The 140575-nt window shown below is 35.8% G+C and overlaps 14 protein-coding genes across 22 annotated transcripts; 11 read left to right on the top strand and 3 right to left on the bottom strand.

Annotated features, from left to right (window-relative positions):
* The first annotated feature begins 8764 nt into the window (after positions 1-8764).
* Positions 8765-23824, top strand: LOC132186336 (regulator of nonsense transcripts UPF2). Its single transcript, XM_059600254.2, has 18 exons — positions 8765-8890; positions 9646-9736; positions 11417-11504; positions 12119-12321; positions 12569-12913; positions 13217-13321; positions 13480-13607; positions 14373-14549; positions 14968-15049; positions 15370-15663; positions 15775-15972; positions 16111-16212; positions 16722-16973; positions 17072-17290; positions 19449-19619; positions 20424-20609; positions 21817-22278; positions 22843-23824. The coding sequence occupies exons 2-18, from the start codon at positions 9674-9676 to the stop codon at positions 23341-23343; spliced, it is 3576 nt and encodes a 1191-aa protein (XP_059456237.2). The 5' UTR covers positions 8765-8890; positions 9646-9673; the 3' UTR covers positions 23344-23824.
* Positions 23825-35874: 12050 nt separating this feature from the next.
* LOC132187086 (AP2-like ethylene-responsive transcription factor TOE3) lies at positions 35875-39721 on the top strand. 2 transcript variants are annotated; one of them, XM_059601256.2, is made up of 9 exons: positions 35875-36755; positions 36919-36944; positions 37068-37098; positions 37200-37287; positions 37375-37520; positions 37743-37787; positions 37905-38008; positions 38096-38199; positions 39272-39721. In XM_059601256.2, exons 1-9 carry the CDS (start codon positions 36277-36279, stop codon positions 39533-39535), a joined length of 1287 nt encoding a protein of 428 aa, XP_059457239.2. In that variant the 5' UTR covers positions 35875-36276; the 3' UTR covers positions 39536-39721. The 2 variants fall into 2 exon arrangements, with proteins under 2 accessions (XP_059457239.2, XP_059457240.2); XM_059601257.2 differs by lacking the exon at positions 37743-37787.
* A 3501-nt stretch (positions 39722-43222) lies between these two features.
* Positions 43223-47069, top strand: LOC132186961 (sporulation RMD1-like protein, putative (DUF155)). The gene is made up of 7 exons (XM_059601089.2): positions 43223-43690; positions 44138-44246; positions 44366-44525; positions 45260-45408; positions 45487-45638; positions 46498-46612; positions 46723-47069. The coding sequence occupies exons 1-7, from the start codon at positions 43320-43322 to the stop codon at positions 46858-46860; spliced, it is 1194 nt and encodes a 397-aa protein (XP_059457072.2). The 5' UTR covers positions 43223-43319; the 3' UTR covers positions 46861-47069.
* Positions 47070-54813: 7744 nt separating this feature from the next.
* On the top strand, positions 54814-61475 carry LOC132187746 (protein NRT1/ PTR FAMILY 2.7). Its single transcript, XM_059602163.2, has 4 exons — positions 54814-54992; positions 55087-55304; positions 58447-58988; positions 60554-61475. Exons 1-4 carry the CDS (start codon positions 54866-54868, stop codon positions 61392-61394), a joined length of 1728 nt encoding a protein of 575 aa, XP_059458146.2. The 5' UTR covers positions 54814-54865; the 3' UTR covers positions 61395-61475.
* Positions 61476-65084: 3609 nt separating this feature from the next.
* LOC132188066 (protein NRT1/ PTR FAMILY 2.7-like) lies at positions 65085-69309 on the top strand. Its single transcript, XM_059602476.2, has 4 exons — positions 65085-65205; positions 65297-65514; positions 67814-68358; positions 68469-69309. Exons 1-4 carry the CDS (start codon positions 65085-65087, stop codon positions 69307-69309), a joined length of 1725 nt encoding a protein of 574 aa, XP_059458459.2.
* Positions 69310-70805: 1496 nt separating this feature from the next.
* LOC132188065 (uncharacterized) lies at positions 70806-72438 on the bottom strand. The gene is made up of 2 exons (XM_059602475.2): positions 71651-72438; positions 70806-71055 (listed from the first exon to the last, which is right to left on the bottom strand). Exons 1-2 carry the CDS (start codon positions 72436-72438, stop codon positions 70806-70808), a joined length of 1038 nt encoding a protein of 345 aa, XP_059458458.2.
* A 331-nt stretch (positions 72439-72769) lies between these two features.
* On the top strand, positions 72770-77398 carry LOC132187087 (D-aminoacid aminotransferase-like PLP-dependent enzymes superfamily protein). Of its 2 annotated transcripts, none has more exons than XM_059601259.1 (8): positions 72770-72860; positions 72948-73422; positions 73581-73698; positions 75083-75204; positions 75773-75858; positions 76200-76309; positions 76406-76438; positions 77124-77398. In XM_059601259.1, the coding sequence occupies exons 1-8, from the start codon at positions 72770-72772 to the stop codon at positions 77178-77180; spliced, it is 1092 nt and encodes a 363-aa protein (XP_059457242.1). In that variant the 3' UTR covers positions 77181-77398. The 2 variants fall into 2 exon arrangements, with proteins under 2 accessions (XP_059457242.1, XP_059457241.1); XM_059601258.1 differs by having other exon boundaries at positions 76403-76438.
* Positions 77399-78788: 1390 nt separating this feature from the next.
* LOC132187416 (nuclear transcription factor Y subunit B-1) lies at positions 78789-85325 on the top strand. The gene is made up of 8 exons (XM_059601718.2): positions 78789-79068; positions 79236-79490; positions 79773-79902; positions 80324-80329; positions 80743-80826; positions 80956-80994; positions 83883-83957; positions 84902-85325. The coding sequence occupies exons 2-7, from the start codon at positions 79270-79272 to the stop codon at positions 83901-83903; spliced, it is 501 nt and encodes a 166-aa protein (XP_059457701.1). The 5' UTR covers positions 78789-79068; positions 79236-79269; the 3' UTR covers positions 83904-83957; positions 84902-85325.
* A 7667-nt stretch (positions 85326-92992) lies between these two features.
* Positions 92993-95675, top strand: ARP1 (RNA-binding (RRM/RBD/RNP motifs) family protein). Of its 2 annotated transcripts, none has more exons than XM_059601829.2 (6): positions 92993-93511; positions 93592-93739; positions 93875-94004; positions 94146-94188; positions 94781-95009; positions 95335-95675. In XM_059601829.2, exons 1-6 carry the CDS (start codon positions 93329-93331, stop codon positions 95373-95375), a joined length of 774 nt encoding a protein of 257 aa, XP_059457812.2. In that variant the 5' UTR covers positions 92993-93328; the 3' UTR covers positions 95376-95675. The 2 variants fall into 2 exon arrangements, with proteins under 2 accessions (XP_059457812.2, XP_059457813.2); XM_059601830.2 differs by having other exon boundaries at positions 92995-93511; positions 95315-95675.
* A 4978-nt stretch (positions 95676-100653) lies between these two features.
* LOC132187973 (uncharacterized) lies at positions 100654-112484 on the top strand. 3 transcript variants are annotated; one of them, XM_088517144.1, is made up of 3 exons: positions 100654-100795; positions 100958-105767; positions 112153-112484. In XM_088517144.1, exon 2 carries the CDS (start codon positions 101004-101006, stop codon positions 105756-105758), a length of 4755 nt encoding a protein of 1584 aa, XP_088373270.1. In that variant the 5' UTR covers positions 100654-100795; positions 100958-101003; the 3' UTR covers positions 105759-105767; positions 112153-112484. The 3 variants fall into 3 exon arrangements, with proteins under 3 accessions (XP_088373270.1, XP_059458377.2, XP_059458378.2); XM_059602394.2 differs by having other exon boundaries at positions 100915-105767; XM_059602395.2 differs by having other exon boundaries at positions 100655-100795; positions 101038-105767.
* A 1523-nt stretch (positions 112485-114007) lies between these two features.
* Positions 114008-117958, top strand: LOC148585082 (uncharacterized). The gene is made up of 9 exons (XM_088517409.1): positions 114008-114047; positions 114696-114869; positions 114982-115143; positions 115229-115486; positions 115597-115631; positions 115721-115813; positions 116132-116321; positions 116418-117016; positions 117144-117958. The coding sequence occupies exons 1-9, from the start codon at positions 114008-114010 to the stop codon at positions 117657-117659; spliced, it is 2067 nt and encodes a 688-aa protein (XP_088373535.1). The 3' UTR covers positions 117660-117958.
* A 689-nt stretch (positions 117959-118647) lies between these two features.
* LOC132186165 (small ribosomal subunit protein uS12) lies at positions 118648-121350 on the bottom strand. The gene is made up of 4 exons (XM_059600005.2): positions 121234-121350; positions 119658-119813; positions 119429-119555; positions 118648-119066 (listed from the first exon to the last, which is right to left on the bottom strand). Exons 1-4 carry the CDS (start codon positions 121236-121238, stop codon positions 118926-118928), a joined length of 429 nt encoding a protein of 142 aa, XP_059455988.1. The 5' UTR covers positions 121239-121350; the 3' UTR covers positions 118648-118925.
* Positions 121351-122827: 1477 nt separating this feature from the next.
* On the bottom strand, positions 122828-124949 carry LOC132186164 (uncharacterized). Its single transcript, XM_059600004.2, has 3 exons — positions 124691-124949; positions 123941-124292; positions 122828-123103 (listed from the first exon to the last, which is right to left on the bottom strand). Exons 1-3 carry the CDS (start codon positions 124858-124860, stop codon positions 123038-123040), a joined length of 588 nt encoding a protein of 195 aa, XP_059455987.1. The 5' UTR covers positions 124861-124949; the 3' UTR covers positions 122828-123037.
* A 57-nt stretch (positions 124950-125006) lies between these two features.
* LOC132186163 (Pentatricopeptide repeat (PPR) superfamily protein) lies at positions 125007-131857 on the top strand. Of its 4 annotated transcripts, none has more exons than XM_059600001.2 (4): positions 125007-127507; positions 129023-129180; positions 130462-130548; positions 131178-131857. In XM_059600001.2, exon 1 carries the CDS (start codon positions 125068-125070, stop codon positions 127414-127416), a length of 2349 nt encoding a protein of 782 aa, XP_059455984.2. In that variant the 5' UTR covers positions 125007-125067; the 3' UTR covers positions 127417-127507; positions 129023-129180; positions 130462-130548; positions 131178-131857. The 4 variants fall into 4 exon arrangements, with proteins under 4 accessions (XP_059455984.2, XP_059455986.2, XP_059455983.2 ...); XM_059600003.2 differs by having other exon boundaries at positions 129018-129180; XM_059600000.2 differs by lacking the exon at positions 129023-129180.
* The last annotated feature ends 8718 nt before the right edge of the window (positions 131858-140575 follow it).

The raw sequence follows: 140575 nt of genomic DNA, 5'->3' as shown, positions 1-140575 counted from the left end.
AAGAGGAAGATATGTAGAGGGATGTCACATATATATCTGGATAATACTCATCGATCATCCTCTACAATATTTCATTAAGAGAAAATAAGAAATTAATTAAAAAAGAAAAGAAGACAAACAAATTAAGAAAGCACATTTGATGCCTCAGCTGGCTTCTACTGAACCTTGCTTTTCTCATTACCCGAGCTTTCGCCGCCGCATTCTTGGCTCTTTTTCTCTGTCGTTATAGCGATCACAGTTTCAACAAGATCCTTGAGTATATTTGCTTTGATCTGGCCTCTCCTTGGAGGAAGGGAAACCTTTTCTTTCTCCTCAGCCACAGGCTTATTAGTTTCATTTTTCATGGTTATGATGATCTGACTGAACGGCCTTGATTGTAGGAAGGTGAGAAAGAAGAAGAACAAGAAACAGGTGGCTCTGGTGAGAGTGAGACCAAGTGGGGTCTATATATATGTGTGTGTGTGTGTGTTTGTCGTGTAATAGTGGTTCCACAGTTTTTGCTGTGTGCAGTGTGAACACGATGTTTGTTAATAGACAAATGGATAGAGCAAATTAATGGCTATATGGTGCGGGTGTTTTCTAAGGAAAAAAAAAAAAAAAAAAAAAAAAAGAGAGAAAAGAAAAGAAAAATAACTTCACCCTATACTTTTGAATTACCACGCGATTTGACAAGTCCCTAAACTTTAAAACTTCTCAATTTGAACTACTGAACTTTCAATTGTAATCAATTTGAACCCCTGATTTTTTTTTATATAAAATTTTAAATTTACCCTTAATTCCAAATTAAAAATATAAAAAATAAAAACGAAAATCAGTGATATTTTAATTTTTTTAGGTATTTTCGTTAGAAGTTAAAGACTAAATCTGACGGAGGGGTTCAAATTAAATGTAATTAAAAGTTCAAGGGCTCAAATTGAGAAATTTTAAAGTTTAAATGGCTTATCAAATTAGGTAGTAATTCAAAAATTTAAAGTAAAATAATAAATAAAATCCCCCCTATGAGACAAATTCTTGAAGAAATCAAGCTTGAGAGTGTGTGTGTGAACGCAACTTTTTGTGAATTGACAAATGGGATATGCTGTGGTGGGGCTGTTTTCTATAAACAAACTCACAAAATCAAGACAGCCATAGAAATTTTAGACGACATGCATCATATGTTTTTCTATGATTAATTATTTCTGTTTTGTAAGAAAATTCTTCTCTCCCAGTCTCTCATACATCTTTTGGGATTTTCTTGTGACAATGAATGGGTGGGAATGAAAATGAGTGAGTTGGTTGACAGATTTATGATAGAAAAATTAAGAAAAGCATGCGCTAATTAATGGGATAAGACTCCAAGGCAATTTAAAGCATCAAATGGACATGTGAACAACCTAAACTTGAAGGGATTATGGAAACCAAGTGGGCCACAAGTAACCTCTTGTTCTTAACATGTTCATTTGCTTAATCTGGTTAATTATTTACCAAAAACACACATTAATGGCCCCTATGATTTTGAAGTTAATTAGGCCTCAACAAATTCAGAATCCACGTGCACAAGGAACCTTAATACAACGAGATCAGAATTTTTATCAATTGACAATACAATCGAGCACGGAAACCGATAAAGTTCACGTGCTTTTAAACATTTGTTCGGACAAATAAACCCTATCAATTGGTGACATATATAAAATATATGCCTTTTTTATACACGAATAAACAGATTAAAAAGGTTATTTAAAAAAAAAAAATTAAAAATGTCAATTATAAGTAGGAAACGGGATCCTAAAAAAGATTCTTTGTCTGCTTGTGACTACATCGTACAGTTACATAATAAATTTAAGGAGGTTTTGTTCAGAATCTGCATCTTCACTTGAACGACGTGCGTTTTAAATAACTTATTCGGACTTAAACCACAGCAAAGGAGATTGTGCTTTGCTTTTTTATTTTATTTTATTTTATTTTATTTTTTTTCACTTTTAATATGGACGAGGATTAGGGTCAGTTTGAGAGTGCGTTTTAAAAAAAATAATCTGTGTTTTTAAACCAAATTGCAATTTTGGAGTGTTTGAGATTGCGATTTTAATAACGCAAATTTTAAAATTGTGAAAAAATCTACGATTTCTATAAGCTGACTAAGGGGTGCTTATTTGAAAATTGTGAAAAAATCTACGATTTCTATAAGCTGACTAGGGGGTGCTTATTTGAAAATGCAGCAAATTTAAGCCAAAATCATGATATTGCTTAAAACAATATTTCGCGCAATATTTACCTATTTGGCTATGAAACCGCAATTATATGTTAATATTATCCAAACACTCAATTAATAAAAAAAATATTTTTTAACATATTTTATCAAACGCCTATGCGATTTTAAAAAGTAACAATTTTAAAAATTACACTTATTAAAATCAAACTCTTAAACAGACCCTTAATCCATGCACTGACGAGGAATCTCCAAAAGTTTGCAAGCAATTAATTAATTAAAAAAAAAAATTGCCCTTATAAGCAGAATAATTTTATTTTGTAATGAGGAAAGGGAATATTAGTAGGATCCCCAACCTCTTTTTTTTTTTTTTTTTGTTTCTTAGGTACAACGTACAAGTTGTGCCATAAACAACGCATCGACCAAATCACAATCAACAAGATCTGCGAAATCGTCAATGCCTTTTATCTTATTTATGGCCAGACAGAACCCTTTCATATATATTTGATTACATAAATCATTTATTTGAGTTTCGTTTAAATAACTTTTTTGTTATTATTTACAAGAAGCCTGATATAATTCCTAAGCACGTACACACAAATATATATATATATATATATATATATATATATATATATATATATATTTCTTGATATTTCCAAGCAATAATTCATTAATAAGAAACTCTCTTTAAATCCTAGTCAATTTTCTTTAAATTGTTATTCTGAATAACTGAGAAGAGTATTTTTTTTTTTTCTTAAACCACTAAAAAGACTTACTTATTTAGTCTATGTGGTTTTGCAAGTGTACCAAACTGATTCATATGGTATTAAAAGTATATTAAATATTAATGGGTAACCTATATATGTATTCAAAATGGTGCATGTCATCAGCCCTTTGTTAAAAACCGCACACGTAGATTCACATCACAACCAATCACCGATTGACACTTGGCATAACTAATGACTCAGTCAGTTGTAAAATTATAATTTTACTCTTAAATTAAAAAAATAATAAATAATTAAATAATTAAAGGATTGCCCTTCACCAAGTGAGAGGTGGCTCAGTAAGGAACTACACATATATTAATTTTTCCTAAAACTAAATGAAGACAACACAATCTTAATGCCATCATTACAATCTCAATTTCTTTATTGAGGGCATTTTTTGTGTCTCCTTCAGAATTTATTTTGATTCTTCATTATATGGCCTACTATTTTTTTTTTTTCCTAAGTCCCATTTTTTGGGACTATTTATGTTTATTTGGTGGGAATCATGGCCTTTTGTTTTTGTTCACATGAGAAAGAGCCAATTCCTCACCTGCCCCATAGTGTATAAAGCTAAATCCTTCTCTTCACCCCTCTCATCTTTTTCCATGAGCATAATGCCAGCTCAATAGAATCAGCACTTCTGTAATATAGTGCCCTATCAAATGGAGGGTCACATCAATCACTATCTCAATAAAGATTTAGAAGGTAGTTTTTTTCTTCTTTTTTCCTAAGCTATTTCCTCATGGTTTTTTTTTTTTTTTTTGTTCTAAGCTATTTCCTCATGGGTTTGAAACAGAGGAGTGGTTTCTCACAATAATTTATGTTCACTAAAAATACTTTCCATTGCCCCTCTATACAGCTTTTACTTGCCAACCAGTAATGAAAACATGAAAAAATTCATAGGTTGCATTACCAACACCCAAAACCAGAAGAAGAAACCAAAATTAGGAAATTAAAAAAAAAAAAAAGATAACAAAAATACAGAATCCAAAGAACAATTCATTAGCTGATTTCTGTACCCAAAAGAACACATGGTAACAACATATGGCTTTTGTCATAATCAGGTGCATCACATGGCACCCCAACTCCAAATGCTTACCCACCTTCTAAAACTGCAGGAAATGGGGAAATGAAAAGCAGCTGAAATCCCCATCAGTAAAAGCTATAATTTTCAAAATATATATTTATTACAAGTATAATGACAAAACAGATAACTAGAAAGTAACATCCTAGTAAACCAAATCTCCTCTTCTCGAAAGTCTTCTTCAGTTTCCTACTCTGTATTCTTAGAAAAGCAGCCAAACAATGCTCAAAATTAAATCTGCTCTAGACTAATAACTGGGGAAAAGAAGAGGGCATGTAACGAAACTTATTCCTGAGAATAACATAAATGGGGGACTCTATCATCTGGGTGGGGGATCTGACTACGTCTCTGAAGTATAGGAGCTTGGTTGCTGTGAAACCGATGCCGACCCTCCACAGCAGCCTGATTTCTCTGCAACCGCTGATGCTGCAGTCTTCACTCCCTTCACCAATTCTTTGAAAATCCTAACCTTAACCTGACCTCTTGGTGGAGGAATTCTCGCCAGCGATTTCTCCGGGGCCCTCTCTCCGTTTTCCATATCTTTCACTTGTAGAGAAGGTCACTGAAGCTCAAAAAGCTCTGTTTGGAAGCAGAGTAAAAAACAGAGGAGGAATGCAGACTCTGTTTCTGACAAAACAAATGAGAGATGGGAAGAGAAAACTTCAAGGTCAGTTGGAAGGAACAACAGGAACAAGAAAGTATTTGGTGGGGGGGGGGGGAGAGTCTGGTGGGGTTCATATATATTAGAAAACAGAGGGAGCAATAAAGTTAGTCAGAGGGTTTCACACTTACACAGTGTGAACGCAAAACAGAGACGAAATTGACGTTTTTGATTTAAATAATGAAAGGAAATTCTAATATGGAATATGGATTCAAGCAATAGAAGCATCCATCACACAGCTGTTTTTTTTATTCAGTTTCCATTTTTTTATTATACCAGACATGGCTTTCAAAGACATTTTTATGTGTTTGTATAATTTTTTAACCTCGTGGGTCGTCATCAATGGCAGCAAGGTTTTAGTCAACAAGCCTTGAGAATATATACTTTTGCTTGTTCATGAAACCGATAGGCTTCTTATCATCACATGTAAAATCTACTATCTAATATCTACATGAATCACAACCATGAAGATAAAAAAAACACCCTATTTTTAATTCAAATCATTCACATAAATTTTTTCATTCTAATCCAACCGCAACCACCAAACCTTCTACCCACCTCCGAATTTTCAACAACAGTCTCCAAAGCCAACCAAGACGGTGGCTCCAGTGGTATTATTAATGATTATTTTGTCAAGAGAAATGAAAATTATTTGGTGTGAAGAATTATATTATTTTTCGATGTTTTAAGTTGAGGTGTTTGTTTCCTATTGGAATGTGCAAAATACCCAATTTACATCACGACATAATTCAAGTTATTATCTATTTAGAAAGGGTGAGAATTTGAACCCATGTAAATGTATGCATCTATCACATGTAAATGTACTATCTAGTAATTTTGAATGTTTTGTGACTATTTTCTATTGTTCGTTATTATTCATATTCATTTATCACACTCATTTTACACCTATTAACGTGAAATGTCTTGTCTTGCTTTAAGAGGAAAGCAAACAACCAAGAGTAGAGTCATCCTTTTCCTTGGAATTTCATGGTTGAGGACCAGAAAAATAGTGCAAAGGAAGTACCCCACTCAACTTGAGGCTGTTAACCGTCTGTTATAGTCAAATTTCATTGCCGTGTAAGATTGAAAGAAAATTCCACATCTAAAATAGAAACAAATTGGACCAACCACCAACTTGCCTCTTATCTAAAACAAGCCATTTCAATGGTTAGCATATGCTTTTTCTTTCCCAACTCAGTCTATTTAAATGCTGGCCTAAATTGAGAGGAAATAAAAAGGTGGACTTAAATTTGGACCACCAAAGATTGTTCAACATTGATATTATTATGGACTGGCATATGATTTAAACATGTGATAATGTATATGGACCATTCAATTGAGATGTGATTAATCGAGGGGTCTTCCCATCCCCTGTTTCCTATATCTAGAAAGATTCATTGTACTGGTGTGTTGAAATTTGAAACCCCAAATTGCCAGCTGGCAGCATTTCCAAGCAAATATCTAGTGGAACAACCAGTTATATCCCAGCAAAAGTCAAAAGTCATTTGTTGTTGAAAGCTTAGCCGTGGAAAGAAAGGCAAATACCAACCTTTGTTGCACTTGATAAGCATGTTTATTGTTCCCAAGAGGTAGCTCAATCAGTTGGGACTACATTTAATGAAGTGAAGGTCACTAGTTTGAATCTCTCTCCTTCCTCTTGTACGGACATGTTAAAAAAAAAGATAAGCATTTTTATTGAACTTTTCTTGTGTTGGTCCCAATTTAATGCTAAATGAATAGTTAGCTTAAGAATTTTAAGATCGCTAGTAAACCCAATTTAATGTTGATGACTAGTAAACCTATTGGGGAGAAAATATCTCATCATGAACCCTACCTATTTATACTTATTTACAATAAGCCATCACGTACTCACTTTATAACACGTGTGTATATCATTTTTTACACTTGAAAATAAAAGGAGAAATGATGATCTTTTCTTGAGACTCTTCCTCCTCTCCTATGGATCCTTTTTCCAGGGACTCAAGAACCTCACTTAAAACTCTCTCTCTCTCTCTCTCTCTCTCTCTCTCTCTGAGGATGGTTCAATTCACACAGGAAAACTCATCTCTTTCTCTGGACCCTCACTCACGTCTCTCTCTCTCCTAACGACTCCCCACATACATTTTCTCATGTTTCCAGTATCCTTTATACACATACTGGGTCATTAGAACTAATTTCCTATTACTTTTCTGATATCACAAGCAATGATACTAACTTAAGAATCATAGAGTTTTCGGTTTCAACCAGAGTCCCTCTAACCTTTCCATTGTTTTGTAGGGACTCATTGCCGTACAAGAAACTCATCACAACTTAGCCATCAAGAAAATCATTGGGTAACAAATTTTTGGACCAGAAAACGCTTCAACAAGACCCAATTTTAAGATCACTAAACCAAAAGACACTAATTACTCAAGTTACACAATGCTAAATGAATAATTAGCTTGAGAATTCTTTCATGTATCGAACCCAATTTAATATTTAAAACATCGATTACACCATAAAAGCACCCACCCACAATGAATAATGCTATAAATTATATTTTTATTTTACAAGTAATCAAGTATCTTATAATGTTATCGTGACAGTTCCAACCAATTACTTTTTAAAAAAAAAAAAAAAAAAAAAAAATTATTTTAATAAAAAACCAATTATTCAAACATTGATTGAGACTATTACATCAACATTATGATATAATTGAAAGAAAACAATGTAGTTTTTCTCGTGCACAATTTATGGTGGGCTTGGTTTGTCAGGAGATTGTGACGGAACCAAAGAGGCGGGTATTAACACATGTGGCATGTCTTTTACCCTATAAAGTGGCATCCCAACCTTAAAATCTTCAGATTCTGTGGCATGCAAGTCAGCATTGAAAAGCTTTTCAATCTCAGATTCTGTGTGATGCACTTCAACATTGAGAAGCTTTTCAGTCTCTTTCGGCTGGTCTGCAATGGAGAAGCTAGGGCATAAAATTAGAGCCATCAGCAACACAACAAGTGCCCCAACAAAGAACTTCTCAATAGATGCTGCCATCTTCAAGAAATGTTCCAATGAAGTTCTAAGTGAAAAGGGGATTCAAAAGTGGTGGGAGAGATTTTATAGGAATGGAGAGGTATATTTTGTATTGAGGGTTTTCCAAAAATAGCCCAAATTTCAGTGGTTCTTCTTGCTTTTCCTTTTTGCATTGAGAGGCAATGATAAGTTTTTACTTGTTAAAATGGATGGTGGAAAGTAAGTGAAGAATGGGATATTTTTGGTTATTTGATTCAATATGGTTAGAAGTTGTAGACTATCAAGACTTGGCCAGGCTGAACTTCTAGAATAGTGGAAGAAACAAGGTAGAAAATGGGTAGTTTTGGCTGTGATTTGATAATTACGTGATAAAAGAGTAATGATCGACTTATAAAAAGAGTTAATCACATATGAATTATTACTCTTAAAAGACTGGTAAAATGGTGGTTTTGGTTCCGTTAGAATCACTTCTAAAGCCCAGACTCACGTAATAAGAAACCAATAGCAAAAGCTTGAAGCCTTTAATTGTTAAAATTAGAGCATAAAGCCCTTATTTGTTACAATAATAAAACTCGGGCTCTTATAAGACAATTTCCCTAATAATTATAAAGTGAGTTAATGTTACACAAATTATTTTTCTCAATTAAAAAAAACACATTCATTTATTTGTTAAAATTTTATTTTGGAATATTTTACTAAGAAATTATATCCCTTATTAGTTAAATTTGACAAATAAGATTTAAAAGTTTATATATTTTATGTGATGTTTTAGGTGAAGCCCATGATACGAGGCGTTTTAACAAAAACCAGAGCAAGCCGGCTACCAGCCCTTGAGCCTCTACACGAAAGTCTGCACCAGCCCATTTCCATTCTTTTTTTCTCAAAGACCAGCCCAATTCCATTCAGATGAATCAATCCCTGATGGGCCAATAATTTCCCTCTGCTGGGCCAAGAATCAGGGCCTTCTACTGCAACCGCATTTAGGCGGGTTCACCCGTGATCAGACCCTAAACACAGTAATACGAATCGGTTATTGATTTGGGTTCCACATTTCCATTTCGCCACAACTCGTTCCCAACCTTGGGCTTGGCCCTCTCCCTCTCTCTCTCTCTCTCTCCGTCTCTCTCTGTGTACCGTGTTCCTTACTTTTCTGGCGACTTTCCGGCGAAATCTCGTATCAGGTTAACCCTAACTCTATATTCTTCACGCACACGCATACATATGCACACTCTAATTTTATTCGGGCGAGATCTCGGTGGCGAATATCATTACCGTACATAGGTTTCTTCTTCATGTGAAGTTGATCTAATTTTATTTTATTTTTCTGTCAAATTAGGGGATATTACAACTATGTGCATACTCATTTTTCGTGTTGGGAATTATGTAACCATACGAACCAAATGTAATGAAGTGTGTTTGGGCGTGGTAGAATTGGTCCCTAATTTGACTGTGCGGCGTGCGATTTATGTTGAAATAAATATTACTTGTTTGCTAGAGTGAAACTCTATCTCTCTTTTCCGTGTTCTTTGGTAGTTCAATTTGATTTTATGATTCTTGTGCCTATCCCTGTGGTTTTTTTGTTTTTTTTGTTTTTTTTTTTTAATTCGTTTTGTTGCAGTTTAATGTTTTGTAAAGTATTAAGTTTAGTATGAGGATGTTAAACAGATTTGGTTCCGGGTATTGGGTTATTATTCATAGGTTGGGTAGTGGACTTGCTTAAGAGAAAATTTAATTTGACAAGAGTGGAGTGGAATTTCTTGCACAATTAGGCGTACTTTTTAGTAATATGTGGATGATTAGGTGAGACGCCTTTGTTCAATTGATATTGTTTTAGTTTGTTATTTGAGGCAGTTGGACAATCATATGTTGCATTTGGTGTTTTTTCATGGTTCTCTGGAAGCTATGCTAATTAATTCTTCGATTCCTTGTTATGTAGCCATATAATTATTATTACAAATTGGAAGATGGATCACCATGAGGATGAAAACCGAGCTGGAGCTGAAAATCGAGGCAAGCATGATGACGAGGTGAGATTGGTGTATCTGTTACTGAAAGCTGACGCATTATGACTGATCTTTCTAGTTGCAAAGTTACTTGAAATAGGAGAGTTTCTGTAGACTATGCATTCACTTGTTGACATGTCACAAGAAACCGTGCACAAGATTAAATTGGTTCTATTTGCTCTGTGTTATGTTATGATGGAAAATAGTAAACGTTTAGGGGTGTAAACGAGCTAAGCTTGTGCTAGTAGTGCTTGCTTAAGCTCGGCTCGTTTGAGTTTTTCTCGAGCTCGAGTTGACGACGAGCCTCGTTTTTGTGTTCAAGCTCGGCTCGCCAAGGTGGAATCCCTGTGTGAGCTCGATCATTTTGGCCGAGCTCAAGTTCAAGTAGGAGGCTCGAGTAGGATTATTTAGTTTTTTAATCTAAGTATAAAAATAAAAAGAAACAAATTAAACAAATTTTATTAATGATAATTTCTCCAAAAACAATTATGAAAGAAATTTATACAATTATTTTTTTTGATAAGTAAAAGAAATTTATACAATTATAATCAACTAAACTTACAAATCAAATTTAAACAAATACAAGGAAACGAGGTGGATTTGAGAGATCTATAGGATGGTAGGGGAAAGATTATACCTTTGGGACTTGAGGAAAAACGTTCGAGCCCATACACGCCCTCTTCACAAGTCGCCGATCCATGTGCATGTGAGGAAACTCAGTCACGCACTCCATCTACATGATTGGAAAGTACAAGACGATAAGATTATTGTTAAGTGTATCATTCATACATAACTATGGGTTATTGTCATGGTAGCAGCTACAAGCCTAGTTCAGAGAAGGAGGCATGCGAAGGAACTTTTGAGAACATTATCAAAAAGGGTAACAACGGATGTTAGGGTTCAAAATGAATGAAGGGTGAGGATGGTATTTGGTGATTTAACAATTTGGATAGGCCTTTGTGAATTGAAAGGGCATGTGTCAAATTAGGCATCAAGCAGATGGAAATTAATGCTAGTGAAGGAAGACATATGGAGCGTTTTGGTGATAGTTAGAGAATGTAATTGTAACGACCTAGAGAAAAGCGCTAGCTATATCTGCGTTATTACCTTAAAGCTTAATTTCACCTAGTAACTAAGCAATGTGGGACTTAGTATTCATGGCTATCTTTATAAACCATCCACTCTATGTGAGCTACTCCTCATCATCCCAATATGGGACCGGGGTGTTATAGTAATAAACATGTATTTTGTTGTATTGTTATAGAATAGTAGTTACAACTTGTTGGGCCCAAGCTGGCCAGTTATAAAAAGTAGTTACATAGTTTACTAATATATATAACCTATATTTATTAATATACTATACATACATATGTATATAGAAACACACACATATTAATAAATATATTCGAGTCGAGCCCTAACAAGCGAGTCGAGCCTTATACGAGTTTGTATCGTTTTTTAATCGAACATAGTTTCATATTCGTGAATAGCTTATTTAATAATCGAGTCGAGCACAAATTGAGTTTAATTGCCGAGCCCGACCGAGTATGTTCACAAGTAGCGTTGTTCATTTGACACCCCTAGTTAACAATGACATTAATAATAAGCCAGAATACTTAGAGCTATCTTCTTTGTGCTCATTTTGGATGGGTCTTTCTTTATAGAAATGAATTTTTAAGGCGACTATTTTCCTTTTTGTTGCAGGAATCTGTTGCTCGTCTTGAGGAAATTAAGAAATCAGTGGAGGCAAAAATGGCTCTTCGTCAAAGCAATTTGAATCCTGAAAGGCCTGGTTAGTAATTGTTGCTAGAATTTCAGGGTTTACCATGCAAAATAAATTATTGACCAGTCATTCAAAACTATGCAAATTTCTGTGTGAAAGCAAAACATTGGATAATTTTTTTCTTAGTTTATACTGGATGTCACTGCATATAATGAAAGGAACAAGACTAATAAATACTTCCGATAAAGCTATGCTCTTAAGTGATGTTTTTAAGAAAGTCAAATATTGGCTGATTTTGTTTTATGGATATTGTTGGTTTGATCGGTTTTGTTTCATACTTATTGTTGTTATAATTTCTAATTCGAATTATGAGCCGGATTTAATAATAGGTTGTGTTGTTTCTAGTAAAATTGCTTGCTATCACAATCAATGCTTAATATCGATTGAAAAAATAATTTACAGATATTGGCTTTTGTACAAATGATTAGATTACATTAAATTTTCTTCTGAGTGGTTTTTCAAGGACATCTCAGTGAGGCTTTCCGTTCTCTCCTTTCCCAGGCATAGTCGGCAGATTCTCTAATGCTTCTAAAATTGACTCGTGCTTTCTCTTTCTCTTTTTTCTTTCTTTTCTTGACAATATTATGTTTTCAAAATATTGATACTGTTGACCTCACCTCCAGATTCAGGATTCCTTAGGACATTGGATTCCAGCATTAAACGCAACACAGCAGTTATAAAAAAACTAAAGCAGATAAACGAAGAGCAGCGTGAAGGTCTGATGGAAGACTTGCGAGGTGTCAACCTAAGCAAATTTGTTAGTGAAGCTGTGACAGCAATTTGTGATGCCAAGCTTAGAAGTTCAGATATTCAAGCAGCAGTTCAGGTACTCTTTTGGGTTAAATATCTTGAAGCTTTACTTTCTAGCACAATTTTTTATTCTACATGTTAGAGTGGGTTGCTTGTATGAGAAGGTATATACCATGCATGTCCATGTGTGAAAGCTTTGTTGTCTATTATTTAATGCGTATAAGAACTTCTTCCATGGAAGCCTAGCTACAAACATACGCATAATATTTATGCCTTTTACCTGTTCTTCTGCACTCTATCTAACACACGTCTATTTGTCAAAGATATGCTCTTTGCTTCATCAAAGGTACAAAGATTTCTCACCAAGCCTGATTCAAGGGCTCTTGAAGGTCTTTTTTCCTGGAAAGTCTGGGGATGACTTGGATGCAGATAGGAACTTGAAGGCCATGAAAAAGCGCAGCACCTTGAAACTCCTTTTGGAACTTTACTTTGTTGGAGTTATAGAAGATGGTGGCATTTTCATGAATATAATTAAGGATCTTACTAGCTTAGAACATTTAAAGGACAGGGATACTACTCAGACAAATTTGACCCTTCTTGGTAGTTTTGCTCGACAAGGAAGAATTTTCCTGGGGCTTCCACTCTCTGGACAAGAAATTTATGAAGAGGTACAATTTTTCTTTGGCCCTGTACATAACTTATTTCTTCCTATCAGCACTATCATGCCAGCGATATTTATGGCTTTTCAATGACATCAGTAATTCTTTTATTGCTTTAAAACCTGAAGTGGAGGTATATTTCTGTTTATAATTACCATTTAAAGTTCTTTTCATTTTAGAGGTCATCTTTTGATGATAATCTGTAACACTTTGTCTTTTTTGTGTTCATTTTCGACATTTTCTTGAGGTGTTAAGGATTTAGTTTGCAGTTTTGTTTTATTCTGTAGTTACTCTATTGACACTGTGCTACAGTTTTTTAAGGTCCTTAATATCACGGCAGATCAAAAGAAGTTCTTCAGGAAGGCATTCCATGCATATTATGATGCTGCAGCTGAGCTACTTCAGTCCGAGCATTCTGTAAGACTCTTGATATTATTGAAGTTACTCCCTTTTTTTTTGGTTGGTTAGGAGCTGAAATTAAACTTTTCATACTTTCATGTTTTAGATCCTGATGGATTTTATTTTTTCATGATGGTTGTAATTGATGGGTTTTTATTTTTTTTATTTCTTTATAGTCACTTCATCAAATGGAGCATGAAAATGCGAAGATCCTTAATGCTAAAGGAGAGCTCAGTGAGGAAAATGTCTCTTCATATGAAAAGCTACGAAAATCTTATGACCAACTGTACCGCAACGTCTCCTCGTAAGTTAATTTATGACTTAGCAGTCTTTGTTGCATCTATTTCGCTGGTTGCTGGAATGACAGGGACAGTGACCATTTGTACCTTAATGCCTACAATATTTTATTGCTTTGACATTTTTTATGCTTTAATCATGTGATGTCTCACGAGATAATTTATTTTCTTTATGCTCAATAGTTAGTGTACTTATGTTTGTGTGTGTCATAGATATTTTGGGTTTTTGCGTAATAACTATAAATACGGCCATTCAACTTTGGTGACCTTGTACCATCATCGTCTATTTAATATTTATGTCTGTAATATAGCTTGTGGGGGTGTAGTCATGTAGCTTGTACGTTTTTTCTACTCGTAGTTAGGTGTTTCTCATGTATACTTCTTGTGTACCTAGGTTGCGCTTTTAATGATATTTCGATTACTTGTAAAAAAAAAAAATGTTGAACATCATTTTGGGAAAGAGTTCACATACCCCTTTCAAATTACCATTTGATTATCAATGTCCCCCCCCCAAACTTTGGAGCAAAGCCTTATAGTAAGCCAAAGGATATTTGTTATTTGCTATTTCCTTGCGTCATAAATGCTTGCTTGGATGTACTTGATTGTGTGCATTCTCCCCTTGCATTATCTCAGTCTACAAGAAGCGTCTCAAACTCACACTCCCACCTTCTTTCTACTTAATGGGCTGCTAGAAACAAGATCTCCCATCAGCTTCAACATGCCTTTCAGAATTTTTTTTTTTCCACTTATGGTGTAAATTCTTATTTTTGCAGTTTAGCAGAAGCCCTTGATATGCAGCCTCCAGTGATGCCAGAGGATGGTCACACTACTAGGGTTACTACTGGGGAGGATGCTTCACCTCCTGTTTCCGGGAAAGATTCTTCTGTTCTAGAAGCTATATGGGATGACGAAGATACCAGGGCTTTCTATGAATGCTTACCTGATCTCAGGTTTGTCTTGGTCAGATAATATATTTTGATCGATAGTCACTTTTAAAGATTAAATAAAATTTTTCCACTCGATTGTTTTAATGTGTCTTTGGTGGGAAAGAAATGATTAGAACTTTAAGGATCATGAGCGGACATCGGTGGAATTAAGGGCTTTTTTCCTTAAGACACTTTACCATTGGGCTGCTGTCTTTGATTTTAATATTTCTAGCTTTCTAGTTTTTTTAGATCTTTTCTCTTCTTCTAGATAGGTGTCTTTCTTGTATACATCATGTGTACTCGGGTTGCACCTTTGCGCTTTTAATGAACTTGCGATTACTTGTAAAAGAAAATGTGTCAATCATTATAATTGTTTTGTTGTTGTAAAAGCGAAATTTCTCTCTTTAAAAGTTACTAAGATTTGATGTATCTATATCTTTAGAGCATTTGTACCAGCAGTATTATTGGGAGAAACTGAGCCCAGAGTGAATGAGCAATTGACAAAGACACAGGAGCAACATACTGTAAGAAACTGAAGCTCTGAATTATTATAAAGGCTCTGATTTATTTTTTTTTCCTGAGTTTGATGTAACACATGCCAAAATTGATACTCTCTTTTATCCAATGATTGAAAAACATTTGGGAAACATTTTCAACTGTTTGACACGATTTTATCCAAGATTCTACTTTATTGCTTTTTCTTTTTTCTTTTTTCTTTTTTTTTTTTTTTAAAAAAAAGATTAATTATTAGATGGGAATTATTGAAATTAATCTTTAGAGGGTAAACTTTATCTATTTTGTGAAAATGCTATCTTACTCACATGAAAATTGGTTCTTTTGTAAGGAACTGGCACCTGAATCAGACCATGGTCAACAGGCTACCCCAGATACAGCAGAGGTTTCTGCAGACTCTGGCGATTTGCAGGAGGGGAAAAGCATAGAGAAGGGAAAAGATAAGGAAGAAAAAGATAAAGAAAAGACTAAAGATTCAGACAAAGAGAAAGGGAAAGAAAAAGAAGCAGATAAAAAGGGAGAAATTGAAAAGGAGAAACTAAAAAGCATTGAAGGCACAAATTTGGAGGCTTTATTACAGAGGCTCCCAGGTTGCGTGAGCCGTGATCTTATCGATCAACTGACTGTAATCATATCTCTGATCCTTTGGGCTTTATTGTTCTACTACCAATTTTAATATTTTGGTATCAAAATTCTTCATAGTGAAGATCTTATTGTTCTTTATTTCAACTTTCAGGTAGAATTTTGTTATTTAAATTCAAAGTCAAGTAGAAAAAAGCTTGTGAGGGCATTGTTTAATGTCCCAAGGACATCACTGGAACTACTACCATACTACTCACGGATGGTTGCCACACTGTCAACTTGTATGAAGGATGTCTCTTCTATGCTGTTGCAGATGTTGGAGGAGGAGTTCAACTTCTTAATCAATAAAAAGGTAAACTTTCACATGTCAATGTGTTTCTTCGTAAATAGGGAGGGGCTGGTTATTTCTTATGTCTTGCTGCTCAGGTATTCATTTTCATTTGTTTAGTTATTCATGTTTTTCATTCATTTTGAATTTGATTTTCTGCAGGATCAAATGAATATTGAAACAAAGATAAGGAATATTAGGTTTATTGGAGAACTCTGCAAGTTTAAAATTGCACCTGCTGGCCTTGTTTTTAGCTGTTTGAAGGTATATGAAGAATAGCTAATTTTTTTATTTATTTTTTTTGATAAGTATATGAAGAATAGCTAATTGATATGTATTTTTTTTAGCAGCTGGGCTTGTGTGGTATTGAAAATATGGGCCTCTAAACCTAAAGTGGCATTTTCTTCAATACCTTTGCTTACAATACTTGATACTTTCTCTGTGTCCTATATGCCTTTCGGTTGCAAAAGAGTCAACAAGAAACTTGGATATATTTATCCAGGCAGTCAGCTTTAATTGTTCTTTTTTTTCATTACTTACATGGTTTTGTTTAAATTCAGCTCTTGGTCGATTGAAACTTAGTTGAAAAAGGAGCTTAGAAGTAGTTTATGCAATCTCTTGAGATCTGAGATAAATATTTTCCATTGAGGTTGAGACTTTAGTTCATATTGACTACTTATGGATCCATGCTTTCTCTTCTTACCAGCCTCATCAATATGATTTCTCATTATAAAACTGCTTTGGCTTACATTATGCTTTCTGTGTCTCGCCAGGCTTGTTTAGATGATTTCACCCATCACAACATTGATGTTGCGTGCAATCTTCTTGAGACATGTGGCCGTTTTCTTTATCGGTCTCCTGAAACTACCATACGGATGGCTAACATGTTGGAAATATTGATGCGCTTGAAAAATGTCAAAAATTTGGATCCTCGCCACAGCACTCTTGTTGAAAATGCTTACTACCTGTGCAAACCACCAGAAAGATCTGCACGGGTCACTAAAGTCCGTCCTCCATTATATCAGGTGTGACTCATTTCTCAGGTGCAAACCCTCCTCTCTTTCCAATCTGTTTTCATATTCAACATCTCATTCAACCTTTTGTTTGATTTTTTCCTTTGCAGTATATTAGGAAATTGCTATTTTCAGATCTTGATAAGACCACCATTGAGCATGTCCTGAGACAACTTCGGAAATTTCCATGGAGTGAATGTGAGCCATATCTTTTAAAATGCTTTATGAAAGTTCACAAGGGGAAGTATGGTCAGATTCACTTAATTGCTTCTCTTACTGCTGGTTTGAGTCGCTATCATGATGAATTTGCCGTAGCTGTTGTTGATGAGGTTTGTTAACTTTCGCTGCAGATATCTTTTTGTTGAGTTGCTCTAATGAACACAATCTTGATTGTGAAAGTATGTAGATTGTCTCTTACTTGTTTCGTGATAACCATCTTCTCTACTATATTTTTCTTTTGATTGTGCAAGCTTGTTATGTTCTGAAAGTAAAAAAGCAACAATAAAATCCCTAACTGCTGTTTTCAACCTTTTGAAGTAAAAATGAATAGAAGAGATGGGAAGTGTAAAAATAAATAGAAGTTTTTGACATAAACAGAAAGAAGCTGCTAGAAATAAGTTCTCAATAATTGACAAGTATTTGTTGTTTGACTTGAAGAGCTTGTTTTTCTTATCCTCCCTATCGAGAACTGAGAGTAAAATCTGGATGCGTTGTTGGTTCCAGTGCACAGCTTGGCATTTCAGAGGCTTTTTTGTTCATGTTCAAGAGCTTTTACTCCTTATCCTTGGGATAGTGAGCTGAAATGGAAGTGTCTGTGTTTTAGAACCAGCTATTAATTATTTTCTCTCTGTTCTTTTTTTTTTTCTTTTCCTCCCATGACTTTTAGCTACAGGAAACTGGATTGCCATTGAACTCTTGCTCAAATGGCTCCTCCCCCTAAGAAATGGGGTGAAGGGTGTGGTCATGGTTCAGGACTTATTAGATGTATAACTTATCAATAAAAAGAAAAATAAAAAAAGCGATGGGACATTGGATTTCTTGTGGGCCAATTGACTCAAATGGTAGGGAACATGGATTTGGGAGTGCTAATCTAGTATTAGCGTGTTTTGTTTTGAGTCAGTGCTTACATGTTGATTGGAACTTGACTGCGCATCTTTTAGAAGATAATAATTGATGATGAAATTGGGGCTTCACTTAGGCTTCAATATAAGTGCTTCTTGTCCTAGTATTGAACTCACTGTTGGACAAATGAAGGCTTTCTTTGCTAACTATTTGAGTTCATAATGTGACGTGAAGTTGATTTTCTTTTCATAGTCAGCAGCCATATGAATATAATCACCCAAGACGGTTGTTTGGTCAATAGGAGCAAGATCATTAACTTAGTAATTCTTGATTGAGGGGTTAGCATCTTTACCCCTATTAATTCATCCAGCAGTAAGTAATATGATGTAACTTTTCAATATTTTTTGTGACCAACATTAGTTAGTTCTCGATTCTAGGTTATTTCTAGATCATTGCTGGGGTGCTAACTAAAAGCTTTCTTGCTACATCATGAAGGTTAAATACTAAGAGCCCTCAATAGTTGATATCAGATTATTTATTTATTTATTAACATGTGTATAAATATGTGTGGATGTATGTACATCTCTGTGTGCACGTGCTTGCATGTCTGTGTGTGTATGTAACTTTTCAGGTTCTGCTTCATGCCAATTTTGTTGTCAGTGGTTAGCTGTTGATTTTTTTTATCATATGACAATCTTTTTCTCTTTGATGCAAAAAATGCAAAACTGATTTCAGTTCTGCCTTCTGCTGTTTGTAAACACTTGACTCTCTGATTTGCACTGGCATTTACAAGGTTGTCTGGGTCTGCATTTTTACCTTTGTCTATTAGGATTATGATTTTTCTGTGTCAATTTTTTTTTCCTCAAGTATTCAGAAGTTTCTGCTGATAAACAAGAGTGAGGGTGAATATGAGTACTAGTTAGTGGCAAACCCCAAAGTAAGAAAAGACTCGGAACCAAAGAAATGTGGTTACCCAGTGATCTACCAAAAGATGCTCGGCCCTTTATTTATTGTCTTGAGCTTAAAACTACTTGGGCCCTCTTCTCTAAATTAGAATGTGATGTAGGGCTGCTGTTGATGGAGAGAAGTATCTTAATTGGAATCACAACATGCCAAATGCTCATCTGGGGGGCAAGAATACCTTCTAATAAGATCTACCCTCAAACTTTTGATTCCTGTTTTCATCAAGTTAAAGTAGCTTTCCTTTCATCAGTCTTGGGACAAGCTGTATAGCAAACAACCTCAACCCCCCACCCCCCAAAAAATAAAAATAAAACCATATCCAAAAGGAAAGAGCCAAGAAATAATGAAGATTCCCACAAAACAAACCCTCTTACATATGAAGTGTGTATTTTTGCAGACATTCCTGCGTTTTTTGTAGTTTACTTTCTGTTGATAACTCAATGATAATGACTTTACTTCCAGGTTTTGGAGGAGATCAGGCTTGGTCTAGAACTAAATGACTATGGGATGCAACAAAGACGCATTGCCCATATGCGGTTCCTAGGGGAGCTATACAATTATGAGCATGTAGATTCATCTGTTATTTTTGAGACACTTTATTTGATTCTTGTCTATGGCCACGGCACTCCAGAGGTATGGGTTTGTACCTTGTTTATTGGATTTGTACCTTGTTTATTTTTGTGAACATCTCCAAAAGCTTTTTCTTTATTTTAAGTATGAGTGTGAATTTTATCTATGACAATAGAATTAAGGTTTTTGAAAATGGGTTTGGTTTACTTTACATTGTTTTTGTTAATGTTTATGTGTGGACTTTATACGCTTGTAGAAGACCAGAGGTCGAAATATGTATTCGACTTGTAGTCATATACATTTTTTCTTTTTATGTTCTACACAGTGAGGGAAGCAGAAGACTAGTTTTGTGTATGCATAAGGGCACTAGTTTTAATAAATGGGTATTTTGGTTCATGGATTTGAGATGTCTGTAATGCTATGATCTGCAGACATGGAATTTAGTGCTGGACCAAGCAACTCCTAACAATCTAAACGTGAGAACATGGCTGTGTATGTAGTTTGAATTTAAATCACTAGACATGATTTTGTTTGTATGCAGCAAACTTGTGGATAGTAAATGAAGTTGAATCCTTTTATGTTTCTCCAAACAAGTTCAGACACTTGGATGAGGTGTCATGTTCTCGTGTCTGACATGCCTTTCAAGTTGGGTTAGTATCCCACTAATCATAATAGTGATATTGACATCTATGCATCAAACAAATTCCTTGCTAGGAAATTCACTAAAATTAAATTGGTTGCATGTGTGTTGATGGGTTTGCATGACCATGTGTAACACAGGAGTAAGAAAACAATGTGATTTACAAAGCATATAAATGTTTATGATTACGTGTGTGATAACAATTGCATTCTTTTTAATGCTTCTAGCAAGATGCACTAGATCCACCGGAAGATTGTTTTCGCATCAGGATGGTTATTACTCTTCTTGATACCTGTGGTCACTACTTTGATCGAGGCTCTTCTAAGAGGAAACTTGATAGATTCTTGGTACATTTCCAGAGGTATATTCTCAGCAAAGGTGCACTGCCGTTGGATGTTGAATTTGACTTGCAGGTTAGTCATGCGGCTCTTTCTTTATTCCCCAACTTTTGTAGTGAATGACAATCTGTACGAATATTTAATTCATTAAGCTCGCTAAGCAGTAAATTTAAAGATCATCCAATAAGGCCGAGGAAGGAGTTAGTAATGGTTTTAAATGTAAAAATGATAGGTAACCAATGTTGACACAACAGTTATTGCAGCTCTATACCTTTATATGTGGTAGGAAAATTGATAGCTGAACTCTAGCCATATGCTGTTTAGTTAGTTTGGGAGTGGGGAGTAAGGGATGTTCCACTAGGATCTGATTCTTGAGGTGCATTTAATAAAGTAGACAAAACCCTTCCTTGCTTGAGACTTAGGTAATCATTGAATCTTATCCTGAGCTGGCAGGGAGTTTTTTTTTGGTCTTTCTTTTGACTCATCAAACTACAGTGGCAGCAAGGTTGGATCTTCCAATTTTATCACTTTTATAGGAAAGCAAATTCTTGTGCTGATTGGCTTGAATCCCACTTCCAAGAGCTTCCCCTTGGCTTAGTCAGATCTCAGGCTCCCCCGGCTGGTACATGGTATTGTATGCCAAATTTTTGTGTGGGAGTTACCTTACCCCAGCTTTTGCCAATCGGAGATCATAGAGTTTAGAGTTTGAGCATGTTGAGTGACTATTAAATTCAAGATCTAGTTCTATTTAATCAATAGATTTCTAATGAGACAATGTGCCTTTGAAATTCACAAACTATTTATCTATTTCTGAAAGTTTGAACTATTGTCCCCCCCAAAACCCCCTATTCTGCTAAGGGTTATGAGGAAACTTTTTTTTGGATTACTGAATTCAGTGTGTTTTGACTTGCCAAAAAAAAAAGTATGTTATTTGGATTTTACCATACTATTCATAAACCGTCCGGGTGATAGCATTCACTGGTAATACGTCAGCTCTAATATGAAAAGAACTAGTGGTGGTATTTGCTTGCAAGTTTGAGAAATAACATATTTGCAATCAATTGATAAGAATGTCCAGTATTCAAAGTAGAACTTGGTTGGCACATTGACCATTATCTCTGAAACAGAGGAGCAACTGCATTGCAACAATTAGCTTGCTTAGAGTACCGCACTGCAATCTGTCATGAAGCTTTTAAGAATCAGCCCTTTCTGTAATGAACTTATTAGATAATATCAACCGCATTTCCATTAGGTTAAGATCCTAAAGTTGGCAAATTTGCAGGACTTGTTTGCAGAACTACGGCCCAACATGACTCGATACTCATCCATTGAAGAAGTGAGTGCAGCTCTAATAGAACTCGAGGAGCATGAACATGCTGTTTCAACTAATAATGAGAAGCACTCTGACACAGAAAATCCTCCAACCAGAACTACTTCCGATTCTGTTCCAGCAAATGGACAGAGAATTGTGAATGGCCCTGAGGAAAATGGTCAGGTGCATGAAGACATTGGCGACAGTGATAGTGATTCAGGGAGTGGCAGCACAGAGCCAGGGGGACACGATGATGAATATTTGGATGATGAGAATCATGATGGTGGATGTGATAGTGAGGATGAGGATGATGATGACGGGGGTGGACCTGCTTCTGATGATGATGATGAAGTCCATGTCAGACAGACTGTTGCGGAGGTGGACCCTCAGGAAGAAGCCAGTTTTGAGCTGGAGCTTAGGGCTGTAGTGCAGGTATGATTTAGATTGTCATGTTCATATTTGCTGGCGCCTCACCCATGCAATATTTTAGCTTCTGCCTTGCATTGGATCTTTTGTAGAATTTCTTTTGAATATTTTTTTTGGGACTCTGTTAGTTTGCTATTATTTTTGGTTGACTTTCTTAAATTTCTTTTTCCTTACGTTGTGGAGGGCTAATTTTCTTTGAAGAGTTTAAAGTGATATTTTGAAATAACAGTTGGATGATGCTATGGCAATGATCTTTAGCTCAAATCACACTCCTCCCCTGCAGAACAAGATGGATGAGGGTGAGGTTGTGGGTTCAACACCCACCAGATGCATATGTGACTTGCCAAGCAAAATATCCAGTAGGACTATCCATATTATTATATGACACCAACATCCGATTCTGGTGGAATGGAATTGTGCTCACTCCAGTCACAATTTCTGCTGATTGAGCCCATGTTGGCTTTTAAAATTCTATAATATTTACAAATTCTATGTTTCTCTATACTGATATTATGCTGAAGGGTTACAATTGGTAACTTTTTATTCCCATTATCTTATTCCTGACTGCAGGAGAGCATGGAGCAGCGCCGTCTAGAGCTGCGGGGTCGACCTGCATTAAATATGATGATACCAATGAATGTGTTTGAGGGGTCCACAAAGGACCATCATGGAAGGGGTGTTGGAGGGGAGAGTGGCGATGAGGCATTAGATGAGGAGGCTGGAGGAAGCAAGGAGATTCAGGTGAAAGTTCTTGTGAAGCGTGGGAACAAGCAGCAAACGAAGCAGATGTACATCCCTCGGGATTGCTCACTTGTGCAGAGCACAAAACAGAAAGAAGCAGCTGAGCTTGAAGAGAAACAGGACATCAAGAGGCTGGTATTGGAGTACAATGATAGAGAAGAGGAGGAGCTTAATGGATTGGGTGCCCAAACAATGAACTGGTCACAAGGTCCCCACAGGGGTTCCAGCCGTGGCAGCACTTGGGATGGAACCGGTGGTAGGGGTAGTGGACCACGTCATCGGCATCAGAATTACTCAAGCGGTGGACTCTATTACAACAGAAAAAGGTGAAAATATTTGGTTTCACAATTCTAGAAAGCCAACAATCTTTGCCATAGCTTCAAGAATTCTCCAAATGTGGTACATCAATCACAAATTGAATTTGATGCTCGTGTGCAATGGTGAAGAACTCATGCATTTTTGCCTGCCCTCCGCCTTTTTTCTCGATACAAGGCAAGGTTAAAATCAAACTTCTCATCAGGAGGTAGTGGTTATCGGGGGTGAAGATATTCAAAAAAGAAAAAAAAAATCCCTGATTCAACAAAATAGGATATACAAAGGTTATTGGTATGATTGTGAAGTGGCGATCTGAAAATACCTTTGGAGCTGTTCTGTAATTACAGCCGCTGCATCTTTTGACCAAACAACTATTTAACTTGTGTCTCTCCGATTGTATATTTGTCAATATGGGAAAAAAAACGGGGGCTTGATGACTAATTTGCTATGATTTTGTTCTTATAAATTAATACATATGGCTTTTGTATTATATTTTTATCTGCTTCATGTGCTGTACTACTTTGCCTTCATTTCTTTGTTGTTCTGTAGACTTGATTCTTATTGGTGTTTCAAAGTAACTGTCGACAACGATCAAGTCAGCATGAGGAGCTCCAAAGATCCATGTATGATGTATGATAGGAACTATTTCGCAAGTTTCAGTGTAACTAATATTTTCACAATGTTGTCCACAATGGCTTAGATTTGAATCTAAGCACAAAGTTTATTATTGTGGGACTAGAGGATACGCAAGAACAAAGTTTTCCTTCCAAACTTGCATTTTAAATAGAGTACGTGATTCTCACAAATCACATGTTTTTAAGGACAAGTGTCAGTTTAATATATTGGATTAAAGAAATTTTTTTCAATCCAATTTGGAGAAAATTTGTCCGACCATGGATGTTTGACTGATTAGGTGTGACCACAAACACCAAAGTATACTCTTACATATCTGCATCCTCGTCTTGCAAAATTGCCCTATGAATTTGTAACTCTTTGGGAATGGATATTGATGTCCCTCGTGGATTCTAGGTAGATCGATCAATGCAGGAACCGATGTGATAGCTAAACGCTGTGAAACGACTAGAGCACCGATGGGCTTTACAAGTCATTTCAGGTGTGTTCTTCTGAGGAACATTTATATGTATGTATATTTCCTTTCTTTTCTTTTTTTCTTAAAGTGGAAAATCTGTCTAATCCACTTTTACTCTATGGTCATGTCACCACTTCAGCACCAAACCAAGACATCTATATAAGTTGTTTATTACATCATGCAATACAGACCTATTTCAGGTTAATGTGAAGACAGCAGCATATACATGAGTTTTCTTTTGTTTCGAATGTTACATGAAAATCCTAAAAATTAAAAAAAGGAGTAGGAAATAATGGCCAGACCCCACTTTTATTCGTTTCTTCCATTCTTGATGGATCAACTCATTCATCATCAGATACCAGGTCCACTACTAATCTTTACTTTTCTTGCAAAACGTCCATACCTTTATCTATTTATTTATTTTTAATCTCTTTTTTTGGGGGGAGGGTAAAGATGCAGAGGGTAAACTACCCTTAGTCCCAATAAACATGACCATATCCCTCAAACAAGGTAATTATTCACACTGGCTAATGTGATATGTTTTAAGTGACTGACATGAAAAATTATTTAAAAAATATTATAATAATCAGTGCAAAATAAATGCGAAGAATAGCATTACTCTTTATATAATGCTGACTGCAAATTATCTCTCATCGGCTGGTCCTAGTAAAGATGCCGCATCTTTCTTGCCTTGGATTTTGCCATTTTCAATCCTTAGAAAATCTATGGTACAAATTCATAATGGGGATCCAAATTAAAGCTTGGAAGGGCTATATCTAGTATAGCCTTTTTCATGGTGTTAGTTGAATCTTTGATTATGTATTAGAAATCCAAAGTACTCACTGGCTTTGATCTTTTTGGTTATTGATGATGGAACCATATAACTTAGAAGAAGTAATGCTACTGTTTACACTCATTTTATATATTTATTTTACATTGGTTGACGTAACATATTTTTAGATAATTTTTTTTAAAGTGATTAATATAAAATTCTATTTAAAACGCTCGTCACCCCGGTATGAAATCGGTGTAAAAGAGTATCATTCCTCAACTTGAAGGTGATACTACTGAGGCAAAACTTTTCTTTAAAAAAGATGAGGCCAGAAGCATAATTTATTGTTGGGAATTCGGTTCTCCAAAGTCTTGGTGGCCATAAACATATATTTAGGTATGCTGTTGGAGCACATTGTTCTAATTTTACAGCTCAGAATTGTGTGCCATAGATGGAACACGTGGGACCAGCATTTTCATTTATTTGTGAGACCTCAATTAGGTTTAGCTTCTCAAACTGTAAACTGCCTTTTTGCTTCATGTGATCCACGGTGATTGAATCATTAAACTAATCCATCACATGTTCTTTTTCAAGATATCAAAGACCCAATGTTTATTAATATAAATCATCTTTAAACCGGTGCGAAGTTTCTGTTGGGAGATAAAGCGGTTATGGAGTTTTTAACTCGAGTACATTAATATACATAATTGAACACAACTCTAGCCCAAAAGCCTAAGCTAATGGGCTAAGGTCCACTTAAATATATTAACTACTATTTTCTTTTATATTTTCTCAATGTGGGACACAACACTCACAAGTGCAAGTGCACTCACAACAATTTCCCTCTCACTTGTAAATCTCTTCACATTGACCCAATTCCTCCTCGTTTGTGAGTTTTTTTACTTTTTCAAGAGTGTCTTACGTTAAGAGTTGCGGAAGGCAGACACAACTCTAAACCCGAGTTGCGAGTGGAGACACAACTCTAAACCGGACGCATCCAGACACCTATCCCAGAAAAGTAACCATGGCTTTGATACTATTTGTTGGGAGATAAAGCGGTTATAGAGTTTTTATCCAAAGTACATTAATATATATAATTGAACACAACTCTAACCCAAAAGTTTAAGCTAATTGGCTAAGGTCCACTTAAGTATATTAACTACGCTTTTCTTTTTTATTTTCTTAATGTGTGACACAACACTCACAAGTGCACTCACAACAGTTTCATCATATCAATTACTAAAATGTGAATTATCACGTAATTTTATAAAACAATTATAATAAAAATTGTATTACGTGAAATACGCGTCCATTGTCTAGTTGTTTATTGCAAAAGAAGATTTGTAGCTATAGTATCTTCTACTCAAATCTGTAATTGATAATAGAAAGGAAAGAGCAATAAAGTAAAGGATTTTGTCTTGAACTTTTGACATTTTATAAGATTACTTTCTAGGTACTTGGATGACAAGATATCATGCGCATACACTCTTTCTTACATTTTATGACCCTCAAGAATAATCTTGAAAGGTGAAGGAGATAAAAGCTGGAAATAAAGCTGCCAATTAATTGTCTTATGAAAATCAAATAGAATTTGTTCAAGTCTTGGATACAGTGGCGGAGCCAGACAATTGATATTAAGGGTGCTGCTAAAATTTTTTTTAGGGTGTCGAGTGAGAACTTGCATAAGTAGAAGAAAAAAAAAAAAAATTCTTTTGTTAGGGGTGCCACGGCACCCCCAAAGCTTCAAGTGGCTCCGCCATTGCTTGGATATGAATCCAAATAATAACAAGTGAAGAAAGGTTTAGAAGAATAAGACTATTATAATTGTGAAATGCAATGACAAAAAAATGAAAAATAATTGTGCTGCAAAACAAATTTAAGATAAATTTATGAAACAATTTCATCATTTTATATATATATAGACGTTTCAATTGAAGTCCAACTATGGATGATTAATGGAAGTGTCAAATTTGATTGGTTGGGTGCAATCTAATCACAATGAAATTGCCAATTAACAATTACACAATCTTATTTAATCTTCCATTAAATGTTTACTTCTCTTCGTTATAGTCTAGGAGTGCATTTGGCCTTATAACTTTCCAAGCTAAACTTGCGTTTTTAAATAAAATCATGTTCCGCTTGGAAATACATTTAAAAAAATGACGGGTTTAAATTGCAAGCAACGGGAATACATTTTTTTAAATGTTATTGAAATCTAAAATCTGTGTTTTCATTAACTGTATTTTGAAATCGTTATGTTTGACCGAGCATATATTGAAAAAAAAAAAAAAAAAAAAAAAAAAAAATTCGTTTAAGACAATAACCTTAAACATAATTCAATCTTTCTCCTTAGTCAATTTACATTTATCACAAAAATAATAATGATAGAAACAACAACACAAAGACAGAGACTTATCATAAAAGAAAAGAAAACAAAAAAACACAAAGACAGGGAAACAAACAAAGAAACAAACTTCCAACCCACAAAAAATCAAAAAGTCTTAGACTGGACGGTCGATAATTACCAACACGTGCAGAAGAAAAGGAGAGGACAGTTTGGTAAATTACCGCGAAAATGACTTTATTGGGAGCTACTACAGAAGAGAGAACTCTCTCTCTCTATATTGAGTACCCAAAAAAAAAAAAAACTCTCTATATTGAATGGAGAGGAAGAGGCCACGTCACTCAAGGAACCTAAAACCTCGTATCCTGCCGACAAGTACACAAGAAACATATTTTAATTCCAATTCCCATCTACTTTCCCAATTTGTGAATATTAAATTAATATCTTTTACTTTATATTTTATATTCCCACTTGCAGGCGCCAACCTTTACATATGAACATATACCTAATCCAATTATTGCGCCTTAACTGAATTTATAGTATTAATATTATATTGCATCATAATTTTATATTTATTATTATTATAATAATAATAAATTTAGAAAATTAGATATTACTATTATATTGCATCATAAATTTATGTTTATTATTCTAACAAATTTACAGGTACAACTGTACAACGGTATTTCATGAATCGTATGTCTCCCTGCCTTTCAAAAGATTAAAGTGCATAATATAAAAAGAGTAAGCCTAAGAAACCATATTTTGATTTTCCAATGTTAACGTGACAATCTAAACTGTCACGTATTACATGTTAAAAAATACTTATATAAAATGGAATGTATTGTGTTAAATTTATTTTATGTATGAAAAAGAAAAATAATTGGTCTTCTCTATTCTAATAATAGACGTTTTGGATAAACTCATTTGACAATTTACATTTTATAGATTGAGTGTTTACCTGAATTGTCATATAGCAGTTTATGTTTTAATTGCTGACATAATAAGTATCATATGGACTGTCACATCAGTTTATAAACGGGATAAGCGTCATGTTAACAATCACGTAGTAAATTGTCACATCAATTTGTAAAAAACTAGTTATAAAAGACGTGCAGTAAAACTTATATAACATTTCGTGTACGAAATTTACATTTTGGAATCCACTTAATATGTACAATGTACAATGGTTAATGTAATAACCAACGTTCTAGACATTTATCTTGTTTTTTTTTTTTTTTTTTTCCTTGTCTTTGTTTGGTCGGGCAATTTTTCTTGTTAAATGTATCATTGTTGTTGAAACTTCTCAACACGTCATTGTTTTTAACTAAGAAAAAGTATTTATTTATTTATTCTTTTTAGATTTAAATCCAGTACAATAAAAAATTTCTATTGCACTTCAGTAAGTAGTTCATTGCACGAGATCCCATCCCATTTCTTTCCCAGACCAGGACATTATATTATAGTCTCACATGTTTCTTTATAAAATTGATATATAATGGCAACCATAACATAAAATATAGACTTAAAAGATCTTCAATTCTTATTATAATCTTCTTACTTAAATAAATAAGATTTATTATTAATTTATTATGTATTTTATTTTCACAAGAATGCTCTAACTCAAGCAATGACGTATCTATCACTGAGTGCCGCTCGTGTGAGTCACGCCCAAATATACGGTCACATTCTCCAACCTTCACATATGACTTTTTGACCAGGTACGCGCTAGTTGGCGCGTGCCTTACCTTTAATAGGTAGTTTACACAACCCGTCGCACCTTATCATTTTCTCTAAATGGAAGGTCTCCGATCAGCACGTGGCAAACAAACATGATTCTCTTATTGTGGAGTTGTCAAGTTAGGTCTTGGTAAATTCAATTCATAAGCACAATGATTATCAATTTTGACAATTTTCTGATGCCACATTAATTTATATCATGTGACAATTATTATAATATATAATAATATATAACATAAGTTCTAAAATATTTCCTGGATGGTGAGGGATTTTCATGGATAGTGTTATGGTGTTACAAGTGTGTTTCCTTTGTTCTTAGACCCCCCAAAGAGTTACAAAATTAATAATAATAATGATGATGTGGTTATGTCAAAAATACAAAGTAGCTCTCAAAACATTATTTCTCCTAGAAAGTTAATAAAAATAGCTTGTTTTTAGTGGAAAAGTTATTAAAAATATCTTATAAAGAAATAAACGACATAAATTGGATGATTATAGGAGCTCTAATTACTTTTATACTAGAGGCCATCTATACTTTTTTTTTTTAGGAGAATCTCGAATATTTGAAGATAAACCCAATTGAGTCCCCGGAAGATTACATATTGATTTCGTCCTTGTTACATAATGTAGCAATTATTGTCATACCAATAATATTTTTATTGTTGTTCCTAATAGGTAGCTCAATTAATCATGATTAAGCCTCATAAAACGGAGATTGTTAGTTCGAATCCTCTTACCATTTTATCTCTCCTTATGCGAACACGTAAAAAAATAAATAAATAAAAAATAACATCTTTATTGTTCTTTTCAATTCCAATGGAATTAACTTGGGGGCATTGAATCTAAATAATATATTCATTCTTCATGATATTTTTTTTTTTTTTGGTACAAGTTTTTTTTTTTAAAAAAAAAAAAAAAAGAAAAAAAAAAAGAAAAAAAGAGGATCTTTCTGGATATATTATTAGATGTGTCCCTATTATGCATTGAAGTAGGCTGCGGTCTAGAGTCTCCATCTAATTATTTTAAGGCATTTTTTTTATTCGTTTGGTTTTTTCTGAGCAATTATTTTAGGGGTTGAGGATTACCTAATAATGCCGGTATTATAGTCCAAATCAGGTGGGGACTGTTTACTTTTACCGGAAAGGGAATCTCCAATAAAGAAGATTTTTAAGGTAGAAGGGTTACCCTAAGAGGAAAGGTTCCTACGTGGGAGCCTAGGAAATATTCTCGTTCCTATCTCTTTATCTATCTCCGACTCCGACCAATCAATCTTGCCCTTTCCTATTCCGTTCACTTCTGTTTCCAAATGAGGAAATTTGACGGTCCAGATTTGTCCATCGTTTCGATACTGTTTTTGTGTGGCATTTATTGGTTTCTTTAGTTGGTGTCAGTGACAACTGACAAGACGTCCTGTCTCCATTAAGGTTTCTCTCTCTCTCTCCACCTAAAACTGGATTGGTTGGTTCGCTATTTGTCCTTAGATTACAACAATGTCCTTCATCGATAGGACTTAGGAGCTTCATAATAGAATTAATGATATCTTCCGCACAAACATTTTATTCAATTGACGTGGCAAGTTCTAATAGTTATCAATTTTTATTCATATTTTAATTTATATCATAAATGGTACTTAATTTATTGATAAATATAAATTTAATATTTTCGTCACCATTATAATGCCAAACTAACGAACTACAATAAAAATGGTTTTAGCCACTCTTATGGCTAGAACCACCCCCAAGAGTCTTAGGAGTGGTTCGATCACTCTTAAACGGGCCAAAGCCACCCCCATGATAATCCGTTAGTTTGGCTGACAAAATGGTAACAAAGATATTAAATTGATATTTAACCATAAGTCGAGTACCATCTGTGATATGAATTGAAAGCTATATGGAAAAAAATAAAAACCCTAAAACCTAGGTACTAAAAAGGTAATTAACCATTATTTTTTTTAACAAAAGCTAATTCAAGAGTTGCTAAATTCTGCTATATTAACTTTATGAAATATTTGTATGGTATATATATAAAAAATAAAAATAAAATAAAAAGAGAGTAAAGTCAATAATCTTTTTTTTTTTTATCCTACACTTATCTCATTATGTTAATATGACAGTATCAATTAATATTTAAATTTGTTTTAGTAATGTTATTCGTCACACTAGCTAATTTTGTGTATTTCAAGTAGTTTCTCATATCAGCAATTTCAAAAAAAAATTTAAGGAAAAAAAAAAAACAACAACAACAATTTCTCTCAATTTCAATTGAAATAAAGAAGATGATGATCCTACACACATGTTAATTTGTAAAAGCTTTAATTATTCTAACCATGACTAATGTAATAAGTATCATATGCACTATTACATTAATTTATAAAAAAAAATTGATACCAACTTAATAATTTAATTTTAAATTTTTAAATTTTTGTTAAAGTCAAAGTACTAGCTAGCAAAATGTGGTAGCTTTGTGGCTTTGACAATTTTTTTTTTTTTTTTTTTTGACATGTCCACACAAGAGGGAGGAGAGGAGATTTGAACTAATGACCTCCGCTTCATAAGACATGGTCTCCAGTCGATTAAGCTATCCCTTACGGACTTGTGGCTTTGACAATTCCTAGGTCAAGAAATGCAGGCAGTTAAGCATAGAATTTAGTTGTCTTTACTCTTCTTAGTTAACTACATATATAGTTTGTGGGTGAAGATTAGAGAAGTGATTGGGAAGAAAGCAAGGGGCATGGTGGAATGAGTAGTTTCAACATAGTGGTCCACGCATGACACAACATTGCCTTTTCATGCGAGGAAGAGGCACTTTAATGCCACATCGAACACGCCATTCTCTTCTTCTCAACCACAAAAGTCTACCCATTTCTCCAACATCTACATTATTGAATATTGTATTAATTCAATAATAATAATAATAATAATAATACTTCGGTACACGATGAATATTGAAATTCAAGTTAAAAAAAAAAAAAAGAGAAAAAGTCATCCGCCCTTTCTAAACGTCAATGACAGGTAGTCGCATTTTTAAGGAAAGGACAAATCCGTATAAATAATCACCCTTCCTCGTCCGTTTCTTCCTCTCTTTTTTTCCAACTAAAAAGGCAAAGCTAGTAAACGAAATCTTAAATTCATATGCATAGCATTATTCTAGAATCTACGAGTTACTTTCTTTAAACAAAAAATCAATTTATATATATATATATATATATATATATATATTATGGTCTGAATTGCTACTATGTCCTGTTTTCGATCTTTTTCAAAGGCGAGATAAATTGAGGAGCTGTAATAAAATAGAGTAAAGTCGAGTCTTTTTACATGCTAAGATTCGGCCCAGTCTCATGTGTGAGGTCAAATTTTCTTTCAATAAGTAAGGTCCAACACGTGAAATATTTAATTTAATATATAAAATTAACTATGGTTAATATACACTAACATATTAAGTTAGAAACTAGCTAGTTTGATCTTCAAGAGGTAGCTCAATTGGTTGGGACCACGCCTAATGAAGCGGAAGTCACTAGTTCGCATCCCCCTCCCTCCTCTTGTGCGGACATGTCAAAAAAAAAAGAAACTAGCTAGTTTGTCCCCAAGGAGTAGCTCAATCGGCTGTAAACCACGCCTCATGAAGCGGATGTCACTAGTTCGAATCCCCCCTCCCCCTTCCCTTGTGTGGACATGTCACAAAAAAAAAAAAAAAAAAAACTAGCTAGTTTTGTTAGTATATTAATTATTTCTTTTGTGCATTAATATACTATCTATTTATTTATTTATTGAGAGGAATCGTAATGCTTTCTTTAAAAGTTATGGACGAAAATTTTTCTCATCAAATACAATGCATTAATATACTAACTATAGTCTATATAGGCAACTATAGTCTATAAACAGCATTATATTAACTAACTAGTTAATATATACTTTTGTGATTTTTTCGGTGCCCAGCTTTGAAGGGATGCCCTGCCCCAGCTCAACTGTCGAAATTATTGAATCTGTGTAGGAGGGACCATGTGACATGAATATATAAACAAACCTAGGGTGGTCCTCTTACTCCTTTATAAGAGGTCCTCACATATGGAATAGTCAACGTTGTCCAGCAAGTTTCGGATGAGTTCTGTGATATCTCCGTCCATCCATTGAGGTTTTGGGCCTATCAAAACTCGCCACATAGACTACCCAAAAAGAGATGGAAAATTTGGTATTTTTTTCATTAGGGTGTGTTTGTTAAAGGCTTTTGGTCCAATACTATAACAAAAATTAATTAATGTAAAAAAAATTAAGAATGTTATATATGAAAAAGTAAAAATAAAAATAAAAATTATTTTAGAGTGATTTTTTTTAATAGTAATAAAAAGTTATTGGTGTGATTTAAAAAGTAAAATAATCTAAAAAAAATAAATAGTATGAGACCGAAAGCATTTTCTCGAATTGGATGCGTGGGATATCGTGCGGGGGAAAATTAACTCACGCATGTATTGGTGACCAACCGCCCATGGAATAGAGTGGCGGGCCAACCATTCGTAATTAAACCTACTACTTTACCCCCTTACTACTTAGGGCCATGCCACTCCTACGCCATCAATTTGTGACACCAAACCAATCAAACCATACAAATGTCTTATTTTTTTTCATTCTCTCACTATATATTAAAGTCGTGAAATATTTAATTTAATAAGTAGATTTGTTTGCAAAAGAGATAAAAGACGTCAGAAGCCCATCATCACAAAGGATTAGAAGGACTCTGATGCTCAAGTTAGTATGGGGCGAGAGAAAAAGTTCTCTCATACAATGAGAGCAATATTGATAAAGTATAATATGTAGAAAATTGTGTACCTTAGACCTTATATCCCGACATGTCGAGCATTCTAAAGTCTTATTGAGTCTGTTGGAGGGGTAATGGCTTTATGTCCGTTGGATCTTGGGTTCCTTCGATGAACTAGAGATAGGTTTATTTAGACCCTTTCTATGTCCTGGCCTTTTAAAAGATTCTTAAGTCCTACGTACACATATTATCGCAGCAATTTATTTAGATCATAACAATATAAACATTAGAGAATGGATGAGAAATGTTGATGATGTGAGGTAACATTAATACATTGAAAATTAAGGGAGAAAAGAGTTGACATTTCCACATTAAGCCTTATATTGGGCCACGAGATTAGTAAAACCATACCCTTTTTCGGATTTTATAATGCCAAAAACACTATGATATTGATATTATAGTATACTTAGTCAAATAATTTAATGTTCTTTAAGAACCCACCTAGAATAAGAGGAAAGAAAAGCGAGAGAGAGGTAGGCCGTACCAATCTGCTTACAACAATTTATTGCCATGAAAAAAAAAAAAAAAAATCAATAATGAAGACTCCTTTAGTGTGGAGTTAGGTTAGCCTTTATCTTCTACAAATTCAGTTGTATTTAAGAAGTTATAACCTCTGGTTCTGTACCATATCACGTAGATTACACATTTATATTCATGATAACTCCTCAACCCAACATCTATTTGCCATTCCTATAGGTGGCGGAACCAGATAATTTATACTAAGGATGCTGCTAAAATTTTTTTAAGGTACCGAGTGATAATTTGTGTAAGTTGGAAAAAGGAATTTTTTCTTTTTTTCAGGAGTACTGTGTGGAACTTGGGTAGGAAAACAGTTTTTTTTTTTTTTTTTTTTTTTTTTAATTTATTTATTTTTTAAGTTTTGGGGGTGTCAATGCCTCAAGCGACTTCTGCTTCCTCCTCTTTCCTTGCATCTCCACATTATTTTTGAAGAAATGCTACGATATTTTTTTTTAATGTTTTTATGATTCTATGCGAATAATATTTTCTAAAAAAACAGAAAAAAAACTTAACTCACCAGGTTTTTATATTTTTTTTAAAAAAATAATATTCAAATAAAATCAAGAGTAAAATTAAGAGAACACTAAAAAAAAAAAACTATAGCATTCCTCTTATTATTATTATTTTTTTTTTTTGAGTCACTCTTATTTTTATTATTATTTTGTATTATGGATCAAGCTAAATTAACTACTCATTAATTGCAATCTTCACAAAGTTGCACGGAGTCAAATTGTATTAATTAGTTTACTTGTTGACAATGACGACGAAATTAATTGCAATATTTTATTCTTCTTTTGAGAAAAGGAACTTAGGCCGGTGTAATTATAAGCAAAATGCTTGGGGGATAGGCAACGAAATGAAATGGGGAAGATTAGGAGGGATAAAATGGTAATTTTACTTCTTCTTCTTTTTAAACCATTTTAAGTAATTAATAGTATATAGTTGACAAGTTAATTAATAATTAATTAAATTTATAAATATTTATTACAACATTTTTAGGCGTGAGTTTATAATTAGTGCAATAATTAAAAATATATGCAAGTCAACTAGAACTAGTTAAATTGACAAGTTAAACTTTTTGTTTAATTATTTAAATTTTGACTATAATTTATAAAAAGAAGTTTGTAATTAAAATTGTAGGGAAATTAGTGGGGGTGAAAGTATTGAAAAGTGTAAAAAGACAAATAAAAAAGGAAGGGGCAACCTAGTATGACCATGCTCTACCTTCACAGTTAATACGCCCCCATCTCTTTCTTTTAAGCCCGGCCCCCTGAGTCCCTCACCCTCAGCCAGTTTCTTGTGCCTCACAAACCTCTGATCATCTATTATTGCCTACCCCAGTTTCTTCTTTTCCCTTCTTTTTCTCTTTCTCTGAGCCTTTGCAATTGCAGGCCTCAAGACGGCTGTTTTTGTTTTCAACACTTTTTTAAGACCACCTCTGTCTCTGTCTCTGTATCTGTATCTTTCTCCACCAGCGTTACGCACAGAGGAAGCTGTCTCTCTGCAAAATAGATTATATTTTTATTTGGTTTGATTGAATATTTCCTGAAGAAAATCTTGCTACGCAAATGGGTTTTTCATGTCAAACATACTTTGCTATATAAAAACAATTTTTTTTTTTTTTTTTTTCTCTGAAGATCGATAGGCAAGACAGAGGCTGACAAAGATATGTTGGATCTCAATGTTGATATCCTCTCGAGCAACTTACCTTGTGACGAAACAGAGGAGATAGTTGTAATTAAGGCGGAGAAGCTCCCGGAGGGCTCTGGGCGAACCCAAATGGAAGACTCCGGGACCTCCACCTCCTCTGTTGTTAATGCCGACGAAGCTCGAAGCACTGCCCGAGACGTGGACTCCTCCGAGTTCATCTTTGACATCATGAGAAAAGGAAAACGTCATGTACCCAGAGATGAAGCCCCGGCGCCGGAGCCCGTTACCAGGCAGCTTTTCCCGGTGGCCGGAGAGCCGTCGAGGCCTCAATGGTTGAACTTGTCGTTTGCTGACTCCGGCGGTCAGGCCGAGCTGAGTGTTTTGCAGCTGAAGCAACCGCAAGTGAGGAAAAGCCGGCGGGGGCCGAGGTCCCGGAGCTCCCAGTACCGGGGCGTTACGTTTTACAGGAGAACCGGGCGATGGGAATCACATATATGGTATTTACATGTTTCTTTTGTTCATAAATTAACTGCTATATATTTGTCAACGGTTTAATGTTCTGTTACATAAATGATTTTGTGTTTTATATATATATATATATATGAATTAGCTGCTTAGTTCTTCAGTGATTTTAATTCTCCATCTCGTTTTGATGTATAGGGATTGTGGGAAGCAAGTATATTTAGGTAAGTGGATGATCTCTTTGTGTGATGTGGTGTGATTTGATTTCATCTTTTGGGAAATGATTTCTCTGAATAATTTTTCTTTTTTGGGATATTTTGATGATTTCGGGTGGTGGGACTTTTCAGGTGGATTTGACACTGCTCATGCCGCGGCTAGGTGAGTTTTTTTGTTGAATATTTTGAATCAACATATATATATATACTTTTCTCTCATGCTTGCTTGAGTTTTTCTAAATTTGGACATGGTGATGATTTCAGAGCATATGATCGGGCTGCAATTAAGTTCCGGGGAGTTGATGCTGATATCAATTTTGATTTAACCGATTATGATGAGGATATGAAACAGGTGGAAATGGAATTCGTTTTAAGTGCTAATTTGCTGCAAATTTTGTGAGTTTTTGTGTAGCATATTGATTGATTTCTTTTGTTGCAGATGAGGAATCTGGGGAAGGAAGAATTTGTTCATATTCTTCGTCGCCAAAGCACCGGATTCTCACGAGGGAGCTCAAAATACAGAGGTGTAACCCTTCACAAATGTGGTCGATGGGAGGCTCGAATGGGACAATTGCTTGGGAAGAAGTAAGGAACATTCCCTTGATATTTTCTGATGATATTATGATGGCTGGATGTGGCTGTCAAAATTTTGTTGTGTGGTTTTGTGTGCACCACCTTGATTTTTCAGAAACAATTGTCATTTTGAGGTTCCTAGAATGGGAATGAAGTTAATATGGGTATACAAGAAGGAGAAATGCTGAGGAAATCCTCTTTTTTTATCTATAAATCTATGATGCTTGCTTTCAGGTATATATACCTTGGATTATTCAACAGCGAAGCAGAAGCTGCAAGGTCCAATTGTGATCATGAATTTATTGCCCTTGACACTAATATGTGGTCTGACATCTGATTTTGGTGGGGTTTAATCAAACACAAATCTTCAATTTTCATTTATTTTTTTGAATTCAGGGCCTATGACTTGGCAGCCATCAAATATAATGGAAGGGAAGCAGTGACCAACTTTGAGCCAAGCACGTATGAAGGGAAGATCATTGTGGATGACAAGGCTCAAGGTACCAATAGATTCATGCCTCTTTTATTTATTTATTTATTTTGCTGCATTTACTGGTAAAAAATAAGTTCCCTGCTACTGAACTCAGGAAGTGGACACAATCTTGATCTAAGCCTTGGGATTTCTAATGGTTCAAAGGGGAAGGACAATGAAGGGGATTTGTTTCAATTTCGTTGCAACAGAGAGAGACTGGTAACACTCTACTTATATTCTGTCCTTATTCAATGCTCAAAACATGTTTTTTTTTTTTTTCCCGAGTTATATGTCTTTTAGAGATGTACGTGGATGCATATGGCAAGTAAATTCCTTTGATAGAGCTATTACCTTCCCATATTGTCTGGCACATGTCCTGGTTACTTACCAAACGATCCATATGGTACTTGTCTTTCTTTCTTTGTCACATTGATTACTTATGCAGGAACTCTACCTTGTGGAAGTTTAGGAAATATAATAAGCATGAGTACCACCCATATCTGTGATAACAGGCCTTGTGTGTCCTTTCTTCATTGTATATATCCATGTATGGAATATATATGTATTGCAATCATTATTTCTTAATTTGTAGCTCAGCCAATTTTAAGGTGATGTAGGACATGTTGGGTTTGAATTAGTACATGTGTCTTGCGCTTTCTATAGGTTGTTACAAATGATATCAGAGCCACTTAATGACGTCATATGATAATGGAGCATTGCATAATGTGGCATGGATGAAGAGGTTTTGGGGCAGAGATAGATTGTCACACCCCGGTCTTATATTGGAAAGATGAGTAACCCACATAAAGTAATGGTTTATAAAGACACTTATAAATGCTAAGTCTTATATTGCTTACTTATTAGGTGAAATTCGGGTTTATAAGTGATTTTAAAGAAACTTCTAAATTAATAACTAGTTTTTCTGAGGTGATAGCTCTGAATTGTTACATTAGTCTTCAGATTATTACTAAACCTTTGATTCTTCATTAAAAAGTTGGTGGATTGTCTTGTTTGCATTTCCTTGGTTTGTTGCAGAAAATCAGAACCAGGGTTTTAAAAATATTCACACAATGGAAGTAGTACCATATATGTTAATTAAGAAGAACCAATGGTGCACATTCATATTTTCATTTTATTATGTGTTGTTTTCCTCCCATAAGCTTAATAATTCAAACAGGGCATATTTTTTAGTGTCATTCATTTTTAAGCCTGCGCTCAGATTTTTCATTTTCATTAAGGGAGAAATATAATCAAAATTGAAGTTAATTAAACTTGTATATATAACTTGCAGGGAAGCGCCACAGAGAAGAAAGATGAAACAGTTTCTTTGCCAAGATTTTCGAGCTGGGCATGGCAAATGCAAGGCAATGGCATTGTCACCCCAATGCCAGTATTCTCTAGTGCAGCATCATCAGGATTCTCTTCTCCCACAGCCACTGCTCCATCAGCTACCCTTCAACCCAACTGGCAGAACAATTCTGTCCACAATCTCTGCTTTCCTTTACCCACCACACCCAATACCAACACTTCTAACTACTTCACTCATAGGAGCTGAAAAATCTGTCTTTATGCCTTTAGAAGAAGGGTAGGTTTGCAAGACAACTTCACCATATATAGTAATCTCTACTCTGTATATCATATCATCTGAATTATGAAGCATCTATTGCTTTGGTGGTCCAAATACTTTTTTTTTTATCCTATTGCCTTCTTCTGTTAATAAGCAGCTCCCTGATTTTGGTTTTCTGGATTCAGTTCGTGAAGAATTATTTAAGTGGCAGAATATATATTGTAAGCCTGCCTCTATTAGTTGGAGAATAATGTATGATTGGAGCACAAAACTTGTGCTCCAGTCTTGCCTATTAATTCAATATATCTAACCTTTTTCTGGTCATCAGCAGCTAGCTAGCAACGGCCGACAATTATTTACATTACTAGCAAATTTGACACGAATCTAATATAAAATTAACGAATTTGAGTTTATAGGTATAACTCGTTTAATTAAATGAGCTAGATTTGAGTTGATTTATATAATCTTATACACATGAACACGAAAGCTTTTCTCGTAATAATATATAAATAAACAAAATCATTACTCGGAGTAAAAACTTGCATTGAAGCTAGCTTGCATGTCGGGCGGGTCAACTTCAACCTATCCAAGTTGCAGGCATTCAAAGAATACGGCAATGACGTTTTCTACAGCACGCGCAAATCAACAAAGCCTTTTTTTAGAGTCGCATTTTCAAGCTTCTTTCTGTTAATAGATTGCTATTTGATTTGCTTGCATGGGTCAACGTCAACCCCAACCAAGTTGCAAACGCAGTTTACGAATATACCCCTATAAAACAAGATAAATTAAAATGCTGACATGCTCGTACTCTAATTTTCCGTATGTACTTTTTGAGACAAAAGTTTTGAACGGCCCAGCTCCCTCCAATCACGGTGACTATAAACTTAACATGGCTTGTCTTTAGGCCCTTTATCGTGTGACCGGCAGTGATCTGTCCCACGTAGGATTGCCTAAAGGCTAAAACATTGTGACAGCATTCTTAAATTCTTTGTCTGTGGCGAAATAGCATAGGATCCTCCTCGTATTATGCTATGCTCTAACGTTTTGTTTTATTGTGTTTAAAGTCTGTTTGAAATTGCGTTTGACAAATAAAGCTTTTAAATTAAAAAGAATTTTTGGGTAAAAGTTTTATTTTAAGTTTTTGTTAAAAATGCGTTTTGACTATTTTTAGGCTTCTTGAATCCTTAAAAGAGCATTTAATTTTTTTTTTATTAAATGAATATTTTTTTCTTCAAATAGACTTTTTGAGTGTTAAAAGCACTTTTAGGCCCCTCAAATGTAATCCTAAACAAACCCTTAGTGGTGCATGTTGGAATATTTGGCGATATATATACTATTAATTATTTAAAAAAGAAAAATTAATTTTGCTTTTAAAATGCATCATCTTTTATATATATATATATATATATATATATATATCAATTTTAATGCACATTATGTATAACATCAAATTTATAAAATAAAATAAAATTTTCGATTATGAAATGACTGATCTCAATTTTAAATAAGAACCTATTTCTTTTCGTAGGGTTGGCAAACTGGAGAATTTCTTGTGTGAGAATTAATATAGGGTATTAAAACACCATTAATTAATTCAAACCTTAGTGAGTTTTAGTTGGTTTCCTATAATCTATTGGGCTGGAAACTAGAGGTAGAGGTAGGCCCACCAAAATGGATGGAGTGCATCCCTTGCGTGTAAAAGCCAGCAAAACCAGCAATTTGTTTTTGTGTTTTTTGTTTCTCCCCCTTTCCTTTTCCCGAATTTGAATTAAAAAAAAAAAAAAAAAAAAAAAGCCATCAAAACCAATCCCATATAGCCTATGGGAGCTATGACAAGTTGATTACATCCAAATTCTAAGTCATGACCACACATTTAAGAGCACCAAAATGGTGAAATTAGGGAGAAAATATTTGGAACTATGCTGGCCGACATTTGGAGTCTACTATTCTATGATTATATAGGAATCTTTACCCTAATTCTTAATTACCATCTCATCAGCATATCCATACAAAACATCATTAACCTTTTTTTTTTCTTTTTTTTACATGTCAGTACAAGGAGAGAAGAAAATTCGAACTAATGACTTCTGCTTTATTAGATGTAATCTCCAACTAATTGAGCTACCCCTTAAAGTTGAAAACTAAAACATCACTAACTTGTGAGTGAAAGGTTGATGTATAATTCTCGAGGAAGTCTAAACGTCATTCTAATTTTTTTTTTTTTTTTTTTCATTTAAATTTTTTTAAAATCAATTATTGAATCTGTATAATTCACATGGGTGAAGATGGAAGATATGTGTGGATAAATATTGTTATTTGTAAGCTAGAAGTTGGCACCTAGTCTACCTAGGGCACCCATCTTTGTATTTTTGTTTATATTATGACCCAATCTTTTCTAGAAGCCCAAGGCTTTGGGCTTGGTCTTGGGCTTGGGCTTGGGTTTTATCTAATTGGCCTAATACTCTTTCAATTTTTCTTAAGACGAAGAGCCCAAAGCTTTTTTTTTTTTTTACATGTTCGCACAAAATGAAAGAGGAAGATTCGAACTAGTGACATCTGTTTCATTAGGAGTGGTCTCAGCCGATTGAACTACCTCTTGGGGATAACCCAAAGCTCTTTTAAGCCCTTAACTCAATCATTTCCAAATAATAAGCCACTTAGGAATTAATCTAATTCCATTAAAATTCATGGTTCTTTCACTCCATTCCCATTCCAAAATATCAAATTATAATTGAATAAATGTTATACATCACCCCATTATCCTCCTTCCATCCCCTAAAACCATGTGGAGTGGCCCCTATAACACTTCAAAATTTTGGATGGATTTTTTTTTTTTTTTTTTTTGGGAAATACACAAAAAATTAAACTCTTCTTTTATATGTGGGAAAATATATCATATATGGGGTGGCCACTATCCACCTCATCAATTGGGAGTGGTCACAAGCAACCCCTTTGTTATTAAACTGACTAAATTGACACGCAAGTCTAAAATGATTTTTTTTTTTTAAATAATAATAATAATAAGGTTATTATTATTATTATTTTTTTTTATTTATAATTTCCCTTTTATTATATAAATTGTAATAAATTTCAACAATTATTTTCAAATAAAATGATTGAGATGATGTCTTAATATTTATCATGTGTCTCTCGAATATATACAAGAAATATGTGTTTCTCATATGCTAAACGGCAACAAATGACGATTTTATAAACTGAATTATACGAAATTTCTCAAATCCAATTTAAAAGAAAAGTAAGTCCCATGTAGTAAAATATGATAAGTATTTGATAATAAATATTGAGTTAATAAAAATGATAAATATTGATATAACAATTTATTTACAATGTAAATTGAAAATATTGGTTTGAGATTTAAGAAATTTTGGACAGGAAAATAAGAACAAAGTTTTGTTCCAAATTAGGTTGTAGGAATTTCCTTCAACCTAGTTTATAAAAGTGACATGTGTTCATAAATATGTGAGATGCACATGTTTTTTTAATAGCAGAAACAAAATTAGAATAAATTTTATTAAAAACTCATATGCATTTTATATGTTATTAAAAAAAATTGACACACATCATTTTTATAGATTAAGTGGATGAACTTAATTTGGAGGAAACTTTACCCCAAAAATAAATACCTAAACCCCAGCCCCGTCTCTCAAAGGGAACCCCTTTGTCCCAAACCGAAAAAGATCGACGGCGAAAAAAGAAGCCAAAAGCCAGTCTCTTAAACCCTTCACATAGTGACACTCTCAAAACCCAGAAAATGTGGCGGACGGTTGACGTCCACCTGAGAGCCCTGCGTCTCTTCCCCTCACCACAGCCTTCCTTCTCAATCAGGCCCGTCCGTACGATTCTATCCCCAAAGGCTCACACCCTCTCAGCCCCCCAAACCCAAACCCTCCGCACCATCGTCACCACCTCCGTTTTATCGATCTTCAAAGGCCGCGAAACCCGCGGTTCTGGCTCGAATTTTGGTCTGATCGTCGTGCGATGCGTTTCTTCCGTCTCTCCAGTGCCAACGTTTGAGTGGAACGAGCCGGTGTCGTGCTCCGAGGTCGGTAATGGCGATAGTGGCAGCGTGGAGGAGGATACTAAGTCCGCTATTCCTGTCAGGGCCTATTTCTTCTCTACCAGGTTTGCTTCTGTTTATTTTCTTAAAAAAATTAATTGAGAATTAGTTTAAATTATGAATGTTGGGTGTTCTATAGATTTATTTATTTGGCAATTTGAAACTGCAATGTACGTGTTTGGTAAAATGACAACAAAGCGGAAAACAGTTTTGAAGTTCGTATTAAGTTTAGTGATTTTTTTTAATTGTATAAACTGTACCTAAAACGACTTATTGCACTATTTGCCAGGAACATTTATAAAAGAAGCCTCCTCTTTACATTCTCTTTTTATTGACAAACTTGTTTCCAGAGAATTACAAGTGGAATTTTCGGAAATAGAACCACATTTGGACTAAACTATAGGAAACAAAAAACTTCCCAAAAAAAAAAAAAAAACACGAAAAAAGAAGAAACTTTTATTGGGTACTTATGTCTATCTTCAATTTCTGGTTATTTTTTTCTTTTGGTATAGTGTGGACTTGAGAAGCTTAGTGGAACAGAACAAACCCAATTTCATTCCGCCAGCATCGCGTATGACTAATTATGTTCTTCTTAAGTTTGGCAATCTTTCTGAAACCAATGTAAGTTTGGATTTTTGGTTTGTGTGCCACGAATATGCTCATCTTATTCATCTTAACCGTAATTTTTTGTTTTTGCTTATTAAGTTGATTGTGTTGCTGAGGACAGTTCTTTGTCTCAGGGTTTGGGTAATTCCTTAAGTGGAAGTAACTGCTGTTACATGGTAGTTTTTCAGTATGGCTCCATTGTCTTGTTTAACGTCCGTGAACATGACGTTGATGGGTATTTGAAAATTGTAGAGAAGCATGCATCAGGATTGCTCCCTGAAATGAAAAAGGACGGTAAGAGCTTATGTTCAGAATGTATTTGGTTTGAATGTATTATCACTAGATTCTCTCTTATAAATATCTATAAATTTTTATATAATGAGACTTGTTTGGACAATGTCCTGCATTAAAATTCAGTGTTTCATTGCTTACTTTCCCTGGGAAGCAAAAGTAGTAATGATTAGATTTGAAACTTATGATTTTGAGTGTCCTGCTACCATAGCACAAAAAACAGTATATGTCCTTTGCATCAACACTTTGCATTTGTTCCAATCAATTTATGGCGAAATATGCACTTGTAGTTTGCCTGGAAAATCCATTCTGGACACAACTAAGGTTTTTGTTAGAAGAGAGAAATAAAGGATAGGATGACAAATAGACTTTTCCAAGATTTTGAGTGGCTGATTTGCCTGTCTGTCCTGGAACCTCAAAGAGTTTCTTTTGAAGTCACATTGAGCTTCTTCTGTTGTTATTCTTTTTGGGGGACTATCTAGTATGCTTTCGTTATCTTGGCAGAAATATGTCAATGATCTCCCTTAGAAATAGCATGAATTTTATCAGTAACTTTAGATAATAGATACCTTTTTTTTCTTAATTCAATTTCTATGATATACCTTTTGCTGTCATTAACATCTGTTCTTTGCTTGAGGGTTGTTTTGCTCTTTGCCTCAATGAATGAGAAATGCTTAAGATCTTATATGCTTGGAGTTTTTACTTTATCTGAATTTGAATGTGTTTTGAGGCTTCAGAGTATGAGGTGAGAGAGAAGCCTGCTTTGAACACATGGATGGAAGGTGGATTAGATTACATAATGTTGCAGTACCTGAATATTGATGGGATCCGTACTATTGGTAGTGTTCTTGGCCAAAGTATTGCTCTTGATTATTATGTACGCCAGGTATGTTCTATATCCGAATAGAAGTTTTTACATTGTGAAGTTAGTTCTTCATGCTCATTACTCTTTCTCTTTTCTTAGGTTGACGGAATGGTTGCAGAATTTACTGACATAAATCGCGAGATGGAAACAACCGGAAAATTCAAAATGCAGAGGAAAAAACTTTTTCAGTTGGTGGGAAAGGCAAATTCTAATCTTGGTGACGTGATTCTTAAGCTTGGGCTTTTTGAGAGGTAATAGTTTAGTGGCCTGCGTTTAAAAAACAAAAAAACCAAAACTGTGTGATGGTGAAAAGAGGTAAAGTCTAGGTAACATTTCTCAATGCTTTTTCTTAAAAAGAAAGTGGGAATTGAAGCTGCAGGAATTGACTTTATTAGCGCTCTCAAGAAATTGGGAACACCCTACGTGTGACAAGAAGAGTTAACAAAATTGAAGATAAAACAACTATTCCCCATTTCTTTATGTTTGCTTGTTGCAAGAAAGCGTCAACTCTAGTGAAGGTGTTTGATTTTGTTAGAATTTTTTATTGGATGGTAAATGATTTTCTTACAAAAATCCTCATGCGAGATTATTCTTGTTTTCCCCTGCCATATATGCATGTTACTTGTCTTGTTTTCATGATCAGTAAACATGTTTTATGTAACACCCAAATTGTTCGTAGTAGTTTGTTATTTTGATCTTCTCTAATTTATTGTTATATATATATATATTTTCATTCAATTTTGATTTAGAATTTCTCTCTGCATTTTCATAATATTCTTTTACTACTAATATCATTTTGCACCACCGCAGACTATTGAGCTGGGAAGCAAAATTTTATTACTGTTTATTTCCCCCCTGGATGTTGGTAATACTTGTCTCTATTGAATAGCATAAGTATGCTGATAATTTTAAGTGCTCCGTTTGGTATGGTGGATCTCTATTTTGGAATTCATACTTGGTTTCCACCGAGGATGATCCATCATAGCTTCCTGATCTCATACTTCATATATATCTTGTATTCTCTCTCTCTCTCTCTCTCTGTGTGTGTGTAGATTTACAGCTTATTTTCTGTGCATGTGCAACTAATGAAAACTGGATTGATTTTAACAGGTCAGACATTGCCTGGAAGGATGCAAAATATGCTCAGATATGGGAATATCTCAGAGATGAATTTGAATTGACTCAGAGATTTGCAAGTCTTGATTTCAAGCTGAAGTTTGTGGAGGTGAAATTTTTCTCTCATCCAAGGTTATTTTACATTAACCATCAAGGAATCTGGTCTGTTTTTTAAACTAATTTTGCATATTGTGGCAACATCTTGTCTTCTATTTGCAGCACAATATCCGTTTTCTTCAGGAAATTCTTCAAAATAGGAAATCAGATTTTCTGGAATGGCTCATCATTGCGCTGATAGGTGCTGAAATACTTCTATCTGTCTATGACATTGTCCATAGGTCAGCAATTAACCTTTAGCATAAAGCCAGAACTAATGCATTGTTCTTACTGGATGTTGGAGGTGTTGTACAATTGACTCTTTTTAACTTTTTGTTACTTCGAAGAGTTTCATACCAGTCCATTTTGTATTTTGTAAATAAATTGTTTAAATTATTATAATGATATTCTATTGAATCATATGTAAATAGTTTATATTGGGATTTAAAAGAATTGTGCCCTCTTCATTAGTTCTTTCTTGTACATGCAATTCTAATTTTTCCTTTCCAGTGTGCCCTTTTTTGAACTCGCATGTTCTACTTGACATCCTTGCATGGGGTGTTGGCATGCGTCAAAGTCCAACATAAATCACTTTAATGGAGGAATAAGATAGAAATCCTCGGCAAAATTGCTGTAATTTCTACAGTAAATGTGAGATGGCACTTATGGGTTCCCTTGCTTGAACGAGTCTTAGACTCTCAGGCAGTCTGCCTCTTTGGTTGGACAAGTGAGCTTCATAGGGACCATCACATTTACTGGGGATTCCGATCTAAAGTAATCCGCTTGTCAAATTCTAAAATTGTAAAAATTGCATTGGGTTCATCTTCCATCGATAACCACATGACATTTTTTAATTTAATTTAATTTTATTTTTTTAGAATAGAGGAATAAGATAGATATTTTCAACAAAGTTGCTGTAATTTTGACAGTAAATGTGAGTTAGCACTTTTGGGTTCATCTGTCCAAACAAGTTAAGCAATCTGCCTTCCTGGTCAGACAGGTGTGCTCCATAAGAGTTCTCTCACCTTTGTTGGGAATTCAGATCCAAATAAATCTGCTTTTCAAATTTTAAAATTGCAAGAATTGCACTGGGTTCCACGGATATATTCTCAACAAAGTTGCTGTAATTTCGACAATAAATGTAAGTTAGCACTTTTGGGTTCATCTGTCCAAACAAGTCAAGCAATCTGCCTTTCTAGTCGGACATGTGGGCTCCATAGGAGTTCTCTCACCTTTGTTGGGGATTTGGATCCAGATGAATCTGCTTCTCAAATTCTAAAATTGCAAGAATTGCATTGGGTTCCTCGTCTGTGGATAACCACATGGTAATCCTTTATTTTATTACTTGCAATCACTGGTTAGGCAACATATTCAATATTACAACTTTTATTATAATTTTCTTACAAATTCACTCAACAATTCACATTTTTTTAATAAGTGTCATACAAATTCTCACGTCAGTTTATAAGTAAAAGCTGCATAAGCTTTAATAGTATTCAAATACAACATGATGAATTACAACAGCCCCTTCTTCTCCGCACCATTTCTGCTCTTCGGCTTCCTACTCAAGGCTTACATGCGGATGCGGTGGCTTTAAGTACCGCATGTATGCTGTTAAAAATGAAGGGTTGAGATTTAATCTCTCATTACTCTGATCTCCACTTTAGCATAAACACTCCCTTTTCCACTGTAAAGCTCGCCTGTTAAAAAAACTCTTGCTACTCTCTCCTTTCTCTGATTCATGTTCATCCACTCAACTCATGGTCTTCTTCCCCTTCCTGGCTTCCTCCCTTCATTCTTAGAGTACGCCCATCACCTCACTCCTCTTTTCTACCTCTCAATTTCTCTCTTTCTTTCTTCTTTGTATTTTCTTCGACATTTCTCTCTTCTTTCTATGGAGTGCTGAACGACGCATGTTAGGGATCGATCTTCAAAACTTGCGCACTGGACATCTTAATTTTTGCTGCGTGTTTGGTCAGGATTGCAGAGGGCAAGCGTTGTTTTGGGTAAGCCGGTTTCCTGTTTACCACATGGTTTTTGCGCTCTTTTCTTAAAGTTACGTGTGACGCTACTTTTAAAATTATTATTGAATTTAAGATGTAATTAGTTGATTTTTGATTTATTGGTAATTTTAAAAGCTATATCACATTTGTGATGACTCTGGGGTGATTCTAAGAAAACTTATAGCATTACATGATTTTTGTCGGGTGCACGTGGATGAGTTTCGGGTGGTGTTTGATAAATGAGTTGGCCTAGACACTGTAATTGATGTAGATTGATGTGAAAATAAATAAATAAGAATGTTTAGTATGGAAAAGTGAAAAGGTGGTATGAAAAAATGAAAAAGTTTTATTTTGTAGTAATTTTTTTATTTGAATAATAATAAAAAGTGAATAATATGATATAAAAAATGAAAAAATTAAAACATTTTAATATTGATTTTTTTGGAAAATTGTGATAAATAGTAAGATGGAAACCAACTCATTTACCAAACAATGCGTGGAATAGAGCAGGGCCGGCCCAACCGCTAGGCGAGTTAGGCCGGCACTTAGAGCCCCAGATTTCTAAGGCCCAAAATATTTTTTAATAAGGCCAAAAATTTTTTTGTACAAAGGCCCTCAACATACTTTAAGAAAAATATTATTATTTGTTTATAATATCAAGGCCCCAACATGCTTTCTTAAGGCCTTCAACATGCTTTAAAAAAAATATATATATGTTTTTTATAATATTGAGGCATTCTGCACAATGGTCACGAGGCCCTCAACAGTCAATATGTTTTTTAAAAAATAATATTATTTGTTTATAATATCGAGACCCTCTATAAAATAAGAACAAAAAAAAAAAAATCTGAGAATCCCACAGACTTGTCTGTTGGGGTTATTTTGCAGAAATTTAGCCCCTCACAAAAGGTTAAAATGTTTAACTTTTCACATTTTAAAAATGTTTAAATGGTTATTTTGCAATCTGCGAAAATGTTGAAAAACAAAAATAAGCCTACTTAATTTAAGTATAAAGAACAAAGAGTAAGGGCAAAATGGTAATTTTAGTTTCAAACAAAAAATCACCGAGGGCAGAATCGATGCTTATTAGGTAAAGATCTCTGCAATATTAAAATAAATATTATTTAATTAATATTTAAATATTAAAAAAATAAGACCTAATTTAAAAATTTTACGTAAGACTCCCAAGTACACTGAATTCATCGGTTCATCTGTCATATTATTTGGATACCCAAATACATTGAATTCATCAGTTCATCTGTCATATTATTTGGATATCTGAAGTAGCACTGGCATGGCCTGTTCTAAAGCTTGTCTTTGTCTTCTTGTCTGCAAAGTGATTAGTGGATGATTGGGTCGTGATACACAGAACGTTGTTGTGTCACGCCCGCCAGCCTTTTTTTTTTTAATTAAAAATATTAAAAAAGAAAATTCTTTTGCTGACGTACGTGGCACGCCAGCACTCTATTTAGCATCACCGGCCCGTAGATGGTTACATCGCATTTTGTAGTAACCAAGCCTTAAAAAGTGACAGCTCCTTTCACTGCGAAAGCATCACAAGATGTTCTGTTAGAATATATTCTACCCATGCCATTGGTGGATCCAGTAAAAGCATCTTAATAATTACAAAAATACAAATAAAAAAAGGAAAGTAAAAGATGAAATTATGATTCTTTTTGCAGTCTCTCGCCCTCTCTTTAACCAAAAGGCTTTAATTGGTGGGATAAATGCATTTTTGTCCTTTGAGATTTAAAAAAAAAAAAAAAAAAAAAAAAAAAAAAAAAAAAAAAACTCTGACTGACAAAATCTACTAAAATAAAAAAAACAAAATATAAAAAATATATATATATAGTGGTGGCTCTATTTGCCAATTGGGCAAAAAAAAAAAAAACTTTATATTGTTCCTCTTAAATTTTACTCTCAATATTTTTATTTTTTATATTACATCAATAATTTTTTATTATTATTCAAATAAAAAAAGTATTATTATATATATACTTTTTAATATAAAATATTTTTATTTTTTTTCTTATTAATCAAATTTGATACTGTTACAATGACAAACGAAAGCCGCTATGATTGTGATTGTGACCGTGAGGCCACATGCAAGAGGACAACAAGCCTAGCTATGATTGTGATTTGTGAACAATTCATGACTTGATTTTTGTGAGATAGAAGACAATTGACAACAATAAGCAGGGAGTCGTTTTCTTCCTCAAACTAGAAGTCAAACTTACATAACTTGTGATTTTTTAGTTAAGGAATGGTAGTTGGTGGAAATTCTGCTAGATAGCTTAGGACTTGTACTTTGCTAAATCTACTTGCAAGTGATTATCACTGCTTACTATTAAATAATAACTTCTGAATCTGGTTGCTGAAGTAGGAGATTCATCTTTGAAGATTAATCATGAGATCCAACTCCAGCTAGCATGAATCATAAACAATCAAAAACAGAAGATTTTCATGTTGGTATAGGTCCAGTAAATGGTCCACAAAAACAGTTCCATCTACCAATAATTGGAGACAAATGGAGGTCCTTAGACCCAAAAACTATGTACTGCTTTTTATCTCCTCTCTCCTGTTAAAAGAACATTGCTGTTATAAGAAGTTTATTTCACCATTTTTCTTCTCCCTTTTCGGTAGCCAACAAAGGTCTCAAAACTGATCATTTTCAGTAAAAAAATGCACTAATACATCAATTTTCCAAAAGAAGAGAAAAGGAGAACCTTCCCCCCCCCCCCCCCCCCCCAAAAAAAAAAAAGAAGATAAAGTTTCCTTTTATAAGGTTTTTTTTTAAAAAAAAAAACTGGATTGAAGGTTCTCAATGCATGTGAGAATCTCATCATCTAAGGACAGATATCAGTTTAATACATAGGATAGTTTGGAGCAGGGCCGACCCAAAGGCTAGGCAACTTAGGCCGTTGCCTAGGGCCCCCATTTAATTAATAAGGCCCAAAAAAAAATTTCATAAAAATTTAAGGCCTCTAATAATGGTATATAAGTAATAAGGCCCAATTTAATAAGGACCAGCATAAAATAATAATAATAATAATTCAAAAGAAAAAAAAATCTCTAACCAATGTCTCTGTCTCTTTGATGGAATGTGGAGAGTGGAATATTATTAAAAAACCTATCACCAACGTCTATTGTCTCTAGTGATGGAATTTCACATTAAAAAGAGGAATCAAATAGTATTGTTTATTCTCAAAGTGGAATGTAGGCTATCTCTTGTCTGTTTGTTGTTGGAATTTCACATAAGAATGAAAACCTTCACTCATATCTATTACCTAGCTTGCAATTTTCTGACTCTCTCGAAGATCAAGAACCTTCATGCTAATTCTCCAAAACGAAAAATCTCCAAGAACTTTCTAGTCTCCGCCTCTCTGATTTATTGTTCTATTTTTATAATTTATTTTATTATAGTTAGAATATTTTTTTTATATAAATTTTGTTTGTTTAATTTGTTAATATTTTAATCAAACATGTCTTCTAGTAGAAAATATGCATCTGGATATGAAAAACTTAATAAAAAAAAACAAAGAAAACATAAGTAGAGAATCTGATTGAATCTTAGAGAGGGGCTCTAAATAAATTTGTTATTAGAAATAAACAAAATATAGAGGATAGTTTAGGTGAAAAACTCATAAATGAACAAGAAATTCATCAAAAATAATTAGAAGATAATGAAAATGCTATTGATGTATCTAACTCTATATTGTTACAAATATTTATGACACAGGCTAATGAAAAAATATTGATGCAAAAAAGTGCTCAAATTGACATATTAAATTATATAAAAAGACTTGATTATTTCTCAAATGCATGTATCGCTTATAGAATTTTATTGACAATACATGTTACAGTTGCTTCTACATAAAGAATTTTTTCAAAATTAAAATTGATAAAATCCTACCTAAGATCAACAGTGTCATAAGAGAAATTAAATGGATTAGCCATATTATCAATTAAAAAAAGGATGTTAAAAAATCTTGATTATAAAAACTTAATTTGTAACTTTGCATCCCAAAAAGCGAGAAGAATGAATTTTAAATAAATATCAAAATAAATATTTTTTTACTTTAAAAAAAAAAAAAATAAGGAAAAAAAAAAGAAAAAAGAAGAAAGTCTCATTTTAAAGTTTCGCCTAAAGCTCCCAAATATGTTGGGCCGGGCCTGAAATTGAGCCAAGTAGCCAACCATGCACGTCAGTCCCACGTCACTTTTCCTATAAAAGAAGGGCAACCCTACAAGCTCTCACATTTAATTATGAGCTTCTCCGGCCCTCTCAAAAGTCTGAGAGAAAAACGACAGACTCCTACCCACCCTTAGTCATACGTCTCATCAATTTTACAATAAATGCCCTCCCCACCACCGTGACATAAATTTGAAAGGGTATTTTTATTTTTTATTTTTTTATGAAACAAAAGTTATTTGCAACATAATTAACCGAATATTCTTACAAACTCAAGTGATGATTTATATTTTAATAATTAACTTGGTAAATGTCATATAAACTGTTTAGTTTATGAGTGAAAGATGTAGAGCCTTTAATGGCGCTGCAATCCAAACAAAACGATTATCTCTGAATATATGCGAGTACTGGAGGGATGAAAACATTCGAATGAGTGGAGGTGACGTGTTTGTGAGATCGTGGGCTAGTGTTTTAGTGTTTTACATAAAGCTAATTATGGTTATGCACTCATCTAATTTGTTTAAGTTAATTATCAGCTGGCAAATAAAGTGAAATTATTTGGAATTTTAGAGCTGAGGGTATACTGGGGCTTGGCATTTTCTCGTTGTAGCCATTATTATTCTTCAGCAATAAGTTGAGCATCTCTTGCGGCCCTCTTTTAGACCAACTTCTTTTTTGGGTGTAGCTGAATCTGTAAATAAAACTTGCTTTCTCTCCACAAGGATTTCAAAAGTTTCTTCACTTGATCGATCTCCAAGATTTTGAATGTAACCAAAGATTTCAAAACATCCTACCATGCATGCTCATTATCAAGATTAGGTTAAAGATTCTACAAATTTATATATATATATATATATATATATATGTTGACAATGTTGTCACTTGTCAGGTTAAAAACCAAAAAAATTTTCCTTTGAAATTAAGTATCTTTTTCTTTTACCAAATTAATGATGTCTTTGGCAATATCCTAACGCCAAACTTCAAAAGTTCACAAATGAAATAAATCAGTCAATTCAACAGGGCCCTGTAATAGACTATCACAACCATTTTTGGTGTGTCATATATAGAGAGGAGAATCTGCAAGGAAGAATTAAGAAGGTAATTAATTAGAAGGTTTGGCATTTGGCGAGGCAATTAAGAGCCTTAATTCCAAATTTGAAGTCCCAATTAAACCAAGAGTGGGAATGACGTGGAACTCCATATGTTAGAGCACTAACAGCAGCTTCCCAACCATTTTCCCTCAATATAGGGAATAAAACTACTTTTTGATTCTCTATAAAAAAACACTTTACAATAAATTCTCTTATTTTGCCCTATATGAATTAAATACTATGTCATTTTATCATTGTAACCAATAAGAAAAGAGAGAAAATTGTTGGGACATGCGAAGGAAAGAGGAGAGAGAATCAATTTTTTTATAATTTAATAATGCATTGGACATCTACAATGTTTTCCACTTCATTGAAAAACACTATAAATGCTCTTTGATGTTGATTATATTTAGGGCTTTTGATGTGAGTTTTTTTTTTTTTTTTTTTTTTTGAGATTTTTTCTAAATATAAAAAACTGCTAGTGCTCTAGAAAGATAAGATAACCGAGAAGGGCCATGAATCTGACCCCCACATTTCATTGCCTCCTTTCCTCTCACCAGCTACCATTTAGTCCTTGAAAAAGATATCTAGCTACGATTCACCACTCAAAGATCTGAGCAAATAAATCACAATTAAGACATGTACAAAATGATGGCATATACAGTACTAATGTATACGTACGTGGCTGTGATGAACGTACGTATACTCACAGTCTCACACTCACTCCTTAAATTCTTTACCTAATCCGCGCATGCGCATTTTCTATTTCCTTATTGTTTTTCTTCGATCAGTTTGTTAATATATTATCAACGTTATTGTCGTGTCATAAACTTTTGTCGGTCCCTTCTCACTGTTCTCAGCGACATCGATCATGACCCTATAAAGAGTTCATCCTTTTCTGTTTTGTTATGGTTACCAAGCGAAATTTTTTCTTTTCAATTTGCTTTGAGAGAGAGAGAAAGAGTGAGTGAGTGGAAGCCATGGAAATGCAGCAAGTTCATGAAGGGAAAGGGAAGCTCTCTGTGGAGACTACACAAAGAGAAGAAGGTCAACAAGTATCTAAGGAATCTAAACGAGGAGGATGGATTACCTTCCCCTTCATTACAGGTCTCTCTCTCTCTCTCTCTCTCTCTCTCTCTCTTGGTGCATATATATATATATATGGGTACGTTGGTCTAAATATATAGCAATTAACCTGCAGGAAGCGTCATGGGTCTTTCCATAGCAACCGGTGGGTGGGCGGCGAATCTGATAGTATTTCTAATAACAGAGTTCAACGTTAAAAGCATTGCCGCTACAAAAATCTACAACGTTGTACTCGCTTGCAGCAGTCTCTTTCCCATCGCCGGTGCAATCATTGCCGACTCTTTCTTCGGCTCCTTCCCTGTTGTTGCCACCTTTGCCTTTGTTTCCTTACTGGTATTAATTAATTAATTATGTCGCTTTCTAATTTCTATATATTTTCTTATGTCTCATTCTTACTGATTTTGTTGCTAAGATTTGCTTCAATAACCAAATCTTTTTTATGGCATAGTGGTAATTTTTAATGCTCTCTACAAATTTATGTAAGGATAGAGTTTTCTTCAAGTTGGATTTGAAAAATTTTCTTCCATCTAGTCTTTAAAAGTGACATGTGTCTATTTTTTTAATAATATGTGAGGTGCATATGAGTTTTAATAAGATTTATTTTAACTTTGTCATTGTTATTAAAAAAGTATGTGCTTTTTACATGTTGAAAGAATTTTTAAAACAAAAAGTAATACGGTGGTTGGTGGTGAATAATATATGTAAGAATTATTGTCTTTTTTTTTTTTTTCTTTCCAAATAAAATGAATAGTATTTATTTTATAATTAAAATGTAGAAGTTAGTATATATATATAAAGTTAATATTAATACGTATTTTTAAAAAGTTAAATAGTATGAAATCATGTACACTATTAAATATATCAACTTTAAATCGTGGTCATAAAATATATAATTTTAATTTTAATTAAAATGAAAAGGATCCTCATCGGTTTGGTCCCCTCCTACCACGCAAAGTTATTGTTCTGCCTTGTACTTAAGAATGGGACTTCATGAATGCTCCAATAAGAGGAATAGGATCCTCTCCAATCTATTTTGGACTGGAGAATATCTAGTTCATGGCTAGGATTTCTTCTTAGAAATCCTAGAGCCACATATAAGCCACATTTTGTTAGTGGGACGTCCCACTAACAAAAAAAAAAAAAAAACTTTTTCATATTAAAAAAATATAAAATAAAATAATAAGGGGTGGTGGGGTGGCCGAACCACCCCAGTTGGGGGCTGGGTGGCTTCGGCCACCCCAAACCCCACCTCATGGCCCTTGGGGGTGGTCCTGTCACCCCTAAGGGGGCCACCCTAGGGCCGGCAATTTTGACACGACCCGCGAACCCGACACGAACACGACACGAAAAAACAGGTATTGGGTTTGGGCTAATCGGGTTCCGGTCGTAATCGGGTCTACCCGATTAAGACCCGAAAATTTCGTGTCTGGCGGGTCGACCCGCCGGGTCTGACGGGTCGACCCGTTAGACACGTTACTGTACGGGTCTGGCAGGTCGACCCGCCAGACCCGCACAGTATCCGGGTCTGGCGGGTTGGCGGGTCGACCCTCCAGACCCGGATGTTTTATTTATTTATTTATTTTTTTTTATTTTTTTTTCTGCCTTGCCGCCAGAGCCCGTTTTTTTTTTTTTTCTCTTTTTTTTTTTTTTTTTTTTTTCTACCTTGCGGACTCCTCACATTTACACAGACTTTAAGACTTTTTTTTTTTTTTCCTTTTTTTTTTCTGCCTTGCGGACTCCTCATGTGTAACTTTAACACTTTTTTATTTTTTTAGTTTTTTTTTAAGTACAGACTTTAAGAAATTAAGACTTACTTTACCATTTTTAGCCTTTGGGAACAAGGAAGCCTGCTTCAAGAAATAAGTTAATACATAATTACCAACAAAAGAGAAAGCCAACAAGAAAACTTAGATTTTCATTGTTTAAATTATTTTTTTAACACTTTTGTTACATGTGGGACTAAATAATAAGTGGACTATTTTAATAAATGAACTTACTTGTTTTAACTTTTAACTTTTAAGTTTAGGTGAAATTATGAGTTTAGTAATTTCTTTTGGAATACAATTTGTCAATTACAGTCACTTTCCGATATATATATTTTTTTCTTATCATTTATTAAAGCCTTTAATCTCTTGGAATTCAATTTTTTGTATTGACTATATTGATGTATTATTGTATTAGTATTATTATTACAATTTTGAATTTTTTTTTATTTTTTTAAAAAAATTTATAGTTTAAAGTAATCGGGTCGTGTCGGGTCGTGTCTACCCAATTAGACCCGGTTATTTTAAACGGGTAAAACGGGTCGTGTCGGGTTACCCGGCTATTTTCGTGTCATAATCGTGTCAAACCCGATTACCCGTTTAGCTAAACGGGTTGTGTCTAGGTATAGGCTAATCGTGTAACGGGTATCCGCGGGTCGTAATCGGGTCGTGTCAGGTACCCATTTTGCCACCCCTAGGCCACCCCCAAAGGCCAAATAATTTTTTTTTTTGTCGTTTGGCCGTTGGGGGTGGTCGGACCACCCCATATTGTTTTTTATTTTTTTATTTTATATTTTTTTAATATGAAATAATATTTTATTATTATTTTTTGTTAGTGAAATAGGTGTTTTATTTGTGACTCTAGGATTTTTAAAAAGATATCCTAATCATGAACTAGATATTTTTCAATTTAAAATGAACTTGAGAGGATCATGTTCTCCAATAAAGCTACCTCTTATGAGAAGTTTGGGCTCCACAAATAAAGCTACCTCTTATGAGAAGTTTGGGCTCCACATGCATGCTTTGAGTTACTCAGACACATGTCCAAATAGCCTCTCACATCATGCTTTATAATGTGTTGCGGAGTAGCCATTTGCACCAAAACCCCATCGCTTCATGAATTAAAGCATTAGGGGTGGACCGACCTTGGTGGTTGGGAGGTCTTTGCCAACTTCAAAATGTTTTAAAATCTTTATAAAAATATTATTTTCTATTCTATAACCCCGTTAATGATGATTTTTTTTCCACCTCTTAGGTGGCTAAATGATTTAACTTTCTACGTTGCCACTCTTTATCTATGTATTTATTTATTTACGTAGGCTTAGACCACACACAAAATATCTTGGTTTTAATTCCGGCTCTTGCCATACATTAATTTTCAACGGATGGGACTTTGAGTTAACATGCTACTAGCTAGCTAGGATACAATTTCAAATTGATGGGAAATGGTTACCTTTCATACAAATGCAATATTTGGTGAGAAGAAATTCTTACTTACATAATTTTATAATTTATGTTCATGGACACTAATTAAGGGATTGAGAATTTGAGATCCCAGGCCTAGAATTCCGTTTAAATTTGATGGATATATATCGCTTCAAAAAGTAAAAAGATAAAAATACCCTTCAAATATAACTATATATATATATATATATATATGAAATTAAAAACATTAATTAATTTTCATTCTTTTTCCTCTCATGGGAATTCAGGGTACGATAATGCTGACCCTAACGGTAACAATAAATTCCTTGAGGCCAGCGGAATGTGCAATTGGGTCTTACGCCTGCGAAGCCCCGTCAAATCTTCAATATGCAATCCTCTACATGAACCTAACGCTGGCTTCGCTAGGGTTCGGAGGCACACGCTTCACGATTGCGACGATGGGAGCCGAGCAATTTGACAAGCCCAAAGAACAGGCCGCTTTCTTCAGCTGGTATTACTTCACCCTCTACATTGCGAACGTCATCAGCTTTACCGCCATCATATATGTTCAGGACAACGTGGGCTGGGGGTTAGGGTTCGGAATATGTGCCGTTGCTAATGCCGTTGGCTTGGTCGTGCTTGTGTTGGGAAAGCGATTCTATCGCCAGGTTAAGCCCAAGGGAAGCCCTTTCATAAGCATAGCTCGCGTCATGGTTGCAGCAATCAGGAAAAGGAAAGTTTCGAGAGCTTCTGGAAGCCTGGATTATTATTTTGGAGCCACTGGGAATATGTTAACAATGGAAGATGGCTCACCGACTAAAAGTTTAAGGTACACGTGTGAGTTATATATGCTTTTGATTATTAGTCTTTGAGAACAAAATACTTTTCAAAGAAATAAAACACATAAAATATATTAAAATATAGGAAAAACTTTACTTACTCACGAATTGTTATTACTTTTACAATGACCTTATAAAGTTCAATTTCTCTCAATTTAGTGTATTCAACTTTAATTTTTTTTCCAATACTCCCCATCTGTTAAAGCCCAACAAAATTTCCTAAACACCTCCGTTAATTGTTTTAGGAAAAATAAAATTGCAAAGATTAAAGCTTTGGTCAGAATTTAAAGGTATTTGCAAAAAAAAAAAAAAATCCAAAAATCTTTGCAAAAAATTATATATATATATATATATATATATATATATATATATATATATATATATATATATATTTGAGAAATTGTGTGTATTTTGAGGGCTTTGTTGGGATTTAATTAATGGAAAATTCTAACAGAGGGAGGACATTGAAAAAAATTAAAAGTTCTATACACTAAATAGAAAAGTTTTGAACTTTAGAAAGCTCGTTGCAAAAGGGGGTAACAATTGAAGAGGTAAGTGAAGTTTTTCCTAAAATATATTTATATATTCCGGTGGTCAAAATGAGAAAAAGAATATATATATATATAAAGCCACAAGTGCTTATGGTCACTAGCCATTGCTTCAATATATAGTAAACCAAGACTCATTAATTTTCGTTTGGTAAGAGACGCCAAAAATTCGTAAGAATTTCGACATGCCATATATATATATATATATATATATATATATATATATATATATATGACTCAACAGGAAAAATATTGATCTATCACTCAGCTCTCACTCCTCAACTATCTCTCTCTCTCTCTCTCGTTCTCTCTCTCTAGCTCTCTCTCTTTCTTTCTTTCTTTTTTTTTTTTTTTTGTTCTTCCTTAATTTGCATGCCAAGGACACTATTTAGATTGGAGCAAACCCCTCTTCCCAATAAAGAAAGATACAAATTAGTATGAAGCAAACGATCAACACCATTGGAGTAGGTGGTTTATAATTATTAGAACCAAACAAGATATAATATATTAGATATAAGCAATTAAAATTCAATATCGTCCCATCAACATCTATTACAAAAGGATTGGGATCCTGATCAAGAAACCATTTCATGATTCAGATTATATTTTATAGTTAGATATAATTGTGCATATTGTTGTTACATAATGAATATATATTAGCATGTCATTTCAAATTTTTAAATAATATGACACAATGTACATCATTAGATGCAACAAAACAAAAAGGTAAGGGTTGGGTTGTCAATTTAAATGATCAAGATTCTTTTACTTTGTATGCTCAATTTCAATTAATATAACATGAGAGTAATACTACTTTTCACACTCATTTCATATTTGTTATGGCGTGAAGTGTTTTAAGTTATTTTTTTAAGTGACAGATAAACAAATCACTTAAAATACATCACGCTAACCAATGAAATAGGAAAATACCCTCCACTTCATGGTTGGGTATATCCAACAATTCCTACCATTATATTCACATCTTAAGTCCTCCACTTTCCATGCAGATTCTTGAATCGTGCAGCACTGAAAACTGAAGGAGACAGACAAATAGACGGCTCGTATGCAAGATCATGGAGGCTATGTACCGTGGAAGAAGTGGAAGACTTCAAAAAACTAATAAGAATCGTTCCAATATGGTCTACTGGCATTTACTTAGGCACTACAATAGGCATTTTCACCAGCCTCACAATTCTCCAAGCCCTAACAATGGACCGCCACCTTGGTCCCCATTTCAAAATCCCAGCTTCCTCCTTCGTAGTCTTCAACCTTATAGCTACAACCATCTCAATCTTAACCATCGACAATTTCCTCCTCCCTACATGGCAAAATCTGACTCGCAGATCTTTGACACCCCTCCAACGCATTGGAATTGGCCACGTCATCAACCTCCTTGCCATGGTGGCGTCTGCCCTAATCGAAACTAGACGGCTCCACGTGGTCCGAACTCATCGACTCACTGGCCAATCAGGCGGCTTGGTTGTGCCCATGTCAGCTCTATGGCTCGTGCTGCCGCTAGTCGTTATGGGCATTGGTGAGGGATTCCATTTCCCAGGAACAGTTGCATTGTATTATCAAGAATTTCCAAAGTCGCTGAAAAGTACTTCCACTGCTATGGTGTCGGTGTTGATCGGAATTGGGCTTTATCTAAGTACAGCAATCACAGATTTGACAGATAAAACGACAGGCTGGTTACCAGACAATATCAACGACGGAAGAGTGGATAACGTGTTTTGGATGATGGTGGTGATTGGAACTATAAATTTTGGGTACTTTCTATGTTGTGCTAAGATGTTCAAGTACGACCAACACGTTGAGGACGATGATGATAATGGGCTGGCTCACTGAGGCCAGGGTTTTATAATTAGTTGGTTAATTTATTAATTATCAATTTGATAAATAATAATGCACTGTATTTTCTTTCTCATCTTCCACCTAAAGTTTGTTCCTTTCTAGTTTGTATGTATCATGTATGTACGACATAAAAATATGTATATATATATATATAAATTAAAATAAAAAAACTTTAAACCTTAGGGTTTGCAATGCAGCCGTGGGTCCATCTTTTATTTTTGTACTTTTTGCTAATTCTTCTGTATCAACATGGGTCGTGCGTACTAAGAGATAGTTTAATTAAGAATGCATATTTATATATACCTATATGTTTAAATGAAGTAAGTTTGCCTTAAGTGAAGTTTACGGAAAATGACATTACACCTACTAAGCAAATACTTTAAAGCAATGTTTGGGTGTATATACACTTGTGTGCATACTCTAATACGGTGGGAAGCACCAGACACACACGCACATGTGCAGAGTAGTGGGTTATAGAGTTCACGTGTGGTGTTTGATCTGAATCATATGATTCTTTTAAGGTATAGATCTAATAGATGGATTTATTGGATCGTTAGTAAAGTCATGAACTGTAAAATCAAATCAAGTTTGATCGATCTAACGGTTAAAATTAAGTGATTAATGTTACTGACAATTACAATCTAACCCTTTCCTCTATTGTATCATAAAAAAAAAACATTTACTATAACCCTTTGCATATCAATTCATGGAATAAATAATTTCTTAAGAAAAACGACTTCATAACCAACTAATTATGGGCATTTCTGATAGAATTTAAGAAGTTCTGATTTGGTTAACTTACCAACAATATCATGAGTAATTCATTCACATATATATAGCCAAGGCTAATTAATTAGTACAAGATAAATTACAAAGGAAGTAAAAAGGACAAAGCACAAAAGGAAAACCAATTATGGAAAATGAGAAGACTTCTGTCTTAGGTTGTCATGGAAGAATACAGTTGTTGCTTGATTCAATCCAGGAGAGAAGCAAAATATGGCTGAGGGGTTGCTTGTCAAGAAAGCACGGAGAGCTGTTTGGGCGTGAATTCTATTATTCTAGCTGTGAGTTGGGCTGTCAGTCAGCTTGAATCATGGCCTGTTAATCACCTTGAATGATGGGATTTTATCCTTAACAATTTCTGTTTTATGTTTTATCTTTTCTAACATTTTCTTTACCCCGGGCATGCATCTTCTATTTCCTTATTGTTTTGGCGCAAAAAAAAAGGGAAAAGAAAGGTCATAGAGTAGGTGCAGCACGATGGAATTTATTAAATTAATATGAGTCAAAACTTTTGTCGGTCCCTTCTCAGTGACGTGATACTTTCATCTTTGAGAAAAATCGAGCAGAAATAAATAATAATAAATAAATAAATAATAATCAGAAAAATCAATACAACTTTGATGAGTCTATAAACATTAACATTATTTTTTTGAAAAAATTACACTTTATTCCTTAAAATTTGAGGCAATTTTCAATTTGACCTCTAATATTTCAATTTTTGCAATGTATCCCCCTAAACTTGCAATTTTTTTTCAATTCAACCAATATTATTTCAAAATTTCCATATGTCCATATATATATATATATATATTAATAAAAAATTTGAAAATGCAAAAATGGTCAGATGGCCAAAGGGGTGGCCGTAGCCACCCCGAATTGTTTTTTTTAAATTTTATATATATATATATATATAAAAAAAAATTAGGGGCAATATGAGAATTTTGGGATAATATTGGTCAAATTGAAAAAAAAAATTGCAAGTTTGGGAGTGCATTGCAAAAATTGAAATATTTGAGGTCAAATTGAAAATCACCTCAAATTTTGGAGATAAAATGTACTTTTCCCTTATTTTTAAGATGAGCAGTTACAAAATGGTCACTACAAGAAAACCAATTTTTCTTGACTAGGATTTATTGACGTGTCAAGCCCCTTCACACGTCAAAAAAGTTTATTGACGTGGCGTTCTTGACGTGTGTTCAACATTAAAAATAAGGGTGTCACTAAATGGGATTTATTGACGTGTGACTATCTGCCACGTCATTAATTCTTGACGCGGCAAATAGTGGCACGTCAATAAATTTTTTTCGTGTTAGAAATCTTTATTTATTGACGTGGCATTCCACGTCAATAACTTTTTATTAACGTCAGTAAATTAGGTAATTTAATAATAATTTTTTTTTTTTTTTGGCTTCCACGTATATATATTTTTTTAATTATTCAGGGTTAATGTAACCTGATAGACGTTGCAATAATACAAGTTCCATCTAATACAGAAAATTTTTTTATCGATCCAGCCAATCACATATACATCAATTACAACGCCAATCACAACTACTATACAAGTTCCATTTACGACTTCACCAGCTATACAAGTTCCATATTAAAGAATACTATAATCACAACTATAAAAACCAGTTTAATCAAACATTAATCAAACTATCTCCGTCATTACAAATAGATACATAATTACATCTAACTATATACATAATAGAAAACGTGAACAAAATATTTAAGTAGTGCTTCACCAACTACGAATGGCTAACCACTTACTCAATCCAAGTCAATATCATCATCACTTAACGACTTCTCCGCACTAACTACGAATAATAAAACAAACATGATATAATCTTATCAAGTGCTAAGCATATTAAGCATAACAAGGTCATTATACTCAACAAATTCATGTTAGTTTATATTTATAAGTTGTTTTGCTCTTTGCATATTCATTCATAATCAACTCAAACGTACGTCACATTCACTAAGAACCATTGTAGTCCATTCTGTATGACGGCGTAATAGTTATCACAAACACTATATATATATATATATATATATAGTCATTCAATTGATTGAATAAATACAAAATGATTTCCAACTAGCATTTACCAACAAACCAACCAAGACATAACAAATATCATTCACCAATAAACCAATCAAGATATAACAAATATCATCCACCACCAATATCATTCAAAATTCTAATGATAATCAATACCAATATCAAAAAATTAGAAAATTTTATTATGGCATGCTAAAAACAATAACAATATAATATTACCTGATGCACTCTCTACTGAGGACCTCACCATCAAACGGGCTGGAGACTCTATGTTTGGCACAATCGTATTATGATGAGTCACCTCGGACGCGGCCCTCGACTAAAACATGGCCTCAAACGCTCCTCAACCATGGCAGCAAAAGAGGCGTCTTTTGCTGCCATCTAAGCATCTTTTTCTGCAAGTTGCGCCGCCATAACCTGAGCATCTCTTGCAGCTAACGCCGTATTCATCTGTGTCCTGTGCTGCTCCCTTTCAGCTCCAAGTGCCCTTTCTCTCATTTCCGCGACCGTCGAGCACGAGCTTCAGTTAAAAAAATTTTATTAACTAAAAAATGCACAAATAAATTTAGATAACAAGTTTCGAACCTCTAACCTATCACTAAAATAACTCTTTACCATTAAGCCACTTACCACATCTTTATTATCATTTTTCTATGTAGTTTTATAACTTGCATTTGTGTTTTTTATTTTCCCTTTTTGTTTTGGTTACCAAATGGATGCTTTTCTTTTTTGAGAAAAGAAGTCATCTTCAAACATGTACGCGATTATAAATAATGCGGATTGGGATAGGTGTAGGTGTGTGTGTGTGTGAGAGAGAGAAAGAGAGAGAGTGAGTGGAAGCCATGGAAATGCGGCACGTTCATGAGGGGAAGCTCTCTGTGGAGACTACACCAAGAGAAGAAGGACAACAAGTATCTAAGGAATCTAAACGAGGAGGATGGATTACCTTCCCCTTCATTACAGGTCTCTCTCTTTCTCTCTTTCTCTCTCTCTTGGTGCTCTTTCTTCTCCTTTTGGGTCCGTTGTTCTAAATATATAGCAATTAAACCTGCAGCAAGCGTGATGGGTCTTTCCATAGCAGCCGGTGGGTGGACGGCGAATCTAATAGTATTTCTAATAACAGAGTTTAACGTTAAAAGCATAACCGCTACAAAAATATACAACGTTGTACTCGCTTGCAGCTGTCTCTTTCCCGTCGCCGGTGCAATCATTGCCGACTCTTTCTTCGGCTCCTTCCCTGTTGTTGCCACCTTTGCCTTTGTTTCCTTACTGGTAATGTCGGCTTCTTTTTTCTTTCTATTTTATTTTTTATTTTTTAACTTTTGGTTAATAAATTTCTGGTAATTCTTTCAACTTAAACAAATAGTCGGTGGAAACTTTTTATGGCCTAGTGATAATTTGAATGCACTATACTTATATAATTTATAAAGCTAATACAGTACTGGTGGTGAATAATATATGTAATATATAGTCGCTACAAATCTTTTGAAAGTGATGGGCATATATGTTTTCGTCAAAAAAAAAAAAATTATTTTAGATTCCTAAATTATTGCGCATTTTGAGAAGACTCTTAAATTTTAAAAATTCCCAATTTAACCCTCTGAACTTTTAATTTGATTCAATTGACCCCCCAATCAAATTTTAAAAGTTAAAAATGATAAAATGACTTTTATACTCCTGAATTTTTTATTAAATTTTAAATTTACCCTTAATTTCAAATTAAAAAGTTAAAAATAAATAAAGTTATTAAAAAAAAATTGACCCAGGTGCATGGGTCTCGGCCATAGACCCACCGTGGATCAGCAGACCCATGCTTGGTCAAGGCCAAGACCTAGAGCGGGTCACGGCCTGACCCACGAGTCACCCTTTAAAAAAAAAAACAAAATTGAAAATCGAAGGGCAATTTAGTATTTTTAGGCATTTCCGTTAGGGGTTAACAGTTGAATTTTAGGAAGGGGTCAATTAAATCAAATTGAAAGTTCATGGAGTTAAATTAAGAGTTTTTGAAATTTATTGAGGTTTTTTCAAAATCCACAATAGTTCATGAGTCTAAAATGTATTAAAAAAAAAAAAAAAGAAGGTGATGGGTGTGAATCCTGTGATCACCTTCATCACAATTTTGACTTCCATTAAAGAAATCATGGCACCACTTACTAGTGTTAAATGTTAATGGTGCCTAAGAACCGATGGGACTTCATGACTTAACGCACTAGGTATAGTATGTACGTATACATTTTCTAATGAAAGTTGTTTTGACTTAAAATATTTTTGGTCAGAAAACATTTTTTTGAAAGAGTTTTTATTTTTGGCTTGTTGTTTGTAATCTTGAAAATGATTTGAAAAATATTTTGCGATGTTTGGCTTATATGAAAAATTGTCAAAATATTTCTTATATTTTATATAATCTAAAAAAGTTGTTAGCTAGAGGAGGAGAAAGAGACGGAAAAAGAAGTTGCGGAAGAAAAAGGTACATATGTGTGAATAAGTGGTCTTTGATAGGTCTCTAAGAGATAGCTCAATCGGCTGGGACCACACTTAATAAAGTGGAGGTCACTAGTTCGAATCTCTCTCCCCCCTCTTGTGCGGACATGTAAAAAAAAAAAAAAAAAAAGGTCTTTGACGGTGGGTAGACAATTGGCCTACTCATATTATTTATAATTTGGGTAAACAATTGTAAGAGGGCGCTCCTTGTGGGGCCAACCCAGCTATGGCGGATTTAAGATTTTGTTAGTGTAAGGGCGAACTGCGGGATTAATAATTAATTAATATAAAATGATATGTATATCCAATTAATTGTTTCTTATATTATCTTTAAATGAAATTCAATTATTTTAAAGTTATTTTCCCTCTAAAAAAAAATACAAGAAATGTTATATATACTCCTACTCATACAACTTTCATTTTAACACTTCCTTGATGTAATTTTTAAAATTATTATTCAATTTGAGATAAATTACTATTAAATATTAATTTAATGATAATTTTAAAACTCACCTTAAGAAGTGGGGTGCATATCCTTTTTTAGAAAATATCAAAGCAACAACATAAAGTGTCCGTACTTAGTGGGTGTAATGCCAAAAATCAAATGGATAACCCAAAAAGGTTATCCACTAAAACCAATTAATTAGTGGATAATCAATGGGCACATAGATTTTTTTAAGAGTGGACACCAATTAAGTATGGTACAAGAGATATTTTCTTTTTAAAGTGGTTGGTACTCCGATCCCTCCATAATTGTGAAAGGACACCCCTTTGTGGGGTTAACCAGCTTAAATAGATGTTCGGACAACTTAGAGAATTGCTCACTCAAATAGGTAGGTCATATAATAGGAGAGCGGCAAAAATTATTATTTTACATTGAAGATAAGCATAAACCATTTTAGGCGTAATGAAAGTTATTTTCTTTGGTTGATTAAAAACATTTTTAAGTTGATCAATATTTTACGCCGCATCAAATACCTAAAAATTAAAAAAATAATAATAATAATAATAATAAACCTACCCTATCCTATATGAAATCGAAAGCATTTATTTTCATCCTGTTTCCTTAATTTCTTGAGAATTAATTCAGGGTATGATCATGGCCACTCTAACGGCTACAATACATTCCTTGAGGCCACCACGATGTGCATTAATTGGCTCAGACACCTGTGAAACGCCGTCAAATCTTCAACATGCAATTCTCTATATGAACTTAACGCTGGCTGCACTAGGGTTTGGAGGCACCCGCTTCACAATTGCGACAATGGGAGCCGAACAATTCGACAAGCCCAAAGAACAGGGCACTTTCTTCAGCTGGTTTTACTTCGCGTTATACATTGGTAATGTCATCAGCTACACCGCCGTCATATATGTTCAGGACAACGTGGGCTGGGGTTTAGGGTTTGGAATATGTGCCATTGCTAATGCTGTTGGCTTGGTCGTGCTTTTGTTGGGAAAGCGATTCTATCGCCAGGTTAAGCCCATGGGAAGCCCTTTCATGAGCATAGCTCGTGTCATGGTTGCAGCAATCAGGAAAAGGAAGATTTCGAGAGCTTCTGGAAGCCTGGATTATTATTTTGGAGCCACTGGGAATATGTTAAAAATGGAAGATGGCTCACCGACTAAAAGTTTCAGGTACGATTTTTAGTTTTCCTTTTATAAAAGGAAAATTACATTGACAGCTATTATATATTTATATTATTTGTGGAACTGAAGCGTGCTAGCTTGATCTACTTTTCCCACAGATTCTTGAATCGAGCAGCACTAAAAACTGAAGGTGATAGACAATTAGACGGCTCATATGCAAGATCATGGAGGCTATGCACCGTGGAAGAAGTGGAGGACCTCAAAAAACTAGTCAGAATCATCCCAATATGGTCTTCTGGTATTTTTTTAGGTACTCCAATAGGTGTTTTCGGTAGCCTCACAATCCTCCAAGCCCTAACAATGGACCGGCATCTCGGACCCCATTTCAAAATCCCAGCTTCCTCTTTCGCAGTCTTCAACCTCTTAGCTACAACCATCTCAATCTTTACTATCGACAATTTCCTCCTCCCTATGTGGCAAAATATGATTCGCAGACCTTTGACACCCCTCCAGCGTATCGGAATTGGCCATGTCATCAACATTCTTGCCATGGTGGGGTCCGCCCTAATTGAAACTAGACGGCTCCATGTGGTGCGAACCCATCAACTCAGTGGCCAACTAGGCTCGGTTGTGCCCATGTCAGCTCTGTGGCTCGTGTTGCCACTAGTTGTTATAGGCATTAGTGAGGGATTCCATTTCCCAGGAACAATTGCACTGTATTATCAAGAATTTCCAAAGTCACTGAAAAGCACGTCCACGGCTATGGTGTCGTTGTTGATCGGAATTGGGCTTTATCTAAGCACGACGATGATAGATTTGACGGATAGAACGACAGGATGGTTACCAGACAATATCAACGATGGGAGATTGGATAATGTGTTTTGGATGATGGCAGTGATAGGAGCTCTGAATTTTGGGTACTTTTTAGGTTGTGCCAAGATTTTCAAGTACCAACATGTTGAGGACCATGACGGGCAGTCTTCGGAGCTGGCTTACTAAAGTCAGGGTTTTATAAGTTGGTTAAGAGGCCGGGAGTGAGGAGGTTTTTTATCAAAATAATGTTGTATAATATATCTATGTACAACTGCATGGAACTGGCCAGGATGCCATAACAATAAAAACCAGCCATTTGATATCTAATGACAAATTTCTACTACCATGTCATTTAGTTATATGACAGTTATATGCGAATCTACTAAATAGAATTACTGTTATCAGTTTGTTTACAAAACGTAATGTATTTTCTCTCTCCACTTTCAAGTAAAGAAAAATCATGTTCAGCGACCACAACGTTCTTAATTAGGTCATTTGAGACAAATTCACTTTTGTCGACAAGGCAAATACAACAACTATACATTAGCAACATTTTGATCAAAAGTCACCCCCAATGACCCATTTTGCTTAAATATATCCATTTCTCAACTTTCTTTTCATGAATCAAGTTTTGCTAATGCCTAAAAGTTTCACTAACCTTTTTATATAAATAAAACTTGTATATAATGAACCAAAATCTAGGGGTACGTGTTCAAGCATGTCGGTTATAACTGACCCGCCAACCGATAACCTCTTATAACCGCTAATCAATAACCAATAACCGCTAATCGATTTGGTAGTTGGTTATTAAAAACCACAACCGCCTTAGGGCGGTTGTGGTTAACGATTTTAGGGGTAGAGAAATGCAGTTATAACCGATAACTGCCTTTATATATATATAAAAACTTTTAAATAAAACATCCAAAACAACACCGTTTTGTTGGCCATGCTTACTACTTTGCTTCCATTTGGTTTGTATTTTGTAACATGTATATAGATTTGGGATTTGTCTTTTTAATTTTTTCATTTGTATTTGGATTAATGAATTTGGGCTATGTTTTTTTAGCCTTTTTTTTTTGGGCTAGAATTTATTTGGATATGTTTTTTTCCATATTTTTTGGAACATTTTGGCCTTAAACCCTTAAAATAAAACAATATATATATATATATATATATATATATATATATATATATATATATATATATATATATATATATATATATAAAGAAGGTCCAAAACACTTAAAAAGCCCAAAAGTACATTTTTTTTATAAAAAAAAACGGTTATAACCGCGCGTTTATTGGATTGAATAACCGTTAACCGCCGGTTATAAAATAACCGATAACCGCTTAGGCGGTTGCGGTAACCAATTATATCCAATAATCGACAGTTATAACCGTTTGAACACCCCTACCAAAATCCACAATTATGCACAAATTTCAAAATGGGGTCTTATTTTTAAATATTCTATGCTAATTTTTTTATTTTTTTTTTTATTTTTTGCAATTAATTTTCATGGTAGACCTCAAACATATATAAATAGTATAAATAATAGATTATGTAGTACATTCCCCATATAATGGAAGTACAATAATCTTATCTAAAATTACTAATCAACCCAAACTGACCATGCATACACGTACACCCATCCAATACAATTTTGGGAAACGGTGCCGTTTTCTTATTTATTTGCTGGTGAAGTAGGTTGGGAGGGTGGCGGAGATGATTTTGGTGGCGACTTGATGGGGCTTTTCCTCACGAACTTTCGCGCCCAGACGTGCTTCCCATTGATGGAGAACTTGGCCCTGCTCTTGCCCTCAAGAACCACTCCAATCGTTGAAGCTAAACGAACAATAAGGCGCGCATACAGCGGTTGCTCCGCCGGAAGGACCTCTTGCATGTAAATTGCTTCCACAATATCCCCAAACTTCCTGTTTGTTTTAGAAAATTAAAAATAAAAACAAAATCAATTCACGAGGTCAGCCAAATCATTTTACACACAACATTTTAAGGTCTACGCCATCTAAAAATAACTTCATTCGCCACTTGCCTGCAAATAGTAGAAAATAGATTATTTGAAATGGATAGAGTTTTCCTCGAAACAAGGTTGGAGGAACTTCCGTCAACCTAATCTATAAAAATAACATGTGTCACTTTTTTTAATAACATGTGAGATACACATGAGTTTTAATATTATTTATTCTAACTTTATTACTGCTATTAAAAACGCATGTACATCTCACATGTTCAAATGACACCTGTCATTTTTATAAATTGAGTTGAAGGAAGGAGGAAAACTCTGTCCATTTGGAATTGTATTTTTAAAAATTGCAATTTGAAAAAAATAAAAAATTTGTATTTTCAAATCGTAGGCCGATGTTTTTTTTTTTTTTTTGGTAAACACACTACTTCAAAGAAAAAACTGCAATTTTGCGAGAGGTTTAATTAAAAAATCACATTTGTATATTACAGACCCAAACAGAGCCTAATCAAAACGCACTCGAAATCATAGTAATTAGTACTTACATGGTGAAGAACTCGTTGAGCTCATTTTGTGAGATGGGGTACCCTTTGGAGAATGTCAAGAAAATAGTCCTATCATCTGGCGGGACTTCTTTCTCTTCCTTACTGGCGCTCAACTTTAGCCGGCTCAAAACCTCACCGATTTCGGTATTCAAAATACGCCGCTGAACCGAAAGATCGTAAGGATCAAAGCCCTGCAAAATCTCCGAAGGCCCAATTTGATGAGGAGGATGAACAAGACCAACCCCGGAATTAGAGTAACAAGCCGGCAACAGGGGATTAATCAGCGGGCCGGAAAGGTTAACAGGGAAATTGGCTATCTCTTGGCGTCCCTGTGCAAGTTTCACTATGTCCTCGAAAGCTCTGACGCAAACCTCATTGATAATCCTCGTGACGCCACGGATAATGCCGGTGCGATTGTCATGGAAGAAGCGGAGTGAAGCGCCGGATTTTGTGAGGTTCTGGATCAAAGGGATGTTGTTGTCGGCGCTGTCGTTGGCGAAAGGGAACTTGTCGCTCTCTATGCAAGCCAAGGCCATGACCGACTCATCGACAAGCGCGTTGAGTAAAGCGTCGGGCAAGGACAATATTTTGGAGTACACCATGTCGATTTCCTTTCCGACCATCTCGAGCCAGAGCCAGAGTGCCATAACCTGGGTGGCCTCGGCAGGGTCACGGTCGAGGTTGAAGACCAACCGGCTGAAGAGAGTGCGGTCGATGGTGTGGAACATGTTGAACTCCTCTTGTGAGACTGAAACTGTATCAGAAGAGTGTGAAGAGGAACCCGCCATTGTGGTTGAAGAAGGTGGTGTGGTCTGGTTGACTGTGAAGGTGATTTTGTGAGAAAAATGAGTTTGGTGTTTTATAGGAACGAATAGGTGCCATTGGTGGCCTTTTGGAGGTGACTGTTGGAAACGAAGCGCCGCTTCGAAGGGGTGCCATTGTTGCACAAATGGAAGGTGTTCTGGAGTTTCTGTCTTAAGGTTTTGAAGGCAACGGTCAAATGTGTTTCGCTCGAACGGTGCCGTTCGGTTTATATTAATGCCACGTCAATGTGCGACTGTCGTTTAGTTTTACATATAAAATAAGCGCTTTGAAGCTCTTCAGGTTCGCCTTCTCCAGATGACGAGTTCGAGGTTTCTCTTCAGCAACGGCGTCGTACTGCACTCCTCCGACGCTCCTCCCCTCCCAACCTTCCTCGAATCCCATCCAGGTTCTAGTCTACCACTGCTTTTTAAGTTTTCCAAGCAATTTTGAGAAACGGTGCCGTTTTCTTACAAGAAATACCTACTTTTTTCAGGCGCTTATACGACCACTCGTACTCACAACAGTGCTTCGTGCATCTTGTTCTGGGAAAGGCACGTTAAACGACTCGCCGAGTCGATTAGAATCCTATGGAATTCGACTCCGCAGCTTTTGTTCAAACCGAATAATGCTACGCTTTCACTGCCACCGTTGCCGGCGACATCGCCGACGTGGGAATCGGCGGTTCGGGCGCTCGTGAACGATCCGATGAACAAAGTGTTGCCGGTTGCAGTGAATGAGAGGAGTGGTGAGGAGGAATTTTCGGTTACGGTGCTCGTCAGTGGGAATTCGGAGAGGTTGTGTGGAATTGAGAATGTGGATGAAGAAAGGGCGTGTGAAGCTCTTGATGCGTGTGTTTATGTTGGGAGTTATGTGCCTCGCCTGTTCGGTGTTCGAGGAAATGGCGCGCGCGTGGCCGTGGTGGGTCACGGGAGAGATGTGGCGAATGCTAAGTATTCGGATTGGGTGAGGTAGTTTGGAAGTATTTCTATGTTTGGTCTCTGGGAAAATTGGGAAAAAAAGAGCAGAAATTAACGTTTCAGATTTATGTTGCATTTAGGTGGTTTAAGCTCTTCTTGTTGTGATGCTTTTTGAGAAGTGTGATTTGGAGAATTCGTTTTCCTGGCAGGATTAGGAAGCCCCTGGAGAAGCTGAGGCCTCCTTCGGTGACTGAGCTCTTGCTGTCAAATGACGGTGATCGGATACTTGAAGGCTGCGTGACAAACTTTTTTGTTGTTTGTCGCAAGGTGAGTGCCTAGGAATCTTAGAAGTGCTCAGCTATTGCTGGCTTAGCTCAGTTGAGCTTTGATTGAATTTTATGTTTAGATTATTTACCAGGTAGCATCTGTTCTTACCATCTATGGTCCAGATTTGAGCATTTAAGTGCCATTAGATTTAACTGCAATGAGTATTCTGCTATGAGATTTTGTGTGTTGGGAGAAGTTGCTTGATATTTGCTTTTGGCTCATACTTGTTGCCATTTTGAGAATGCTTGAGTTTTTAGAGCAGGTCATAATCTGCAGGGCTTCCAAATGTTTGTGTCAAATAGAAACTGTAGAACTACAGATGCATATTGTGCCTATTATAATGTATATTAGAAAGTTATGTTTTTCATAATTAATTATAGAATCTGCGGCTACTCATTGGAATCAACCAATTGACTTGTTTCAATATTAATCTTTGGACAAGTTTTTTTTTTTTTTTTTTTTGATAGATAAAAAGATATATAAGTAAAGAAGACAATTTGGAGATCTTTGGACAAGTTTATAACCACAACAACTTATTTTATTTTAACTAGGAATTGCATGATGATCACTAGTTATGAAAGTATAGGGGAAAATCTATTGATTAAGGTAATTGAATGAAATGCAGGCATTTTTTAGGAAAAATTAGGGCTTCCATGTTATATTTCAATTGTCCAAATAAAATTAGATGTTTTGGGCAGTTAAATTTAATTCAATTTCATTTACTTTCACAATGCTTTAAGCTTGCGTAGAGAGTGAGAGCAAATCAATTGCTTGGATATTATCATTGGGGCCCACCTAAGAGTGGCTTTAATTTATGAGTAATGTTACACGGACTCTCACTTCTCCACACTTATTTTCATATTTTCTTAGGTGGATTTTAAATACATTATTAGATTTGGGATGGATCTTTATTGGATTTTAATCCAATGATAATTTTAAAAACTACCTAAGGAAGTGTGGAAATGAGAGTGAGGAAGTGAGAGAGTGTGTGTAGCATTACTCTATGTTTATTAACCTATAGAAATTGGATGTCTACACTTTGATGTACAAAAAAATTATGATATTGTCTTTGTACTAAAGTGATATTCCTATTCGGAAGACGAAGAGGGTGTTTATGCTTTATGGTGTTTTGGAGCTTTGGAGTTTCCATACATTTAGAATGCTTATGCACATATCATGGGACTATATTTATTTCCACTTAGAACTCATAAATCAAAAACACTCCAAACAAGTTCTAATTGATGACGTGGCCTAGCCTTTTAAGCTGATGTAGTGCCTTTCTCTACGACGTCTACGTAGTCTTACAATGAATACTGACTTATGAGATTTGGATGGGTGGTGTTAGTTAAATAATTATAATATTCTTTATGGAAGGTGCTTTCAGGATAATGCTGAAGCTAAGGGGAACTGCTTGCATGATCACAATAGTACAAGTGCTTTTGAAGTACAAACAGCTCCTATTCGTGACGGTGTGCTTCCCGGAATTATTCGCCAAATAGTGATTGAGTTAGTCTTTTCCTATAACCAACTGTAGATTTTGTTGTTCGTTCTTTTCTTTCTTTCTTTTTTTGGTTCATTTTCTGTCTACATATGGAGTTGTTTGTTACCACTATTGCCACAAAGTTTTTTCATTTCTCACACACAGTTACCTCCGCAAGAATTTGCTCACAGACAACGTTTTCATCTCCGTAAACAAGGAACATCTTCGAAGCTTTCTCTAATGTCCATAGATCGTGTTGTGAAGTGAAAGTGGTCCTTTCAGGAGTGAATTTGATTATCGAATAGTTACATTTGTGAAGTGTACTATCACCTTCATTTTGATAGAATTATAACTATGAAGCATCCAGAAAACATGCCTAGTGGTCTTATTAAGAGTAACATATGAGATACCTTTTAAGAGTAAAAGATTGGGGACATGGACAATACTAGTCTAGGCAATATCATTTTGTCCAAGTTCACTTTCCATTATGCATCACCCAACTTTGTTAGGTAACTAAATCAATAATAATGTTGCATAACTTGCTTATTTCTTGGATTTGTTATGTTTGATATTGCAATTTTATGATTTCTGCAGAGTATGCTTGAGCAAGGGAATCTCATTCCGGGAAGTTGCACCTTTGTGGTCACAGCATGACATTTGGGAAGAAGCGTTCATCACAAGTAAATATTTGAGTTCTTTCTATAATTTTTCTGGGGGATTTCAATCACACGTCGACATGAACACAGCATATTCTCTTAGCTTCTAGCATCTGTAAATTCCAGGCCTTGGATTCTTTATGCTAGAACTAGTTCCAGTCTCATGGCAAATCTTGACTCATGGTCCAAGCATGAGGATTTGGCATTTTTAACCAGTTTGATAACTTAAGGTTTCCCATTGCAAATGCATTGTGATGAAGGTTTTTTTTTTTCGAATGTAATTTACTCTTGTAACAAAAACTTAGATTCCAAGAAAGTTGTTACCATTGCTGAAATTATAGCATTAAAGTATGTTTTTATTGCAGATAGCTTGAGACTTTTGGAACATGTGGAGACAATTAAAGTTCCAAGTTCATGGGAATCGCTTAATTCAAAAACTTGGGAGGAGACATCATGGGAAGAGAAGCGGTTTGAGGTTCGTTAAGTTTTAAGAGTTTAAGCACCTCTACAGCTTTGAGCTGCTGTGCGTTACTTCTTTTTTCATTGTTGTTTTATTTTGAATTAAAAGCAGGAGGGTCCTGGGATGATCACAGCAGTAATTCAGGTAAACATATACATTCTTCATTACTGCACCGTCCATCAAAATGTATTCATTTATGAAAATATTGCATATAAATTAACACAGGAGTAGATAAATCAGAAACCCGCTCTGCAGAGACGGAGGGAGGGGGGGACCGGGGTGGGCCATGGTCCCCCCCCAAAATAAGGAAAAAAAAAATTAAGTAAAAAAAATAATAAAAACCCCAAAATAAGGAAAAAAATTATAAGTTAAAAAAATAATAAAAAAAAGTAAAATTAAAGTTTTAATTTTAGTCATTTGGCCCCTTCAAAAAAAAAAATAAAAAAATTGGCCCTATTTTTAAATTTTTTGGTCATATCTAATAAAATTTTTTGGCCCTATTTTTAATTTTGTTGGCCCATACCCACTAAATTTTTTTATTTTTGGCCATTACTTTCAAATGTCCACTTTTTTTAGCCCTTACGGTAGTCTTTAGTTCATAAAAAACAACCAAAATAATTTTTTTTAATAAAAAAATTTTAAAGAACCGAAAAAAAAAAAAAAAATTTAGTTGGCCCCCTTCCATAAAATTTTCTGGCTCCGTCCCTGCCGCTCTGGAAAGTGAACTGTGGCTTGTCATCAAGCCCTATGTACCTATGTTTTCTGATTCTTGTATTTGAAGAAAATGGACAGAAAGAAAATGACCGTTCTTTTTCTTCTTGTGGAACAGAAAGAGATCGTGAAGAAAGCAATTCTTGAAGGGTTTCCATTATGTAATGCTGTTTGAAAGGAGAGCTGTTTTGTGCCTTCTTGCTTGTAAAGGACCAAATGACTTGACTGCCTTCATGAGTATGTAAGTTTTAAGTCTATAAAAGGTGCTCTTTTCGGCTCTGCCGGTCTCCATAAAAGGTCTCATGCCTCTTTGGTCTGGTTGTAATGAGACCAGGGATTTTTTGCATTTGCCTTAACTAAACTAACAATGCTTAATATTTGAACTTTTGATGAGACTTGAGAGTGCTTTGATGTATGGAGTAAAATGTCTATATATTTCCTACATGATTAAAGGATGTTTTTCTGAGTAATGATATAAGGAAAATTCGAGTCCTCACAAATGTGATGTGACTTTTAAAATTATCATTGAAATGATCATTATTGAATTTTGATCTATTAATGATTTTAAAAGCCACATCATATTTAAAATGACTCTATAAGGACACTCTACTCCTCCGTATATCATTACTGTATTTTTACAGTTGACAACTCTTATGTTTTGACACAACCCCCTCAATTCCAAGCCAGCTAATACAATTGTTTTGCTTTTGCACTAATTACTATCAAAGAAGGTACCCTAGCCTCTTATGTTTGTTTCGGTCTTAAAAGGATTAATAGTTTAACCAAATCGGTATTTAATAGTCTCAGGACGTTGGGATCAATGGTTAAGTCCTTAACAATCGATATTAGGGCACACACTACATTACAGGTTTGGGTCACGAAGGAAGTGACCTATATATTTTGTGTTTCTTAAGTCATTCTAGGCTTCTAGCTTCTAATTTATAATGAAATGTCATTGGTGGCTAAAACTTGGTACATTGTAAGTGAATCCCTAATTTGGGCCTAAATTTAGGTGACTGTGGATTTAACATGATGTATAGACAATAACGCTAATTCCATTGAAAAGATAGTTTAATACATTTTGACTTGCACAAATCATCACACTTACTTTAAATCTCATTCCATTAAGTATATTATCATTCAGTGATAATATCTGATTTTTACACCGACAATATTTTTTTTGTGCATTTTAAAATGGACAATTTTCTCTAAATTAGATCTGAAGAATTATTCCAAATCTAGTCTATTAAACTAGTACACATCCAAAATGCACGTAATCTCACATGCGTTTTTAAAAAAGATCATATGCATTTTAAACATATGTCAATTTATGTTTTATGTGGATCAGTTCTATAACCCTAGACAATAAGATGAAATAACTAGGAATCCATTAACATATCATGGCTACTATCTTCATTATATCTAATTGAATAGAAAGCTACATTATATTATGAGTAATTGTACATATTACATTTCTAATCCATAATTATCTCATAATAATGACATCACCATTTTAATCAACTCTTAATTTTTTGTTTATTTAACAAAAATTGATTCAAAAGTTGATAAACACGGCTAAAGTCAACTGATCGTAAAATATACTTTTAGTGGAAAGAGCAATTAAAAAATGATTTTTTTTTTTAAAAAAAAGTAGTTTTTGTTTTTAAGATTGAGATAAATGTAAATTTATTAATTTAGTCAATTAAAGTAACGAATAAAAATCACATATCCTTTTAAGGAATTTATTTTCCTTCTCCAATGTTTATCCTTAGAAAATTTCTAGAGCACGGAAACTCAGCAAAGGAGCGAGAGTGCGTGTGTTTTGGGAGGGGGGGAGTCGCACTATAAATACAGAAAACTGAACCGCAACCAACGGTGCTGATAAGCGTAAAGCCAAAAAGCTCTCCCTCTCTGATCAAACTCTCCCTTCTCCTCTCTTTCTTATCCAGCGTCCGATCCCTCTCTCCAAAAAAAAAACAATTCCACCAATCACCTCTCGTTTCTCAGCGCGCGCCAAATACAAAACGAAACACACCTTTCTTGCTCTCTCTCAACAGGTGCAGGTACCTCTCTCTTGTTCAAATCGTATTTAATGGCGGGCCTAGGGTTTCAATTTCCGCCATTCATTTTCGTTTGAATACTTGTACATACATATGAATGTGTAATGAGTATATGTAGATTGTTAATTATATGTGTGTCTGTGTTCTTGCTTTTGACTCTGTGAATGCAGTGATCTAGGGTTTTTTTTTTTTTTCTGGCCGGAGATGGCGGAGGCGCCGACGAGTCCGGCGGGCGGGAGCCACGATAGCGGCGGCGAGCAGAGCCCGCGCTCGTCCGGCGTGCGTGAGCAAGACCGGTACTTGCCGATCGCCAACATCAGCAGGATCATGAAGAAGGCGCTGCCTGCCAACGGCAAGATCGCCAAGGACGCCAAGGACACGATGCAAGAATGCGTCTCCGAGTTCATCAGCTTTATCACCAGCGAGTGCGTACCAGATGCTGTTTTTATTATACGGTTTTGTTATTAAATCTGAATCTCTGAAAATTGTTTGCGGTTGGTGTTTGCGTATGGTAAGGGCTTTGTTTTATGGTATGTGATTATTGTTTTTGGAAAGCGAGGGTTGTTTTCTGAGACGTGATTATTGATTTAGGGAGATAGAGTTTTTTAGGTTTTTTTTTTTTTGGTGAAATGTGATTGGTGTAGATTTTGCGGAATTAGGATTTTGGACTTGTTAAATCTGATTTATGTTTTGAGGTTTTTGTGTAGAGCAAGCGATAAGTGCCAGAAGGAGAAGAGGAAGACCATCAATGGCGATGACTTGTTGTGGGCAATGGCAACGTTAGGGTTTGAAGAATATATTGAGCCGCTTAAGGTGTACCTAGTTAGGTACAGAGAGGTAATTAACTTTCCAATTTGGTGAATTGTTTTTCTTTAGACTATGCATTATATCGTTTTTATTTTGTAGATCAATTTGAATTGTTGACTTGTTTAGTTGGTGAAGAAATATGGATAGAACAAAACTCTTGAATATAGGTTTAACGTCCATTTCATATATAAACAATCGGCACATGAATCATTGAAGCCAACTGATTTACGGTGGGCTCCATGTTATCTGTTCTCTGTCCAGATGTTTAAAAATCTAACCCAAGCTTTTGTTCCTTGTTTCTTTCATGCTTTTTCTTATCAACCGATTGGAGCATTAGTATAATATATTTTTCATATACCTCTTGGTTTAGGACCTATTCCCTGTGCATTTGATCTAACAATGTTTTTTTTTTTTTTTTCTTTATTTCTTTGGGATGATTGTGCTGTCACAGTTGGAGGTAAGTAAACCCACATCTATACCATACTATAAATTCTTAGTTTAATTAACTTTGAGTTATATTGGGCCTGTCCGGTTTCTGTTTTTAAAAAATGGTCTCTCCTCTGAAATTTGTTAAAATAACACGGTATAAAAATGCGCTATGAAACGTTTTTTTTTAACAAAAAATCATAGAATTTTTGTTGAATAGCCTGTCATCAAAGAACATCAAAATTACAATTCTGAAACTGTTTTTTGTTTTGAAAAATATAAAATGATTGAGAAAATCATGTTTGTAAGTTTTGTTTTTGTTCTCTGAGAATAGTTTTAAAAAATGGTCTTCTAAAAACACAACCAAACAGGTCCATAGTTTTCCTTAGTGTCTCTCCTTCAAGACTCAGACTTACACTGTTGGTGAACTATGAATTCCATTAGGGTGATTCCAAAGGATCTGCTAGGGGTGGAGATGCATCTGCTAAAAGGGAAGCAGTTGGAGGTCTGACTGTTCAAAATCCACAGGTGCAAAGCCATAGTTTAAGGACAAATTTATTGAATACTTCCATGCATTGTGTTCTTGTAAACTAAGCTCTCAATCATTAGCTTACTGTTTTGTCTTCTTTCTGCATTGCTGGTGCACAAATATGGCAGTTTGGTCTTCAGGGGCCGTTGAACTACATAAACTCCCAAGTAATTCTCTCTTTCTATCTGTTTCTGTCTGTGTTGCCCCCCCCCCCCCCCCCCCCCCCCAAAAAAAAAGAAAAGAAAAAAGTAACACATATATGTGGTATTTCTCTGGAGAAATGAAGAATAGAATTACTGGATTATAGATTTGAAGTAACAGCTTTAGTGTACTTTTTGGCATTCATTCATGACTACTTATTTCCTGCTCTTTTTTTTTTTTTTTTTTTTTTTCCTTCCTTTAAAGAGATACAACACCGGTTGGAAAGTCATATCAAACTTCTTTTGTTTTTCTAAATTCATGCTTCCGAGTTAGCTAAACATGGCCCAAGAAGATGCACCAGTCTACCTTCTACATTGTTTTATTGTTGCAATGTGGTCATATTTGCCTAGAGAAAAGGTGATCAATTTAGGACTCATATTGCCTAAAACTTGAATTTTCAGTTTTGTCATTTGCTTTTTAGGACTTTTTCTTTTGCTGATGAAGATTTTATTGTTGTAAAAAAATCCTTGGTGGATATAAACAAGTCTAAAACAGAATTACTAATTGTGCGTTTTAAGTCGTTCTTGGTAAATAAGGGCTTGAATTGGATATAGCATTTTCCCCTTTTCTTCCCTCACATTCCTCTAGACTTTTTTTTAGTTGAGTTACTAAAGAATTTTAGGGCATCTTAGTACCATAACTTTCTTTTATTTGTGTATAGTAATTTAATTAACTTTCATATTTGTTTGCCATCAGTTTCTCAAGTGAAGAAATTTTACTTTGGCTGGAGGCATCATATAATTTCTGTTGAACATTTATAATTAATTTTGTTTTGTGGCTAAGTTGCACAAGTTATGTATTTACCTACTAAACAAAACAAAACAAAAGAGATCCTTCATTGTAGGGCTGGGTATCTGTCAGTTCGGACCGGTTAATGGGCTTATTGGTCGGTTAACCGATAAGTTATCGGTTAACCAAATCCTAACTGATTACCGACCGATAAGAAGTGTTAACCGAAAATTATTGGTCATATCGGTAATCGGTTAACCGGTCGGTTAATCGGTTGGTTAAATCGGTTTGGGCTTTTGTGGGCTTTTTATTGGGCTTTTACTGGTTGCTAATTAAGCCAAAAATTAATTGTTTTGGAGGCCCAAATACGTTTTGTTGGGCTAAAGCCTAAAATAGCTTATTAAAAATTAGTTATTTTAGGGTATATTTTTGGCTAAAATACCTTATTGAAGCTTCTTTTTTTTTTTTTTATATTGATTCACTACAATAATAAATATAAAATTCTAAAAAATTAAAAATTAAAATAGCTTATCAGTCATATCGGTTTTTCGATAAAAAATTTTTAACCGACCGATAAGCTTATCGGTATAAAATTTTTAACCGATTACCGACCGATAACTATCAGTTACGGTTAATATTGGTTCGGTTAAAGTCAGTAATCGGTTAACCTGCCCACCCTATCGTATGGGTTAGAGGAAGTTTTGTATCCATGAGATCTTGTGGATTTCATCTTTTTTTTTTTTTTTTTTGGTAATATCTGGTTTTTTTGTCCTTGCTTTATATTCATTTCAATTGTTGGTAGTTCATTGCTTATGTTAGTGACAGGGAAGGTTTGTTTCATGAGTAGGCCAGGTGATATGGTTAATATGAAGGTTTAAGATAAGAGAGGCTTTTGTCTGTTGTACAAGAGGGACCTTAATTTCCATGAGGGTCTTAGGGGAGAAAAGGGTCAAGATGCACCACGGGGGATTGCTTTTTTTGGCGGAAAGATATTAGAGTTGACAGTATTTTTTAATAAGAAATGGTTGTTGAAACACCAAAGCCTTAGCAGTCATGTTTTCAAGATGTGTTTTGAAGTTCATGTGGTTCTATGCAGTTAAATGCTTCTAGAACAAACTCTCTTGTTTCCCTGCTAGGAGATTGTCTTCTTTGGTGCTACCATGAAGTCTGAAAATGGGGTGGGAAGGGAACCAATGCCAGAGCCAAAGTCGTCATCACTATCTATATAGGGTGGCATCTTTAGATAATATTTTGAATAAGTGTCCAGTTGCAAGCTTCCAAAATTTTGCAATAATTCCATTTTTTTCTGATTTCAATAGCATAAATGAGAATCACCTACATCCATTCTACCACAAGTCCAGTGCCATAACTTTTTCTCAATGGATTGCTTTTAGAAGGAAACTTAAGAGTCTCAGCTCAAATTAGCTGTCTACATCAATTCTGCTAGGATGATGAATGAGATCTCTTCACAGACATCAAAGAAGCTGTAGAAAATAAAGCTCCTGTTTCTTTTGGTTTTATTATTGACTTATTGTAATATCCATGCTTAAGGATGTTACTAACATTGTTTCTGTGGTAGTCTTCAACGACTTTCATGTGCTATAGTTAATTAGTTCCCCAATTCAACCTATATTGCTTCAGTCTTGAAGGTCGAAGTTAATTAATGGCATGTCTTTCACATGATTAGCCTTGTTGGCAGTCCTTACAAAATCGATATGCAGTGATGTGCTGCACCTTAGATGGGTCCTTTATGGTGCAATAATACAATACATACTGCTGTACTATTTCTCAGTTAAGGATCTTTTATGCACGAAAGACTGATGTGCATATAGGTGTCAGATTAAAGTGTCTGAATTTGTAGGCCTCAACATGGGATCGATGTTAGATGTGATTTTGAGAAGGCTTATGTCTGGATGGGGATTTTCCAGACATTTTAGCTGAATGTCTTTTTATGTATATGGGGGGGGGCGTCATTTTTATATGCTATTGTTCATAACAGCCTGCTAAATTGGTACGAGCCTCTAGTTGTATCCGTCAATAGATTTCCTAGCCCTTCTCATCTTAATACTTGTGTCAAATTTGTCATAATTGGTAATGATACCTTTAATGTTTTTCATGTATTCAGTTTGCTGATGCTGAAGGTTAGGACCACATCCAGATCTTCCCTCCCAGAATCCTGCTTTGCTGGGAGCAATATTGGGTAATGGACCTTTTGATTGCGAATTGGGAATTATAAGTTCTTTATCTTGGGCTCTTTGTCTCTGTGCTTTATCCATGTTTCATTTAATATTTCAGAAGACTTCTGCTGGCTTTAGTTGAATGGCAGAAAATGTGACATCAGCCATATTTATAACTTATTCAGAAGATTATACATTTCATATTTTGACACATACATAGCATAATATGGTCACTCTCTTAATGCAATATATTTTGGGTGTGTTTGGCTGGCTGAACTCGAGCCTGTCTCTGATTGTTTGTTAGAAATAACATCCTGTTGCCATACCTTATATCCCTTTTAATCTCCCTTTCTGTTTTGACTTGTCAACCAAGATTGGTTATTGGGTTGAGATTCTCCAATGAGTTTGTAGTTCTTTGAAGATGATGGGAATATCATCTGGTGGGGCTTTTTACGCTTATTGCCATAAATCCCAAGGCAGCCTGCTATGTATGTTTTGAGAACAAGGCTTTTTCAGTGAGTTCCAAGTCTCCTATTTTTCCATCGAAGAGGCTTTATTTCTTATGCTATTTAGTCATCTAAGCATTTGATAGACATGCCAAGTATGGTTGCAAAAGTTACTTGCAGGATGGTAGATATGCTTCCAAGGAAGATTTTTAAGAGAGCTAAGCCTATATTACTGACTGCTTCTATCGTACTTCTTTTCTATAAATAAGCTTTCTTCATCTTAATTTTATTTTCTTGGAGTTTATTCTGCCTCATAGCAATAACATTATTCCATTTTTACAAAGGGCTCTGTTAGAAACAGTGTGATGTCTATTTGTGGTATGGTAAATTTCTGTAATGGCTCCATTACTTCCTTTCTATGTGAAAACTGAACATGATGCATTTTGTTTAGAGGTTAAGAGGCTTAGTGGCTGTAGTGTATGGTTGGATGGTAATAACGCAAGTTTTCTGCATTCTTGCAGGTGCATGGTCAGCATTTGGTGGTTGATTCTATGCTAGGAAACGAGTAGGGAGTTCTAGCTTTTCGTTAACCATCTTTGCGAATTATAAGACTGGGAGAATTATTTAGTTTCAACACCAGTAGATTATTTATTGGATTTATCTTTTTCATCCAAAATACTATACATTCTGGGTCTTCTTTTTTCTTTTTTTTTCTTTTTTTTTTTTCCTTTTTGTCGCTGGGCAAATGGGAGGGGAGGGGGTGCTTAAGATTGGTCTCACCACCAGAACAGATTTGTTAGTCTTATAAGCTCTGTAAATTTGGCTCCATCTAATTTAGTTGCTCGACAATGTCAAATTCTGGAACATGTGGAGATTTGGTAGGAGTACCTATCCTTTGTATTTTGTTTTGGATGATTGATGATTGATGAAATTTTCTGCATATCATACTTTGACCCCCGGTAAAAAAAAAAATTGACATCTTGGGGACCTCCTGCTGCTGCTGTTGCTCTCTCTCTTGCACACACCCACATTTGATTCGTAGCAAATAATCAATCTGGTAATGAAGGATTGCCTTCCGATCACCTTTTATAAATGCTTGTCAGATTACTGTTCCTGAGAACGTGGATTCTAGTATGATCAATGAAATTCTCGTCCCTAGCTTTTGGACTAATTACGGTTTATTGCAAGAACATCATCGTAAGGTTATGGTCAGTACAAGCAAGGGGTTTGAAAGCAGGTGAAGGAACCATCTACCAATTAACAGTTCAATTTGCTTGACTCATATTCTGTCATCTTACAGTTAAATTTGATGATATGGCTCAGGAAAAAAAAAAAAAAAAAAACGTGGTTGATATGGGATGACAATACCGTCCAATTGGACCTTTTAAACAAAGGAAATGATTGGTATCAATAATTTGTCTATATTTACAAACTCAATAGATCAACAATTAGATTTGTAGGATTTACTATAGACTTATGTAAAGTTTACATAAGTCCACAAATCTAATGGTTGATTTGTAAGGTGATATTGAGTAGTTTGTATAGTCCAATTATTTTTTATATGTTAGACGATACACACACTGGAGAATGGTAGGATGAGATTTGCTGAGTAGGCAATTCTAACGTAAAAAGCATCTTGCTGTGTGGTTTGAGTATGTGATCTTGGGTTAAGGGCCTTGGTTAGTCATGAGATTAGAGAGATTATGGTATGGTTGGACTGGTATTTAGAACTTTTATCTTTTTTTGGGTAAGTGGAGAAGAAAAAGGATATATAGGGAATCGTTTTTTATTTTAGTTTGAGTGAAAGTTGGACCATTTGAGTTTGGATAGATATGTGGGTGGGTGAGAACTTTGATCCTCCTGAGTCTTACATGGCTTTGGTGGTTTGGAAAAAATTGAGCTCCATTTTTTCCAAACCACGGGAATATTTATATCTTGAGTTCGATTTCGGAAAATCATCGACAGAAGTTAACAATGTACCCTAGATGTCTCTTAAGGAAAACAGCACGTTTGCATTGCTAACGCTACTGAGAACCATACTATTAGACTTTCCTTGTGAGGGGGTGTTTATCGTGCAAGAGTCGATTCGGATAGGGATCCCAAATGAAATAACAAATAAAAATTAATTGTAATATCCCATTGCAGAAAATGAACAGTTGATAGTAGCATTTCTCATGTCATCTTTTAGAAGGTTGGATGCATAAAACTCTTTAATGGTCCAGCGGGCTTCTTAGTGTAGTTGTCTGGCATCGGTTTTATCGTTAGAAGAAAAAGGTGTAAATTGAATTATGAAAAGATTGGTCCACCCATGGTGTTGATCTGCAAGCCAATTGTTTGTGCTAGTTTTCTGAACCACTCGGGAGCGACTTTAAATGAATTGGGTCCAAGACAAGAGTGAAGCAGTGGGACAATGACAAAGTTGTCTCACACCCAAAAACAAACATGATGTACGACATTTAGGTGAAGAGGCCTCTTTATTATTTCACAGCACACACGCAGCAGCACGTGATACTTATTTGTTTGTCACCGAGGAAGCTGTCACGTTAGACGCACGTGGCAAGTGATCATGCAAAGAGAGGGCGTGGTGGCATCATATTTTGGGTCTCTCTTTTCTCTCTCTCTCTCTCTCTCTCTCTCAGATTTGGTTGAACCTCAAGAACAAGAAGAGGAAATGCTCCTCTGAAAATGTAGTGATTATCTAATGTTCCCCTCCCCCCCACCCCCCACGACGTGACCATCATTTCTTGCCTGCTCTCTAACCCGCCAGCTCAACCCCCAACACACCCCACTGCACCCCCCACTTGCCCTTATATGTTGAGAAAGAGTTGGTCCTTTATTGGCAGCCTTAAACACCATGGCTAACAAATAACACCACCTCAAAATTATATATGCCAATTAAAACCTCTTGCTTGCTTATACAACAAACAAATTGTATCTATTACTAATGTAGAAGGGTTATCGGTTTTTCTCCCGTGGATAATAATATATATTATTGTGAAGAATAACTGAATAAGCACAAATGTCAAATGATGCCTACTAGAAAGGCACGTTATTGATCATGTTAGGATTAGTTTGGACAACTCATACCCCAAGAGGGTCCAGCTCACGCCACTAGCAACCCCTTCCTGATGCCTCGACTTACACTAATAAATTCCCAGTACCTTTAATGCCCACAGTCTCCTTTTCTTTCCTCTGGTCAAAACACGTCTTCTTCTGGTATTCACCAAAGTAAGCCTGTTGGTATACAGCTGGCCACGTTAATGACCCAGAGAGAAAGAGAGAGAGAGAGGCTTTTGTGTTGGGGGGTGAAAGAGATTCAGTACATGATCTGGCAGTCCTCACGTGGGCTACCCGTATGTTCGTTGAACACGAAGTGCATTGCAAGCAGAGACAACAAAGGCATCAACGCCATGCTCTTTTATTCCCCTTGCTTTGCTTCAACCCACCACTCACGCTGTCCCCTATCCCTGTGCCTTCACGCGCTTACTACAAATCCTTTACCATCCATCCCTACGTATTTCGGTATATTATATATATATATATCATGGGATCAATTTTTGCTCTAAATTGGGTCAAAGAAGTTTTCTTCATTTATGCATACATTAAGATTAGAATAAATTTATTTTATCATAATTATAACTTTCATAAGCAGAGACGGAGGGAGGGGGGACCGGGGTGGGCCATGGTCCCCCCCAAAATAAGGAAAAAAAATATTATAAGTAAAAAAAATAATAAAAAAATAAAAAAAGTTAAGTTAAAATTTTAATTTTAGTCATTCGGCCCCGTCAAAAAAAAAAAAAATTGGCCCTATTTTTAATTTTGTTGGTCCATATCCACTAATTTTATTTTATTTTTGGCCTTTACTTTCAAATGTCAACTTTTTTTGTCCTTACGGTAGTCTTTAGTTCATAAAAAACAACCAAAATAATTTTTTTTAATAAAAAAAATTCTAAATAACCGGAAAAAAAAAAAAAAAAAAAAAAAAAAAAATTTGGCTGGCCCCCTCCCATAAAATTTTCCGGCTCCGTCCCTGTTCATAAGTACGAGGCTTGTTAGACCTAGGTTGTTGGGCTAAGCAACCCGAATATTCAGCCCACTCATCATAACGCCCAAGTATCCAAGTTTCGCTACAAAAGATGCACTTGCTCCCTCTCTCTCTCTCACTCTCATGTTCTATATCTCTTCAATACATGTGTTCTTTCTCTTTGGTACGCTATTTCTTCCTCGCATATTCTCCCAACCTTTGGTTCTTAAGTACCAAAATGGTGTTTCAGTCTTCTCAAAGATCAACAATTTCTTTATTTCGTAGGAGAAACTCTTTCATTTGGTACGGCTATTTGAAAACTGCACTAACAAGGTTATAGATTTGAAAGTGCAAAATTGCATTGCTCATTTTAGTAGTTTTAATTGATATAATGCATATATTAAATAGTATAAACTAGGTACGTACTACATGTAATCTGAGTAATTCATGAGAGAGAGCTCAATAAGGCTCACTTGTCACACAAGTGCATGCCCGACAGCTTACATTATCCGAACACCAGTACCTATTCAGGCAGGTGGCACGCACCGAACCTTCTCTCATGAGTTTGCACCCAATAATCCCTATATGGTCTCTTTCACAGTAATGATTTCTCTCTCTTGACTGGTAAAGTCTTATTTAGGTCCTCTCTCTCATGGGTTTTCTTTCCTTTTTCTGTCATGTTACTGGACAAAAAGTAGGCTATTTTTTCGCCGGACGAAATGTGCAAAGCATTATCTGATGATCTCCTCAATCTGCGCCTAAATTTGTCTTTGAAACCACCAAATCATCACTACTTAGTTGTCAAAGAAAACAAAAACCAGTGAATAAAGACGGTGTGTATATATATATATATATATATATAATATGACGCGCATCCAATCATGCTATAGATTCTCCATCTAAATCGAATATCATATCCTCTTATACTCTCATCGTCATCTTCACTCAATCTCCCAGTCACAAAAGGTCAAATCTCTATAAAATTTAAGGAAAAAAAAAAAAAAAAGAAGGTACATGCATTGGTAGCATAGTTATATGTTAACTATATATGGTCAAATATAATGCAGAAAAAACTCGGGCATCCATAGTTAATTATAATTTATAGGATTATGTTATGTTAATGCATAGGTAAAATTCTTAAAACTCAAAACGGTTACTAAATCGTTCTTACAAAAGACGTGACAGTTCACATAGTAATTTTAAACCGTAAATACAAGAGAACTAAATTAAGCAGCTAGTGTTGATTTAATATCAAAATTAATAATAAAATTAAATAACAAATTACTGAATATCTAATTATTCCCGCTTCTACAATGTTGCTCGTATTGTAGAACAGTACATACATAGTTTGGTAGTTTAAGGATACATTGAAATGGATTGGCGCGTGAGATTACACCCTTGACTGTGCAGTGTAGCAGGTGGACTTGACTCTTTGTTAGAGTACGTGGCGTGAGGGTTGAGTCCTAACATTCAAGGTTGGGCCCACGACAGAGCTAGTGTCCATACTAAGGAGTAGTGGGTCCACACGATTGAGGACACGTCAGATCTATCTGACTTTGACGCTTTCGCTGTTTTCTATTTTTTTAATTTTTTTATAATAATTGAAAATAACAGAACAGAACGATTAAAATGATTATTTTACCTGATTGTCATTGTAGTTCAGTAACATTTGTTTGCTAAAAATCAATGGCAAAAAGAGTAAATATAGACAATTCAAGTTGGGTTTAACTATAATTTGACTTAATCCTTTCACAACATTAAAGTAATTTAAGGTAATTTACATTAATCATGCACAAAAATTCTTGATGCAAGAGTAATATTTATTTAACCACTTAAACATTAATTATCCATTTGCTAAACAATTTTGATTCGTTACTATTCATCCGTTCCTAACTGGTAGCTCAATCAGTTGGAGACTGCGCCTTATGAAGCGAAAATCACTAATTCGAATCTTTCCTCTCTCTCTTGTGTGGACATGTCAACAAAAAAAAAAAAAAATAGAGATTATTAAATTATAGTGGACGAATATTTTTATCTCCTCAAAAAATGAAAAGACAAAAATACATTTTAAATATAATTAACTGAATATTTTTCGGGGATCTGTTCCTTAACCACCCTTCGTATTATAAACGTGGAAACTAACTACCCACACTTTCAACTGTTCACTAGTCATGCTATTTACTACGGTTTATTGCTTTATAAAGTTTATATAATGAGTACGAGTAATGCAACTCACCTAAGAAAAAACAATAAATAAAATAATGATATTTCTAACTTTTATTCATTATACTTGATATGACATGTTTTAATTTTTTTTTTTTTTAAAGAAAAAAGATTAGTGTAAGAAGTCACTTAAAATACGTTAGGTAAACCAATATGATATGAATATGATAAATAAGCGTGAAGAATAACATTAATTACTTTTATATGTTTTTGTTTACAATTAAAAGAGACAGGCCACTCCCAAAAAAAAAAAAAAAAAAGGCAACGAAAATCAATTGTAACTATTGTACCTAGCACTTGCATGCTCGGAGCCGAACATGCTTAGAAGATCAATAGGACCCATGGCAGAGACAGTTAATATTAACAGGATTGAGGATTCCCATTTTGTGAAACAGACTTTCACCTTAGTACATGCCAACCACTTTAGAAATTTTATTGAAGCCACTGAGCCATCATCATTGGTAATTACTCTTACATTAAATAAACAACCAAATATCATTAGTAGCATTATAAATTTATTTCAATTAAGATAGAAGAAAATTGGCTATTATTAGGAGTGTCATAATTTTGATTACAGGTTCTTCAAATTAAGATGATAGTTCACGTGACACTATTACCAAAATATTCCTTGAGAAATGCTACATTCATTTCTAAATGCATGAAATTCAAACTTACCATTAAATCCAAAATTCAACAGAGATACATCCAAAATTTAATTATGACTTATATATAGTGACACATTATAGAGTATGAGTATGAGAGTGTGTGTAGTATTTTTTTTACCAATTTAACAAATAAATTTGATTATGGTGGACATCAGTTTGTAAATCCATGTAACGTAATACTTACCATATCTAATAAAGTGGCGGTCACTAGTTCGAATCTCTATCACCCCTTTTGTGCGGACATTTAAAAAAAAAAAAAAAAAAACTTACTACATCAATTACTAAATAATTGAATTTAATTGTGATTGACGTGGCACACGGACTACAACATCAATTTGTAAAAAAATTTATAACACCCCCAAACATAAATATATATATATCATAATTTATAAGGTTGAAAGTGAGATCCAGTGGACCGACCGACCGACCGACCGATCTTATGGTATTGGGTCACTAGTACCAGTGTTAAGGACAGCAGGTGGTGTACGATAAACCTCGTTAAATTTTTCCTAAACGTACGGCATTTGCTGTCACCCTGAACCATGAGTTTCCGATTTGTTTGCTCTCCTACGCATCCTTGAGGCACGTCGGAGCACGCTATAGAAAAAATTAAATTAAAAATAAAAAGTTAAATACAGATTTGATCCAGCTAAGAGTTTTATTAATTTTTAAAAGCAATAAATTTGGTTAATGTGGGTTTCTCATCTTTATGAAAATAATTATTCCATCCATCTACCATTAAAATATTGAAGAAATTATGAAAAACAGTTAAGCAAGTCCTATCCAACATTACAACATGTATATGTGTCATATCAACAAATATCCTATAGCAGAGAAAAAAAAAAAAATGAAGGGGGTGGACCGGTTGTATTGATGGGGCGAAATTCCTTCCAATGATAATGGTGATCGTAAAGTACTTCGACAACCCATTTCCGCCATAGCAAAGGTGGGTCGATGGACCTCATCTCGTAAAGATGTTACGGGAGACTCTTCCTCTCCCTCTTGACGACCTTTTCTTGTGTTGTGATACATTGTGGGAACTTGCACGAGCATCTCCATGAGTGAGGGTTCTTTGCAAGTCCCCCGGCCTTTGCGGGGTTGTCGGAAAACCCCACCATCATCAATAGAGAGAAATATGTAATCGTGACAACTTTCGATAAGACGGCAAACGAGCCTAACAACATATAAACAAAAAAGAGTAATCTTATAAACTCACCCACTTATCAATTTCATCACTTTCTAAAACCAAAAAGTGTTTTGATAAAAATAAAAACCACATGGACCATTTTCTGATTTAACCCAAATAAAAATCCACACGTCAACATGTGATTAAAAGTATATAATCTCGTCTCCACATATATTTTTATAAAGAAAGCACACATATTATTTGATCAAAAGACAAAGAACGTAACTTAAGTAGCATATATATATAATGCCAATTTCACGTACTCGACAGAAAACATTGACAAATACCTCTTTCCTATTCTTTTTTCTCAAACATGCTCAAGTAGCGCGTGTACTACACGCTCTCCCTCCTGCTGAAAATAACGCAAGCGTCCAAAACTCCAAATGAAGCAAATGCACGTAAAGAAGCGTGTTACAATGGCGGCGCGTGGAGTAAAACGTATAAAAAAGGAGACATATTAAATAGCAGAGAATCCAGAGACAAAGGCCCGAACAGCGGAGATGAGGAGGGGGGGTGTGTGATCACGTTGGGGGATACTCATTCCCTCACCAAAGTCTATCTGTCTGCCGCTCTGTCCGATCCCTCTGTTTTTCTCAACTTTTTTTATTTTTTTTATTTTTTTTCTTTTCCTCTTTCCACCCCCTTCCCCTTAAATACCCTCCTTCCATCTTCTCTCCCCTCAAACCCCACTCTCTCTCTCTCTCTCTCTCTCTCTCTCTCTCTCTCTCTCTCCCCCAAGAAACACAAACACAGAAAATATCTGAGAAAACTCTTGTGAGGGACTTTTCGTTTAGTGGGTGTTGTGGGGATCGAGCGATCGAGCTGCTAGCTAGCTAGCTAGACAAAGACAATGACGATGAGCAACAACGTGGGGCAATTTGGAGACACGACACTAACAAAAGTGTTTGTGGGAGGGCTGGCATGGGAGACGCCGAAGGAGGCCATGAGAGAGCACTTTGAGAAGTACGGCGAGATATTGGAGGCTGTGATTATCTCCGATAAGATCACTGGCAGATCCAAGGGCTACGGATTCGTAAGTACTCCCATGGTGGATCTGATCTGATTAAGCTTAATTTGTTACACGTGCGTATTATGGGATTTATTAATTCGTAGGTGACGTTCAAGGAGGCTGAAGCAGCTAAGAAGGCTTGCGAGGACGCCACGCCGATTATCAACGGGCGCCGCGCCAACTGCAACCTGGCTTCGCTCGGAGCTCGCCGCCCAAGGTCGACGGCTTCCACCACTCCTCCTCAACAACAAGGTATATATATATATATATATATATATATATATATATATATATATATATATTTGATTCTTTTGGCAATGGCATTGTCGTAAATGCGACGATCATGGGGGGGTGTATGTAACGTTTGTGTTAATGTGCATGATGAAGGATCCAACGGTGGACCGAGGCCCACGTCAGCTGCACCGGCGAATCAGATGCAGTGGTACTACCCGGCGGCGGCGGGGACACCCCCTTCGCCCTTTCATCATCAGCATCATCAGCCCGTTCCTTTCTATGGGTACGTATATGCCTCTTGCTAGTAATTAATTAATTAATTAACCTACACTTACGTTTTAGGGATATATATTATTCACAATAGCTCCATCTTAATTATGCTTTAATTAATTAATTAATTCCCCTAATTACCTTGTATTATCAGGTACTCTCCCACATACATTGCCACTGATATCAGCTACAATCATGTAAGCACTGGATCTCATATACCACTCTGTTGAACTTGCTTCTATAACTATATATGTATTAATTTAAGGAAGCAAGTTTAAGATCCGACGATGGACCAAACCCGGGTCGGGGAATTTTGAATTTTTTTTCTTATTTTATATGTGTGTCTAAAAATTAGGCTTATTCTACAGAGAAATGCTTTAGTACAATAAAAAATGTCATTTTTTGCCCATAAAAATCTAGATGGCAAGAGGTCATAGGCTTTATTCATAGTTGATGTGACTCCACCCACTGATGAGCCTATAACCTCTTGCCACCTAAAACTTTTATGACCTAAAAATGATCCTTTTATTGTACTATAACATATCTCTATTCCGCCTCTCATTGGCATTTCAGTCTTCTATGAGAAATTCTAAATCCATCCCTAGATCCTATATATGCTGAGATATATATCAATGCCCTATATTGTTTGTGGTTATAAAAGGGAATTTTTTATTTTTTTTTCAAAATAAAAAAAATATTGCCTTTTAATTAATAAAAAAAATTATCAAAAAAAATAATAAGAAATGAAGCTAATTGTTTACTTTGTTTGAATGATTATTACACATGCAGAAGCTAAACTACAGCGGAGGGAGCTACATGAATGGGCATTTCTCTCAAGTGTATCCGGGGCAAGCTATGGTGGGTGGCAACACATTGATGCCCATGTACCCTTATTACCATTACCATCAATCACAAACAATGGGCCTACCAGCCCACATCTTCTCGCCAACAACAGCGGGCCCCATTGCCTCCGTCCCGGCGATCATGTCAAAACCAGCATCAATTGCTCCCACCACAGGTACACACATTCATTCAACTTGTGCCTGCCTCACATGCTAACAATACCTAGTATTCAACATGTCTTTAAAAACGAATGGACCAAACTGCCCTTCCATTAAGGAATTTTGTACTTCAGTTTTTACTCAAAACTTTTTATAAATTATTAGCGTGGTATTCTATGTGAAACTTACCACATCAGTTGCACAAGATATCACGTGACGCTTGTCATATTTACAAACCGATGTTAACGATTCACTCAAGTAAATTTGTAAGAGATATTTGAGGGAATATATAAATAAATGTAAACTGATATTACAAAGACAGTTTGCTTGGCTGTGGAATAGGTACAATGGGCGCAGATGAGAGGTTTAAGAAGGTTGGGTAAGAGGGAAGAGGGGGCACTTAGTTGGGAATAACAAAGCAGGGGAAGTTGGTGGCTGCTCAGAACAACCTTATTATCTGATCTGTCGTGGCTGCTCTTTCCAATTTTTTCAATTTCAATTTTTTTTTTTTTTTTTTAATTCTTATTCTTAGTTGCTTGATAGGATTCTTTCATTCTCATTCTCTCTCTCTCTCTCTAACACCTCAGATTTGAGCTGTAATTTCTGTAAACCATTTAAAAAAATGAAAACTGAAGTCCATGCTTATCTGTTTTTACCCATTATCTTCTGGGTTGCTTTTTACAGATTTCTCTCTCTCTCTCTCTCTCTCTCTCTCTCATGTTCCAGCTTTTACTAATACCAACAAAAGGCTTAAATATCAATGTGGTGTGCCATCATTTCTCCTTATAATATGCATTAAAAAAACAATTTTTCTGATTACTAAATGAGTTGGCCATGAACCTGTCTCAACAACCATGTGATGTTCTGATAATTACAATCACAGTAAAGACAAGCCATGCTTGGATATCACTCTTATGAACCCTGTTAAAGTGGTTGGATACCCTTCTAAGTTCTAATTAAATATTACAACTCTCTAATAGCCAATAGGAAGGGATCAAAATTGCTTATAATTGACTCACAAGAGGACATATACAGGATTCACCTATTTTGGACAAATAAGCCCATAAATAGGTTCTACATTGCGCTCTTTGTAAAACTATCTGAATTACACGTAATTCGAACTTACTATTATGAATTGTCCTCGACAGGGAGAGAGGGAGGGAAGGATTGGCATAGGCCATGTATTAGGTACTAAACCTTATCAGCAAAATTTTGACCCCTAGCACCTGTCCATAATAATTTTTGGCTACGTTCCTGGTCCTAGATAAGTGGGCCTTACAAGGCCTTTTCGTTGGTGCTTTCCAATTTATTTAATTGTGAGGCACGTAGCAAGCTTGTGTTTCCCTTGTACAATAGGACATGCAGATTTGAAGAGTGTGTTTGGCAAACAACACTGCACTGTTCATGTTTGGTGCGGAAAAAAATAAGTGTAATAATTAGTATAGAAAAATAAAAAAAGTAGTATTGAAAAATAGAAAAATTTTGTTTTATAGTGATTTTTTTTTTTTATTTGAATAGTAGTAAAAAGCAAATGATGTGATATAAAAAGTGAATAATATGATATAAAAGTAAGAATGTTTTAATGTTTATTTTTTTGAGAAATAAAATGAATAGTATTTAGAAATGTTGATGTTGTTTAACAAACAAAGCCAAAGGGTTGACCAATCGCGTGATTTAGGACGATAAGTATGCCGTTGATTTTGGAGAAGACAGACCCTTTCTCCACAAAAGAATGGCCTAAAAAGATCCTTCTTTCCAACCTTGGGCCTCACATGGAAGACTTTAAAATATACAGCAAAAAGATCATATCAGATTCGAACCAAGGATTGGCTCTTGAAAAAACTATTTTAAGGGTCTATTTGAGTTTGTGATTTAAAAATAACAATTTGAAAAAATAATTTTTAAAAATACAGTTAAGCGTTTTGCAAAATCACGGTTTGACGTTTAAAATATTAGTTTAGCTTTTAAAATTGTACGTTTTTTTTAAAAAAAACACATCTTTATTTGCGATTTGAAAACATAAATTTTTTACCTTTTTCAAATTGTAATTATTTAAAAACGCAATTTCAAACAATTTATTTTTTTATGATTTGGCTTAAAATTGCATTTTTCGTGTATGAAATCGCAATACTAAATACACCATTAACTAAACATGGATGAGTAGACTATGCTTGACCCGATCGATGTGACATTTGAAATATGTCATTCTTCTTCTTCTTCACAATGCAAATCCCTTTAGTTTATTTATTGAAACTATATAAAATGTTAGTTTAACAATAAAATTTTCAAGATCCTAATTAAATCATATCTCATACTCAACGACGACGTTTGGATAGGGATTGGCTGCAATTTTCTAATCGAATAATCTGAACGGCGGCCACGAAAAAGACATTCAAAATTCACTTGCCTCCATCAATCAAAGGTGTCTTTTCTATCAAGCTGCTTAAATTGACCGTAATTCAGACAACTAAATGCCTCTATCACCATTCCCCACAATGCCACAAGTCACAATCGTGCTTTTGCTACTATCTATATATGGCTATGTTTGCGAACAGGCCGGGCCGGCACTGTAGCTGGAACGGCACTGTTCCAACTACAGTGCCAGCAGCAAAAATTGACTTTTTGCTTCTTCTTTTTTTTTTTTTTTTTCTTAATAAAGCAAAATATTAAAAAAAAAAAAAGAAAAAATGAGGAGAAAGGGGTGGCTGGAACCACCCCAACGTTCGCCACCTTTTTTTTTTTTTTTTTTTTTAATATTTTGATTTTTTTTTTTAAAAAAAAAAAATTAAGATAAAAAATTAATTTCTGACGCCACGTGTCAGTTGGCACTGTAGCTGGAACAGTGCCGTTCCAGCTACAGTGCCGGCCCGGCCTGTTCGCAAACATAGCCTATGAGTCCCACGGGCCATCGAATTTCCTCTGCAAAAAAACTTTTAAACCCATTGGCTTGGAGGAAAGAGAAAGTTTTCGAAAAGATTTGTGGTCTAGGCTTCATATATGGGTTGGATCTTAGGCCCACTACAACACGCCTGATGAATTAGAAAGCATATTTTAATTGTTAAGAAAATAACAAAGAGGCATGAAATGCACACCAAGGTTCCCTATGAGATAAAAGTGTGGAAGAAAGTGAGTACAATGTACGTCATAAACATAGGTTAGACACGACAAATCCTGTAAGTGTTATAATAAAAAGACAAGAAAAAGGGGATAAATACTTGGAATAAATTTGGAACAAAAGGGTTTCACTAAGATGAAATGAAAAAAAAAAAAAAAACAAAAACAAAAACAAAAAGTTTCACGAATATATCTCATTGCAAAAAATGAGGATCAATCGAACGGTTAGTTGAGATTACCACGTTAATATTATGTGATAAAAATGTGGTTTATAATATTACTCATAAAAATTACTAAAAAATATTCAAAAAAGTTTAAAAAATCAATATCTAAAAAAAACGAAGAAAAAATGCAAGAGGGTGATCCGGCCACTCCAAGCCCCTTTAGCCGAATGGGGGTGGTCAAGTCACCCACTTTGGCTAAATAGGGGATGCTAAACCATTGAGAGGCAATGAGGTGATTCAACCACCCTCTCTGGTTGTCATGTACTTGATCCAACCACTCCAAATGGTCAATTAAACAAAATTTGAGGGAGTGGCCAAACCACTCTCATTGGTCGTGGCGTTGGTTTAGTCACTTATAGATGTGATAAGAGGAGATGGTCTAACCACTCCCTGACCATTGGGGGTGTTTCGCCCTCCCTCGTTTTGGTCAAAGAGGGTGGCCCGACCACCCCCTGCGTTATATATATATATATATAATTTGATTTTTTTTTTTAAAAAAAAAATATATTGTAAGTGACACATGTCATATTATGACTGGTGATAGTGTACACATTAATATATTCTATTCACTATTTTAAAGGAATGCACCTAATTTATTATTATTATTATTATTATTATTTTGCTTATCATAAAAAAATGCTTAATTACTAGCAGCAGATGCCCTATATGTCATTCCCTTCTTTATATTTATGAAAAATTAAAAAAAAAAAACACATAAAACTTACTCACATCAGATTCCCTACATTTAATTAACCCTCAAATGTTGCTACAGCGTTTCTCAATGTGTAGCTGTGTAGGGAACCAAAAGTAGTTCCATATACATTATTTTATTATAAACATTTATCTTTCCTCTCTCATCTTTCATATTTTTGTCTTTAATTGGGGATTGCGTTGTGATTTTGAGAAAAAAAGTGAGGGTATATAAGGAACTTGTATTTTATAAATAAATAATATTTTAATGGTATAAGAAAAAAGTAAGGGAAGCTATTATGGAATATATTTTCATAGGGAACCACAAAATAGTTTTGTATCATAAATTTAGGGAAAATCAAAGGGAAGCTGTTGCTAGTGATCTTAGGGGTGTACAAACAGAGCAGTTATAACCGTTCCGCAACCACTAACCGCATAACTGCTTTGGTAGGAGGTTATGTAAAATCGCTAACCACATACCCTTATATATAATAATATCAATACATATTATATATTTTATATTAATAATATAACATTAAAACGACGTTGTTTTGGTGTTAAACACCAAAATGGTGTCGTTTTAAATACGAGTTAAGGATAGGGTTTCATCATATTCATTATTTTTTTGGAACACTTTGACCTAAAACTACTTAAAATAAGCCTAAAACATAGGCACAATGAAGGCCCAAAACACCTCAAAAATAGGGCTGAGCAAATTACCGATTAACCGACTTTCGACCGATTTCGACTGACACCGACCATTACCGACTAGATGGTGGACAATAGGCGGCATGCTTTTTTTTATTCCGAATTTTTCGGTTCAGTAGGCGGAAGAGGTTTTTTAATCGAACCGACTTTACCGACCGACTTTCGACCAACTTTACCGACAAATTTGCCACTTTTCCACATGCCGACATTATCGACACCGACTTTACAGACCGCATTTGGTTTGAAATGCGAAATAAAATAAAATTTGACGGAATAAGTCGGTGAAATAACCGACTTTACCGACATTGTCAATTCGAAAGATGAAAATAAATTTTTTTTACCGAAACTGACATTACCGACCGACGCTCAGCCCTGCTAAAAAAGCCCCAAAGACCTTATAAAAAAAAACAGTTATAAAACCATCGATTATTGGTTTGAATAGCCGCTAACAGCCTAGGCGAAACGGTTGCAATTATTCAAATCTAATAACTGCCTTATGCGGTTGTGATTAGTGATTTTAGTCAATAACCGCTAAGTCCGCAAGGTTGGCAACCATTAGTAGACTCCTAGTATTTGTCAAAAGGCAAAAAAAAAAAAAAAAAAAATTAAAAAAAAAAAGATAAAAAAGAAGACAGACAGAGCTGTGATGTACATCTTTCCAAAGTCTTAGGATTCTTAACCAGGAGGTGTAGCTAAGCTCCTTTGGAATCCAGTCATTATATGCCACATGGAAGAAAGAGAAGCCAATTCAACTTGTAAAACGTAGATAGCGGAAACGTGTTGTAACGCCATTTGACCGTCACTTTTTCGTTTGTAAAACAACAAAAGTCCCCCACTTTCACTTGCTCAAGAAAATTTAACAGAGCTGTAAGTGCCGACCAATCACTGGAAAGTGAGAAAGGACAAGGCCGCATTATATTCGGGCTCTGTGTTTTTTTAGATCTCTCCCTCTCTCTCTCATCAGAAGGGACACCCACCTTTGCCCACTATCTCTTCCTCCGGACCTTTTTTTCACCTTCTAAACCCCAAACCCTCTCATCGTTCCCTCGTAGAAAGATCTGACTCAGGTACTCTTAACAATCTTAATCCATCACTATCTTTTTCCAATAGTTAAAAAGTAATTTTGGGTTTGATTTTATTTGTGTTATGCTTTACACGGTGTATCATCTTTCTTGATTGTATTTAGGGCTTATCAGTTTTGGGCACTATTTTTCGAATTTTATTGTTAGGGAAGCTGTCTTTGATGGTTTTGAGATTTACCCAGATACTGTTTCTATGGATGAGAACAAGGTCAAGGATGTTTGTGCAGGTAGTGTTTCTGAGTCTACTACTGTGATAGTTAGCGAGCATGTAGCTGGCGACGCCCAAACCCCAGTTGAGGGGTCTATCTCTCAGGGCGTTGAGAGAGTAGAGGATAGTGGGGGTTGTAATGGGGACGATATTATGGTGGAGGTTTTGGGTTCTGATGTGTATGTTGATGGTATTTGTACTCATGGGGAAGTTGGGCGTGGTGGGTCCGTTGAGGATGAGGCAGGGTTAGAGGGAGAAGTTAAATCTTTGGAGGGAGATGTTAAATCTTTGGGCGGAGATGGTGTAGTTAGTGAATTGGGTTTGCGGGAAATTGGAGTTTCAGCCGGTGAAGCATCCAATCTTGGAAGCCAGATTGGGGTTGAGGGTTCTTCAGGGGTTGTGGAGTTGCGGGAGGAACGAACAAAAGTTGTCATGGTGGAGGAGGTTGGGGTTGTGGTGAGGGAGGAGGGGAGTACAGAGGGAGGAGCGGCCCAGGGGGCAGTGGAGAGAGGGATGGAAGTGGTTGGTGTTGGTAGTGGAAATGGTGGTGTGATACCAGGGGAAACCGGTGTTTTGGATGCTGAGGCACGGAGTGTGGAGGGAGGAGAAGCCCAGGGGGCTGGGGAGAGAGGGATGGAAGTGGTTGGTGTTGGTAGTGGAAATGATGATGTGACACCAGGGGAAGCAGGGATTTTGGATGGTGAGGCACGGAGTGTGGGAAGTGGTAATGAGTTTGGTGGTTCTTTGGCGGTTGTGGGTTCCATTTGTGGAGAAACCCATGTTGTTCACGTGGAGGAGGTTGCAGTAGTTGCCAGGGAGGAGGGTTTGGAGCAAGAAATGGCTGAGATGGGTGCAGAGAGAGCTAGGGAAGTGACTGGTGGTGGGGTTGATGAAATTGAGTGTAGTAATTCACAGGAAGTTGGGGCTTTGGATGATAAAGCAAGGAATACTTTAATGGAAAATGGGGTAGGAGATTCTTCTGTGGTCATGGGTTCCTTGGGTGTTGAAACCCAAGTTCTTAAAGAAGATGCCATGATGGAAAATGTGGAAGATTTAGAGAGACGAGTGGTTGTGGAGGGTGCTGAGCATGGTAGAAAATTGGCTGATAATGGAGGGGATGCAGCCATTGATTCGAAGACACAAAATGTTGGTGTTGTAGATGATGAAGCTTGGAATCCTGGAATCAAGGCTATGGCTGTGTGTGCTACGCCAATTGTAGAAAATTCAATACAGACCCAAGTTGTTGAGGAAAAATCTCCAGTGATGGTCAACGAGGAGGGAATGTATCCCAAAGTTGTTGATTCTGGCAGTAGTACCTTGGAGGGGGTTGTTTCTATTTCGGGGAGAGAACAAAGTTTAATGGTAGAGGCTACTTTTGAAGGAACAAAAAAAGTTGTTGCAAATACCAAATCATTGGATGAAGAAAGCAAAGTTGCTGCTACCGGGGAAGTTGCAGGAATGGATAAAGGGGATACTTTGTGTTCCAAAGTTGAAGGAATGGAGACTGGTGCTATGGATGAAAACCCTACTTGTTCAATGGAAGAGCAGTGGGAAAAGGTTGAGAAAGTGGGTGAGAGCTCCAAAAATCACGGTGATGCCTCATGTCTGCCAAATCAAGCAATTGTTGAAGGTAATAATACAGTAATGGATGACAAGGATCCTTTGAACACTGAATCAGACCAGCATTTAAAGCTTGAAGAATGCTTAGACAAAAGCATGGCTCATGATCCTTCTCAGGTTAATTCAAATATAGGGCAAGATATGGAAGTTGACAAACAAGTTATTGATGCTGAACTGGTTAATTCAAATATAGGGCAAGAGATGGAAGTTGACAAACAAGTTATTGATGCTGAACCAGTTTGTTTGCGTGGAGGGCTGGAAAAAGTTGAAGAACAGTCGGTAAAGGTTGAGACAGTTTGTCTGAGCACTGCAAGTCACAGTCATGTATGTGGAGATTCAACATCAAACCAAGTAGGTATTGTTGGGGAAGCTGCAGCTGGGCATGACAAGGTTCTTTCAGATTCAAATGTTGAGGTTCCAGAAACTATTGATAGGGATGGGATATCGTCTTGCTTTGGAAATGATGAGAACTTAAATTTTGCGACATGTGGTAGCACACAAAGGGATGCTCAAGTCACCGACCGAAGGCAAACTGCTGTGATGGACCGCGAATCCGATATAGGTTCCGGTAGTGAGGTTCTGGGGTCTGTTGAGAAAGATATACTGTTGGACTCTGAAGAGTGCTTGGAAAAGGGTTTGGCTGGTGATCTATCTCAGATTGATTCCAATATTGGACAAGAGACTGAAGTAAAGAAACTAGTTACAAAAGCTGAATGTTCAGATGCAATGTCCTCGGGCCAGCCAAGTCTAGTAGTTCTTGAAACTGAAGTGGCAGGCGAGGATGGAAATGTTCTAAATCCAAATTTTGAAACAGACACCCAAGTCACTGACACAGTGGAAATTGCTCCTATGGACACTGGGGAGGTTTTGAATTCCAACATTGAAGTATCAGGATCAGTGGAGTCTGAAGAGTGCTTAGAGAAGAGCACAGCTGGTGATCTTGTTCAAATTGATTCAAAAATTGGACCACAGGTTGGAGTTGAAGGACTAGTGATGAAAGCCGAACATGTTGGTTTGCATGGAGGGCAGGACATGGAAGTTGAAGATGACATTACTGATACTGAGCAGTCGAAAGCCGATGAAGAGAAATTTGTTGAACGGGCAGCTCTGAATCATGGAAGTGCAGTTGATGTGCATCAAGCTAGTTATCAGCTGCCATCAGAAAATGAAGATGAATTCTCTGTATCAGATTTAGTATGGGGTAAAGTAAGGAGCCACCCATGGTGGCCTGGGCAGATATTTGATCCTTCGGATTCATCTGAGAAGGCAATGAAACATTATAAAAAGGATTATTTTTTGGTAGCATATTTTGGGGATCGAACGTTTGCCTGGAATGAAGCATCTCAGTTAAAGCCATTTCGAACGCATTTCTCCCATGAAGAGAAGCAGAGCAATTCAGAAACATTTCAGAATGCTGTCGATTGTGCTTTGGAAGAGGTCTCAAGACGTGTAGAGTTTGGGCTAGCATGCTCTTGCATACCAAAAGATGCCTATGAAGAAATTAAATTCCAGATTGTTGAGAATGCTGGGATCCGGCAAGAAGCAAGTACAAGAGAAGGAGTGGATGGATCTGCTAGTGCTAGTTCCTTTGAACCTGATAAATTAATCGAATACATGAAAGCCTTGGCACGGTTCCCATCTGGTGGCGGTGATCGCTTTGAGCTTGTGGTAGCCAAGGCCCAGCTGCGGGCCTTTTATCAATTAAAGGGTTATGGTAGTTTGCCTGAATTCCAAGTTTGTGGACAGTTGTTGGAGAGTGACACAGATGCTTTAGTTTATGAGGACAGAAAGCATTCAAGTGAAGTGTATGAGCATGACACTGCTATTTATAAGGATGATGAGTTAACTTCCTTTAAGCAGGAGATTTTGAAAAGCCAGAACAGCTCTTCTCACAAACGTAAACATAATTTAAAAGATGATGTATTTTACAAAAAGAAAGAAAGAAGATTGTCCGAATTAATGGGTGGGATGTTAGATCCTCCCGATGGTGATAATTGGTCAGATGGGAAGACCACTGGTGCTTCGGTTTCATCATCTGCTGGCAAGAAACGAAAGTCTGTTGATTACCATGATGACTATGTGCCACAAGATGGAAGGAAGACCATTTCCTTTGCAAAGGTTTCTAATACCACTCCGCCTTCCTTCCCCAAGCCATCATTTAAAATTGGTGATTGTATACGGAGAGCTGCAAGCCAATTGACTGGGTCTCCTGCTATCTTGAAAAGTAATAGTGAGAGGTTCCAGAAGCTAGATGGAGGCAATGATGACATAGCTGCTGGGGATGAAGCTGATGTTTCCTTCCAAGATTCTGAGGATGCCCAAAGAGGAAGAATAATTGTTTCAACAGAGTACTCATCATTAGAGGATTTGTTATCACAACTTCAGATAGCAGCACAAGATCCCCTGAGAGGATATGGTTTCTTGAATGTTATTGTTAGTTTCTTCTCTGACTTTAGAAATTCAGTAGCATCAGGACAATATTCTGAAAGAGATTTTTTGGCTATGGACAAAGTTGGTGGTAAAAGAAAAAAATCATCTCATTCTGTTGCTGGGTCACCTGAAACATTTGAATTTGAGGATATGAGTGACACTTACTGGACAGACAGGGTCATCCAAAATGGTTCTGAAGAACCTTCACGTAGAAACAGGAAAAGAGAGTATCAAATTGTCCCTGTTCAACTAGAAAATCCCCTTCAAGTGAGCCGTAGGCCATATTCCAGGAAGCGATATTCGGATGGCAATCATGCTGTGGCAACTGAGAAACCTGCTGGCTATGTGGATGAGAATTCACCAGCTGAGATTGTAATGAACTTCTCTGAGGTGAATTCTGTTCCATCAGAAACAAGCTTGAATAAGACGTTTAGGCGTTTTGGACCACTGAAGGAATCTGAAACAGAAGTTGATCGCGATACAAGCCGTGCTAGAGTGGTTTTTAAGAAGTCTTCCGATGCAGAAGTTGCTTTCAGCAGTGCTGGAAGGTTCAACATTTTTGGGCCAAAGCTGGTAAATTACCAGCTTAGCTATACACCATCCGCTCTGTTTAAAGCTTCTCCAATGGACACAGCCCAGGACCATGAGATGCAACTGGATCTTGCCGTTCTTGAAGTTAATCTAGTGTGAAAGTTTCAGGTATATATTTGCACTTGCATTATGTTTTAATATCAATAATGTTTTGTAATTTTTCTCATGATTGCTTGATTACTACTGGCAGCATTTTCCGTGCTGAAAGAGCAGAAACTAATAATTAATATAGCTGTTTGATATACTAACTTAAGATTTGAGGGAGTATCAGTTGAAGGGGCTAACTTGTGAAGGAGGAATGCTGGAAAAGCACCTAAATAATTCCAACCCTTTCTGTTTTGTTAATGAGACGTGTAGCAAAGTACTTGTAAAAAAGAAGAAACAAAGAAGGATAGACATTCCATGTTTCCAATCCCTAATGCTAGAAAAGGAATGAACATTAACTTTTACGTTTTTACAGCTTGGAACAGAAGTGAAGGGAAAAAGGGTCTCTAACAAATTGGGTGAGTTCTTTTTTATGTAGTTTATCTGTTCTTCTGATTAGGGGCTCTCTTAGGCGTGTATTGCTGGATCCATCCTGAAAGTGTTTAGTGTTTGAGCTGCTCCTAGGGGGTCTTGCTTCCCCCCTCCTCCTCTCCCTCCCTACCCTAGAGGGTGCGTCCTGCTCATTCTCTATGCTTGTGTGCTTGGATTTCTTAGTATTTTAGCTCCTCTGATTCTTGTTTGGTTGCTTGTGTGTCATGGGATGATGTTGTCGACGCTGTCTGAGGAGTTTGGTGTGTGGGTTCTGCTTCATTGAGTCTGTTAGTTTAACAAAGACCCCCATGGGGAGGTTTTTCTTCGTAGAAGCAAAATCTTTTGAGTTCATTATCGAGCCAAGGGGAAACTCCTTCAGGCTAAGAATAGTGGAATGGGAAGGGTTATCGCTGTTCAATCCTTCTAGGGAGAGAGAGCTTTTTGGTTACTTTTGACGGTCAACGCAATGGCTAGAGTGGAAAACAATGCAGGTTTTTTTGCAAGTTTGGAGATTCTTAGAGAGCCTTCTTAGGTCAGCAGTGCAGTAATCATCATGGGAGCTATATGGCCATTGAAGAGTTCACCAGCAATGGGTGGAGGGGATTTATTCTTATTCCTGATGGCAAGAAGAAATGGGGTTGGTGTGGGTTCGTGGAGGTGCTGCAGTATTTGTTTTCCATTTACTTGCATGAAATGCGCACCTCTGGCTGTTGATTTACACCCATCGAGTCTCACTCAGTTCTTGTGAATCGCACTTTCGCTCAAGTGGTTGCCGGACAGGGTGGCCCGACCACTTCTAATGATAGGGTTGCCGACGGGGCTTCTGTCATGGCTCACCAGAATGTTTGGCTCTTTAGGCACACACAAAGTGCAACATTACAGCCGTCCAGTGCTGCCAACGCCGTTGTTTCTCCTAGTGCTTGAATATTGGTAAAACAAGGCATTAGGGGCAAGAAGGTGGGAGCACTGTATTTTTCTTCGTGGTGGCTACACAATGCGAAAAGAGTACCTTTCTAATACTCTTAAAGGTACTGGCAAAGGAACTCATATAAGTGTTTGTGTAGACGTTAAAGGAAAGCGCTATGTCATTTGGGTAAAAGCTCAAGCTCAAGCTTGAGTGGCTTTGCTTGGGTACCACACGTAAATAATCTTCACAAAACCCCATAGTAGGGTGAGCTTGAGCGAATTGAATGTGATAGTACTGGTGGTGTTTTGGGCCCCAGTGAAATACAAAGGCCCATGTCATTTAAGGACACCTTGCTCTAAGCATCAGGTCCTTCTCTAGGCTCTCACAGCACACGTAAACCCTCTTGCTACCAATGGGCTTCACTTTAGAATTTTATTTTGAGTGGGTTTCAGATTTGTGCCACCCGAAGGCCTGAATTGTAGTGGGTTTCAGCCTGAGTTTATTAACAGGCATGTGGCCCGAGTTGCGTGTCTTGGTGCTTCAAATTTGTGCCACCCTAAGGCTGGAATTGCAGCGGACTTTGACTTATGTTTGTTAACAAGCATGTGGCTCAAGTTGCGTTTCTTGGGACGACTTTCATTTTCGGGTGAGTGGTCCATTTGGACCATTCATGGGTCGACGATGCTCTTCATTGCATTTCATGACCCCTCTATGTAGTTGAATCGTTAATGAAACCTGGTGTAATGTCGGTGTTAGAGCATTTCCAGCAGTGTACCTAAAAGGGAGATATTAGCTACATTTAGTTATTTTTGTCTTTTTTTTTGCCCCAACTGAATAGCTTCATATTAGGTATTATACCTTAACTACTACAGTGAATAGCTTCATATTGCTATTCACTGTAGCACACTAGATTGTTGAATATAATATTATTTTCACATTATTTTCTCTCTCTTCTCTCTCTCTTCTCTCTCTCCCTCAACGTTTCTCTCTCTTCTCTATTCTCTTTTCATGAATTTATGATACAAATTCAAGTCTTTTGAATCACTAAAAACTCCCCCAAAAAAATGAATAGCATGCATATAATTGACAAACTAAAAATAGAAAAATAAAAATAAATAAAAATAACGCACAGGTATGCTACGTGAATCAATTCTATTACAATTTATAAGATGATGCAAAAGTGGTCGTGGATCAAAAAAAAAAAAAAACGAAAGATTAAAAAATAATATTTAATAAAATAAAGAATGAAATAAAGAATCTGTTGGAGTTGGTATTAAAAAATGAGTAGCGAAAATAGAGAATTGTGCTTTTTGATTAGGTAGAATACCTCTTACTACTGGAGATGCTCTTAGTGTCTAAAAACAATAACGAGCATGGTTACAGTCTTGCTGGTGGCTGGGTCTTCTCCATTAGTGATGGACGCCAAGGTTTGTTACCTCCGACACAGCTCCTTTTCTTCTTCCCAAATTCATTCTCTCTCCCAAAAAACAATAGTAGGATTCTCCCATTTTTTGCTTTTTCTAGTGGGGACCCCTGTGAATCTGAGACGAGTGAAAGTTTGCCTTTACCAGAGGATCTGCATGGCCTAGCTTATGTGTTTAATTTTTTTGTGGGAATTGTCGTAGCAGATATTGAGCCCTCCAGCCTAGTTTATGTGGTTCCCTCGTCTTGCCAAGAGGGTGCCCTTTGTATTGTTCTCCAGATCTCCCCTCTCAATTCCTTATCTCTTGTGCGTGGCAACTTGAGAGCTCAAATTTGGTCAAGAGATGTATGTATGGGCTAGAAAAATTCTGGGGGGGTTTCATATGAAGGCTTTGATAGGAGCTTTCAAATTTATTCTCTGTAATTGAAAGCAATTGAATCCAGCCGTAAGGTTATTAACAGAAAGTTGGGCTCCTTCAAAAAAGAGAGGGGGTGGGGTTAGAGGAGTTAGGGAACAGCTATGACTCCAAGAGGAATCCATCCCAACCCCGTACTTCTCGGTATTGTGGCAAGGCTTCTACCCCATTATGAATTTGAAAATTATTAGTTAGAATGTTTGAGGACTAAATGATGCAGGGAAAAGGTTTAACATTGGCAACTTATTGAAAATTTGGAAGCCTGACATAGTGAGTTTGCAAGAAACAAGAGAGCAGATTTCAGCTGGTCTTGTCCCTTTGTGGGGTGCACCTTTCACGGGATGGTCTGTTCTGCCTGCCTCGGGGTATTCTTTTGATGTGGGATAAATGTGTAGTAGAATGCATTGAAGGGGTGGTGGGCACTTTCTCTATCTCATGCAAATTCAAATCTTATTGGACCAGTTTGTTTGGGATTTTTTGGTAGTTATCAGGGGTTTTCAGTTGGTGAGAAGTTCCTTGGTGCATTGGGGGAGAACTTCAATGTTACTTGCTTCCCAAACAAAAGGTTGGAACAACTCGGTTAACCTGTGCCATGAAGGAATTTTCAGATTTCATTTCAAAGCAATGGTTGATGGATATTCTGCTGGCTGGAGATTTTTTTCACTTGGTCTAATAACTAAAACCTGCCCTCTATGTCCAGGATTATAGATTTCCAGTTCCTGGAGATTGGGAAGAGTATTTCCCAGACCTGATCCAGCATCGTCTTCCTCAACCCTTACCAGATCATTTTCTCATATTGCTTGACTGTGGAGATCTGTCTAGAGGATCGCTCTCATTAAAATTTGAGAACATGTGGCTGAACGCAGAAGGTTTTGTAGACATGGTGAAATAATGGTGGGGTTTGTATTAGTTTCTCAGTTTCCTTGTTTTATTTTTGCTAATAAAGTAAAACAGTTGAAAATTGATTTTAAACGATCAAACAAAGAGGTATTAAAAAATGTAGAGGAGAATAAGAGGTTTTTAATGGAGGAGATCCCATCTCTCGATTATTTAGAAGAGGACAGATCTCTTATAGAAGAGAAGAGAGTCAGCAGGGCTAAGGCGAAAGCAGATTTGGAGAATGTTGCCCTTGTGCAAGAAGGAAGTTGGAGACAAAAATCGAAGGAGAATTGGTTAAAGGAAGGGGATCACAATACCCTTTTTTTTACTGCCTTGCCTACTCTCACAGGAGAAACAACTTTATCTCCAGTCTTAACATTGATAGCATTGTTACCTCCTACCAAGAGATCAATGATACAATCATTCAATATTTCAAGAATCTCTTTTATGAAATAGTTCATTGGCACCCTAAATTAGATGGTCTGGAGTTTTCCGATTTAGACTCTTCAGAAGTAGATTGGTTGGAGAGATTGTTTTCAAGAGGAGGAAGTTTTTCATGCATTGCTTAGTATGGATGGTGACAATGCATCGGGCCCGGATGGCTTTGCTATTGCTTTTCTCGGTCATGCTGGGCTATAGTGAATGGTGATCTTGTGTGTGTCTTCCTTGGCGTTCATGAGTATGAGTTGTTTGAGAAGAATTTTAACGCTACTTTCATTGCCCTTATCCCTAAAACGATTGGCCATTTTCGGACAAGGGCAATTGGAAGTGAAGGATTTCAGACCAATTAGCCTGGTGGGGAGTGTATAAAATTTTGGCTGAAGTTGTTGCTATCAGAATGAAACAGGTATTGGGAATAGATGGTAATAGCCTCAGTTCAGTGTCTAGACAGTAGGTTGAAATTAGGAATTCCTGACGTGATTTGCAAGCTGGACATGGAAAAAGCCTGTGATCATGTCAATTGGGAGTTCCTCTTCTATCTTTTGGGGCGTCATAGCTTTGGTACTAAATGGAGGAAATGGATGTTTCTTGTTTCTGCATGGCCCGGTTCTCTATTTTGATTAATGCTAGCCTACATGGTTTCTTTGGCAGCTCCCAAAGTCTTTGCCAAGAGCCTATCTCTTGCCTCGCCTCTCCTTGTCGTGATTGTCATGGAGGCTCGTAGTAAGATGCTTCTAGAGCTGAGCTATGGTTGGGGGTTATTTATTTGGATTTTGGGTGGACATACATAACGCCGCCCCTTGGAAATATCTCACGTTCTTTTTGCAAACAAGTCACTAACGTTTTATTTGCTTGTTAGGTTTAACTGTTCGAGCAGGCATAGGAATAATTTAGCCAGCATAGAGCCTGCACATCCACTCATTCGTCCTGTCCAAATAGTAGAATCTATCTCTTAGCAATTCTTTTTTCGCTAATAACCCCTTCCCAACCAGCTCACCCGGATTATGTGTGATGTAGATCAAGATAATATCTATAATCTGTATCACATTCTCTTGTTTTTTGAGGCGATTTTGGGTATAAGGTTAAATCTTAGTCAATCTGAATTAGTTGCAGTGGGGAGGTACCACATTAGGGAGGGAGAGCTGGTCGATATTCTCAGTTGTACTATATCTTCTCTACCCTTGAAATATTTGGAACCTCCACTGGGTGCTTCTTTAAAGTCGAAAGCTATTTGGTATGTGGAAGTTGAGGAAATAGAAAGAAGATTAGTTAGTTGGAATAGGGTGATCTCCTAACTCTATTCAAGAGTTCGTTATCCAGTTTATCTATGTACTTCTTGTCCCGTTTCCCTTTACCAGCTGGTATAGCTAGAAAGATTGGAACGTCTTCAAAGGGACTTTCTTTTAGATGGATTAGGTGGTGAGCCTAAGTTTCATCTAGTGAATTGGAAGACTATCTGCTCCTCAGTTCCTAAGGGAGGTTTGGGAATTAAAAATCTTGTGTTGTTCAATAAAGCTTTACTTGGTAAATGACTTAGAGTTTATTTGGGACTGCGTAAATAGAGCTTTTGTTTATTTAAAAAACAAAAAAAAAAAAAAAGCCAAAAAGAGCTTTTTAGAAAAAGCCTCAGTATCTATTAGAATCCGGGTTTCATTAAGGTGGTCCAGGTTGGATTTGAAGCACCAACTTATGAGGCTAGGCGCCTAATTGATTGATGTCTGCCAAATAGATTTTATTATATGTTTGTGTACAGAATGATGGGCAGTAACTACTGAATTCTGCCTTGTTGAGTGAAGGCCTAGCCATGTGCACTCGCATATGATATCTTCTCTTCTACACCTTTTCATATGTTTTTTTTTTTCTTCTTTTTTCTAAATGCTTTCATACCCATTTAAATAAGTTTTTAATATAGGGGAAAGCAGATGGTGAAGAATAGGCAGATGTTCCATCTACTGATGATGATGATAATCATGGTGATGCTGTAGCGGAGAATTTTCTGAATGGGCTGCTGAAGGAGGTAATCAGGCTGTTAATTCATCTGGTTATCTATTCATTTAACTGTTCAGCTTCTTTCTTTTCTTTCTTTTTTTTTTTTTTTTAATTTTTTTTTTTTTTAGCGAAGAGGAGTAATTTTGCTTTGTTCTGTAATCTTACGTGATTCCCTTAGTCCATGTACAGCAATGTAATTGACCCTTTTTAAATGGTTGTTATCCTTGGCGGCTATAAGATTTGGGTATTGGCTCATCTTCTCCTGTTATTTATCATTTATGTATCATTCTATGTAATACAATCTTCAGTCTCAAAACAATGGTGGAGGGAGGGAGGGAGGGAGGGAGGGAATTCTCGGATTTTTCATGGAGCTTTAGCTTTTCTTGCGTTGGCATTGCTTTGCAATAATTGAAGCTTGGGTTGGACTTATGATCTTATCTATCAAAATAGCATCAGTCCTTAGAGCATGCGAGAATCACATTGTTTAAGGACACGTCAATTTAATAGATTGGGTTGGAAAGAATTCTTCCAACCCAGTTTTAACACCCTCCAATATCATGTGAACGTATGTTAACAAGTTGTAAAAAAGTTATATGTCTAGTAGTATTTTTCTTAACATTTTCCTATGCACATTTGAGCTACATGCTTTTTTATTTTATTTTATTTTATTATTTTTTTAATTTTTAAGTGTGCAACTTATAAAATTCTACAATTACAAAGGGCAACAAACGCCCCTAAAACAATCAATATGGTGAAAGAAATTAAAACTACAAAACAAAAAAAAGTAATGTTATTATTCTTCACACTCATGTCGACTCGGTCACTTGAATTGTTCTCTGCTATTTTGGACCTTCGGATATCTTTTTTCTTTTGACGGGGCCAATCTAACTCATAAAATAGAAGAAATGAGAACTACTGAATTGGAATTTGGAATCAATGTCCAGATTTTCAGGTTCTGCAATAATTTCGGATTCAAATGAAGATTTGAACATTATTTTTGGAGCAAGCAAACTTAAATTAGAGAGAAATAAGTTCAAAATATCAAACCCACGAAACTTCCCATATAAGGACAAATATTTGATATTATAGCCGTTTCATATACCAAGTCATCGGACTTAATTTACTCACCTAGCAATTTTTTTTACATCTTAACTATAATTAAATAGTTAAGATGTTATATAACAATATTTATAATTTAATAATTATTATATTATATTTATAAAAATATAATTATTTAATTTAAAAAATATGGTTAAATTCGAAAAGGGTTGTTGACAATCCAATCATCACGGGAATTTTCTTCGCCACCACATTTTTTTTTTTTTTTTTAAAGGAACGTGTCGATATGATACAGGTGTACACGTGATAACATTTGATAGATTCTGCCTAGTATTTTTAATGCAGATGACAAACGGGTCTAACGACAAATGGACCGAAGACTAATCTTACAAACTTAGAATTCCAAAAATCAAATTCATTAACTTTTTAAAATGTGATTTTTTTTTTTGTTTTACCTATTTAATCCAAAATATAATAATAGATAAAGCTTTTAAATAATTCACGTAATAAATACTGTAAAAATTACAGAGAGAATCTTGAGTTAGTAAGTAATAATTAATTAAAAGACTACAAATTTGCTTTTCCTAAAAGTTTGAAAATTTCCCTCTTCACCCACACCTATTTCTCTCTCTCTCTCTCTCTCTCTCTCTCTCTCTCTCAATAGAGAATTTTCAAGCATAGAAGAATCTTGAAGTAGAGGAGAGCTCGGACCATTTGCTATGGCGTTTGAAAACGATTATGAAGGACTTAAATTCTCAGGTCTCTCTTACACACACAATCGTACTAAAGAATCTGATTCTTTCTTTTCTTTCTTGGGAAATGAAAACTTTTATCGTTCAAATGATTAGTTGCCATTTTTCTCGGCAACCAATCATTAGTTCGATACTTGTGGTAGTTTTTTTTTTTTTTGTCATCACAGTTCGTCTATCAAATGCATTTCTTGATTTAACATTTGACAAATGTAGCGTTGAACTTTTGAATGAAGAGCACCAAGAATCGCTGAAAGAAACCCGTGGTTCTGTATATATATATATATAATTGATCATGTTGGAAAAATGGATTTATATTGGTGAATTGCATTATATTTCTTTTTTTTTTCTTCTGATAATTGTAATTGCATGAGGATCTGTTTGCTGAAATGATTTTGATAGTGTTTTCCACGTGTGGTTGAGAATCCCACATCGAGTAGAAACATAATTGGGCCAATGAAAGCCAGGCTCCGGCAATATGGGTGATCATGATTCATGACTGAAAGATTGTTAGACTTCAAATTGTTTTTCAAGTGCTTGATAAAAGAATTGGGTTCAAACCCACCGGGATTAACGTATTAAACTTTTCCTTGATTCTTCCTTCTATATTTCTATTGGCGCTGAAACCAATTTTTGCTTGAACTCGAAAAACTTGCAGCAGTTCGGGATACTAGACAGAAGGTTGATGGTTTAAAGGTGTTTGGGGCCGGAAAGGACATGGAAAGTGCAGCAAACGTACATGGGAAAAGGGATCAGGAGTCTTTGAAACCAAAGCCCAAGTTTAATATACGCAAGAGTTTGGCTTGGGATAGTGCCTTTTTCACTAGTCCAGGTATGATAATTTTTCTGAAAAAGAAACTGGTTCTGTAATTGCTATTTATGAAGAGCACCCAATTCCCAATACATCCATTACCGCTCAAATCGGTAGTTTTGAATTGTCTCAGGAGTTTTGGATCCAGAAGAGTTGTTCCAAACTCTTAACTTAAGAGATGTGGGAAATTCACTTGTGCCTTCTGAGTCCCTGAAAGCAGAGAGGACAAGTGGAATGGTGAAATGTGATCCACGCCAAAGTTTAGCTTGGGATAGTGCCTTTTTCACTAGTGCAGGTAGACTTTGTGGGTAAGAAACCATTATTACAGAGGTGCCTTCTGTGTCAATATTATCTCATTGTACATGTTTTTCAATGATTAGGAGTTCTGGAACCTGAGGAGTTGTCGATGATAAACAAAGGATTTAAGAAGTTTGAATCACGAACACTTACTGGGGTTGAACAACTTTGGAGGTCGGTTGAATCAAACTCTACAGTAGACAGTGATGGTTCTGCTTTAACAAGCCTTGAGATTGATCTGTTTGAAGATATAAGAGCATCTGCACATAGATCAACTCTATCTGACATAACAACTTCAAGTTCTAATTTGCAAGGAGGAAGACGCATGAAAAACGCCCGCTGTAAGTAAACTTCCCATTTCTGTCAATGTGTTTACTAGGAGTTTCACAAGAAGCTTTTACTGCCCATTTGGCAAGTGTAAACTTATGCATGTGCTACTGATTCTTTTCAGCGTCACAAAAACTGGATGCTTCCTCTCAAGTTCGGGCAAGTGCTTGTCATGCAAATTGTATCATTATTCTTTTTATGATGATAACATATCTTTCAGATGGAGTTTATTGTATTTGATATTTCAGAAGAAACCCATGCCAACTTCCAGAGGGAAAAGTGTCACCAGAAATGGATTAGAGAGGGTCACTAGTGAGGCTGCTGTTCCCCCACAAGCTCAGGTATGTAGTAGTTGAGCAGATTGAATTGATTGCTTTTTTCATACGGTTGCATACAACTCACCTATGCATTATCCAAGCTGCTTAGATTGAAACAGGCAATAGCTGAAATTAGCGGTAAGTTTTTGCAGCAGCCAGCCATTTAAGAGGTGGAACTAGGGTTTATTTCATAAAAACATATAATCTAGGGCTACGTGGTTCCGCCGGTCTATAGGTGATGACCCCTTGCCTTGGATGATGCATACACATACATGCTGGTATTACTCATGAGATCAAATCTTTTAAAATGTGATTGAACTGACTTCAATTAATTAATTAAAGCATGGTGCTGGAGCTGGAGAATTCAATCCAAAGCATGCTGCTAGAAGTGGAGAGCTGCATCTTCCATCATGTCTAAAGCCCCCAAAGATATCAAAGCGGGCTAGCCGAATTCCAACAGCTCCAACCAAAAGCGCTTCTTTGGGTACAAACCATGTCAAATTGGAAACTCAAAATTTGGAAGCCACATCTGGTGAGGATTACTAGTAATATCAGATTGATTGCTCAACTCTGAATGACTTTCTAATTAGCTTTGATCTGAAATTTGAAGTTCATGTACTTCTTACAGGGAACTTTTTGAGTGGGTCAAAAAAACCTTGTCTGGGTGTATCATCAAGTAGTATCCGTAGTTCTATTCCATCTCCACAATCCACAAATGAATCCACAATTTCTTCTTCCTCATACAGCAGGTTCTGTGGTTCTGCAGCTGATACCTCTGGTAAATCTCCTTTTACCTCTTCGAGAGCAACTGGTACCAGGCATGCGAATTTGGTTGCCACTGGCTCAACCTTTAGAACTCCTCCAACAAAATATACAACAACTAAAAAACATGAGCTGGGAGATTCTAATCACCCTTCTTTGTTATCCATGTCAAAGTCTTCCTCTTGTACACCACCTGCTAGCTCCATGGATGGATGCTCCTTCGAATCATCGCCAACTTCTGTGAATCAAGAATCAAATAACACCAAGGCAAGTTTTTATACCACCATGGAAACCCATCAACAGGATGAACCCTGTTTTGAATACAAAAGCCAGGAAACAAGTTCCCCAATTCAGTATGTCAACAAATTTTTTGAAGAAAGTAGCTCTGTTCCCCCAGATGTTTCAAGAACTATTAAGCCTTCAAGTCTTAGAAGACCATCACCAAAGATTGGATTCTTTGATACGGTTAGTATTTGCTTATTTTTGTTCTAGTTACAGTAGATATCATTTTGAGTTTCACTTTCAACTAGTGCAATTTAAGATATATGCTTTTTTTGTGTTTTTTATTCTTCTTTTTGTTATTAATTGCCAGGAAAATCCAACGATGCCAATGATAAATCGAAGTCCACAGTTTCATTCAGGTGTACGAAGTACTTTGTCTAAAAGTGGAACCGGTATTGGAGCTGTGAACAGAAAAGAATATGGCAAGCTTCAACCTCCCAGAACATTAAAGAGGCCTAAGAATATGAAGATTGGTACTCCGCAAATAAGAGTCTCAAGTCCTGCTTTACTCATCAGGCATTCATCTCCTGTGCAGTTTGATAAAGCAGAAAATGATTTCCTAGAAGTATCTAAATCAAAGGCAGAAGGCAAAGGAAATATGAGCAAAATGGGCAGAGAGTGTGGGGATCAGGGCTGCCTAAAGGCCAAAAAGCATTCTTCAAGAAAGCATGAAAATGTCAGCATAAAATCTCCTGAAATGAATTTTCACATACTTCATGAAGATGACAAGGAAAATTTATATGGTGTCGAAAAACAAGTCGAAAGTTTACGTAGAAATATTGGAGTTCTTGATCTTAGCAGTGATGGAAAAGGGGCCGCTTACTAGCTACTGAGCACCATTAACTCTCAAAGCTATGCATCAGCATGGGGACCGTTCCTTCTAACTTCTCTCTGTTGCTCAGGTTGCGCATAGCTCAAGCTCTCCTTGGCTGTCAAGGACTCCATTTGCCATACAAGTGGATTATTTGAGTTGCCAACAGAATCAAGAAGGAATCAATTTTCCCTCTGCAGGAGAGCTCATATTTTTGACAACAGTACTACTCGAGTCATAGGCATTTTGAGTCCTCAAAAGCTGTAATCAAAGACGTTTGCTGTTGCAATGTTTTCTGTCCCCGAATTTTTATAAATAAGCAATCCCCCTTTCCCTCTGTTGTGTGGAATAATTCTATTAAATTTCCAACTACATCTATCACTTTCTCCTACTCTTGGGGTATTATTTGATCTCTTAGAATATTATTGTTCTTAGTGTCGGAGTCATCTAAATACAATAATCATGCTTGTATAGTATAACAAGTTTATTTTGGGAATATATAGACCACAGAAGCTGATGATTTTGACACGATTTACAGGCTACGCGTAATATTTCCTACAGCCTTGCTGCAATTTTAGGAGGGATTGCATCAAAGAAAGTAAACTTGGTTTCTCTTCCTTGTCCATAGCATTGAGTGATATAAAAACCATAAGAGAAATTGGACCTGGCAATATTACCGTAGCAACAAACTACTTTGGACCATAATTTACGGTGCAATTCGAATAGGCAATTGTGCACTCGAAAGGGTGCATAGGTTGGCCGCATCAGGAATTGGGCATAAGGGCCATGCTAACACTCAACCCAAACCACAAAACGCTCCAAAAATGACTATTTTTGTCTATGTCACGTCAAAACACTTTTTTCAATCAAAAAACAAAGAACACTCACTAAAGCACATTAACAAACAAGCCATCATTTCTTTTGGCCAGAAAAGCCACAATATATCATGATAATGCAATATTAAGAAAACACTAGATGACAAAGTATCCCAAGTATACCAAACTTAGAACCATGAAAAAATTCCTCGATAAATGAGAAAATGATCAACACCCAACACCCTCAATTTCCAAAATTTTGTTTTTTTAGGACAAACAAAACCAGGTTCTAAAGTATCAAATAAAAATTCACTTACAAAGTTTGCTCTAACTGAATTGTTGCTACAAGTATCATCTAAATAAATAGCATCCTCAGCTAAAAAATGAAATAAAACAAAACAACGGGCATGTTGGGCGTGGGGTGGGGTTAAAAGACAGGCAAAGGATGAGCTCCCTGATAATAAGCCTAGGACCTTGGCTTTTCCTTTTTCTCCTTAAAGAGAGCGAGCAGAGAAACACCAGATACCTTCACAACCTTGAATCTAACTCCAGGGATATCTCCCACAGCATGCCCCTTTCGTCCAAATCCTGCAATCAAAACCTCGTCCTGCACCAAACACGCCGGCATTTTTCAAGTCCAAGTGTACAGAAAAGAAAAAGTCTGACGCAATTATTAATTTTTGCAGGAAAAACATTTTCTGATACCCTCGACCCGTATGTCTCTGCAAAGTCCTAGGTGTCAAATAGAAAAATGGCCTCACAAACTTCTAGAGCGGACACTTGTATGATTTCTTCACTTTCCCCAAATTCTTTTAAGGGTTAGTTTCCACAATGGAAAATTAGCGAATTTGAAGGACTCGTTTGGGGGTGGGGGTTTATTCGATTATTGCTGAGGCACATGCTTATTTCTTCTATGCCAAAGTTTGAAAAATATGAGGGGTGATACTAGGAGTTTTCGTTCGAACTTACATTCTCCTCAATGTAGTTTAAGCAACCATCATTAGGAACAAAAGCAGCGATCTTTTTTCCATTTTTGATCAGCTGAACACGAGCACATTTTCTGATAGCAGAGTTTGGCTGTTTAGCCTCAATGCCACTGCATTCGCCAATCATGAAATTGTTAGTCCCATTGGTAAGTTGATTTAATCCACAGAAAATATTTCATAAAATAAGAGGAAGGCAATAGAAGTAATCTTACATCTTTTCTAGAACAATGCCCTTAGCATGAGATGATCCAGCAAATGGTTTTTTCCACTCATTTCCCAGGTGAGACTTCTTATATGACTTGTCAGCCCACCTCTGCCTTCTGCGGTGGGACTTGAGCTTACGACCAGCTCCCATTCCACGTGTCTTCCTGCACAACACTCACATTTTCATAAATTCATTGATGATTTAAAATGTTGAAAAAAAAACTATTAAAACTAATATAGGAGCAGCAGTTAAGCAAATCCCAAACAGAAGTTGCGGCAAGCTGAAGCCTGTAATGATGTCTGCTATCCTATTTAAGCTTACATTTTTTAATAGGCCAAAATTATCATGCTTAGTCCATATATGTATGGAAATATAATCATGCTTGCTGATCATCCTAATAAAAAAATCTTTATGGCAGAATTCAACGCTTACAGTTAACACCTTTAAACTAGAAGTTGCTATAGTCCATGAAAAGAATCAGAATTCAAGACTTACACCAACACCTTTAAACTAGAGGTTTCTATAGTCCATGAAAAGTATCAGAGTTCAACACTTAGACCATCACCTTTAAACTAGAAGTTGCTATAGTCCATGAAAAGTATCTTCAAATCTCAACACTTTCCACATACTTCAAATGCATAGCACCATCTAGTGCATCATGAATTATTTGTTAATGGCTAGACTCCACATGTTACTTTCGCACTTCCTTGGGGACATAATTTTAGAACCCTTTATGTCTTATGCTTAGTCATTAATTTCAATTGCTCCAAACAAACTTCAAATTACTGAACTCCATTAAACATGTTTCTCTTGCCGAATAAAGCATTTCAACTAGCACATATTGAACAAGTGAGAGGATCCGAACGAATTCTGCTTTCATTTCCTTTTCCTTCAAAATTCCATCCTAGGTTACTGATGTTACTGTCTCAAGGCCAGGCAGGCTTACAACATTATGCTCACAAGCAGAACCTCTTACTGAATAAAGCATTTCAACGACTATTTAAGTAATGGGTATCTAACTTAATGCAGGCCCGATAGAATCATTCAAAATTTATTTTTTTAAAAAAAATATGGATCTAAAACATAAAAACCATAGAGGTCCCATGACTAACAACTGAAAAGGATGCAATTTTGTAGTTATGCCAGATCCATTAATATTAAACCATGTCCGTCAGTTTTATGCGAACTTTCATGGATTAACCCACAAAACCAGAATACCTCAAAAGTCATCTGTGAATAATCTTAACCCCATCAAACGTACTGTATCAAAGAAACCTAACAAGATCACCTGGTTCGCCCTAGAACTTCCACTATCCTTTCTATCCTAAGTTTTCAGAGCAAACAGACGTTCAAGCTTAATAAAAATATAGATAAAAAGTACAAAAAATATTTTCAAGCAACTTCCAGTTGCTTAGAACGCGAATAATAAAAAAAATTATACACCAGATTTAAATTTATGAATATCTACAACCAAAAATGAGCAAAAACAAAAAACACTGCTAAAATCAGACAAAGATATCGGTGATTGGCTCTCGAGAAAATTCGGCAGGAATATTTGTGAAAGAAACAAAAAAAAAATTTACCCCATGGTGGCTGAGTAAGAGGGTCCTCGACTGTAGCAAGGGGATCAGGAGCTGAAGCAGATAGGAAGCGCCGGCTTGTAAAACCCTAACCCTAGCTATGGTGGTGCGCTATTTATAATATGCGTTTGTATATATAGGTCCATTTTAATGTTATTTCAGTGGTAGCGTCTTTGAAACATTATTACCGATCTGTCCCTATCTTTTTCTTATCTTTATTTTGTTTTTCAAATAAGCTCCTCGTCTTATGAAAATTTGATGAGAACTCGCCGTGAGAGGCAATAATAGCAAATAGTTTTATTTTTATTTTTTTCAAATTTTGACGAAAACGTCAAATGTTATGTCAAGTGTCAACAATACACAATCATACTGTTGTTAAAAAAAAAAAAAAAAAAACACATTGTGATATGTATCAATTTAGGGGTGGGCAGATTAACCGTCTACTGATTACCGGCTGCCTACCAACGACGACAGAATCGAAATTAACCATCAACCAACTTTTGTGGTTCGAAAATCGGTATGAATTTTTTATATTAATGTTGGTTTGGTTCGATTAATCGGTATAAAATTATTTTTATCGGTTAATCGAACCGACGTCGGTATAAAAAATTCATAGTGGGCCTTCATTAAAGCTTGTAACAAATTTGTGAACATTTAAAACCACAAGAACAAGAAGAACTTTTCACTTAAAATATATGTTAGAAAAGTGTTATACTCGTTAAAGCTCTCTTCGTTAAAGCTCCACGCTTGTAGAAAAATTGTTATTTGGGCTCCCAAGATTGATTTTAGCCCAAAAAAAATGTTAAATAAGTTATTACTGACTTGTTAGCCAGCAAAAAAAAGCATTTTAGGCCTCCAAAACAACCAATTTTTGGCTCATTTAAAAATATCATTGGCCAAATTAAAAAGGCTCTCGGTTAACTGATTAACCAAAATTTTTGAAATACTTTCTTATCAAAATGCTATTGGTGAATTAACTGATTTAACCGACAATTTCGGTTAACTGACCGATAATGACTTTTCGGAACTGATGCCCAACCCTATGTGTCATTTACATCAAAAAATATTATAATTTAATTTTTTTAAAAAAATATAAAAAAAGTGGCCGAGCTACCTTTTTTTTGACTAAAAATAAAAAATAGAAAACTTAAAAGGAATGGTCAAACCACCCAAAGGCCCATGAAAGTAGTTTGGCTACTCACATGATTTGAATCATGGAGCTAATTGATCAGTCACCTGACACCTCCCATTTGTGCAAAGCCACCCCCTTCATTTTTTATTTATTTATTCTAGTTTTAAAATGTTGATATTTTTATTGCAGATGACACATACTATATGATTAGTGTTGATGCGGCGCTGGCATTTGATGGTTTTTTTTTTTTAAATTGGATGAAATTTAGAAGTAAGGATCTATTTGTTTTTTTATTACTTACCAGCTATCAACAAATTTTTATACTCCAAGGAGCTTATTGTAAATTTGTGTAATTGTATTTTTCTCTAGTAAAATTCATGTAAAAATTAAGTATTTAAGAACATGTATCAATATAATAGACTAATTAGTTTGAATAAAATTCTTCAGAAACTTTATCCTTTTACAAAGAAGTGTGGCAAACAAGTAGTGATGCTCTCAAGTTTGCTGAAGTTTAATTAATTTCCAAAGCTCAAAACCGAGTTTGCTTTTATCATCAGCTGATGGGCTTCACTTGAAGCTATAAAGAGTTAATTTGTCAGAAAAGAGCATAATTACACATATAATCTGCAGTAAGGGCAGCAGCAGCAGATGCTGAAACAGAAGCAGACACAGACACTAGTCATTGATGGAAAATACCACTCCGTTTTCACGGATGAAGCTGTGTGTCGTGTGATCAACCACCTAGTACAGAGGAAAAACATGTTACAAATATATCCCCCAGAGTTGGACGATACTTGCATGCAAATATACACATTTTCCATGTCTAAATATGCAGAAAAAGAGTACAGATGAAGGCCCTTTTAGATGATGAAACCCCCTTCCACTACAAAAAAACAATTTTTTCTTGACTGTAATTTTCTAACGTTTTATGGTGTCCGACACATCAGAAAAAATTTTCTGACGTGTGTTGATTGTCAGAAGCATAGGTGTCAATAAAATAATTTTCATGATGTGTTAATGGGTAAAACGTGGTAAAATTTTTCTGACGTGGTAAATTTCACCACGTTAGAATTTTCTGACGTGGTAGATATGCCACATCAAAAAATTTTCTGACGTGGGAGAATTACTGCGTCAGAAACTTTTCTGACATGGTAGATATGCCACGTCAAAATTTTTTCTGACGTGTGAGAACTCCCATGTCAGAATTTTTTCTGACGTGGGAAAAATGTCACATCAAAAATTAGGTTTATTTATTTATTTATTTTCCTTATTAGTTTGTTTGTTTACGATTTATTGGGTTTTTTTCCATTTGTTTTTTTTTATGAATTGGCAATTTCATAAGGATTTAAGAGTATTAGGATGGATTTGGAAAAGGCTCATCAGAGAATGCTATTTTTTTTGTAATGTTCTCAGAAATAAAAGGAATCTCTTTTAAGGGGAGAGCCGATAATGAATTTTAAGGGATCTCAATCCATATTTTACATATTAAGTTTCGCTTCACCAATTGAAAGGGGAGGAGTGATTTAACACAAAATGCACCAAAATGCCATGAAAGAGAGAGAAACAGAAGAGGCTCACATTGGTGTTGCTCAATTCTAGATTGTAGAAACCCATGGCGTCAGCGTTGAACAGCGGCCCCGCATGCCAAGTCCCTCGATTCAGCTTAAGGAATTTGAAACCTGCGACTCTGAAAACTCGGACACCCTCAACAGCAGGAGGCACATAGAAATGGCCACAACGAGACCGCACAATGTTCCTCCCACTCTTCTCACCCTCCTTCACTTCTTCACTGTCGTCAACAATGGACGGCTTAGCAACTCCGAGATACCAAACATGACCGCCGACCGAACCGAGGCATTGGGTCACACTTGCGTGATGTGTGATTGTAGAGAACTTCAGTGGTCGGTTTTCAAGTTGCATAATGTAAAACCTGTTCAAATGAATATATACACGATCATCACAAACTCCTCTCAATCAAAAAGGCTCTTACTCTCACCTTTTATTGACTAGGGCGTCGGGACTCCGAGGTCGACGGGCTTCTGACGTCTTCTGCTTGTTTTGCAGGTGACTTGAAGCCAATGTTGGTTCCGTACATCAACAATACTAATTATTAAAAGCCTAATCATTGATCCAAAATTTCTAAGATTGATCGATAAATATTCGATTTAACCTTTGAACTCTTCACAGAAAATCACATAGTAACAATTTGATTTTAATCTTAATCAAAATAATGATTAAGATTTTAATATTTCTATCCTAAAATTATTGAAGGAAATCTATAGAATCCTAAACTGTACAATCCACGTATTTAGACCAGTGTTATTATACCTGGGAATGCCACGGCTGAGGTCTAGTTGTGCATCTTGGGGTCCGAACTCGGTGCTGTCAGGGTGAGGCTCGATGACTTGACCGTACTCCTGGAAGCTCGCCGGAGTCGCTTCGATCGGCTTCAGCTCTACCACCTCTGGCGCCGGCTTTGAGTCTCCTGAGCCTCCCATTTCCCCCGCAACTCCAGTCTGCTAAGGCGAAAGAGAGACAGAGAGAACCAAATACCACCGCCAACGCAACGTAACCACAAGTTATTCGATTCCATCATCTACAGACCTCTTTATTACACGACGAAACGCACCGTTTAGGTAATGAGATAAACGGCGTCGTTTATTTTCTTTTCTTCTTCTTCTTCTTCTCTGAGAAAGCCTACACAAATGCCAAAGCCCTATATCACAGTGGGAGACGCCATGAACAACCTAACCTCACAGCCAAGCCAACCCCAACTCCTCCAAACCCTAATCAAAATCCTGACCTCGTCGAACACCCAACTCGATTCCTTGACGCCCTACGTTCCCCAGCTGACCCAACCCATACTCCACTCCCTCCTCTCCTCCAAAACCCTAGCCTCACGCCCCAACACTCTCCTCTCCTTCTTCAAGTTCCTCCAGTCCCACTCTCCTTCCCTCGCTGACTCCCCTCACACCATCCTCTTCATCCTCCCATCCCTCTTCGCGCACAACAAGTTCTCCGACGCCAAGTCCCTCCTCGTCTCCTTCATCGCCTCCGATCGCCAACACCAGCTCCACCGCCTCATCCTTCATCCTACTCGCATGCTCCCCAGGCCCTCCCGAGCGCTTCTCGACACTTCCATTGGCGCCTACGTTCAGCGGAAGCAACCCCACCTCGCCGCGCAGATTTTCAAGAAGATGAAGGGGCTGCGACTTCCTCCGAATTTGCTCACTTGCAACACTCTCCTCAATGCCCTGGTAAGACACCCGTCTTCGTACTCCATATCGTTGTGTAAGGACATCTTTCAGGATGCAGTTGGGCTAGGTGTCAAATTGAATACCAATAGTTTTAATATTTTGATATATGGGTACTGTTTGGAGAATAAGTTTAAGGAGGCTTTGGAGTTGGTGGGCAAGATGGATGAGTTTGGTTGTTCGCCGGATAATGTGAGTTATAATACGATATTGGACGCGTTTTGTAAGAAGGGGAGGTTGAATGAGGCGAGGGATTTGTTGATGGATATGAAGAAAAGTGGGTTGTTACCGAATCGGAACACATATAATATATTGGTTTGTGGGTACTGTAAATTGGGATGGTTGAAGGAGGCGGCAAAGGTGATGGAGTTGATGACGCGGGATAACATGTTGCCGGATGTTTGGACTTACAATATGTTGATTTGGGGGTTCTGTAATGAGGGTAGGGTTGAAGAAGCTTTGAGGCTGAGAGATGAGATGGAGAATTTGAAGTTGTTGCCGGATGTGGTCACTTATAACACGTTGATTGATGGGTGTTCCGGGCGGCAGGGAAGTTTGGATGCGTATAAGTTGATTGAGGAAATGGGTAAGAGAGGAGTGAAGCCGAATACAGTTACTCACAATATAAAGATTAAGTGGTTTTGTAAGGAAGGTAAAATGGATGAAGCAAGTGATGCTGTTCAGAAGATGGAAGAAAGTGGGTTTTCTCCCGATTGTGTTACCTACAATACTTTGATAAATGGGTATTGTAAAGCAGGGAACATGGAGAGAGCATTTGGAATGATGGATGAGATGGGTAGGAAAGGCTTGAAGATGGATAGTGTTACCCTTAATACCATTCTACACACACTTTGTGGGGAGAAGAAGCTTGACGAAGCATATAAATTGCTTACTAATGCTAGTAAGCGTGGTTATATTCTTGATGAGGTAAGCTATGGAACTTTGATGATGGGATACTTTAAGGATGGAAAGCCAGAAAAGGCCTTCGAGGTTTGGGATGCAATGAAGAAGAAAGAGATCCTTCCCAGTATTGTCACCTATAACATTATAATCGGAGGGCTATGCCAATCTGAAAAAACTGATCAAGCAATAGAGAAGTTGAATGAGCTTTTAGGGAATGGGTTTGTCCCAGATGAAATTACATACAACACAATCATACATGGTTACTGCCGGGAGGGAGACATTGAGAAAGCATTTCAGTTCCACAACAAAATGGTTGAGAATTCATTTAAGCCAGATGTGTTTACATGTAATATTCTTCTTCGTGGGCTTTGTAGAGAGGGTATGCTAGAAAAGGCTCTTAAGCTTTTCAACACATGGATTTCAAAAGCGAAAGCCATTGATGCAGTTACTTACAACACATTGATATCATGCCTATGCAAAGAAGGGAGACTTGGGGATGCTTTTGATCTTCTCAATGAAATGGAAGAGAGGAAATTAGGGCCTGACCAGTATACGTATAATTCCATTCTTGGTGCACTTACTGAAGCTGGTAGGATTGAGGAAGCAGAGGAGTTCATGTCAAAATGGGCTGAAATTGGAAAACTACCTGATCAGTCCTCACAAATGGGCAAGGGGCAAGACGTTGTAACTCATGAAACTCTGGAGGAATCTGATTCTTCTATTGCTTATTCCGAACAGATCAGTGAGCTGTGTTCTGAAGGGAAATACAAGGATGCAATGCGCATTTATGAAGAATTGACTCAGAAAGGTGTCACTGTTCATAAATCAGCCTTTTTTCATTTGATGGATGGGCTGATCAAGAGGAGAAAGAGCACATCAAAGGCTGCCCGACTGTAGTGAGCCCTTCAGCTGTTATGGGCAACATCAATGGTGGCGGTCTCATCAACATGTTTTCAATTGCTTTGCACATGATTGGGGCGGATTTCAGGTTTTTTTTTTTCCCACTTGGAACTGAGGAAGGAATGTTAATGCATTGTCATCATCTGATAAATGGTTGCATAACTTATTCCATTTTTTCCCTATAGTTAGGGCTGTGACTTTTCCCCCCTTTCCAAATACTGCTTTAAGCGCTCAATTGTACCTATTTTGTAATCAGTAGTTTTAGATTTTTGTGCACTCTTTTCTCGTTTTCAATTTGATGGGTGTTCTTCTAGTGTATACTTATTATGTACTTGGTTGCACCCCTTGTGCTTTTAATGAATTATTTTACTTGTAAAAAAAAAAATGCATACATATAATATATACTTAAAGTGTGTGGGTCGAATATGTACAAATGCAGACATCTGAACTGGAATATGAAAATTAGTTTTCTGATACTCTGAAAAATGTTAAATAATTTTAGTATGTACTTCCACTTAATCTTGTCTTATCTGAATTGGAATTGGAAGCTGTTCTACTTGTCTAAAAGGAGTAGCATTACCTTGATCAAGAGCACATTGTCTAATTTACTTACCTCCTTTATGTCTTAGTTTTCCCTCCCTGTGAGCATAGCCACCCAAATTGAGAAAATTACAACGAGATTTCCAGTGGCAAGGTATGGGCAAAGAGGTCAAATGTTACTTGGTAAGTTGGTCCAAGGTGTGTTCTCCGGTTTTTTGGGGGTCCAAAATTTGTTCATTTCAACTGAGTTCTTCTGGAGAAATGGTTATAGTGTATGCTTATGAGAGAGAGAGAGAGAGAGAGAGAGAGAGAGCATGTGTAGATTGGTAGTGGACCTTAAATATTTTTGTGATAAGTATAATGAACCTTAAATATGGTATGCAGTGGGGTGGGTGGGTGGTGCTCTGATGGAGCTAGTAAGTTGTATGGGGTGAGAAATTCTTTAGGAGTGGTTGTGAGGAGTTTCCTAGTTTTACTAGATTTGAAGTGGGGGACGACTCCAAAGTTAGTTTTTGGCAGGACGTATGGTGTGGGGTACTGCCCCTTAAGGGAGCGTATCCGGAGTTGTTTGGCTTTGCCTGCCTTAGGAATGCTTCTATGGCAGATTATTTTCAGTTCTCCAATGGCTCTCCCTAATGAAACTTTAATTTTGCTAGAGCAACGCATGATTGAGAGTTGGAATTCTTTACTTTGTTTTTTTGATCAGCTGTACTCCATTAAATTGAGACAGGATGGTGTAGATAAGCTTTATTGGATCACCTCCAAGACAGGGTAGTTTGAGGTTAGCTCATTCTATAATGTCTTAATTCCCAATGATAACACCCCTGTCCCTTGGAGGTGTATTTGGTGGAGTAAGATCCCTCTGAGAGTGGCTTTCCTCGCTTGGTTGGCCGCTTTAGGTAAGGTCCTTGCTTTGAATAGCTTAAGGAAGCATTATATCATTGTGGTTGATTGGTATTGTTTGTGTAAGAAAAGTGGAGAAATCGTTGACCATCTTTTACTTCATTGCGTGTTATCTAGTGCATCATGGAACTCTATCTTCGGCATGTTTGGTTTAGTGTAGGTCATGCCTTGTCGAGAGGGAGATCTCTTTGCTTGTTGGAGAGGGAAGTTTGGCAGCCCTCAAAGTGAAGGTGTCTGGAAGATGATTCTGTTATGCTTGATGTGGTGTATTTGGAGAAAAAGAAATGACTAGACTTTGAAGACAGAGAGAGGACGGTGGTAGAGTTTAAGGCCTTCTTCTTTAACTCCTTTTTTCCATTGGATGGCTGCCTATGATTGTTTCCATATTTCTAGTTTCCATGACTCTTTTTTCTTTTCTTTTTTCCTTTTTTTGGTTAGGCGTTTCTTGTATGTCCTCTTTATATGATTGTACCCTTTGGTGAGATGAGTAAGTTATACATTATCACACTTGTGCTGGTAAAGAAGTAAAATTTTAATTTCGTAAACCTGAAAAGTCTAAGGGTTATTGCTTGAATGTTCCTGTATTATGGAAGAGAGGTTATACTGGGATGGCTAATATCAAAAGACAAGTTAATAAATCAGTAACTATAATTTGTTTCAAGTTGAAGGCACTGCAAAGAGCAAGGGTCAGAAGTCTGCAGAAAGCCGTATTCGTTGAAAATCATATGTATGGTTTGCAGGGAGATCTTTCATATCTTTTGAGATCCACCCTACAATATTGAGTCAAAAAGCCAAAATAAATAATTTTAACCTTATAAAAAGAAAACTAATTCTTGAACTCCTTTTACACTAATGTCACATTAGGGTACTGCAGAAGAAAAAACTGCAAAATCCAAATTGATGTATCAAATAATTTATCTGTTGATACATATAAGATACTAATTCTTTTGTTGGTGTCAGATAGCTTAGTTGATAAAGTCTCTTGTAGTTGTATGAGAAAGGGGATCAAATCCCATTGATATCAGGGATTCAGGTCGAGTCACACACTAAGCATATCAATTATCTCAATATAAAAAATTAATTGAATTATTACTCAACCTTATAGAATTGTCCATTTTTGTTTTGATTTAATAGGAAAAAGAATGAAAAAGTTTGTCATTCTTTACCTCTTTTTAAAAAAAAATTATGGATAGAACATAACGACAAGTTAAGTAAAGGTTCTTCTTCGTCTACGAATATCCAATAGATAGTTCGAACAGTATAGGAAAAATAATCAATTTCAGCTTGATTGGTTTGTAGAAGAACCCTACCCTGTCTGATCTATTCGACATGCTCAGGGTTAAGAGAAAGGAGGGCCACTCCCATTGTGTAGCCTAGCCATTGGACCCACCAAAAACAAAACAAAAAAAATACACTTGTGCTTCTTGGATAAGCTCCAATAATATGTTGATGTATCCTCTAATCTAGAAGAATATGGAGAATGCAAGTAGTATTTGATACATTTTGTGAAAGTATTTATATTCAGATTTTGTTTGTATGTAAGAAGTGGCAAATATGTATTGGACCTATCAATGACCTTGAGAAGATGATGGGTTGCAGGAAATGATTTCTATATTGTTTGACACATGATTGGAAGGCAATGGAACCGCAAGAAGAGGTGTTGCTGGTATACGATGATGATGCCAAGTGAGTTATTTCTCCTTTTATTCTTTATTACTTATTAAAAAAAAAAAAAGTCATTTCTCCTTTTATTCTTTATTAAAAGAATTACTTTATGTAGTTCGTTTTCTTCTCTAAGCCACAGATAAAATTTCAAATTCAGGGGGAAGTACTTTTGGGCCCATGTGTTTCATAGCTAATAGAAAATGGAAGCCTTGTTTACACTATTGCCTCTATGAATTACTTTCCATGTATTGAGAGGTCTTTGATAGTGAGACCTGTTATTTTAGTTAAAGGGAATCCACCGTACCTGGATGGGATGATCCATACAGTTGGGGTGCAAGGAAGTGCTTGTTTATGGTTGGGACGTGGGTTGCAGTGGGTAGGCAATGTGAGCTTCAGGGAAGGTGTTATAATGATCTGAAGATTGCAAGGAGATCTCTCTTCTTCTTTTATCAGTTTCTAGAGTAATCTATGCATTTTCCTTCTAAGAAAGTTCTGAGCTATTTAGTTTCAGTTTCGTAGCTTTGTGCTGGTCAATTTTTGGGCTTGAGGATTCTTGGCTGGTTGTGAGTGGAAATTTAAATACAAAATGGTATTAAGATGATTTAGAGATATATTGGTGTAGTTAAGTTGACAGCTTATATATGTTTCAGGTTCACTCAACAAAAGGATATGGCTCAATGTGAAAAGGAGCTGATTGGATGATTTGATGTTCGTTCAAGATTTCACTTGAAATAGAGAGAAGCCATTTCATGGTCAGGATTTAATATTATTGCATCTAACAGTGTAAATTTAAATGATGTGCCAACATAATTATCACTTGGCATCAGATACAACTGTTAGATATAATAACATTAAATTCTGACTATAAAATAGCTCATTTCCATTTCATTTGAATTCGAAATGGAGAGGATTCTATACCTGTTCAAGATGAGACATGTCATGCAATGTTGATTGCTTGGTGAGAGGGCAAATGATGATGACTGTCTAGCCAAGAATGGGGCTAGTTCCAAAAAATGGGAACCTTTGTTGCTAGATATTGACACAGGAGAAACTTCTGCACAATGTTCAGGTTACTATGCTTGGCACAATGAAGAGGAGATTTCAAATTTTCAATAACAATATAAGAAAAGAACCATCTCTGCTGGAAGAATTCAAAAGGTTAAAGTATTTGGGCTGGGCTTGAATTGACATAGTATGAGTAATAAGAGAAACATGTAATTAATAGTTGGGATAATTGCAAAATCAATCTTTGCAGTTGTATCGATTTGCAATTAGCTTCTTATCATATAAAAAGAAGTTGGGAATTTCTCATGGTATGAAAAGGGGCAAATAGGTCGTTGCACTCAACTTTTGTCCAAATTTTTTATGGAAACTGTCAAATGTTATGTCAACACTAATTATATTATGACATGTGTCACTTATAATAAAACAAATATTAAAATAAAATGCAAAATATAAAGTACTTTTGGCTCAACTACTTATATACATGGAAGTTTTCAGAAATAGTTGTCTAGAAGTATTTCAATCACAATATTGAACCTTTTCAAGGGAGGTGATTTAAGAGGCCGAGCTAGTTTCACCTGCTTTTAAGACAAGTGGCAAAAATAAATTATTTGTATACTTGTTAAGTGATACACAAACATACACTTTATCTTTTGGGGTTTGGGAGGGTAAAAATGTTTCGGGTATTATAGCTTTCATTATATTTCCTTATAAGTTAAGGTAGCAATTCATGTGACATTTTTTACGTTAACCACTAATTAGCGTGACATTTACCTCGTCAAACATGTTTTTTTTTTTTTTCCACATTAGACATGTTAGTTTGTGCCACACGGCTGATATGATTAACCTGGTAGTGTCATGTGAACTACTATTTCAATTTGCAGCAAAAAAGATAATACTCCTACTAGCACTATTGGCGGGAGGAGTGAACACACAATCATCAAAAGAATCATTTGGAAGTTTAAATTAGCGGGAAAAAGAAAATACTTTGATATATATATATATATATATATATTTCTCTCTTTTTTTTTTCTTTTTTTTTTCAATACGGAAGAAGAGGAAAAGGGGGACTTTGATGGTTCAGTTGACTTTGCAATATTATTGGTAATAGTTACTGATTTGCGTATTTAACCCCTGACTATATGCAAGGGGGCACTTTTGCCGGGGGAGAAAAATTTTATTCTCTTCCTTTAAAGTGAAAAGATGGGTTAAGGTGAAGCCGTAAGACTCAATCGAAGGGTAACGTCTATTTTGGGCAAACAGAAAAATATTCATGTCTCATTCCTTTTCACGTAAAAGCCAGGAAAAAGTGAAGGGAAGGGGGTGATGCAATTGGCTTAGGCCCCAGCTTATTCTATTCATTTCTTGATTCTCAAATAGTAATGATGAGTGAAGCTCTTGGTCATAGCCATAATTCGTAGAGGGGCTGTTTACCACCAAACATTTTAAAGCACAATCAATGATCAATGATCCTGACCAATAAAGAGGATAAACGTTGGATTTAGTAGGGTATTGCATGATGTGCAATAGCTCTAATATGGACTGTTTGTTTAGATTCTTACAAACCGTTAAAAGTTTGAAACTTTTCTCTCTTTTTAGTAGCCGTCATCACCCTTATCAGCCTCACCGCCCCATCGCCACTACTAGTTTCTCCTACTACCGCTACTCTCTTGAAACTCCTCTCTGTCACCTTATCTTACTTTGTATCTCTTCTGATGTAGACCAAAAAGTTAAGGATTCTATAAAAAAGAGCGATGATTAGAGAGAAACTCGCACTTGACGAGTTCTATTAAAAATGACATATTTAGAGTTCTAGACCTCGGATTGGAACAATCTTTACGGCGTTGGAAAGCTAACTCAAAGATTTACAAAGTCATGTTTTACAAGAGTTGGCTAAATTCGACCGTTCGAATGACAATGAGGCCCGTTCGAACGCGTAGCTTTATTCAGGGTAATCCGGAGAGGTCAGAAGGCTCCGTTTGTAGTCCCATTCGAAGCTTGTTCGAACGCTTATGTTAATTTTCGTATTTTTACTTTCTAGTTCAGTCCCCGTTCGAACGGTGGTCCATCCCGTTCAAATGCGTAGCTTTGTTTTGTTTAAAACCAACTTTATTTCGTGTTTTATTAGATTTATGGTTTTGAGGGTCTATAAATATATGCTTATAGCCTCCAGAAACGCAGTTGTTGAATATATATGAGTTTTTATCAATAAGAAGTTTCAGAGTTGAGTTTCTTTCTTATTTTCCTTCAAACCCTAAATCTGCTATAGCGTTTTGAAAAGATTTCTTAGATTTTTGATAGTCTCAAGGTCTATGTTATGAGAGGTACCGTGGAGGACTAGATTGCATGCAGAGGTTTATTATTAGTTAGAGTATGTTATTTAAATTGAGTTAGGATATGTATTACATTAGATAATAGTGCAGTACTTATCAAGTTATCTTATTTTCAAGTTGTTATCTTATCTTCAAGTCTTAGGAGTTATCTCAAGTAGTTTAAATTGCAAATAATCCTCACTAGATTGAATTCCACGTGAATGAGTAAGTGTCATTGTAGGAGTTGAATTCTAAGTTCTAGAACTCAACTCCAAGAAGGTTTAGTCCCCTCTATTAAAGAGGTGATCATTTAATAAGAAGACATGCAAATTATATTCTCAAACTCTATTGTTTGAAAGAGGCCCAGGAACCTCCAAGTTAGCACCATAGGTAAGAATAAGAATAAGTATTTATCACGTTTCTTATTATTATTATTCGCTGCAGCCCACTAAGTCACACTGCATCATCTTCGCTGTCGCTAATGACACTATAACCCTCAAAATCGAGACCTTTATGCCCTTCATTGTACACTAGTGTTTCCATGGACACCACCCCGAATGAGCTCCTCCTTTACAAGGACCACGAAGTCAAATTACAAAGAAAGATAGAATTACCGTTACCTACCGAGACAACCACAAGGTCCTCAATTGCAACGAAACTCTTCTTAAAGTATTTGTCGGTAACAACAAAACTCCATCTCATTTACACACAATATTGTTCTTTTTTGGCTCTCCCGAATCAAACTTCTCAGAAAGTCACCCATACTGATACTACTCTCGCATAAGCTCGCTTAACTGAGGAGTTCTGATGGGATCATGATCATTACGGTTTTAAAATACGTTGTTTTCATGAAGTGTACGAGTATACACATATAAGCACATCTCTATCTCCATACTCAGACAATATGGAACACCACACTTTTACAAAGTGGTGATTCAACCACCTCCAATAATAATAATGACGGGAGACTAGTAGTGGTAGTGATTGTAGTGTCGACTTCTAAAGCTATTGAACAGCATGCAATGATCCCCCCCCTACCCTGTACGTTTTGTCCTTGCAATGCTAGGTTCCTTTTGAGGTTTTTTTTTTTTTTTTTTTTTTGGGTGATAAACTAGGGGACAAGGCACCTCACTTTAGTTACCAATATCACCCACTTAAAACTTTTTCCTAGAAAGATTTTAATTATTCTAAGTATATATCACTGTCTCCAAGATGCTTTGCCATTATGAGTTACCTTTTCTTTTGCCTTTTTATTCGTAATCATAATGTTCCTTGGTTCTATTTCTTTTTTCCTTTCCTTTTCAATTTCAACAGTCCCTCCAGGTAGGCCATGTCACATTAATTAGCAGCAGCTGCAGCACGATGAGCCAATGCATCCACTTCTGCAGTTCAGACTAGAATTACATTACTCTTTGTTATTTCTCAACCACAAGGGTGTTTGGATAAGAGGTTTCCCTTGGGTTTCTAACCCCCCCATTGGGACCAAAATCTCTTGCAGTATGAAACCATGAAGAGGATAATGACTTCCAAATGGATCCTTTGAGTTGGGGTAGGAGAAGTGGCATCCAACCTTACCTTTGATTGACATAGTACCAAGCATTCACATTTTCTAGCAGACTTTAAAAGAAGAACAAAAAACAAAAAACCAAAATTTCTAAATCGTACACCGAACATAAGCAGACATGTTAGGCATTTTCGATTAAGCAGACATGTTAGGCATCTTCGATTATTAATGTGTAGCTTGTGACTCAAGAAAAAACGTTGCCACATCTGCATTATTACTCTAAATAATTAGTCAATTTGAAACTTTCTTAGAATTATTTATAGAGCACAATTTCACCAAATAACTAAGCAATGTGAGACTTATGGACTGTTTGGGTGTGTAATTGAATGACTTAAAAGTCCGTTTAATACTCAAAAAGTCTATTTGAAGAAAAAAATATTTGTTTGATAAAAAAAAAAAAAAAATTAAGCGCTTTTAAGAGTCCAAAAAACCCAAAAAAGACAAAAAAAAAAAAGTTTTTTTTTTACTTAAAAGCTTTATTTCTCAAACACAATCTCAAACATATTCTTAACACTCATGACCACTTTTATAAAGCAGTCACTCTATGTAGGCTACTCCTCGTCTTCCCGATACGAGACCGAAGTGTTAATATTCTTTTTGCAAATTAAATTATTTTTTGAGTTGATTTGGGAAGTAATATTTGGTTAACTTTGATCAAATCCACAATTGCAGGAGTCAAGGAAAAGATCCCATCAACAGTTGCCTCCCATTTACTTCTCCTTTTTACAAAAAAGGTCACCTTTGAAATTAGGAGTAGAAAACAAGAAAGAAAGAAAGAAACCGCGTGGGAAAAACCTCAAAAAAACAAGCCCAACTAAGCAACGACGCGTGGACTGTGTTGTGGAGGCCAGTCTGACAAAATGCCAAGTGGCATTCGAGATCCGACGGTGTGGAAATCATTTAGGATTTGATCCCCACGAGTTGTGTTGAGTTGATGATGAATTGGGTGTGGTGTGCAATCTTGTTCAACTTTATTGATGAATGGAAGAATCTCCAAAACACATGGACTTGAATGGCTTGTCATCTCTAATTTCCTATCAAGTCATCAGCATTTGATGTTGAAACACCCATTTAATAGCTGGATTATGCACAATTTCCAGTACTTTTGTGTACTAAACTCTTGTTTATGCGTGCAAATAATACATTTTGTCCATGACCAATCAACTCTCACAAAGAACTAAGGACTAAGAGCTCATTGGATTGCCTTTGTATTTCTAATTTCTATAATGGCATTATTAATTAGAAACAATTTGAGTAGATAGTCTTTAAAAAACCTTCTAGAATGTCCAACAAAAAATGTCAATTCGGACTTCTTAGATTTTTTTTTTTTACCTAAATCTCCTAGAATTTGAGCAGGAAATGGGAGGAAAAGCCTGCAAGACCCAATGTACAGGAACATGTGACTTTTGATAAAATTCATAATAAAATAGAAATAGAAATGAATTGCGGAAATAAAATAAATGAGAGACAAAGATTTTAACGTGGTTCGGTCAACGACCTACATCCACAGATAAAGCCCTAAGGGCTACATTAGGCTCTTATTGAATAATTTGTTTACAATACAGAATGTTTTATTTATAGAGCTTACACATAAATGTAATCTTAATCAAATCCCCTAATTTAGGGTGATCAAATCCCTAAATTAGGCTAATCTAATCTTCATCAATCATAATCAAATTTCTAACTTTAGGGTCATTCAAATATACTCTAAAAACTTTCACCTCAAATTGTTCGAAAACTTGTTCAGGCATCTCGAGCCCTGCACATTCTTCTCTTATATTCTATCAGAATTCTATCCTAAACCCTAAAAGTATTTTTGTTTTCTAATTTTGTCTCTCAAATTTAAAATTTTAATTTCGCCCCTATCATCATGACGTAGATAAGTATTAGGGTTTTTATCTTGCATATAAAATCCATTTACGACAGAATTGTACCATTCGTTTGACTTTTGAAGGTTAATTTCCTAAGAATATAGTATTTAATTGACTTTTAATCCAAGTAGGAATAAAAATGGGCACTCATACAAATAAATATTTAGCGGACCCAGTAAAGTTGTTTTTATCGAAAGTGGCCCTTTGTTTAGCATTTTTCTTTGTTGCAAAACGCTGTCACTTGTCACTTGTCGGAAGATTAATCACACTAATCCCATCCTCCTAAATAACGGTGTTCAGGAATCAGGAGTAAAGAAGAGACCCCACTGGGATTTTTAACCTTTATTGTTTATTTTTTTCTTTGCTTAATGATTCAATTTCTTTCAACTGTTAAGGTCCACACGCAAATGAGGTATGAGGATTTGTAGCCTAACTTTATGACACGTATGGATGAACTTTGATTGCAAACCAAGTAGGATCTTCCTTTCTGGTTTATATTCCTTGGAGTATCCATGTATCAAAGGACCCGTGGGCCCACCCGAGGGCCCGTTGCCCCAAAGGTAGCCCCACTTAGATTTAAAGCCCATGTTCACTAAGCAACATATATCCGTACGCGATACATTGGAACCCTCTTACTCACATACGCTCCTAACGGTAATAATTTCATAAGAAATAGTGTAAAATGTTATAAGATAGGGTCTTTTTCATCTCGGAAGAAAGAGAGGGTAAAATACTAAACAGAAGGGAAGGCTTCCCAATAATAGGCTCAAAGCGAAAATTACAGTGTGCAAAAAAAAAAAAAAAAAAAAATCATAAAGTAAGAAATTGATCACAAAATGACTTGGTCCTCTCAAAAGTGGCCGTACAAAGCGATACCGACACTGAAACAGAGGACTCAGGTAGATTAGTTTCCATTTGTATGTCTAAGAGTAATGCTATTTAGTAAATTATCATACAACTTGATAATCTGACAGTAAAAATTAATATTTAATTTTTATTGTCACGTCATTTTAATTTTATGACAGTCGTATAACAGTCTACTAAATAATATGATTTTGTATTTTTGAAAAAGTAGAAGGAAGAGGGACTTTGACCCCTTAGCTTAGAGGAAAGAATACTTTTGTTTGTTTTCAAGAATTTTCTTTGAAAAAAAAGTCCAACTACTTGCACCACAAAGCATGTTAAAAAGACCAAATTTTTCCAAGGGGAGGAAAGAAAGGCATTTGGGCGTAGAAATAACGTACAAGTCTATTTAAAATGTCACATTGTTTGGGACTTTTGCAAATTACAATGGGAGCCTCTCTCTCAATATTCTTGCCTCCCATCCCACGAGCCTAGCGGCCTCTCACCGAACCGGGGGCCCACTAACAGGCCCAGTCATTGTCATTAATTTGCCACATAATATTAATTAGTTAAAATTTTGTTGATTTCCAGATGAGGCTGTCTCAATTGAGGTGGCATGCACGACCCTGAGAAAGAATATTCTGGCGGGCATATAATATTATTATATCGGTGGAGGGTCGGTATCCGACGAGTTCTTTTCGGATGATGAAATTGGCCAGGTGGCATTCCTTTGGAACAAGATAGGGTTGAGCATTTGCCCATCATTTTACCACTAAGCTTCTATTGCGTCTCATTCCTTGAAAATGAATTGAAAGCTACTACTTCATGTTTATCTTGATAATACTTTTTTGCAACTTCAAATATTATGTGACACATCATTAATTTAAAAAAAAATATAAAAAATAAAAGTGAAAACAATTATACCAAATCAAAATAATATAAAAAAAAACCTAGCCAGCGTGACCCACCCGTGGGTCACTCTCTCCAGCCACTTTTCTGCCGAACCTAGCCTAAAAATTTGTCTCTAATGCCTCAAAACTCATTTTTGGATTTTAAACTAAAAGTTAGAGAGGAAAGGTTAACCCTTTAGGAATTCTATCACATAAAGGGATTCACCGGAGAGGGCTGCCACATGTCGTGACCCAACCGTGGATGTTATTGTAGCTACATTGGATGTGGTGGGAGAGAGAGAAAAAGAGAAAGTGGGAGAGAAAGAAAAGCAGATGAAACAAAATTTTATGTGAAGATGAACTAGAGAAGAAGAGAAAGTGGGAGATAAAGAAAAAACCTAATGTTTGTATTCCTATTCCTTCAGGTGTAACTAGTTGATGTGTACACCTTCTATTGGACACTGCAAAACATTACTTTTGCAGATGGACTGGACAGAAGGTTTATCCAAATGAATTATGCATGATTTTTAAGCAATTTTATATATAGTGAAATTGCTTGGGAACTTTGAGATTAAGAGTATAAACCCATCATTGTAAGCTTTTTTTAATTCAATATGGTACCACCGAAGGCAGGGACACAATGCCATTATTCTGCCAAAGACGTATTCCACTAAAAGACACCGACCGAAGACCGTGCCAGAATAGGGTCATGACCAATGACCGAGAGATATATGGCCTAAGCCATGTAAGGGGAGAAGTCATATGCGTATTATGCATATAAGGAAGGGACGATCAATTTCAAGTATGATTCAATATTCCACTCATGATTACTCACTCTATTCTCAACTCTTTTTTCATATCTCAAAATCATTCACCGACTTTGGCAATATTATAAGTAATTTTTATCGGTACACCCGGCAAGTCTTTTTGCAAGCTCTCTCAGCTCTATTGTGTGATTTATTTCATTATCAATCATCTTGCTTATAAATGCAATTGTATTTGCAAAGTGCTCATCCAATACTACGCGTGTTTGGTCTAGCGATTTCACAAGCCAAGCACGTGTTTTCAAACAAACTCACATAATTCATCTGCTATAGAAGTGCGTTTGAAAACACCCAAAACACGTATGATTTTAAAAGTCAAACCATCATTTTATCAAAAATTTAGCAGAGTTTATTAAAAATCGTATTTTCATCAACTCTATTGTAAAATAATTATTTTTTAAGCAACACAATTTGAAATGGCTAAATTAATATATCATAAAAAGGTTTACTTTAATTTCTACTATTTTCAGGAGAGAGGTAATCAAAAGAGGGAGAAAGAAACGTTCTCTTCAATTTTTTTTCTCACATTATCCAGAATTTTCATTGAAAAAAAAAAAAAAAAAAACAAGGAAAAGTTGGGGACGGAACCAAAGAACTGTGGATTGCATAAGCAGAGACTGGTAGTCGTAGGATGTCGATGATTTGACAAGGGTACAGTAGAGTAAGTTACGACAAATACCTAATTATTTTTGAATCATTTACCAATTATGTATAGAAAACTACCAACAAACATTTTCAGAAA

The sequence above is a fragment of the Corylus avellana genome, chromosome 6, assembly GCF_965113065.1.
Source record: "Corylus avellana chromosome 6, dhCorAvel1.hap1.2, whole genome shotgun sequence".
Classification (NCBI taxonomy): Eukaryota; Viridiplantae; Streptophyta; class Magnoliopsida; order Fagales; family Betulaceae; genus Corylus; species Corylus avellana.
The sequence above is the reverse complement of the archived record's forward strand: the minus strand, read 5'-3'. Positions and strand labels throughout refer to the sequence as shown.

Excerpts from the sequence above, each read along its gene's own strand:
- LOC132187086 (XM_059601256.2), top strand. The coding sequence starts at position 36,277 with ATGTTGGATCTCAATGTTGATATCCTCTCGAGCAACTTACCTTGTGAC. Across the intron at positions 37,099-37,199 it reads ACTGCTCATGCCGCGGCTAG|AGCATATGATCGGGCTGCAA; the intron begins GTGAGTTTTTTT and ends TGATGATTTCAG. Across the intron at positions 37,288-37,374 it reads ATGATGAGGATATGAAACAG|ATGAGGAATCTGGGGAAGGA; the intron begins GTGGAAATGGAA and ends CTTTTGTTGCAG.
- LOC132186165 (XM_059600005.2), bottom strand. Across the intron at positions 119,556-119,657 it reads GGCATTGTTCTAGAAAAGAT|TGGCATTGAGGCTAAACAGC; the intron begins GTAAGATTACTT and ends TGGCGAATGCAG. Across the intron at positions 119,067-119,428 it reads TAAACTACATTGAGGAGAAT|GACGAGGTTTTGATTGCAGG; the intron begins GTAAGTTCGAAC and ends TGTTTGGTGCAG.
- LOC132188065 (XM_059602475.2), bottom strand. The coding sequence starts at position 72,438 with ATGGCGGGTTCCTCTTCACACTCTTCTGATACAGTTTCAGTCTCACAA. Across the intron at positions 71,056-71,650 it reads CTCAACGAGTTCTTCACCAT|GAAGTTTGGGGATATTGTGG; the intron begins GTAAGTACTAAT and ends TAAAACAAACAG.
- LOC132187973 (XM_088517144.1), top strand. The coding sequence starts at position 101,004 with ATGGATGAGAACAAGGTCAAGGATGTTTGTGCAGGTAGTGTTTCTGAG.
- LOC132187087 (XM_059601258.1), top strand. The coding sequence starts at position 72,770 with ATGACGAGTTCGAGGTTTCTCTTCAGCAACGGCGTCGTACTGCACTCC. Across the intron at positions 75,205-75,772 it reads ATTCGCCAAATAGTGATTGA|AGTATGCTTGAGCAAGGGAA; the intron begins GTTAGTCTTTTC and ends TGATTTCTGCAG. Across the intron at positions 75,859-76,199 it reads GGAAGAAGCGTTCATCACAA|ATAGCTTGAGACTTTTGGAA; the intron begins GTAAATATTTGA and ends TTTTTATTGCAG.
- LOC148585082 (XM_088517409.1), top strand. The coding sequence starts at position 114,008 with ATGGCGTTTGAAAACGATTATGAAGGACTTAAATTCTCAG. Across the intron at positions 114,048-114,695 it reads TGAAGGACTTAAATTCTCAG|CAGTTCGGGATACTAGACAG; the intron begins GTCTCTCTTACA and ends AAAAACTTGCAG. Across the intron at positions 117,017-117,143 it reads AGATTGGATTCTTTGATACG|GAAAATCCAACGATGCCAAT; the intron begins GTTAGTATTTGC and ends ATTAATTGCCAG.
- ARP1 (XM_059601829.2), top strand. The coding sequence starts at position 93,329 with ATGACGATGAGCAACAACGTGGGGCAATTTGGAGACACGACACTAACA. Across the intron at positions 94,005-94,145 it reads CAGCCCGTTCCTTTCTATGG|GTACTCTCCCACATACATTG; the intron begins GTACGTATATGC and ends TTGTATTATCAG. Across the intron at positions 94,189-94,780 it reads CTGATATCAGCTACAATCAT|AAGCTAAACTACAGCGGAGG; the intron begins GTAAGCACTGGA and ends TTACACATGCAG.
- LOC132188066 (XM_059602476.2), top strand. The coding sequence starts at position 65,085 with ATGGAAATGCGGCACGTTCATGAGGGGAAGCTCTCTGTGGAGACTACA. Across the intron at positions 65,515-67,813 it reads TTGCCTTTGTTTCCTTACTG|GGTATGATCATGGCCACTCT; the intron begins GTAATGTCGGCT and ends GAATTAATTCAG. Across the intron at positions 68,359-68,468 it reads TCACCGACTAAAAGTTTCAG|ATTCTTGAATCGAGCAGCAC; the intron begins GTACGATTTTTA and ends CTTTTCCCACAG.
- LOC132186961 (XM_059601089.2), top strand. The coding sequence starts at position 43,320 with ATGTGGCGGACGGTTGACGTCCACCTGAGAGCCCTGCGTCTCTTCCCC. Across the intron at positions 44,526-45,259 it reads CCCTGAAATGAAAAAGGACG|AGTATGAGGTGAGAGAGAAG; the intron begins GTAAGAGCTTAT and ends TTGAGGCTTCAG. Across the intron at positions 45,639-46,497 it reads AAGCTTGGGCTTTTTGAGAG|GTCAGACATTGCCTGGAAGG; the intron begins GTAATAGTTTAG and ends TGATTTTAACAG.
- LOC132187746 (XM_059602163.2), top strand. The coding sequence starts at position 54,866 with ATGGAAATGCAGCAAGTTCATGAAGGGAAAGGGAAGCTCTCTGTGGAG. Across the intron at positions 54,993-55,086 it reads TACCTTCCCCTTCATTACAG|GAAGCGTCATGGGTCTTTCC; the intron begins GTCTCTCTCTCT and ends ATTAACCTGCAG. Across the intron at positions 55,305-58,446 it reads TTGCCTTTGTTTCCTTACTG|GGTACGATAATGCTGACCCT; the intron begins GTATTAATTAAT and ends ATGGGAATTCAG.
- LOC132186164 (XM_059600004.2), bottom strand. The coding sequence starts at position 124,860 with ATGGGAGGCTCAGGAGACTCAAAGCCGGCGCCAGAGGTGGTAGAGCTG. Across the intron at positions 124,293-124,690 it reads CTCAGCCGTGGCATTCCCAG|GTTTTACATTATGCAACTTG; the intron begins GTATAATAACAC and ends TCATTTGAACAG. Across the intron at positions 123,104-123,940 it reads TAGAATTGAGCAACACCAAT|GTGGTTGATCACACGACACA; the intron begins GTGAGCCTCTTC and ends CCTCTGTACTAG.
- LOC132186336 (XM_059600254.2), top strand. The coding sequence starts at position 9,674 with ATGGATCACCATGAGGATGAAAACCGAGCTGGAGCTGAAAATCGAGGC. Across the intron at positions 15,973-16,110 it reads ACTTCTTAATCAATAAAAAG|GATCAAATGAATATTGAAAC; the intron begins GTAAACTTTCAC and ends GATTTTCTGCAG. Across the intron at positions 19,620-20,423 it reads ATGGCCACGGCACTCCAGAG|CAAGATGCACTAGATCCACC; the intron begins GTATGGGTTTGT and ends TAATGCTTCTAG.
- LOC132187416 (XM_059601718.2), top strand. The coding sequence starts at position 79,270 with ATGGCGGAGGCGCCGACGAGTCCGGCGGGCGGGAGCCACGATAGCGGC. Across the intron at positions 79,491-79,772 it reads ATCAGCTTTATCACCAGCGA|AGCAAGCGATAAGTGCCAGA; the intron begins GTGCGTACCAGA and ends GTTTTTGTGTAG. Across the intron at positions 80,995-83,882 it reads TGAACTACATAAACTCCCAA|TTTGCTGATGCTGAAGGTTA; the intron begins GTAATTCTCTCT and ends TCATGTATTCAG.
- LOC132186163 (XM_059600000.2), top strand. The coding sequence starts at position 125,068 with ATGCCAAAGCCCTATATCACAGTGGGAGACGCCATGAACAACCTAACC.